General features: G+C 37.6%; 1 long non-coding RNA gene across 4 annotated transcripts; it reads right to left on the bottom strand.

Moving 5' to 3' along the window:
• Positions 1–77,015: 77,015 nt before the first annotated feature.
• Positions 77,016–120,376, bottom strand: LOC102899966. 4 transcript variants are annotated; one of them, XR_006596827.1, is made up of 7 exons: positions 119,360–120,376; positions 118,909–119,003; positions 98,540–98,612; positions 92,409–92,692; positions 91,445–91,535; positions 80,450–80,565; positions 77,016–77,929 (listed from the first exon to the last, which is right to left on the bottom strand). It is a non-coding gene; the product is annotated as an uncharacterized LOC102899966 (long non-coding RNA). The 4 variants fall into 4 exon arrangements; XR_006596828.1 differs by lacking the exon at positions 91,445–91,535 and having other exon boundaries at positions 119,373–119,889; XR_006596826.1 differs by lacking the exon at positions 91,445–91,535 and having other exon boundaries at positions 119,360–119,889.
• Between the last annotated feature and the right edge of the window lie 1,520 nt (positions 120,377–121,896).

Here is a 121,896-nt window from a genome sequence, read left to right on the forward strand (position 1 = left end):
CCTGTCTCCTAGGGATACAGAGCTGGAGAAATGGAGGGCAGGGTAAGGAGTAAACAGCAATAAGGTTACAAGTGTTTGTTTATTTCTTTTTTTATTATTATTAGCTACAGTGCAGTGTATGTGCCATAGCTGACGTTAAGGAAGGACTTGATTTGTGAGAATTTGCCATTTGTTTCTCACTGTTTCCCATTGCTGGTTGCCTAGTCATAGTCTAACTTTACTAAAGCCCAAGGGAAGTTAAGAAAGCATATTTCATTTCTCACTCCATTAACAGTAGGGGAAAGCTATGGGAAAGTAGATATAATAACACTTGTTGCCAAAAGTCCAAAAGACCGTAAAACATGATCAGACCCAGGTGGGAGCTCCACACACATGTGTGATCACACCATAGACCAAGCATCCTTTTGAACTAGAGATGCAATTGAATTAGATTTGCCTAGTTTACAACAAATTTCTCTGAAACTATTTGCCTAGTTTTATGGCAGTCAAGTCCAGGATGAGTGGCTTTTGTGTTGTCTTCTCTCACATGGTATTTTACGCATTTCTTAAGACAATGGAAGAAGCAGCGTCTCAGAGAAGCGGGCACAGAGAAGGGTTTACCGAATTCTGCAGTAACACTTGCTTACTATTGTAACCACATTCTTCAAGAATGTTGTCTCCAAATAGAAAGATAATGATGGAAAAATGGTCTTTGTTATCTATAGAGATGTCCACTGATTTGAACCACAGCCTTAAAGAGGTATTTACCAATGCTTTCTTTTGTCTCTTTTCTTTTTTTAATAAATGAACCATTTTTAGAGCGAGAAATATAAAGCATATTGTTCTAGTGCCTGCTTTAGAGACAACTCCAGCTAAAACGTGATTATACTCAATGGTGAGGTAACATCCTTTGTCTTTTATTACTCAACAGCCTATAAATTCTATGAGGACTTGTGATTTTCTCCAACTTCCTACATACTCCAATATTTCAATGTTTAGAGTTGATGTTAACAGCTGCATGGCCATACAAGAATACCATACCCAACTACCACCTGTTTGAAATAAAAAACACTACCCCTGAGATTTTAAGTATAGACACAAGACAGTGCCTGTAGGTTCTTGCTCTTAAAGTAAGGGACTGGAGTTTTAAGGGTGTGGTATTAGAGTCAGTATCTTGGTTTTCTCTCCATGAAATGCTAATAGGAGAGGAACTTCAAGAGTTTAAGACACAAGTTCCCTACCTATAGTCATCTGTCTGTCTGTCTTCTCCTTTCCTCTTTCTTTATCCTTTCCTGTTTGAAAATTTTCTACCCAGATTAAAAATCAGTGTTGTTTTATTTCCCTTAAGATTGTTTACTTGACATTATTTGATGTGACTTTTCCTTGGAAAATAATAATTGTTATCTTTCTATTTTTACTCTAGAACCTATTGTTAAACTGTGTAGGTTACTTGTTTAACCTTCATTTTCCTGTTCATTTCCTTTAAAAATAATTTATCCTTAGGATTTGAGACCTATTTATTTCTAACTTTAACTTTCTTTTTTCTAATATCCATTCATCTTTGATTTTATCAACTTTTACAACCTGATGTTGCTTCTAAAATTCATATTTAAAAAACTCTGGTTTTTTTGTAAGTAATCTGTTGTCTTTACAGAAACTTTAGAACTTTTCCCTTCATCCTTCATGCTCTAAAATCTCTCTACCATGCCTCCAGGAGTGCATGTATGTGCTCCGAATACAGTGCACTCAGGATTTGGGGATTTTTAACCATATCTCTATTTCTGGAAATTCCCTATCTTTTCTTTGCTCTAAATATCACTTCCACTCTCATTGTTTTCTCCATCTGGCATCATTTTGGTAGATGTTGGGACTCCTAATGCTATCAGCCATGTCTCCACTTTTATATCTTTGCTTATCCCTTTTTGTCCTGTGTCATTTTATGTCCCTTCTCACATTTCCAGCCCATTAATTTCTTCTTCAACTGTTTTTGTAGTTTTCTTCTGGAAACAGAGTCAGAGTTTAATGTTAATAATTACACTATATTCACATTCTCTAATTTTTGCCATTACTATCTATTCTTGTTTCATAAATTCTTTATCTTATTCCTTGTTTGTGATATCTTTGCTTCCAAGTCTTAGGACATACGTGATATCTACTTTAATTCCCTGTACTGGTGTTTCTATTAAGTCTGGTTCCTTTTGTTGAGTTTGTGACCTCTTTTTCATGACCAGGTAGAGTGTCCAACGGTCTTTTAGATCTTGCTATCTCTGTGCCAGGATGACCTTCGCAGAAACAAGGGCAAGGGCCTTTCTTTCTACTTGAGTTGTCACTCACACATCCCTGGCCTAAAAGCAGATATGTGACATATGCTGTCTGGCTGAAGAAAGGGCGATGAGGGGCAGAGACCCAGAGCGTGACCCAGTTGACTGCTCTACCGCAGAATCTCTGAGTAAATGTCCTGGCAGATGTCTGTTAGGACTCATCTGCTGCTGGCTTCTACTCTTGGCAGCATGAAGAGCACTCTCCCCAAACAAAGTTATTCCATTAGTCCACATGGACTAGTGGCTGGATCCTTCATTATATTCATACGAACCAAAGTATATGATTTAAAAATGATAGCTCTGGAGCTATGAGTGGTGGATGCCAAAATGTAGCACTACTGTGTGTGTGTGTGTGTGTGTGTGTGTGTGTGTGTGTGTGTGTATGAGCGCGTGCACACATATGTACACACATGTACTTTATGCATTTGTTTATATAGAGAAAAAATTCAGGGGCACCTGGGTGGCTCTGTCAGTTAAGCGGCCGACTTTGGCCCAGGTCATGATCTCGCAGTCCATGAGTTCGAGCCCTGCATCAGGCTCTGTGCTGACAGCCTGGAGCCTGGAGCCTGTTTCAGATTCTGTGTCTCCTTCTCTCTGACCCTCCCGCATTCATGCTCTGTCTCTCTCTCAAAAATAAATAAATGTTAAAAAAATTTTTAAAAAATTCAGGTTTTTAAAAATCTTGAAAAGTAGAAGTGCATTTTGCTTTTTTATTGTATTTATTCATATTACTTGAATTTTTTTACACACAGGTATCCTATTTAAATTTAAAACAATTATTAGAACTGAAAGAATTAAGTTTTTGCAATGAATACATTTCTGAATACTCAAACCTACAAACCAGCAGGAGTCTGCACCTGAACTGTCCCACTCTAACCTCCACTGGAATATGTTTTAAATGAGTTACTTTTTGGTGTTATGCCACTGACTTCATTAAGAAAATGTTCAAAAAAAAGTCTCTGTAAAATTTGTTGTTTTATTTACCCTATGAATATTGTTAAGAAAACAAGTCACATTTTAACCCAGTATTTTAGTACCCAGAATATTGTGCAGGTCTCCTGAGCACTGGCCTTGTTTATATCTTAATGAGTTTGTGAATCTTGCAGCTAATTACACTTTCCTCTCCACAATGGCTTCTAGAAAGCTCTGAGAAAATCACCAACCCACTTTTAGCAAGCAGACAGAATCTTGCAGCAAGCATTTGTTAAATTCTTTACTTCCTGCTTTATCTTGTTTTTTCATATTTTCCTTTTACCTCAGTCTCTTCACTTGTTTGTTTTTATTTTGTATATTTTTATATATTGTCTAAAATATTTTTTAAAACAAAGTAGGGTTTAAATTACTAAAATCGTAAATATGCAAAGCAAACAGTCCCCAGACAAAGTGACATTTCCATTTATGACCTAAATATTACTAGTCTTACTCTGGCCCTAATACCTATCATTCTTCCATTTCCCCTCCATAGCCCTAGGGAAGTCATTTATTCTTAATATACTGTTGACTCTGTTAAGCATCCACGAGTGCTTTAAAAGGAAGATTGGTCTGGGAGGAGGCAAAATTGCATCATAATTTTCTGTAGATTCCCAAATGAAAAGTTTCCTCAAGAGGAATTCACTGGGGAAAGGCTGTATTTATCACATGTTTAATAACGAACAATGTGGAGGTTCAAGTTGTCACTTGCATTTCCCATTAGTTAGATCCCAAACGAGATCATCATCCAACTAAATTTACTGAATTCATTCTCTTTTTGTTGTTGCTATTAAGCTTTACTGACGTGCAGAAAAGGGTTAAAAGTCACATGAGTAAAAAGGAACTTGACTTTTGTTTTATTATAAATATTCTGAAAGACAAAAATCTAAAATATTTCTTTCAATAGCTTTCCTATTTCCATATTTCTGACAAATATGTCACGATAAAGCTGTTTTTATTACACTCTACTAGCTCAGCCTACAAAATGACAAGGAACAAGAGGCAGAAAAAAGAAAATAAAGCTAAAAAGAGTCATAATCCTAAACTATAAACTGTAAAGAGTATCTGCCAAATCCAGAAAGGATGCCACAAACTGATGGACACCGTTCCAGAATCCCTGCAGGGAATGGAGTTCTCAAAAAGTAAATGGCACAGTCCAGGAAGGCTCAGCAACTGCTGTTCACTTGCATCCATGAGTTCTCTAAGTGCCCAGTGCCACCCGCAAAGAATGGAAAAATAGAAAGGACCAAGGGAAAAACTATTTATACTTGCCACCTTTACTCCTGAGACATAGCTTCCTAACTCAGCAATTAGAGTGGGGATGAGGAAAAAGTATAATCATATTTGCAGTAGATACCAGAGTCTGTTAATAAGGGAACTACATAAACACACATTCACAATTTGGAAAATCACTGATATACGGCACTTCACTGCCTATTTGTCCAAATGAAGGACAATGTGCCCCAAGAGAAGACACAGCGAGTAAGTAAAGAACATTCAGAGATAATGCTCACAAACTGATGCTGGCAGCTGCCCTAGATCATGCTGTCTGTTTCTCTCCAAACATTTTATTTTATTTTATTTTATTTTATTTGAGTAAATAGCTTACACATTCAAAAGAGTAATAGCCAAAAAGAAACTAGAACAGAACTTAAACATAAATACAAACAAAACAAAAAAAAAGAGGAAAAAGCAAAAAAGGGAAAAAGAAAAATATGTAGCAATTAAGAATCTGATGAGGGGCGCCTGGGTGGATCAGTTGGTTGGGTGCCCCACTTCTGCTCAGGTCATGATCTCAGGCTCCCTGAGTTCAAGCCGCCCTTCTACCACTGTCAGGCTCTGTGCTGACAACTGAAGCCCGGAGCCTGCTTCGGATTCTGTGTCTCCCTCTCTCTCTCTGCCCCTCCCTCACTCACACTCTGTCTCTCTCTGTCTCTCAAAAATGAATTACAAAAATGTTAAATGTAAAATGTTAAAAAAAATTATAAAAAAATAAAAGAATCTGTACTACAGAGACTGAAAATAGAAACTACATTTTCCAGATGAATTTAAAGGCAGAGTTGCAGTGAGTTTAGATTCCACTAATTGATGTCTTTTTTTTCTTTTTTTCTTCATGTGTATGTGTGTGTGTGTGTGTGTGTGTGTGTGTGTGTGAAACTTGAATTCGAGAACTTAGAAAGTGAGAAGACAATCATGGAATTAAACATCACTTTTCCTGGTGTGGGTCATACAAGCTGCAGTGGGGTTCTGGAAATAGCAACTACAGTGATAGCTTCCCAATTTCGAGGGCACTTTCCTAATTTTGACAGGAATGTCAACTACACAGGCAACCAGTTCTGTTCTGTGGCTCTGTGATTCCAGATGATCATCCTGAACATGTTTCTTTAACACTTCCAATATTTTTGTAACCCATATAATATGTATATAGTAATTCTATTTATTAAACACGTTAGATTCTGCCCTCACAACTCAATATCAAAAAAAAAAAAAAAGGCAATCTAGGATTTTCTATCTGATCTAAATTTTTTTCAATAGATAAAGGTCCTGCTAAAACTAAATGGTGGGATCCAGGAAAATCCATGTATGCATTGGTAAAATAGTTATTTAAATAATCACCGGTGATCACCTGAAATGAAGTGCCTTTTGGAGTCAATGCTTTGACAGCCCAGGTAGCTGCTACAATAAAGTATTATGATAAAAATGAAGAATGTAAAGTTTGTGATTGTCAATAATGTCTTCTAAGTACTTACTGAGGCCAATAAAAAATGAAATAGCCAGTTCAAGATTTTTAATTCCCAGCTTAAGTTACAATGATTATAAGTCAATTCTCAACTTCATCAGGTCTTTCTGGAAAATTTAGGACATTAATTGGGAAAGACTGGTAGCCTAATGATTTGAATAGATACATTTGGGTAGACTCGGATAACTTTGAGTACCCCCAAATTCCTAAGTCCATAAAGGGCCACCATGGTGAGCAGAAGTTCCTCCTTCCCTGTCTGATGAGTAGAGACTTTTCAGACCAGAAATCCTCTAATGCCTTCACCTGACCAGGATAACTTTCAAGAGAATGACAAGTTTTCTCATGTTGTGCTTCATCCATCTTTCATTGCCTCAAAATCAATAAGTAAAATCAAATCCAAATGTGTCATGGTGAGGATGGTACAAAGTCTAATTTAGAAAATAAACAGCTTACAAACCAAAATAATTAACATATTTAGTTGTTGGGGTGCCTGGGTGGCTCAGTTGGTTAAGTGTCTGCCTTCAGCTCAGGTCATGATCTCACGGTTCATGGGTTTGAGCCCTGCATTGGACACTCTGCTGTCCACTCAGAGCTGCTTTGAATACTCCATCCCCTTCCCTCACTGCTCCTCCACCACTCGTGCTCTCTCTCTCTCTCTCATTCTCTCAAATAAATAAATAAATAAATAAATAAATAAAAACAAAATAAAATATTTTGTGTTATTTTTACTTGGTGGTTAGCCAAGGAGAGTATCATGGAAATGGATTGGATTCTAAGTCCATGGAGGAAGGAACAAAATTATAGACCACGATGAAAATATAGATGTGAAAATCCCAAGATTTAAGAAAATAGAAATATTGGAATAGATTAATCAAGTATAACAGTCTCCTAACTAAATCTCCTAAGAAGGCTCAGAGTATACTGTCTACCTCAAAGCACTAAGAAATACATTGTTTTAGTCAATATCCTGTCAAGGAAGACTGAAGCACCACCTTCCCTGTAAAGCTCTGAGGCTCCATAGTGGCTATCCTTCCAGACTGAAAAATGCTTTTTAACCAGTCTCCCTGATTTCAGTAAGCCACAATAGAGCATCACTTAACCAGGAGGAGCAAGATGGGCAAGAGGACCATAATGGACAGGAGGACCAGAGCAATTATCAAAATGATGTGACCTGCAAAGATCTTTGGTATGAGCTAATTTATGAAGGGCTAAGACATATGAACAGAACTGAGGTTCTACTTGATTTGTATAACACTAATAAAAACCTTCTACATCTGATAAACAGAGGCCCAATTTGAGTCAACATAAAGGAGTTAAGGCTACTCATCCAATTTCTAGGCCTGGGTCAACAAACATACTCACCTGAAGATGAGACTACAGAGATTTCAGGAGGACCTTACAATAATACCACAAGTATAAATTTTCCGAGAAGATTCCTAGAATCCTACTCAAAGGGACTAAGATCATTTGTCAGGATGTGATGGTTAATTTTATGTGTCAACTTGACTAAGCTAAGGGATGGCCAGATGCTGGTAAAAAATTATTTCTGGGTGTATTTCTGAGCATGTTTCCAGAAGAGTTTAACATTTGAATCAGTCAAATGAGTAAAGAACATCCACCCTCACCAATGTAGGCAGACATTTTCCAATCTGTTGAAGGCCCAAACAAAACCAAAAAAAGGCAGAGGAAGGATGAATTCTCCCACTTTTTTTTGAGTTGGAACATCTATCTTCTCCTGCCCTTAGACACTGAAGTTCTTGGTTCCCAGGAGCTTTCGAACTCTAGGACTTAGACCATTGTATCCCTAGTTCTCAGGCCTTCATCTTCATACTAGGAGTTGTACCATTAGCAATGCTGGTTTTTAGGCCTTTGGACTTGAAACTGAATTATACCACTGGCTTTCCTAGTTTTCTAGCTTGCAGACAGCAGATTGTAACATATCTCAGCCCCCATTAATTGTGTAAACCAATGTCCATAACAAATCTCCTTCTATCTATCTATCTATCTATCTATCTATCTATCTATCCTACTGGTTCTGTTACTCTGGAAAACCCTAACACACAAGGTAGCTATGTGTTGAGAAAAGGAACTATCCATACTTTCCAATAAAAATTGGATACTGATTCTGAGATGACATAAACCCAAGGAGGGCCCAGAATGACATTGTTTTCTAAGAATTAGAAAATATGTACCTAGGGAGAGTTATAACTGGAGGTTTGGCTCAATTCCATTTCAGCAGAGGCCTAGTGCATCTAAAAACATGCTTATGGTTATTTCCTTGGTTCTTGAGTGCTCAGTTGGAATAGACATACTCTTACAGACAAAGTCACATTAGTCTCCTGTAAAGTAAAGGATATTATGATAGAAACAGCAAAATGAAAGTCTCAGGGATAACTCCTCTCTACCAAAATAGTAGGTCTAAATCAATTTCTTCACTTTTAAGGGGATTTCATACATTAGTACCTCCAACAAGTACTTGAAAAATACTAGAATTATAAATCCTCCTCCATCCTCATTTAACTGGCCTATCAGCCCCTGTGAAAAACAAATTGGTTTAAAAAAAAATCAAAAGATTATTGTTAACCATGTGGTGACTCAATCATAGTGATCCATATGCAGACTCTTTAATGGAAAAAGGCAACATGGCCCCTGATACCCTGAATGCTCCAATTTTCTCTCTCTCTCTCTCTCTCTCTCTCTCTGTCTCTCTCTCTCAGACACACACACACACACACACACACACACACACACACACACACATTTACCTTCAGCCAGCAAGGATAGAAGGTTAGGTCATCATTACTCCTCTACAGCTCTTGGCTCTGTGCTAGAGTTTAGTCTGTTAATACTTGTGTCATCTCACCATTCCATAGGCCATCATGCTGATCCTCCACATGGTAAAATAATGTTGATAGAATCTAGTCAGCAAAAACTATCAGGTACCTTAGAGGGTATTCAGTAGCAATAGGAACTCTAGACACATAGAGAGATAACTTCCAGGAAAACCTAATGTCTTTCCAACTTTTTGACACTTCAGGGAGTTCAAGATATACCAGGATATCCCCTCCAAAATGAAAGACAAGGTACTATACTTCGCTTCCTCATCACAAAGATAGAGATAACAACTGTTGGTGAGCTTTTCGGATTTTATAAAAAAAAAAAAATTGATGTGTTTCTTCCTTCAACTCATTAAATAAATAATTTGTAAGGCTGCCAATATTAAGTGAGAGCCAGATCACAATAAGACAGTTCAAGCATCTTAGTAATCCAGCAACGTAAGTGGGAATCCAGAGGATCTATTACTGATCCAAAGGTCTTTGGCAAAACAGACTATTGCATGAAGCCAACAGCAAACCCTGACTGAAGATTCATAGATAGACCTCTAGGATTCTGCAGATATGCCATACCATTTTTAAAAGATAAATATTCTCTTTTTATAGAACACTTGTTCTCTTGCTACCAGTCTTCTTGGTAGAGACTGAGACTTAACCTTGCGATACCATTAACATGAAATGTGACTATTCATCATGAATTGAGTATTATCTAACCCAGGAAGCCATAAAGTTTGCATGTGTAAATGACATATATAAGACTGGACTCTAGCAGGATCCAAAGGCACAAGGAAGTTGAACATATGGCCCCCGCCTGTTCCTGTTGTGCTATCACTTCTCCTTTCAGTAGTAACATTTACAATACCTAGGGATTTCCCCAGGGCCAGTTGATGGAGAATGGGAAAATCTGAGTCGGTTTGCATGATACACACCACACATGCCAAAGTGGTCTACTGAAGCATTAAATATGTTTTATTCACACTCAAAGCAAAGAATATCATTGAAGATACACACAAAAAATCTCAATAGAAGTAAATGAAAAAATGGGAAACTCTATTGTTGTTCTCTAACCATAGGTGCTTTGTGCAGAGTCTTGTGCATTAAAATAACAATTACTGAAATCATTAAGTCATGTTAACTAAAAACTTAACTGCTAAATTTTTGTAAAGATAGTAAAAATGCTTCTAAATTTTTGTCACAATAAAACCTGTATAATTATCACTATCTTTGATATATATATATATGTGTGTGTATATATATATATATGTATATATATATACATATATATATATGTGTGTATATATATATACACACATATATATATATATCTGTAATCCGTCTGGGAATGTGGGTTCAGATGGTTACAAGATGCACTGAGGGGGCCTAGTTGAGGTGGAGCCTATCAGGAGAACAGAACCACATAAACATGTGGTACTTGGAAATGTCAGGTCCTGCATTGGGTTGGAGTGAGATATGGCACTGAAAATAAACAGATTAGTTGAAAGTTTGTATGTGAAAGGGCGGGCCTACGCCTGCCAACTCCATCTTGTTCTGTGTCCTTCACCTTGACCACACCTCCTCCCCTTGAGTAACCCCCCCCTCACCTGCCTAACAGGACTCGGACCCTTCCCCAGCCAATCAGCTGAGGCCATAGTCATTACCTCACCAACTGCCCCTAGGCCCCAATAAAACCTTTGTCCTTTTGAAACTCGCTCTCTCTCCCCAGTATCTCACCGCTGCGTCGGTGCAGGTAGGGGATTGAGCTCGAGCCAGCTCGAATATAGGCTCTTTTGCTTTTACATCGGACTCGGCTCCCTGGCGGTCTTTGGGGATCATGAATTCTGGGCATAACATATGTACAGAACAATCAGCTCCCAACTCTGCCCCTCTACTCCTCATATACACACATACATATCCCAGACACAGACATATCACACATATGTTTCTGCCCCCAGGCAAAGAATTAGACATAGGAATGTAAACTTTGAGAGCAAAATCACATTGGTAAAAATCAGTAACACTGGGTGCTAGAAGACATTTTCTGATACAGATTCAAAATTTATTTCCCATAAAAAAATTTATTTCCCATATTCCCTCTCTTATGGAGCTATGAGAATAAACTGCAGCAAAATGAAGATGTAAACCAAAAAATATGTTGGAATAAATCCAGAAAAGCAAGAAAGGAAGCATCAAGCGCTGAGAGGACACTTATGTGTGGAAGATTAAAGAGCAATAAGTCTGGAAAGGAGCAGGGAGGTGGAGCTCCCGGACTGGGGGATTTCCAAGATATCATGAAGAGTCTTAAAAGAAAGTGAGAATTCCCCCGCAGCTTCCAATATGTAAAGAGCCTGGAAGTTGTCACTGTCATCCTCACAAGAGAAAAGTTGTACAAACTGCAAATCAGTGACTTCTCAGATCAATCAGAGAACTGAGATTACAGGGCAAACCACCACCTCAGAAACTAGAGAGCTAGACAAATACAGAGACTCACAGCTGAGATGGGCTTACTTGAAGCAGAAGCCATGGAGCCACTAACTGGTAGAAACACGTAAATGACAACATCAGTGGACTGGTGGACTGGTGGACAGCAGGAGGCTGAATGTGGACTAGCTTGAGTGAGGGGCCCAGTCTTAGAAGATCCACTACATTTTCTTGGATTTTACCTCCAAGAACTCCAGCAGTTCTCACCTTGAAGATCAAAGAAAATCCCCTCCTGTTTTGGGCTAGGAGGGGAGCACAATACCATTCTGGTGAAATATGCCCAGAGCACTCTCCATAACAAAGATCCTCCCTCCAGAGGAGATTACCAGAGCCTCAGGGGATCTGTGGAAAGGGCAATTAGTCAACTCCAGGCCTCGCTAGCCAAAAAAGGCTAAGAAATGCTCCTAAAGGTCACATCCAAGGGACTCAAGTCCATTAATAAAAATGAGATTTAGTCAAATTAAGATTATAGAATACTGCCTTTCCCTAATACCTTGCCACCACATCCATAGGGCTTCAGTATAATAACCGTGAATTATAAAGGAGACAGCTGCAAAACACAGAGTCTATTTAAGAAGTTCTTACTAAAATCCAAAGAAAACACAGAAGAAAAAAATAAACCAGAGAAAACTGAAACTTCTGGCACTTACAGCTACAGCAAACATTTAAACACAGCCAGCTCCTACCCAGATTAATATAAAATCTCACACTTAAAGGCCTAAATGCCTTAGTTCCTAGTCCCTGATATATCATGTGCATTTTCAATAAAAATTATAAGGTATGCTAAAGGCAAGAAGAAAACACAGCTATAAGAGACAGAGCAAGCATCAGAACTAGGCTTAGATGGGACACAGGTTTTGGAAGTATCAGATGGGAAATCATTTAACATACTATGATTAATATGCTAAGGTCTCTGAAAGAAAAAATAGACAAATGTAAGAACAGAGAAATAATGTAAGTAGAGAAACAGAATGTCTAAAATGCTAGAAATCAAACACATTGTAAGAGAAATAAGGCATGCCTTTGCAATACATGGATGGGCTTGTCGGAAACTGGTGAGAGAACTGATGAGCTTAAAGATGCATCAATGAAACTTCACAAACAGAAATGCAAACAGAAAAATAAATGGAAAAATAAGTATATACAGAATAGTATGTCCAAGAACTGTGGGACAATTCTAAAAGTTGTAATATATACATAACGATAGTACTAGAAGGAGAAGAAAGTGAAAAAGAAACAGAAGAAATATTTGAAGTAATAATGGCTAAAAATATTCCCAAACGAATAACATACACTATGCACCACACACCCAGAAAGCTCAGAGAATATCAAGCAGGATGAACACTAAGGAAAAGAAATCTACTTCAAGGCATATATATTCAAAGTACAGAAAATCAAAGACAAAGAGAAAATCTTGAAGAAGCCAGAGAACAAAAACACTTTACCTCTATAGGTAAGCCTAAGCACTCTTTACACCTATAAATTCCCCCTCTTCAATAAATTCTCTTAAATGTTTCTGATTTTCGGTATACATAGATTGGATGGTAAGGATGAGGTCCACAGATCAGTATGGCCTCCTCTCTACAAGGCCTTCAAGTGTCCAACTGTCTCGAGAACGTGTAGGAGACTTCACGATTTGTTATCCTCATCTTTCAGGCTCAGTCAAAATACTAAGAAAACAGGAAAACCCCTATTGAATGTTCAGTTAACATATATATTAGATAAATATTTCATTTTTGTCTTATACTTGCTATTATTGTCTGACATGTATCCCCATTCAGGCAGGAATGTGCCCCAATGTGTCCCACGTCTCCAGAAGAGGATAATAGAGAAGAATCTACAGGATTAAAAAAAAAAAAGTTTTTAGCTTTTGGTGTTCAGTAGCAAAAGCACAAACACAAAGCCAAAATTTGGGGAGAAGAAATGACCAGGCAGGGCCACAGTGACAACCAAAGAAACAGAAAAGATGAAAAAGAGAGGTCTGGTACATAGAGATGACTGTGGTCCAGTCCAGATGCTCTTGACACTATTCAGTCTCCAAGTACTCAGAGATAATCAGGATAATGGAAGCTCCATAAAGAAATTAAGTTCAGGTACAAAAATTAGAGTTACAAAAAAAATTTTAAGTTACATATTTCCACAACCAGGTATTGACAGGATTTATATAACAAACGTCTAGGGGCACCTGGGTGGCTCAGTCAGTTAAGCATCTAACTTAGGCTCAGGTCATGATCACACAGTTCAGGTGTCATGTCAGGCTCTGCGCTGGCAGCTCTGTCTCTGCCCCTCCCTCATTCACGTGCATGCACTCACTCTCTCTCTCTCAAAAATAAACATTAAAAAAAATTAAAAATGTCTAAAAGAACACACAAGAAACTGTTAAGAGAGTTTATCTCTAGGAAATAGCATAGGAAGTCAGTAGGGAGGAATAAGAACTACTTTTCTCTCAGAAACTTCTATAATATTCATGTATTTTTGGAATTTTATTTTTTAGTGAAGTATATATTATCTTTATAAAAATATAGTTAATTAACAGGGAGCACCATCACACACACAAAATATATGTTAATAAAATTATTTAATGCAAATTTTATTCAGTTCTATGATGATGACACAGAAGAAAATGAGGGTTCAATAGGAAAGGAAACCAATGAAAAAGGTAAGAAAGACACAAGGAACCACAAAAACAGAGTCAGCAATAAGGAAAAGGAAACATCAATTTCTTGTACAAATAATATGAGGTCCAGGGCTTCAAATAATGTGTCTATGGCCAACGTTCTATTAGAAAACACTGGGGGTACCTGGGTGGCTCAGTCGGTGAAGCCTCCAACTTCAGCTCAGGTCATGATCCCACAGTTGGTGGGTTCCAGCACCGCGTCTTGCTCTGTGCTGACAGCTCAGAGCCTGGAGCCTGCTTCAGATTCTGTCTCCCTTTCTCTCTACCCCTATCCCACTCATGCTCTGTCTCTTTCTGTCTCTCAGAAATAAATAAACATAAAATAAAATAAAATAAAATAAAATAAAATAAAATAAAATAAAAATAAAATAAAATACTGAAAAACTGGTGTTTAACCAAAAAGAGACAAGCAGGTAAGTTAAGGAACAGGGATCCATATTCGCTAAGGAAAAATGACAAGCTCATATTTCAACACGAGATCAGAAGCCTGGTGAAAGACTGCAGCAGCCTGCAAATAAGTGAAAAATTCATCAAATGGCAAAACAATCAAGCTTAATATTTGCATCTAGAGCAAAGAATTAAAACTCAAGAGTCTATTAGAAGGAAGCAGATTTTATATTCTCTGATGTTCCCTTAAAATTATATATATTAAGTAAAAAACAAACCTAGATATCCCTACGAAGTAAAGAGTCGGAAATTTTGTGAATTGGGGTGCCTGCATGGCTCAGTCAAACATCTGACTGGGCTCAAGTCATGATCACTCAGTTCATGGGTTAGAGCCCTGCATAAGGCTCTGTACTGACAGGTCAAAGCCAGGAGCCTGCTTCAGATTCTGTGCCTCCCTCTCTCTCTGCCCCTCCCCTACTCATGCTCTGTCTGTCTCTCAAAATAAATAAACATTAAAAAATAATAAATTAATTTAAAAAAGAAGAAGAAGAAATGGGGCGCCTGGGTGGCTCAGTCGGTTAAGCATCCGACTTCAGCTCAGGTCATGACCTCACAGTTCGTGAGTTCAAGCCCCACATTGAGCTCTGTGCTGAGAGCTCAGAGCCTGGAGCCTACTGCGGATTCTGTGTCTCCTTCTCTCTCTCTCTCTCTCTTTCTCTCTCTCTCTCTCTCTCTCGGCCCTCCCCTGCTCACACTCTCTCTCTCAAAAAATAAACATTAAAAAAAAAAAAGAAGAAATCCTGTGAATTGTTAATCCCTCTGCTTTGCTTTGGACTTACTAGCAAAGGTTGCTGCATGTATGCAGAAGGAAAACTTAAACTAAATACATTACCTCAAAAGTGAAGGTGAGCCCACTGTGGAGGGGCAGCCTTCCCCTGGCAAAACCTTTTATAGTAAAGAGAGAGGCTTAGCTGTAACCAGCTCTAGATAACCAGAGTAGCATGGCTTTAAGATCCAGTAGAAAAGGTTTCTCAGGGAGGGTGTTCAAGAAAAGAAAGCATGGACGGAAGAGTGATAGGACCTGGGAAAACCGTGATGATTACCCTGATCTGCTTTATAACTTTACCTCATGCCAGACTTTCTACTGGCTTCACACCTTCTTTTATTCTTCCCTTTAGTATGATGCTTACCAGTGAGCAAAACCAAGTCTTCATTCTGCATGTCAGCCCTAGAAATGTGTATGTTAGCACAAGCTCCCATGTATTGGAGTCCTAATGGCTAAGAAGTGTTCAGAACAGCTTATGATAATCAAATGTCAGCATTGTTTGACATTGTATGGCCAAATAACGGTCCAAAAATATTCTGTCCCAGTTCTCTTCTAGACATCACAAGAAAATAAGCATTTATAATTATCTTTAAGAAGGAATTCATAAATGACAGCTTGTTATTTGCAGGTCAAAATCAAGACAGTATGTGCTATTTAACAATCAGAAGGTTGGAAAATTAAATGGATGGAAAGGAGAGACCAGATACAAATCAACATGGTAGTAGTTTCCTTTATGAGGTGTTTGCAAGGGGCATTTAATAACTAAATAGCAAAAGTCCTCATTAAAGCAAGAAAAGTTTCACACCTACTTGTCATGGAATAAATAATAATTCAGAGATTTGGTTAAGTGTTTTCCCTTGGAGTCAAAAGTACCATCAAGACTTCACTAAACTTATTGTGGCTGTAATTTCTCAACATATGCATATATCAAACCATTATGTTGCACACCTTAAATTGATACAATGTTATATGTCACTTATATCTCAATAAAACTGAAAAAAAAAAGAAAACTCAGTTTTCTACAAAAAATAAATGAATAAAAGAGCTCTTAAATAAGAATCATTAACACTAAGTAGCCATGGCTACAACTATATAAAATGTGCTCATATATTAACTTGTTTAATCATCAGACGAACCGTCTTCTGTCCTCACCCTCTTTCCTGAACTCCCTCTTCAAATTAGAGGTGAAGGGAGAGAGGACTGGAGAAGTCAACATCTGAGTCAGTGCAATAGAGCCAAACAGCTAAACTAGAGTTCAACACAGAGTAACCTGAAACCCATAAACATTCACCTTGGAACAATGCTTCCCTCTCTGAAATACTGGTTCTGTCATTAATAAGTTTATGGAATCAGATAAAATGATTAATTTCTTCCTATGTGAAATTCTCTGAGGACATGGATTCCAAGTTCTCTTTTTGATATAATATAACAATCCATCATTCCTCTGTTAAAAGCATATAATAAAGCCAGAAATAAAGCATGTGATTGTACTGAAAAATTGTTTTTGTTTTTTTTTTTTTTTTGACACAGGTGGTTATTTCCCTCGGAAAAGTAAATAATACTTGGAAAATCAATAAAACAAGTAATCATTTAATTAATACTTATTGAGGGTGGGCTATGTGCCAGAACTGTGCCTGTGATTGATATGGAGGATGCAATGATAAAAAAGAATATTACTGCCTTCAGAGCTCAGAGACAACTGGAGGAAATGGGCAAGTTGAGGAAGAATTTCAGCATCATGTGTTAGGGCAAGAAACTGCACATGAAAGAAAAAGTATGTAATAGAGACCAGGAAGTCAGGACAGGCCCCCTACAAACCACAATGTGGAAATATACCTTCAATGACTCGAGATTAACTAAACAAATAAACAAGGAAGAGACAGAGGTTTTATGGAGAGAGAGCTGCAATAAACAAATACGAACAAACTGATATCTTAAAAGCCAACTTGCATATTTAACTGTTCAACTTCCCAAATGTATCCTCAAAGTGCCATTTAAACCACAAGACCTGATGTAGCAGAAGTCATCCTAAACAAATCTAATTCTACATTCTCACAAAACGATCTTCATAGATGTTCAGTGGCATGACTAAAGCAACCCAGTTGTGTCTGACTCCAACATTAGAAGCCTATGCTTTTTGTCTCTAAGCATTGCCACCTCCCCACACATTGTTTTCCTTGAAGATCACTGAACACAAACATCATCCTGGTACAGAAACACGTCTAAGGGCACTGAACCACTGAAATAGTACTGAGTAATTCAATAGAAAAATACATAAATATAAACTCAGTTGAAGAACAAGATATGAACCTATTTTAAAGCCATTTGGAAAGGCCTCCCTGAATCTATGCTATACCCACATTCTAGAGGCATCTCAAAGAAAAACACTTTTCCATGCACAGCGGTAGTCAGAGAATTTTTTCCCCTCTGAGGTTTAAGAGGGAAAGCCAACAAGCCATCATACCCACAGAACTGGGTATGATGGCATAATTTTACTTGTGGCTTTGCAATAAATGGTAATTTATGGATTTATATATTTTAATAAGGTATTACCATCCTATAATTTTTAAAGCAAAAAGGTAAAACAAATTTGGGTTTTCATTACTGACTTTTACATCCCAAGGAGGGATGATCAATGATTCTTTCAAAAGTCCATCACATAATATTCACTTTTTAATTGCGTGTCTGGTATAGTGAGAAAAAGTAAATGCCCTTAAGCATGTGGATTTTATATTTAGCAGGTGTTTCCCCCCAACTTGGCTGACTTTGAAAAACGTGCAGACCTATGAGTAACGTTCTCAATGACAACCAAAATAAAAAACCAATACTCAAGAGATTAAAGCCCCAAGAGAACCCCCAAATCGCCTGAGAACTCTCCTTCTTCAAGAGGAATCGTGGGTGGGTCCTGGGCTGCATGAAGGACCCCGGTGTCTCAGGGCCTAACTTCCCCCCATCCCACCCCACAGCCAGAGCAGGAAGCCAGTTCTTTCACAAGGTGCATAGCTTAGGATTCCCCAGCGTTCTGTTCAGAAATTGATTGTGGTAACCAGAAATTTCTACAGGCAGTGGACAGAGAAGATATAGAATTCCTACCATTAAAAACAGAAATCACTAATAACTCACCCTTTGGCTTTTTTTCACATGACACTAAAAATACCAAACACTTTGTTTTTAACCAATGACTATATTCTATGTATAAATATGGTTCTGAAACTTTATGCATCTTTCAATGCAGTCCGAGATTCCTGTAAGCCCATAACTCACCAACCAAAAATGTTTAAGTGGTACCACTTAAAGTACCTCTTGAAAGAATGAGGCCACTTAGGGGCATCTGGACAGCAGAGTAAGTTACTGTCTCTTACTTTTGGCTCAGGTCACGATCTCATGGTTTGTGGGTTAGAGCATCTTGTCAGGCTCCATGCTGATGGTGCAGAGCCTGCTTGGGATGCTCTCTCTCTGCCCCTCCCCCTGAGCTCTCTCTCTCACTCTTTCACAATGAATAAATAAATGAAATTAAAAAAAAAAAAAAGAATGAGGCCACTTATATTTAAGTTATAGCTACCTGTCATCTCTGCAGCCAATCCAAGTCTTAGTTCCACAGTGACAAACGTTGGGTACAGCTGCTTTCCACTGGTTTCCCCAAACCTCTCCCCAAAATGTGTGTATGTAGCAGTCTTTTCCAAAGTTTGGTGTTATATAAAAGTGATTTATGTCAGAGGAAGTTAATAACTTAAAAACAGTTATTAGACAATTGTGCTTTCTAAAGACTGTGGCTATCCTGCCATGAAAACTGCTCACCTCTTAACTGTTAAGCACTTTTTTAAAAAGGCTCCAGAGTCTCATTGTGCTGCATGGCTCCCTGCTCCAACCTCTAATTACTAGGAACATCTTATGCCAAGCATTTTATCTAGCAACTTGTCTCATCTTGTATGTAAACCATGCCTTGGTGTCTCACCTATCCCAACCAAAGTAGACTACACAGATATTTTTCTTGAGGAGTTCTCTTTCTAAAAGGAACTCTATGCCAGCTGTTACAAAAAAAAAAACAAAAACAAAAACAAAAAAAACAAAAAACAAACAAACAAAACAAAACAAAACAGCTGAAAAAATAATTTTGCCCACTAAAGTAACAATAATTTTGCTAAATTTAGTTAATTTTTTGAAGTTATTATGAACAGTGACATTAGTAAGGCAGATAAAGAAAGACCCAAGATGGGATATGTCATTTCTATAAAACTCCTCATTTCACACTTGTTCAAAAAACTTTTACTGAGTGCTTGCTCTGTGCAGTGTTCTGTTGTGTATGAATAGCAATAAGCCAGACATATGTGGACTCTGGAGGTTATAATCCCAAAGGTGTGACACATCAGTTTTTTCAAAGTATGCGTACACAAGCTTGTGGGAGGTGATATGAAGAAAATAACTGAGTGCAGTGGTAAAAAGTAGTAAGGAGGACCTTCCTGGAGAGGATGGCCAGGAAAAAAGGTGACATCTGGGCCAATCCCCCTGGAATGGGAAGATGGTGGCCACCTAGAACTCAAGTTCAGAGTATCACTAGCAGGACTAGGCTCTGAGAAGAAAAAGGAACTGAAAGGAATTCAGTGTGGCAACCCAGCATACAGGCACACATCTTTTTCTTCCTGTGAGTCCACCCTTTATAACAAAGAGCAGCGCCCCTGGACTGAAGAAAAATGTGATCAACCACTCATACTCCTATGACTCTGGGCCATCTGCTAAGAAGAAGTAGCAAGAGCTCCTTCTAAGTGGAAGTTTTAAATGCTGTGTAGTGGAGACACTGTAGAAAACATCTGCCAAGCCTGCAAGACATGTCGAAGAACTGTAAGTAGTGACCCATCTGCAACTTATTTGCTGCCCCTTCAAAGAGTAGACAAGTGACAAACTTGACTGATGGCTAGTATTTGGTTTGCTTTGGTTTGGTTTTTAAATCTTGCTTATTAGAAACACAGTCACCAAAATTGCTATGCTTAAGAAGGGGGCCTGTGGCAGTTACTTGATAAATGTAGCAATTGACATGGAGATAAGAATCAAAACCACTACATAAAAACTTTCAGGGGGTGCCTGGGTGGCTCAGTTGGTTAAGTATTGGACTTCAGCTAAGGTCACGATCTCACAGTTTGTATGTTCAAGCCCCGCATTGGGCTCTGTGCTGACAGCTCAGAGCCTGGAGCCTGCTTTGGATTCTGTATCTCCCTCTCTCTCTGCCCCTCCCCCGTTCATGCTCTGTCTCTCAAAAAAAAAAAAATGAACATTAAAAAAAATTAAAGAATAAACATTGTTAAAATGTCAATACTGCCCAAAGCTATCTACACATTCAGTGCAATCCCAATCAAAACTGCACCAGCATTCTTCTTGAAGCTAGAACAAGCAATCCTAAAATTTCTATGGAACCACAAAAGACCCTGAATAGCCAAAGTAATATTGAAGAAGAAGACCAAAGCGGGAGGCATCACAATCCCAGACTTTAGCCTCTACTACAAAGCTGTAATCATCAAGACAGCATGGTATTGGCACAAAAACAGATACATAGACCAATGGAATAGAACAGAGACTCCAGAATTGGACCCACAAAAGTATGGCCAACTAATCTTTGACAAAGCAGGAAAGAATATCCAATGGAAAAAAGACAGTCTTTTTAACAAATGGTGCTGGGAGAACTGGGAAGCAACATGCAGAAAAATGGACTAGACCACTTTCTTACACCATTCACAAAAATAAACTCAAAATGGATAAAGGACCTGAATCTGAATGTGAGACAGGAAACCATCAAAACCTTAGAGGAGAAAGCAGGACAAAACCTCTCTGACCTCAGCCACAGCAATTTCTTACTTGACACATGCTCAAAGGCAAGGGAATTAAAAGCAAAAAGCAAAAATGAACTATTGGGACCTCATGAAGATAAAAAGTTTCTTCATTGCAAAGGAAACAATCAACAAAACTAAAAGGCAACCAACGGAATGGGAAAAGATATTTGCAAATGACATATTGGACAAAGGGCTAGTATCCAAAGTCTATAAAGAACTCACCAAACTCCACACCCAAAAAAACCCCAATAATCCAGTGAAGAAATGGGCAGAAAACATGAATAGACACTTCTCTAAAGAAGACATCCAGATGGCCAACAGGCACATGAAAAGATGTTCAACGTCGCTCCTCATCAGGGAAATACAAATCAAAACCACACTCAGATACCACCTCACGCCAGTCAGAGTGGCTAAAATGAACAAATCAGGAGAATATAGATGTTGGCGAGGATGTGGAGAAATGGGAACCCTCTTGCACTGTTGCTGGGAATGCAAACTAGTGCAGCCTCTCTGGAAAACAGTGTGGAGGTTCCTCAAAAAATTAAAAATAGATCTACCCTATGACCCAGCAGTAGCACAGCTAGGAATTTACCCAAGGGACACAGGAGTGCTGAAGCATTGGGGCACTTGTACCCCAATGTTTATAGCAGCACTTTCAACAATAGCCAAATTATGGAAAGAGCCTAAATGTCCATCAACTGATGAATGGATAAAGAAATTGTGGTTTATATACACAATGGAGTACTACTTGGCAATGAGAAAGGATGAAATATGGCCTTTTGTAGCAATGTGGATGGAACTGGAGAGTGTCATGCTAAGTGAAATAAGTCATACAGAGAAAGACAGATACCATATGGTTTCACTCTTATGTGGATCCTGAGAAACTTAACAGAAGTCCATGGGGGAGGGGAAGGGAAAACACAAAAAGGTTAGAGAGGGAGGGAGCCAAAACATAAGAGACTCTTAAAAACTAAGAACAAACTGAGGGTTGATGGGAGGTGGGAGGGAGGGGAGGGTGGGTGATGGGTATTGAGGAGGGCACCTGTTGAGAGGAGCACTGGGTATTGTATGGAAACCAATATGACAATAAATTTCATATTAAAAACTAAATAAAAATAAATTAAAAATTTAAAAATTTAAAAAAACGTTCAGGAAAACACATATGGACATGATAGCTAATGTTTTTACAAAACATATGATATTGTTTATTCATGAATTAGCATAGTTCTGTTGGATTTTAAAAAGTTCAAAGCTACTTCCCTTTCTATTCCAATGGGCAGATAACTTCTATAACAAACACCACTGCAGCCACTGTGATTATGAACTACCTCTTTGGCACCACAAGTGAAGGCAGAATTAGATATACAGAACAATTCTTTTTAGGATTGATTTAAGTTTTCTTTCTCAATTAGAGACACTTATTGGTAGTCTCACCAGTGTATCTACATAAAAATGAGCATGGAAAAGTAGACAAAACCAAAATGGCAATTATGACTATGCAAATCTTGACAGTGATTCGTCTTAAGAGTAGAGTCCCCCAAGGCTAAAAAAAAACTTCAGACTATAATATAAGGCCTGTTATGTAATCATGGTGACATGAGAAAGAAGAGCTCCAAACGCATTTGAGAAGTTGAGATCAGGAAATTGTTAACTTCTATTTCATTGAAGCCCTCAACAGCCAACCAAAATCTTATCTTTGAATTTGAGTCGGGGGAGCATATATCTATCTGGAAAGCAAATCAAATTCCATGGTTTTATCTGCTTGTCCTTATCTGTAAAAGAGGGTAGAGCTGACACATGAAAAACAGAGCCTTCCCATAAACAAGCATGTTCATTCACAAATGAGATTCTTCCAGCCGTTACCTCTACTGAGCTCATTGGTATTGTTATTATCATTTATAACAAAGATACCTATCGCTTATTTTGAAAGGGCTTGTGCATAGTGTCTATCTGCAATAAAAAAACCCATGACCTTACTCATGTAGTAATTAAGTCTACAGCCTATCAGCTCACATAAAACAGAGAGGCTGAGGCTGTTCTAGGTGATGGAAGAGAGGAACCTAGGACTCTGAAAGGAGCATCAGTAAAATTCTTTCACTCCAGGAATATGCACCCCAGTTGGGCAGCTCCTGGTGCAAATGGGAGGTAGGGAATTGGCAGGGAGTATCATTCATGGGAAGAGGAGCCAAACTAGAGCTGAAACCCTCAGCAGACGGGGCCATCCAGAGCTCAGTACAGGGTGGAGTGGCATCCAGCTCTGCCATAAAACCACAGTGTGTGTTGTAGCTGTTGGTCGCCATTGTGCTTCAGCAGAGACTGTCCTACAGCTCTGGGGAGAGGAAGACTCAGGCTGGGTTGGTGTGAGGGGAGAAAGCCACCGGCACAGGTCCTGGTATGAGTATACATCAGACTCAGGAAATGCAACACTGAATATAATGAACTAGTCTAGCTTTAGTTCTACTGCTTCCTTGTTATGTGATTTTGAACAGCATAATGCCACCTCTCAGTCTACATGCCCAAGTCTGCAAATGGGGCTTAACATTAATGCCCATCTTTGGATGTTGTTTGTTTTCTCTTTTTTCTTTTGTTTTAATTAAATGAGTTAGTGCCTACTGTTTCCAATTCTGTGTCTCCCTCTCTCTCTGCCCCTCCCCCGTTCATGCTCTGTCTCTCTCTGTCCCAAAAATAAATAAACGTTGAAAAAAAAATTAAAAAAAAAAATTGGGGCGCCTGGGTGGCACAGTCGGTTAAGCGTCTGACTTCAGCCAGGTCACGATCTCGCGGTCCGTGAGTTCGAGCCCCGCGTCAGGCTCTGGGCCGATGGCTCAGAGCCTGGAGCCTGTTTCCAATTCTGTGTCTCCCTCTCTCTCTGCCCCTCCCCCGTTCATGCTCTGTCTCTCTCTGTCCCAAAAATAAATAAACGTTGAAAAAAAAAATTTAAATGAGTTAGTGCCTATAAAGTCACTCTTCTGAACACTGCCCTCCAAAAAATATTGGTCACTATTTAGTAAGTCCTTGGCATGTACAGCTGAGCAGTTACATGTGCAATTTTCTCATTTAATCCTCACAAATACCTTACGAGGTTCAGCCACTTAGAAATCAAGAAACTGAGGCATAGAGAGGTAAATTAACTTACTCAGAGACATACAATAAGCCATCTATCTGACCCCAGCTCTCCTGTGACCTTAACCACTATAAATGTAACAACTCCACACAGCTAATTCCCAAATGTGTTCATTATTAGCATTTCAGTAGCCAGTATTCTCACTGATTTTTTTTTTTTATTCAATAAAACAATAAACTGAAGGGCACCTGGGTGGCTCCGTCAGTTAAGCATCTGACTCTTGGTTTCAGCTCAGGTAATGATATCACCGTTTGTGAGATTGAGCCCTGTGCCAGGTTCTGCACTGACAGCACAGAGCCTGCTTAGGATTCTCTCTCTCCTTCTCTCTCTCTCTCTTTCTTTCTCTCTGCCTCTGCCCGCCCCCCACCCCCCACTAGGTAAATAAAGAAGCTTTGTTTAAAAAAGCTTAAAAAACCAATAAACTGCATTATTTATAATTATAGACTTTTTAAAAATGAGGTCCAAAGCTACTTTTATTTCAAGTAGGGAAGATGTAGCACATGAAACATTTTATTTTCTGAAATGATTGCTTATCCAAAGATTATTCACCATCAACAAATACTTACCTTACTGTAATATCACAACAAACCTAAAATGCAGGAGTGGAGTCAGGGTTTTGGAGATGTTAAGTGATGTCATGTAAATAGTAATACTAGCAACCATTTAAAGACACTCTACATTTAAGTATTATTTCAGGTGCTTTAGGTTATATCTAATCCCCATGATAACAAAAGGAAGTGTCACCCTCACTTTCAGAAATGCAGAAAGTCAGAAAATACAGTAACTTGCACAGCGCTCAAACCCTTAAGTGATGAAGCGAGGTTCAAGTTCAGGTCTTTCACTCTTCAAGCTGTGTTTTTTTCTGGTTCAACAAGCACTGTCATAAATACATAGATACTTCCTTACTCTTTCTTAATTGTGCTCTCCCTTTCTCTGACTCTATCACCATCCAAATTCAATCCCTTATCATGCTTCACTGAAGCATCACAAATGCCTCTGGATTGCTTCCTTCAAATGCACCCTGCACACTCCCACCAGAGTTATATAAGTAACGGCAGTGCATATTTGACTGGGATTGCTATTCTTAACAGACTTCAACAAGTCCCTTCAAGTACATACCAAAGCCTAAGACTCCATTTGGCCTATGAAGCCCTCAGAAGCTGGCCTCACATCTCATATTTTACTTTCAAGTAATACAAAACTACCCAGAATTCTCCCAGCATACCCTGCTCTTCATTTGGCATTGCTATTATACTCTCCGTGGCTGAACAATCTTCTGATTTTTCAGTCCCCAACTTCCCCCTAACCCCCAAACCTGCCACACATGTTTACCTCTTAAGAGTCATCCCAGACATCTCCAGAAATAGCTGCCTACCCTTTATGCCTCAAGCTGAAAAAGGAGGATCTCTGTCAAATTCATAGGGCCCCGCACATACTTCTCACACATTATTTTGGAATGTTTTTCGTATGTCTGCATCTCTCTTAAGACTGTATTTTATTTAGATTGGTTTCTCTGGTGCTTGGTAATACCAGCAATTCAGTAAAGGATTCATTGAAATAAACTGAACTGACTTCCCCGGGTATAACATTTAAGACAGAAGAAGCAGGACTTGAACTTCAGGTCTTCTGAGGCTGGGTCCAGTGTTCTGCTACATACGAAAGTAAACACATCTATGTGATAACGAATTATACTGCACAGACATAATCTTGAAATCTGCTGGGGCAGGAGAGCTAGATCAAGTGCTCACCATATGCCTGAAAATACTGTCATCTTGGAAGCAAATGACAGAGAAATATTTTTAGGCAACTTCTAAACTATTAGTATCAATATGTTATAAATCTGTACCAATTTCAAGCATGGATCAGTGTATTTATGAAGTTTATAATATGGTAGGAAAAGTTTGCATCTAAATGAAATATATTTACATCAACGATGACCTTTAGTAATTGCATAATTACTGCATTGCCTGATACTATTTATAGACAGTAAGTTATTAAATACAGATCCAGAAGTAATGGAGGAAATCATAATTTTTCTGGTAGGCTCTCAATCTAGAAATAATTAAAGACTTACTTAAAAGACAAAGCATGAAAAACCCTCCCTAGACAAAACAGTTAAACATACATTAAATGAATATTACATTTTACCTTAGAATTAGAAAAATGAAAAAATATTTCGTTTATCTACTACCTGCAAGGTATGAACACATGTATTAAATATTGAAAGACATAATTTTAAATCAGCTTCTTCAGTCGGATACTGTTTCCTTGCTGGATTTCAAATTAAAATAGTTTGCCTATTGGGGGAAATGCCTCAGTTTCCTACACTAGATTCCCTCCTTAGTCTCTCTTTGAAATGTGAGTGCCTCCTAGATACTGCCCTTGGCTCTTTTCTTCTCCCTTTTGCACTCCCTAGGGATTTCATACAGGAACTCCATTTTAACTACCATTGAGAATGAGATTGTTCCACTCCTACCACTCAATGGCAAAAATACAAACAAACTGAATTTAAAAATGGGCAAAGGATTTAAACAGACATTTCTCAAAAGAAAACATGCAAACGGCCAACAGGTATACAAAAAGGTGCCCAACATCATTAATCATTAGGAAAATGCAAATCAAAACCATAATCACCTCATATGTATCAGGATGGCTATTATCAACAATCGGAAAAATAACAAGTACTGGAGAGCTCGTGTAGAAATAGGCACCTTTGTACAGTGTTGATACGAACGTAAAATGGTGCAGCTGCTATGGAAAATAGTATGAAGGTTTCTCAAAAAATTAAAAATAGAACTACCATATGATCCAGCAATCCCACTTCTCCCTTCTGGGTATATATCCAAAGAACTAAAATCAGGAGACGTAGCTGATATATAAATACCTAAAGCAATAGTTATACTCCTATGTTCATGGTAGCATTATTCACAATAGGCAAGCTTTAGAGACAACTTAAATATCCACTGACAAATGAATGGTTAAAAAAATGTGGTATATGGAGACAACGGAATATTATTCAGCCTTAAGAAAGAAAAGAAATCCTGCTATATGCAACAACATGGATGAACCTGAAGAATATTATGCTAAGTGAAATAAGCCTGTCACCGAAGGAGGAATACTACAAGTCCATTTATATGAATTATCTAAAACAGTCAAACTTAGGGGCACCTGGGTGGCTCATACGGTTAAGTGTCGACTTTGGCTCAGGTAATGATCTAGAGGTTGGGGATTTCAAGTCCCGTGTCAGGCTCTTTGCTGAAAGCTCAGAGCCTAGAGCCTGCTTTGGACTCTGTGTCTCCCTCTCTCTCTGCACCGCCCCCCGCCCCCCATCTTGCGCTCTCTCTGTCTCAAAAAATAAAAATAAAAATAAATAATAAAAAAATTTAAAAGTCAAACTTAAATAGAAACAGAAAATTGAATGGTAGTTTCCAGGGGCTGAATGAAGAGGGAAATAGGGAGTTGTTATTCAACAAGTATAAACTTTTGGTTATTCAAAATGAGTAAGTTCTAGAGACCTGCTGTACAACATAGTGCCTACAGTTAACTATATTGTATTATACACTTAAAAATTTGTTAAGCGGGTAGATCTCATGTTAAATGTTCTTACCACAATTTTAAAAAAAGAAAGAATCAGACTACTCCCTATGAGTTCAATCCATTTATCACTCCTGGTTCTCCATACTCTTACAAATGCCTTCCAGGTCAGAAAGAGGGATAAGGCATAGTGGGAAGATCCTGAGCTCACCTCATCCCATGGACACACTGAAGCAACAGCTACATCTATACAGCTAACTCTGAAAACAACCATAAGACTGGCTGAATAGCTTTTCCACAACCAGTCATAGAAGCCCACATCAAAAAGGGTAGGTGGGGTGGAGGCATCATCTAGAACCAACCCCTACCCCCAAATGTGACTAATCATGTATGGGAGGGATATCCCAAGTATGGAAGAATAAGACCCTGCCCTGGGGACCCACACTGGGAAGAGTCCTCATAACATCTGGCTTTGAAAATCAGTGGGGCTTAACTCTAGGAGCTTTAAAAATCAGTGGGGTTTAACTCTGGGGAAGCAGGAGGGTGATAGGAAACCAAGTCCTCACCATTAAAAAAGCCAGCATGCTAAATAACTTGCCTAAGACACGGCACAAAACAGCAGTTTGAAAATCACCTGGGGTATACATGAAGGAAATTTACTGACTAACCTTAGAATGTGTGCCAGTGGGGCAGGGATCTGCAGAAGATTTCTCTGGGAACAAAAGTGCTACTGGGCACCATTTTTCTTGTCCTCCCCCAGCCTAGATAGCTTAATGTTTGTGGGAGCCAGTTCTAACATTCTCCATTTACCTTGCCAGCACTGTGTGTCAAACCCCAGTGTCCCCCTGCAGACCCACCCCACCCAACCAACCCACGTTGGCAGGCATCCCTCCAAACCAGCTCCTGCCCCACCACACCCACCAGGCAGCCCCAGAAGACCTGTACCATTCCAAAGTGACTCCTGCCCTGGAGAGCAGGGGAGATAACACCCCACACCAGCATGTCCACAGTTCCTACCATCAGGCCTCTTAGCTGGGTGTTCAGGGAGTAAGCCCTGCCTTAGGGTGTGCCTGCAGGTGTATGACAGACCTAACTGCAGACAGCTAGGATGAGTGTCAGCCTTGCCCACCAATGAGCCTACAGTGGTCACAGATGAGCCTCTCAATAGCTTGAGGAGCAAACCCTGCCCAATGTACCTCGGCAGACAAAGTGGGTTATTGTAGCTCTTTGGTCTAAGGGTAATCACAGCTCAGCCACAACAGGAGGGTGCACACAGCCCACATAGAAGACGCCCCCAGAGCACTTGGGTTCTGGTGACAAGGGAGGATTTAGCTATAAAGCACCATGGGATCTCTTCTGTACAAGGCCACTACTTTCAAGACTGAGAGATGTAGCTTACCTACCTAATACAGAGAAACAAACACAGAGAATTAGACAAAATCAGGACATAGAGGAATATGTCACAAATGAAAGAATAACACTAATCATAGAAAAAGAACTAAATGAAATGAAGATATGCAATCTACCTGATAAAGAGTTAAAAGTATGGTCATAAAGATACTTACTGGACTTAAGAAAAAGAAATGGATGAGTTCAGTGAGAACTTCAACAAAGACATAGAAAATATAGGGGCGCCTGGGTGGCTCAGTCGGTTAAGCATCTGACTTCGGCTCAGGTCATGATCTCGTGGTCCGTGAGTTCGAGCCCTGCGTCGGGCTCTGTGCTGACCGCTCAGAGCCTGGAGCCTGTTTCAGATTCTGTGTCTCCCTCTCTCTCTGCTCCTCCCCTGTTCATGCTCTGTCTGTCTCTGTCTCAAAAATAAATAAACGGTAAAAAAAATTTTTTAAAAAAGAAAATATAAAAAAGAACCAATAATAGCTAAAGAATACAATAAAAGAATAAAAAATATACTAGAGGGAAGCAACAGCAAATTAGAAGACGCAACAAATGGCTCACTAATCTGGAAGACAGGTTACTAGAAAGCACCCAAGCTAAACATCAAAAAGAAAAAAGAACAATAAAAATGAAAATAAGTTAAGGGAATTCTGTGACATTATCAAACACAATAACATTTGCATTATAAGAATCCAAGAAAGAGAAGACAGAGAAGGGGACAGAAAATTTACTTGAGAGGCTCTTGGGTGGCTAAGTTAGTTAAGCAACCGACTCTTGATTTCAGTTCAGGTCATGATCTCTTGATTCATGAGATCGGCTTCCACTTTGGGCTTTGTGCTGACAACATGGAGCCTGCTTAGGATTTTCTCTCTCCCTCTCCCTCTGCCTATCCCTCATGTGCTCTCTCTCTCTCTCTCCTTCTGTCTCTTAAAATAAATAATTTTTTTAAAAGAAAATTTACTTGAGAAAGTAATAGCAGAAAACTTCCCCAACCTGAGGAAGAAAACAGACATCCAGGTCCAGGATGCACAGAGAGCCCCTAACAACATGAACCTAAGGATGCCCACCCCAAGACACAATAATTAAAATGGAAAAGACAAATGAGAAAGAGAGGATCTTATTTTTTTTTAATTTTTTTTTCAACGTTTATTTATTTTTGGGACAGAGAGAGACAGAGCATGAACAGGGGAGGGGCAGAGAGAGAGGGAGACACAGAATCGGAAACAGGCTCCAGGCTCTGAGCCGTCAGTCCAGAGCCTGACGCGGGGCTCGAACTCCCAGACCGTGAGATCTTGACCTGGCTGAAGTCGGACGCTTAACCGACTGCGCCACCCAGGCGCCCGAAAGAAAGGATCTTAAAAGCAGCAAGAAAAAGGGCTCCTGGGTGGCTCAGTCAGTTAAGCGTCCAACTTCAGCCCAGGTCGTGATCTCACAGTTCATGAGTTCAAGCCCCGTGTCAGGCTCTGTGCTGATGGCTTAGAGTCTGGAGCATGCTTCGGATTCTTTGTCTCCCTCTTTCTCTTCCCCTTCCTACCTTGCGCTCTGTCTCTCTCTCTCAAAAATAAACATTAAAATAAATTTTTTTTAAAGCAACAAGAAAAAACAAGAAAGAAAGCAGCAAAAAATCCCATAAGGCTATCAGCTGATTTTTCAGCAGAAACTTTCTAGGTCAGAAGAAAATGGCATGATATATTCAGAGTGCTGAAAGGAAAAATACAACCAAGAATGTTCAGCAAGGTTATCATTCAGAATTGAAAGAGAGATAAAGAGTTCCCCAGACAAACAAAAGTTAAAGGAGTTCATCACCACCAAACAAGCCTGACAAGAAATGCTAAAGGGACTTACTTAAGTGGAAATAAAAGTTCATAACCAGAAGAAAATTATGAAAGGAAAAAATTCACAGATAAAAGCAAACATAGAGTTAAGGTAGTAGATTGATTCTTCAAAGTCAGTATGGAGATCAAAACACCAAAGTAGTAAGTATCTACAAAAATCAGTCAAGACACACATGAAACAAAACGCTGTAAAATGTAATATCACATACATAATTGTATGGAGAGGAGAGCAAAAATTTAGTGCTTTTTAGAATGTACTCAAATATAAATAATCATCAACTTAATATAGACATCTTCCTTACCAATTTGGATTCCTTTTCATTTGTTTTTCTTGTTTGATTGCTGCTTCTAGGACTTCTAGTACTATATTAAATAAAACTGGTGAGAGTGGACATTGGATCTCTCTGCTGAAAGGAACTGTGAAGTACAGTGGGGTGGTCTCTAATGGAGGCTGCTTTTTTTCATTTGGGAAACTCCTCCCACAGGGAGGGGGAGTTTTTGTACAAGGTTTGTACCAGAACCATCAGGGCAGCCTTTGGGGCCAGAGGGAAGGGTGCTTTACCATTAATGCAAAGGCATTACAATGAGTCTAGGGGCTACCCAGGGGCAGAGGTAGAAGAGGAGAACTCATGCTCTGCACCTGTGGCTTTGATCTGTTCACCCCAAGGTCTTGGAAGCCACAAGGTCAGGAGTTGTGCTCCCGGGCTTTTAATGTGTAGCTTATTTATCACCATCCTTGCCTCTAGTTAATGTCTCTATCTTTCTCCTCCCCAAGGACTTGGGACTCTGCCTCGAGAGGCATTCTTCCATTGCATGTGTCTAGCTTCTCTACCTAACATAAATACAGAGAACTGATGGTCGCCAGAGGGGAGAAGGGTGGGGGTGGGTTGGGAAAAATGAGTGAAGGGGAGTGGGAGATACAGGCTTCCAGTTATGGAATAAATAGGTCATGGGAATAAAAGATAAGGAATAAGGAATATAGTCAATGATACTATAATAGCATTGTATAGTGACAGATGGTAGCTACACTTGTGGTGAACACAGCATAATGTATAAACTTGTCAAATCACCATAATGTACACCTGAAACTAATGTAACATTGTATATCAACTACACTCAAATTAAAAAATAATAGTAATGTTTTAATAATGTGTGGTGACAGATGGTTACTACACTTACCATGGTGAGCATGGTAGAATTGTCAAATCACTATGTTGTGCACCTGAGATGAATGTAACATTGTATGTCAACTCTACTGCAACGTTTTTTTAAATGCCTTCCAGCCACATGCAAATGGATATATTACAAGTTCCTTAGCCTCAGCACACCTAATCAACCTCATGATATTTTGCACAAAACTTAGTCCTTATGCACATTCCTTATACTGGTAAGTGGCCCCACCCAGTTGCCGTCCTATTCTCTCTCCTCTACATCCAATTTTTTTTTAATGTTTATTTATTTTTTGATAAAGAGAGAGAGAGAGAGAGAGAGAGAGAGAGAGAGAGAGAGAGAGAGAGAACCTGAGCAGGGTAGGGACAGAGAGAGAGAGAGAAAGAATCCCAAGCAGGCTTTGTGCTGTCAGTGCAGAGCCCAATGTGGGGCTCGATAAACCATAAGATCATAACCTGAGTGGAAATGAAGAGTCAGATGCTCAACCAACTGAGCCACACAGGTGCCCCATCTCTTACACCCAATTTTTACCATGACTCTGTTGAGTGTACATCTCTTAATATGGCTCCTCCTCTTCCATCTGATTGTAACTGCCTTAATTCAAGTACTCTTTATCTCTCACTGCACTTGCAATAACCAATTTTCCAGCCTCCACTCTCTTCTAAAATCACTGCTTTATTCTGCTGCCACAGGCATATTTCCACACTGACAATCTGATCACATTACTCTTCTGATTGAAATATTTCTATGCACATCCACTCACAGGAAAGAAAATCCAAAGATGTCTCTTATAATATGATTCTGACTTACCTCTCCTGTCTCACCAACTATCCTCAACATCTTTAATTGCCTTTTTCCTTCAACCTTACAGGGCTCATCCTCTATATATTTGCTTATATTATTTCCTCTGCAAAATTATTCTTCTCTTTTCTCCCTTCTTCACCTTCTATTTTTCTCTACTCATTATTTCTGGAAAAAATATTCCCATCCTTCAACATCAGCTGAAGTTTAATTCTTTCTTGTAATCTTTCTGTGATTTTCCTAAGTCCTTCCTGTTCAAACTGTGATCACAGAGGGGCACCTGGGTGGCTCAGTCGGCTGAGCATCCGACTTCAGCCCAAGTCATAATCTTGAGGTTTGTGAGTTCGGGCCCCACGTCGGGCTCTGTGCTGACAGCTCAGAGCCTGGTGCCTGCTTGGGATTCTGTGTCTCCTTCTCTCTCTGCCCCACCCCCACTTGTGCTCTATCTCTGTCTGCCTATCAAAAATAAATAAATGTAAAAAAAAATTTTTTTTTAAACTGTGATCACAGAAACATCAGACTCTTCTGGAAGCTGGTTAGAAATGCAGAATCTCAGTTCTACCTCAACCTACTGGGTCCCACTCCAGGTGATTTTTATGGATATTACATAATTTAAGAATTATGGATTCTTTTTGGATATTACATAGTTTAAGAAGCAGTATGCTAGCTCAGACCTACTTCCAACAGCACAGCAGTATTAGCAGCACCTGGGAGCTTACTGGAAATGCAAGTAATAACCATAAAAGACTTGTATCCTAAATATATAAAGGATTCTAAAAGCTCAATGATAAACAACCAATATTTTCTTTTGCAAAAGATTTGAGCAGACATTTCACCAATGAAAATATACAAATGGCAAATAAGCATGTGAACAGATGTTCAACCTAACTAGTCACCCTGAGCTATCACTATATAAACTCTTAGAATAGAAAGAATAACAACAACAAATCCTGACAATACTTAGTGCTGCTGGCAAAAACGTGGAGCAACTGAAACTCCTATATATTGCCAGTGGGAATGCAAAATGGTGCAGACATTTTGGAAAGAAGTTTGTCAGCTTCTTATAAGGTTAAAAATGCACTTAACATATGGCCCAGCAACGCCACTGCTCAGCATTTACCCAAGTGAAGTAAAAATAATATTCAGGCAAAAAAACTATAGATAAATGATTATAGAAGCTTTATTCATGATCTCTAAAAACTCAAACCAACTTAAATGTCCTGTAACTGGTGAGTGAATAAGCCAACTATAGTCCATCCATACAATGGAATACTATTCAGCAATAAAAAGAAATGAACTGTGGACATACACAAGACCATAGATAAATCTCAAATTTATTCTGCTAAGTGAACGAGACTAGACTCAAAAGGCTACATACTACATTACTGCATTAAATGGCATTCTGGGAAGGACAAAACTATCTGATATAGAACATATCAGTAGTTTCTAGGGCCTGGTGGTACGGGTAGAGACTGACTACAAAGGAGCATGGGGGAATTTGACAGGATGATGGAACTATTCTACATCTTACTTTTGCTGGTGGAGTGGTTACATGACTCTTTACTTTCGTCAAAACTCACAGAACTATACACAAACAGGATGAATTTTAATATATGTAAATTATGCTTTAATAAAAAATAATATAGTATAGTATTAATATATATATTTCACATATATATTATGATACCCACTTTTTAAAAATACATGAATTGTTGTTAAACTATGAAAATTGATGTATTTATTTTTTTATTTGACAATGCAATTCCATTCCATAGATTTTTACCCTAGTACTATTTTATACTTAGAAGCATTTTATTGATCATTTTAAAATTTGGTTTTTTTTCTTAAGACCAAAAGACAGGTTTCTTCTATTATTAGTTCATAATTAATCAAAAGAACATATATATATATATATGTTCAAAAGAACATATATATATTATACATATATATGTATATAAAGATATACATATATATGTATAATATATATATTATATATATGTTACAAATTTTAGTAAAGAGTCATTAAATTTGAACATCTTATTGGAAGTTAAGACCAAAAGACAAGTTTCTTCTATTATTAGTTCATAATTAATCAAAAGAACATATATATATATGTTCAAAAGAACATATATATATTATACATATATATGTGTATATATATATATATATGTTACAAATTTTAGTAAAGAGTCATTAAATTTAAACATCTTATTGGAAGTATACATCTGAATAAGCAGATGGGGCTATTTTTTCCCAATTAGTTCAACTATTTATAAATAAATGAACAGGATTATGAATGGATCCATGCCTATTTTCTCTTTTTGTAAACACTAAGTAAATAAGTTCACACAAATTAAGTAGATAGAAATGGAAGGGGTTTTGTTAGAATGTTGGCACCATTTCTTTTAACTCTTCCAGTTTCATGACAAATTAAAAAATCACATAATGATCTATTACTAAGTAATTTTTTTTTTTTTTAGTAATCAGCTGAAAACTCAGGTTCCCATTCAACTTTATGTAAAGCAAAAAATTAGGAACTATTTGACATGCAAAAGTATTTTTCCTCATTACACTAAAATATAAATCTTCCATGCCTTCTCAAACTCTCTTGCCCACCTTCTCCTTTTATGGTCTTTGTCAGGATTTCATGAACTTACACAAAACCAACCCTCCACTTTCATCTTTAGTTGAAACACCATACTTCAAGACACGGGGTAGGGGTGGGGGTGGGGCACCTGGGTGGCTCAGTCCATTAGGCATCTGACTGCAGCTCAGGTCATGATCTCATGGTTTGTGAGTTCAAGCCCTGCATTGGGCTCTGTGCTGACAGTGAGGAGCCTGGATCCTGCTTTGGATTCTCTATCTCCTTCTCTCTCTACCCCTCCCCCGCTTGTGCGCGCGCTCTCTCTCTCTCTCTCTCTCTCTCTCTCTCTCTCTCTCTCTCTAAAATAAATAAATGCAAAAAAAAAATTTTTAAAAAGACACAGGGCCTGGTTTCCTGAGCAGCCACCAAGATGCAACCAAGAAGTATAGGGGAGCTAGATCTTTATGGAGGTAAACCTTGATGGAGGGGAAGAGCAGATAAGAGGGAGACAAGGAGAAAATGTCCCCCTCCTTTCTCGCTTTCTCATGGACTGCTCAGAGTTGAAGTTCCTCTTTTTGTCCTTCTAGGAAAGTCCAAAATGCAGAGTGAATTGTGACTGCTAATGTCTCTTTGCAGTTCATTGTGGTAGCCAGTACAACAACACATATTTACTTGCCTCCCTTCTTTTCCCTTACCTTCATGGCCTGAGGCTTGTACCCCGCAAATAAAGTGTCCTATCAAGAACTGTGAAAGGCTTGAGACTTTATCCCTGCTTCTGAGCTAACAAGTGAGCCTGCCACAGTCTCATAGATGCTGGGAGAAGACACAAGTGAGATGAAGGATTTTGTTAATCATGGCACAGCAGGCAGTGTGTGCTTTGTGTTTATGTTGGCTCTCCTTGCACACTGAGTAACGTGACGGTATAGTGCATACAGCAGATTTGTGTTACTGCCGAGAAACTCCAAACTTTGGAAACTCCCAATATTTTAAAGGGGCTTCTAGGAAACCTGTCCAACTTTTTCCCACAGGGGCATATTATCTTCATTATCTTGGTCAGAGAAAAAATCCTCACTTTGCTCCCAGGGTTGACACTATCCCTATGTTTTGAGGCTGTTTGCTACACAAACATCCTTCAGAAAAGAATCTTGGACAAAATCTATCACAGATGTGCAGAAACACCATGGAGACTTGCCCCCCAACAGTCTTTAATCTTTGCCTTCAGATCCACTTTCTAAAAGACTGAAGCTAAGATAAACATTTATCAGAGTCATGCATTTTCTCAATTTTTGGATATTTCCCAGATCTTCTTCTGGATCCTCATTTCACTCTTTTTCACTCTATTCAATGTTCTGGCTTTACTTGTGCTTAGCCAATGAGAGGCACTATCATCAGATCTGAGGGTGGTGAGTGAGGTCAGAGTAGTTTTTTTCCCCTGCACCCTCCCTGCTAGGTCACGGTGTTGGCTTCTTTCAAGTGGCAGCTGTTCTGAGAGCTAGTGTCAAATTTTATATCTTCTTTTTTTTTTAATTTTTTATTTATTTTTGAGAGATAGAGAGACAGAGTGCAAGCTGGGAGGGGCAGAGAAAGAGGAAGACACAGAATCGGAAGCAGTTTCCAGGCTCTGAGCTGTCAGCACAGAGCCCAGTGGAGGGCTCAAACTCATGTACCACCAGATCACCACCTGAGCTGAAGTTAGGCTCTCAACCCACTGAGCCACCCAGGTGCCCCTAATTTTACATTTTCTTAATAACACACATAAAATGTTTAACTCTTTTATCAAATAAGATGAGAATTGATGGTAATGAGAATAAATCTTACGTGATGTAACTTTAAAAAGTAAATTTTGGGGCGCCTGGGTGGCGCAGTTGGTTAAGCGTCCGACTTCAGCCAGGTCACAATCTCGTGGTCCGTGAGTTCGAGCCCCGCGTCGGGCTCTGGGCTGATGGCTCAGAGCCTGGAGCCTGTTTCTGATTCTGTGTCTCCCTCTCTCTCTGCCCCTCCCCTGTTCATGCTCTGTCTCTCTCTGTCCCAAAAATAAATAAAAACGTTGAAAAAAAAATAAAAAGCAAATTTTAATTACTTTACTGAACAACGTACAGTACATTAAATCTGAAAGAAATCACATTGAAGTTTTATTCAGAGTTTTTTCTAATATATTTTGAAAATGTTGATATTTTCAGAATACATCAAATTATGTATTTTTTAAAAGTTTTCCTCCTCATGGGGTGCCTGGGTAGCTCAGTTGAGTGTCTGACTCTTAATTTTGGTTCAGGTCATGAGCTCACAGTTCATGAGTTTAAGTCCCACACTGGGCTCTGTGTTGTCAGCTTGGAGCCTATTTGGGATTCTCTCTCCCTCTCTCTCTCTGCTTCTCCCCTACCCATGCGTGCACAGGCACATTTGCTTTCTCTCTGTCTCTCTCTCTCTCTCAAAATAAATAAATGAACTTAGCAAAAAGTTTTCCTACTCTATATTCTTTGGCCATTCTTGGGTGCTTTCAAAACTAGAGAATAATACTGAGAAGAGTAGAAAAGGATTTGCATTATTCAAATGCATAGAAAAGACCACCTTTAAGCATTTAAAACTTGTTAGTGATGGCCTATCTACTTTTTCCTCAATGGACTCTTCCTCAGAAGCCATCAGTTTTTTAAAAAATGGTCAGGAGATGAAAGAAACAAAGTTGTTTAAATAGAAATTGATATTATTCCCTTACCGTCTATATACCATATATCTGAATTCACCCCATTCTTAACTACCAAAAGTACTAGCTTCCACCCCAGGCTTTATCTTTAACAGAAATATATATAAATTCAGGAAAGACTCAAAGCCTTGTAGGTTCATGGTGCTGTGATTAATCATTGCAGGAGGCTTCCCCTTTGAAAGGCACCCAGACAGGTTCAATCTTCAGGCAATGCTCCTTTGTATATCCTTTAATAAAGTGGAACTGGAGCTTTTGTAAATATAGGCTTGTTTCCTAGCAGATCCATTTTGGGGAGAAACTACATATGGAAGTTAAGTATCGGGAAATTTATTGTCTTCAAACCATTCATGCTTAGGTATCTTGGAAAGTCATATACCTCCAAGTTGATGATCACTGCACTATGCCATATCATATTTCCAAATATTGGAAAGTATGTTAAAAGCTTATGGAAATAATGAGTTATTGATTCACAAAAACCCAAAACTAACCAGTAGAAGGATAAAATCTATTTTACTGTCCTATTGAAAAGTATAGATATGTGGACATAATGTATAAAAAAGGGGGTGGAGGGGAGTAGTCTTAGGTAAATCCATATAATCCTAACATACTTCTCAGGATCAAAGTTCTTTTGGCCTTCCATCAACTCCCATACTTCTCTATCCAGGTATCCATGCACCAGAGAGCTTCATTTGCTACAGCAACATACATTCCTAAATGGAGTGTGAATCAGTGAGCTCATTTTCCTGACTTTTTGTGAGGTATATTCTCAACCCCTCAGACTGAATCTACAAATAGGATTGTGGTCAGAGTTGCAGACCCTTCTTTCTGTCTCCTTTTTTCTAGGCAGTGAGAAAATGCATTAGAGACAAACAAGGAAAACTCCTTTCTTGCCACCCTGAAATACTGAGCTCCAACTATATTCAAAGCAGTGAGAAAATCTTGCAGAAGTACTGGTTCTTGAAAACACGGTTGGTTTTTAATCTTGTTGCTTTTATTGCATTAGGGAACTGTTTAGTGTAAATTGGCATGTTTCAGAGGTTCCAAGTTTGATTTTATACTGTTTGATGAACAGATTCTACATTCAATTCTAAATCTGCACTTAAAATGCATTGTTAATTGTGCACCATTAAAAAACTTATTCAATCCCTAATTAGGATACATTGCCACCAGGTGGCAGGGGAATGCTTTCATTTCATGAACTTCTTTGGCAAAAACTAGTACTGCTATTTATTTTAACTACTTGCTTTTTATCATAATCTAGACTTCATTGGAGAGTAATAGTAACAATGTGGTATTGATCATTTTCAGTACTAACTGATATAAATTGCTCTCCCTTTCTGTAATCCCCATGGCATTTTGATTACATATCCACCAGAACTCCAAACATCTTGATCTCTAGTTCAGTCATTGCCGATGTATGGTCTGCCGGGGTCCTCATGATCCTTTCGGAGACTTCATAAAGTAAAGAATATTTTCTTAATAATGCTAAGACATTATTTGCCTTGTTCACTCTAATTTTTTCACAAGTGTACAAATAGTCAAGTTTTCCAGAGGCTACATGACATGGATAAAACTGTCATCCTGTTAAGAAATGTATTATTGTTATATGTTTGCATTTTAAATTTTCTCAGTGTTAATTTCCAATGTGTAAATATTGGTAGATATGAGCTATACAAACTAAAGTTCTTTGAGATCTTCAATAATTTTTAAGAGTCTCAAGGAGTCCTGATATCAAAATAACTTGAGAAGTACTACTCTAATTAGTTAATCAGTTCTACTTAAATGTTGATGTATTTTTCTATTTCTCCTGAGGACAGGGTTCTTCTCATATTTACCTCTAGATCCAGTCCCGTAGAGAACCTAGCACTAACCATGGATACTAGACACTCAGTACAGATGTGCTGATAACTAGAAGGTGTTACTAGAATGAAACAAGTATTAATGGAAACACATTGTTTTAAGTTTAGCCGTTAAAATTAAATAATCAAATATTTGATTCAAATAGAAGTCTTCATATAAAAGCTTAAACCAATTACAATTTGGTTCATTTCCTCACTAGTCTTTCACTGTATTATGAATACATTTGTCTTATCTCCAAGGTTCAAATTTTTAAAGATTTTTCACATGTTAGAATTTACCTTCCTGTACATAACCTTAAAATGTCAAGTTTTGGTCACAAAATATCTCTAAATTTCCTCCTAACATCCAGTTATAATAAAGTTCACAGATATCATATATGTTCTTTCTCAGACATCAGTTCTCAGCACTTTTTTTTTCTAAAATTCTAGTTTGTCACTTTTTTTGAAATTAAAATTTAACAATAGAATTTTGATGGTAAATATGGCCTTGATGCCCTGTAAATTACCTTTGATACAAACTCTTTTTTTTTAAGTTAGCATATTTTACCAACACATTCTGAATACCTTTTTTTTTTACTACAAAAAGTTATAAATGTTTTTACACAAAAACTTTAAACAGAACTATTACAAACACCTTATCTCAGTTCTAATGAAAATATATCAGAAACCATCAAAACTGAACAGGAAGTCATGCTTAATTATGCACTGAGAACATGAGAAGTGTTTAACATATCTGAAACACAAAGGTATTGTTATAACACAATATCATGTGAAATTGGAAACTGATCACTTAAAATGGCAATTAGATGAGATATGAAGAAAGAGCATGCTGAGAACAGCCTTTCAAACACAGGCAAATATGGCTAGCGTAAACAATACTTAGCCCTTTTTTATCCTTCCCCTTCACAGTATGGAATCCATATATCCAAAATGCACTTTTTTACACTTTTCAAAAATACTCATGTTCCCAATGGCAACTTAAAGGACGTTTAAATTCCTTTCCTAATGTTTGTTTATATTTGAGAGAGAGAGAGAGAGAGAGACAGAGTGTGAGGGGGGTAGGGGCAGACAGAGAGGAAGACAGAATCTGATGTAAACTCCAGGCTCCGAGCTGTCAGCACAGAACCTGATGTGGGGCTCTAACTCACAAACTGCAAGATCATGACCTGAGCCAAAGTTGGATGCTTAACTGACTGAGCCATCGAGGCACCCCTACTTAAAGCGACTTCTAAAGAAATCTGAACCTTTGTCTATTTCCATGTGTAATAACAACAAAAGAGCAAAGTATATTATCTGAAAATGGCCAAAGATTTTGTCGTCTTTAATTTAAATCTGTGAGATGTTCTTAGAAGTCATTGGGCATAATCTTTGTTTCCTGAGAAGAAGCAAACTTCTGCAGGAGGAAGCTGATGACAGGATACCTAGCTGGACTCCTCATAAACCCATTCAATGCCTACTTCTTTTCTCTCTGATATGAAAACATAAAGGGGAGATCTGACATATTTATTCAGGCTATTCATGGAAAGCAAAATTCTACTACTGACAATTAAGGGAGACTTAAGACTATGTTTATTAATCAAATTTTCTTTCATTGCTCTACTCCCATTTTTATTTTTAACAATAATCCTATAATTGTAGTGCCCCTCTAGGATACCCAAACTCACCTAAGGGCAGAACTGAGAGGTGGAGAATAATCAAAGAGAGCCAGGCTAAAGCCAGGTCGTCTTTAAGTATTCCATTCTCTTCAAACCAATCTACCATTGTAGATTAATTGAATATTCCCATTTCCGAAAATCTCCCTTCCCTAGCTGCCCCCGAGCATCAGAAAGCCACTCCTAGATATGATTTAAGGGATGGACCTATCATAAGAGTGCAAAGCCCAGCAGGGTCTCCCTGAGTGGCAAGAGGGACGGAATTGATTTGTCTGGAAGCACCAATAAGCCCGAACAGCAGATGTGCTGCCCTGTAATTATAAATCTCCCCTCATTTCTTCTCAGGACATGTTATCAGCAAGTTACCAGAAGGATTAACTTTACGTATTCCAAAGAGACAAGATGAGAAGACAATCCAAAAGGACAAGACAACAAGCAAGGCATGAATTAAGGTAGATAATCAATAAAGGCTATTGATTGACTTGATAACATACATTTGTCTTGCAGTATGGATGTTTTTTAAGGAAAATAAAATCAATCTAATGAAACAACACAATATATGAACTCAACATAAATGATGATGATGATTATAATCACAAAAAGAATGATGACAAAGAACAATTAATACAGTTCAGGTACTTTCATCAAAGAGGTAAGGTACATTACATTACCTATGTCCACACACAGAATTTTCTTTTTCCTCTATTCATCATATCTAAGTTCCTGAGTGTTTTCATTCATTTGTTCAAAGAAATAAATAATGAATGCCTATTATATGCAAGATGCCAGGCTAGTTATGAAATATGGAATAAAAATAGATCAAATAAGATCTTTATGAAAGTACAGTGATAGTTCTACCATGTTATAAATATGTATGATATTATTATTATTAATACAAAAAATTTATATGCTTTAAAACAATATATTTTTTGTCCTCTTCTGGGGCCTAGACTGGTCTAGTTTGTAGCCAAAGGCAGATAATGACAGGCAGAAAGTCTCTGGAGTAAAACTGCCATTAGGAGAGCCCTATCCTGAGTAGACTGAAGACAACAGCAACAAGAGGGACAGTCCTAGATGTTGGCAAGAATGAAATATATGACTAGGCCAGGCATCTATGCCCCATTATGGTCTAAAGATCAAGATGTAACAGAAGAGGCCAGAGTACTGGGAATAGGTTGGTACGGATTACTACAGATCTGGGATTTGATCTTACCCTACTCATAAGCTAGTAAGTTTTCCTGAAACTATTTCATAAGTATTGGAAGAAGATATGAGACTTGTGGGTCAGAAATACAAGACTATTTCTTATGGCACAGCAAGAAGGAAACATTACTTCATTCCTCAATGATGTTCCCTGAAAATAATGGCCCATGGAAAATGTAGTCACGGCTTTGCATTCTTGGTATACCCAGCAAGATGTGAACGAGTGAGAGAGCCATAAGGCATATCTCCTAACAAGTACTAGAGCACATCAGGCAAATGTGTCAGATCTGACAGTACAAAGTGAAAGGATGCTAGAATTCCATTTATCTGCAACACTGGCTAATAGATTTACTGACAATTTAAAGCAGACATCTTTCAACCCAACCTGGATATTACAATTGGAATATTTAAAAAATCACATCCCAATGGGCACCTGGGTGGCTCAGTTTGTTAAGCATCTGACTCTTGATTTGCACTCCAGTCCTGAGTTTGTTTCATGAGTTTGAGTCCTGTGTGGGGCTTTGTGCTGACAGCACAAAGCCTGACTGGGGATTCTCTGTCCCTCATTCTCTTTCTCTCTGACCCTCCCCTGCTCACACATGCACAGACACACATGCTCATGTACAGGTGTGCCCTTCCTCTCTTTCTCTCTCTCAAAAATAAATACATAAACATTAAAAAACATCCACATCCCAGAGATTCTGATTCAACTGGTATATCATGTAGCTTGCCATGCATGGGTGTTTTTTTTTTAATTTTTTTAAGTGTATTTATTTATTTAGAGAGAGAGAGAGAAGGGGAGGGACAGAGAGAGAAGGAGAGAGAGAATCTTAAGCAGGCTCTGCACTTTCAGCACAGAGCCCGATGTGGGGCTTGAACTCACAAACAATGAGAGCATGACCTGAGCCAAAATCAAAAGTTGGACACTTAACCAACTGAGCCTCAGGCGCCCCACCATGAGCATTTTTTAAAAAGTGATTCTAATGTATGAAGTTGCGACTCCTGATTTAAATAGTCTATGTGGGATTAGATTGTGTGTCTCCATCTTCCCCAATGATAAGGATCACGTACAAAAATGGTTCTCAAACTTTAGCAAGCATAAGAATTACGTGAAAGGCTCTAAAACACAGATTGCTAGGCTCCAATCCCATAGTTTCTGATTTAGTAGGTATAGGGTGGGGCCTGAGAATTTGTAATTCCAATAAGTTCCCTGGTGATGCTGATGCTGTTGGTCTGGAGCCATTCTTTGAAAACCACTGATTTAAAGCAATGCTTTTCAAACTTGTATGAATACCTGAGATCATTATTAAATTCAAATTCTGATTTGAATTGAGATAGAGGTGGGTTCCCAGAGTCTGCATTTCAACTAAGTTCCCAGATAATAGCAATGCTGCTGGTACCTGGTCCACATTTTGAATACCAAGGATCTGGGGTTCCAGTTAAAAATATAAAATCCAAGGCCCCATTTGAGACCCACTGAATTAGAATCTCCAGGAAGAGACCTGGTTTAAGTTACCAAACATCCCAGATGATTCTTTTTAAGACAAGGAGTAGTTATAACTTGAAAAGTTGAAAGTAAAAATAATGTAATCAAACCTGAACTTCTCATTAACTTACATCTAATTCCAGATAAATTTAATGATTCATGTTCAACTAACAGTAACTTTTAAGCCCCAGCTGAAAGCTTGTGAAAGGTAGCAGAATATGCTGCCCCCAAGATATGTTGAAAACAATTGAGAAGCAGATACAAGAAAAGCTCCTTTCCCTTCCCCTATTTGTTTAAAAGCAGGACATAAATTCTCTACTAGCAAGGACAGAAAGCTAATTACTGAAGATAACTCTAGACCCTTTTCAGTCCAGAAATGGCACCAGAGGAATCTATACAACAAATCTAAAACTATCCCTTACACACACCATTAGTTTCTCCATGTATTTTCCTTCCCACAATTTGCCACAGTCCTTTTCCTTTGTCTTGTCACTTCTCTAAAAATGTATCCTCCTATTGTTAAGATGCTATAAAAGCCCAAGTTCTAACCACGCTTTGAGTTACTCATTGTTAAGTGCTCCCCTGTGTATGCACAATGCACACGTCAATACACTTCTGTGTTGTTTTTCTTCTGTTAATCTGTCTTTTATTAGTCTAATTCGTATGGCTGCAGTCAGAGAACCCAAGATGGGTAAAAAAAAAAGATTTTTCCCCTCCCCTACATTTGGAATGAGGGAAGTTAAATTCCTTGTGTGTGGTCATTCTGAATGGGGGCCAACACAGAAGTCAGAATTTGAGCAGCTAAGATCTAGCCATAGAGAAAGCTGAATAATAACCTAGAAAGAAAAAAAATAACCTAGATTTCAACAACCAGAGCCAAATATAAAGGCTATTCAGAAAGACGTTCATTATAGAAACAGGAGGAGATGCTGAAAGGAATCTAGCTGACAAGCCAAACGATCCAAGGGTGGGAGAAGAAGCTGGAGAACAGATCAGGGAGAGAGACACAAGCCGTGGTGGTACAGTTAGCATGGGTTTTGGAAACATGAGGCCACACACTGGCAGGCCAGAATAGCTTCCACTGAAGCTGTTTTGTGTTAGTGTTGGTTTATTTTATTTTATTTTGTTTTAATTTTATTTTTAAATGTTTATTTACTTTTGAGAGAGAGTTAGAAAGCAAACAGGGGAAGGGCAGAGAGAAAGGGAGAGAGAGAGAATCCCAAGCAGGCTCTGCACTATCAGCACGGAGCCCAACACGGGGCTTGAACTCATGAACTGCAGATTGCGACCTGAGCTGAAATCAACAGTCAGACGCTTAACTGACTGAGCCATCCAGGCGCCCAGTGTTAGTGTTGTTTTAAGCCTCAGAACCCCATCTGTCCCTATAAAATAATTAAGGATCTGCCAATAAATACTTAAATGTTAAATAAATTTATAAAGCAAATATTTTTCTTTAAATATAAATTAACACTTCTAAGTCATATGTTTAATATATATTTCCACCAAGTTGTGTTTCTTAAAACACACATCACTGAGTCCTAATATTTTAAAAGAATAACATATTTAAGAGGAAAAAAGGACAGTGGAGAAAAAGTTATCTAAATTATATTTTTATTATTATCCTGTTTTTACTATGGTCCTCTAATGTTCCCTTTTATATCATTTCTACCACATACTTTGCTCATCACTGTTAGTAAGTAATGAATATATATATATATATATATATATATATATATATATATATTCAAGCTTTTAATCTAACATGAAGCTGAAACAAGTTTAAGGTGTTTTGAAGTCAGTACCTAAGGAGTCAAAACATATGTCAAAACATCTCTGATGAACTTCAGTATTAAATATATATTAAACATGCTCTACTCTCTCAAAAGGATTCATTTTTATCCTTGACATCACAAATCTTTATTAAAGCAATAGCAAAAGATGAGGCTCAGAAGAGGACTAAATCACAAAGGGGAATTATCAGTTGAAATATGTTCTTTGGAGCCTGTATTTTTAGCAAATGGCTGAAATCTGCAAGTATGGAAGAAAATTTTTGCCTTTGCAGGATCTACACGAATAATTCAGATACAGTGTTTTCTATTATGTTTGAGAGAGCTTAATAATCAACTGCTTCCTGTCTTTATTTTCCAGGTTCCTCTCTTCTCTGGATCTTTCCTCAAGGATCGTATTCACTTCCCAAACTCACTCATCATTTCCACACAGATGTCCCTAAATCTACATCCCTGCCCAGGCTTCTTTCTGGAGCTTCAGACTCGCATTCTCAGCTGTTTGTTGGCTGTTATTCCCCAGCTTTCCTATCTGAACCATAAATTCAGCTTATCCTAAACCAATGTAATAACTTTCTTCCCCAAAAGAGATTCTTCTTTGGTTTTCAGGTAATAGGAATTCGATTTTTTCTTACTTTCATGTTCATAACTACTGCGTCATTTTCAACTCTTCTTTCTTCTTCCCTTAAATTCTAGCGGTCATCAAGTAAAACATTTCTGTGTTCTCTCTCTCTCCTCTGATCCTCATTTCCTCCATTTTGTTTATGCCCTTATTACTTTTAACTGAAGTTCCGTAACAGAAGAGGCAGAGGATCTTCTCTTTTCCTGTCCATCCTCAGCACAGCTGACAGATTATTCTTCCTTATCTGCAGCTCTCAACTCCGTGGCTCTAAAATCTTTAAAGTCTCATCTTTGCCCATCATATTAGCATTTTCACCCTGGTATTCAAGATCCTACTAATATAGGCTACTATATTATATAGGATCCTACTAATAACAGGCCTGGCACACATTCCCAATCTTACTTCCTACTACTTTCCCTAATGTTCCACATGTTCCAAACGTGGTTGCCTCTCTAAATAGGATCTGTGCCTTCTTCCTTCTAAGGCTTTCTTTCCTTCCTGCCACTTAAAAACAGCTCAGCATAGTGGAAAGACAAGCTTTGAGCTTTGGACTCACTGCATTCAAATTCCTACTCATCAAATGTGTAATTGTGGGCAAATTATTTAAGTTTTCAAATCCTGTTTCATAATCTTTAAAATGTACATAATTCTTACCTCGAAGCTATAGCTTGAGCTTTAAATGAGATAATCCAGCAAAGGAACTCAGTACACATTACTGTTCTTTTTTCCTTCATGTAGACAAATCTCAAACATTGTGTTCTCACTCCATTAAGCTTTCTTCATCTTCTAACCCAGATGTGACCTCTGCCTTATTTTTCAGTAATTTGTATGAATCTTAGGGCATTAACTTTACTCTGTATTAAAATCATTTACCAAAAAAAAATTATTTACCAAATTATGGAATATTTGATGCCAATGATCTTGTTTTCCCATCTCAGGATTTCTGTGGCACTCCACACAGTGTCTTGAATCTAGCTTAGTAAATATTTGTGCAATGGAACTGATTTGACTATTTCCAGTAAAAAACAGGATGTAGGAAAAAAGCCCTTAGCTAATCCTAGGTCTATAGGGATAATCTACCAGTAAGATAAGTAAGAGATAAGGCTGCAGAATGAAGAGACTACATATTTAACTACAGACATCAAGACTATATACCTTCTGGCAGAACTCATTTCCAGTTATGAAAACATCAAACTAAACCTCAGTGCTACATCTCCTGGAGACATAACTTCCCTGTCCCAAAATTTGAAGGATCCAATGCCACTATATGAAAGTAGACACCAAGAATTACAAACCCAGTGAGGGTCAATGGAGGTGGTTTCACCAGATGATGCCAAAAAATGACCTATGACACAAATACTGTTAACAAAATCAGCATAGATAGGAGTGGGTCTGACTACCAGGTTGGATACAGTTTCAAGCTATTTGTTACCACTCTATAAAATATCTCTCCTCATTTTTCTCATATTTTACTATGAATACAGATTTCACATGGATGCACATGCTGTGTGGTGAAAGGCCATTTACTGCCTTTATCTCAGGTTCTAAATTCTTGCAAACATGGCTTTAGTAAAGCCATTTTTATCTAATCAACTAGAATTTCTTCACATATGCTTTCAATATCTCAAAAAGGCATGGAAGTTCCTTCTTCTTTGGTATCAATTCAAGGAAAAATATTCCAATTCATTTGCCCTTCAATCTGGAGCATTCAACTTCAGCTGAGGTCATGATCTCATGGTTCTAGAGTTGGACCCCCGTGTCGGGCCCTGTGGTGACAGCTCAGAGCCTGGAGCCTGCTTCAGATTCTGTGTCCTCCTCTCTCTCTCTGCCCCTCCCCTGCTCATGCTCTGTCTCTCTCTTTCTCAAAAAATAAACATTTAAAAAATTTAAAAATCCTTCACAATATGCACATCATAAATGAGTTAATCCTGACTAGAGCATTATTAGTTTTTGGGTTTGCTCTAAACAGTTTTATTGAAAATAATTTTATTTTTTTTAATGTTTATTTATTTTTGAGACAGAGTGTAAGTGGGGAGTGGGGTGCAGAGAGAGGAGGACACAGGATCCAAAGCAGGCTCCACACTGAAAGCACAAAGCCCCTGTGAGGCTTGAACTCACGAACCGCGAAATCATGACCTGAGCCGAAGTCAGACGCTAAACCTACTGATCCACCCAGGCACCCTGAAAGTCATTTTAAGTAAGGGTAATAGAAAGTCTAAAGAATCATTAATGAAAGTATCAGTTTTGTCCAGATAGCAAGTATTTGCACCTGTGATGTCAGGATTAAAAGTTACCGCAGTGCCTGGGATGGTGTTTCACACGCAATGTTGTGGATCCAGTCTCCATAACTGAGAGATAATCCGTATTAAGACTGTCCTGAAGTTCAGTAAAATATGTAGCATATTCAGTTTTCCCCTAGATCAATGCTTCAAAAGAGAATAGAAGAATTCTCTGGCCTAAAGGAAAAGGGAAATTAGTTTTGCAGCCCACACAGGAGACAAAAGAATGATCTTCTGTTCTGTGGCTGCTATTTTTTGCTATGCGTTTAAAGTATGTGATATTGTGAAATCATGATTGGAATGCTTTCTATTAAAAAAAATTCTCCTAAGGAAAACCATGGAAAACTCCCAAGAAGTCAGAAAAGCTGAAAACCTCAAACAAGAACGTATTGAGTAGCAGCTGTTCTCAGGATTTGTCACTCTCCCTGTTTAACAAGTGCAAATGCACAAATATGATGATTTTCTTTACCTGCCTAACCTCCAGGGGCTCCCATTTACCCCAGGTGAAATTCCAAGTCCTGCATATGACTTTCAGATCCTCTCAAGGCTGGCCCCTGCCTCATCTTCCACCTTCCTCCTTGCCTGCCTGCTGTGTATCCCCCTGCTCCCACCCCATCCCTCTCTGCTCCTGCCACACTGAGCTCCTTTTCCTGGCCTTTGTGTTTTGTGCACACTCTTCCTTCTTTCCCTCTTTTCCACCTTTTTCACCTGGATATATTACCCTTAACTCCCATGTCTCAGTTTGAATGTCATCTTCTTGCAAAAGACTTTCTTGACCCCCAGCCCAGCTTGGGAGCACCTCATTGATGTTCTCATAGTGTCCATACTTCCCTCATCACACACTATTTTAATGGTGGGTTTGTTTTTCTGTGTCTGTTTTACTTGTCTGCATTTTCCATAACATCGTATATAATTCAGTAGGGTCAGGGACCACGTCTGTACTGTGTAATAGCATTCTTCAAACTAGGGCAGATGTATTCCTGGGTGTACGCAAACAATTTCCAAAGAAGTACATGAGTAAAAGTAGTCTTTAGGGACTCAGATACCAGAACTTCCAATTCCACGTCTCCTTTCCCAAAACAGATCTGCCTGAAAACCTGCCTAAGATTAGGCATAAATGCCAGTCCTCATTTCTCACTCTCTTTTCAAAATTACCCTTTTCTCACTTCATGAAAGAAAAGCCTACCTCTCATTGATGCCAAATCTTAATATGGAGAGTTTCATAGGATATAAAAACCATCAAGAAGACAAACTCTTCAAAGCAAAAATTGAATATTAGTGTTAGTGCAGCCTCCTTTAATTGAATCACCATCAACCCACAGCATGAGTTTAGCGTCTTCCCTATCTTTTAGATATTTCTCTTAATGTAAAATGTGGGCAGGAACTTGTGCTATTTGGCCAAAATATCTGAATTCAAATTTATTCTGGACACAGTCACAGTGATGGTAATTTTTATTCTCCCCATCAACTGTTTTCTTTTTTCCCCCACATTTACTGAGATGTAATTGACAAACAAAAATTTTACATATTTGGGGCATACGACGTGATGATTTCACATATGTACACATTGTGAAAGAATTACCACAATCAAGTTAACACATCCATCAGCTCAGTTACCTTCTGTGTGTGTGGTGGGGCGGGGGGGGGGGGGGGGTTGAGAATGCAAAATCCTCTCTCTTAGCAAATTTCAAGTAAACAATACAGTGTTATTAACTATAATCACCAGGCTGTAAATTTCATTCCCAGAACTTATTCATCTTATAACTGAAAATGATACCCGTTGACCAATATCTCCTCAAAGCCCTGGAAACCATTGTTCTATTCTCAAGCTCTCTAAGTTGAACTTTCTTAGATTATACATATAGATGAAATCATATGGTATTTGTCTTTTTGTATCTGGCTTATTTCACTTAGCATAATGTCCTCCAAGTGCATTCATATTGTTGCTAATGGCAGGATTTCCTTCATTTTATGGATGAATAATATTCCACTGTGTATATATACTTTTCTTTATCCATTATCCACTCATCAGTGGACACTTAGGTTGTTTCCACATCTTGGCTATTGTGAATAATGCTGCAATGAACGATGAGGGTGCAGCTATCTCTTAGACTACTGAGTTCATTTCCTTTGCATACATACCCAGAAGTGGAACTGCTGAATTAAATGGTAGTTCTATCTTTAATTTTTTGAGGAACTGCTACTCTATTTTCCATAATGGCTCTACCTATTTGCCAACTTTTTTCTAAGAATTCATACTTTCAAAAGAAAGCCCTGTGGAAGTGAAGCAAAAGGAGATTTGGAGACAAATATTGAAGAAGGAAAGCTCATGTCCAAGTTATAAACTCATCCATATGTGACCCTACACAAGGATTCATCTCTGGTTCTCAAACTATTCATTTGCCTAGTTGAGAATTAGAATTCCTACATGAGATGCTTGTCAAGAGCATGAATATTAACACATTTATTTGAGCTTACTTTTTTTTTTAAATGACTAAAAGACTAAATCTGATGTAAATGATTGACTTGACATTTTCTTTTTCTTCTTTTTTTAAAGTTTATTTATTTGGAGAGTGGGAGAGTGCACATGAATGGGGTAGAGGCAGAAAAAGAGGGGAGAGAGAGAATCCTAAGCAGTCTCCGTGCTGTCAGCACAGAGCCTGATATGGGTCTCAAACCCACAAACTGTGAGATCATGACCTGAACTGAAACGAAGAGTTGGACGCTTAACTGACTGAGCCACCCAGGAGCCCTGACTTGACATTTTCAATGAATTGAATAAACTAATTGGAACTCCCAACAATTAAGTAGTGGGAGTAGGGTGGGGTGGGATACACACACACACACACATATGCTGTTGTCACTACATACAAACATTTTACATTAGCACACTCTATTATTAAAGCTGTATTGAAATTGACAACACTTCCATTTTTCCAATGCTTTCTATGTTAAAAACCCAAATAGGGTATGTCTAAGAGAAAGAGTAATATCCCTGATTAATTGCCATTTGTTAATTCTTCAAAAGATCCTTTCGGTGTATTTCCCAAATATTGAGAAAATAAATGACTCTAAGATCAAGTAACAAATTCGTTTGCAAATTCAAATCACTTTTCAACAAAATTGGAAGAGGACTTGATTGTTAGCAATTGAAAATAGCATTTGACAACAGGAACATGTACAATGGATATTTTTAAGTGTGTAGCTGTTATCACTATTCTTTCCATTTTCACCTACTTTTATGGGAACAAAGCTTTTTTAGCACTTACATCTATATCGGTCATTTTCAAAATGCAGTCCAAAAACACCTACGAGTCCTTGAGATTCTTTCAGGTGTCCGTCAAATCCTCCCTTTTCCAGCTACACATTTTCATGCAGCTAGATTTTCTTCACAGGTTTCAATCAGAACAACATACTGCAAAAGATGCATAAGTAGATATGAGAACCCAGTTGCCTTTCTGTTTTTTAATTATTTTATTTTTTTAATGTTTATTTATTTATTCTGAGAGAGACAGGGCGTGCACATGCATGTAAGCACAAGCAGGGGAGGGGCAGAGGGAGAGAGACAGAGAGAGAGAGAGAGAGAGAGAGAGAGAGAGAGAGAGACAATCCCAAGCAGGCTCCACACTGTCAGCATAGAGCCCAACACAGGACTTGATCTCACACAACTGTGAGATCATGACCTGAGCCAAAATCAAGAGCTGGATGCCTAACTGAATAAGCCACCCAGGCACCACCCCTCTTCCCCAGTTGCCTTTGTAAAGTAAGGCATCAGATTTGCAAATATGAAAAATAATGCCAATATTTTCACTATTTTTTAAAAATATGTCTTTAAAAATGTTACTTATGGTTATATGTAATGGGTTTCTGACTTTTATTTTTTAATTAGTAAATAAATATTTTTAATTTCTCAATTTTAATTTCTAATGCAGAAAATATTGATAAAACCCACATAAACAAAAGCTCTTTGAGGGTCTCAATAATTTTTTTTCAGCAAAGCAACATGCTTCTTTATTTCCCTGTCTTTCCATCTTAGTCTTCCTGCAGGATGGTGATGGGCTGGGAGGCTTCCCTCTGACTCAGGCCCTGGACACTCAGGAATTCCTGGGGTGGGAAAGTTAGGTAGTAGAGGACTGCCACCCCAGCTTTATTCCTACTCTGCCTTCTGGGAAATCAGAAGCCCATCCTGCCCCCCAATCCTAACTAACACTACTGCTTTTTTTTAAATTCCAGGTGGCCTTAAAAAGAGAGTGTGGGGAGAGGGTATGAGAGGGAAATCAGAGGGCTGCCCTGTTTGGGGAAGGAGCCCTTGAGAAAATGATTCAAAATGGATCAGAAAATGGATCAAAGCTCAGTATTGGGTGTGAGGGGTCCACCCTGGTTCCTGGGGCAGGCAGGTGACTAGGGAAGTGATTCAAGAGAGTGAAGGTCACCAGCAGGTCCTCCTGCTGCCTCTGCCACCCCTGCCCATGAGGCTTCAATGATTTTTAAGAGCATAGAGGCACCTGGGTGGCTCAGTGGGTTAAGTGTCTGACTTCGGCTCAGGTCATGATCTCGAGGTTCTTGAATTCAAGCCCCGCATCAGACTCTGAGCTGACAGCTGAGAGCCTGAAGCCTGCTTCAAGTTCTGTTTCTCCCTCTCTCTGTCCCTCCCTTGCTCATGCTCTGTCTCTCTCTCTCTTTCAAGAATGAATAAACATTTTTAAAAATTTTTAAATAATAATTTTTAAGAGTGTAAAAGCATCCTAAGTTCAACAAGTTTGAAAAAATGCTGATCTATATAAGAATAAACTGATGCTTAAACCAGCCTCAATAGAGCAATATATGATATTTATCATTAATAATTTAATAATTGAAAAAATACACAAATCTATGTTAAGATATCTATTCTCAATAAAGCTTTTCTGTGTTTAATAATTTATCAAAATTTGTAATGTAATTATTTTGCATTAATCAGTTGTGTAAAAACAATAATTATAACGCAACATAATACAGAACAGAAACATTAATATTTGAAGCATCTTTTTAAAACATTTTTTTGGAGTAAAGTATAATAGGCTGATCAATAAAAGATTTTTAAGCAAAAAATATATTACATTAGGATAAAATTATGTGGAGTAAATGGAACAGAATTATGTGTTTCAGGAAAAAAGAAACAATGTAAAAATTCTGACAGTTAAACAAGAGCTCCTCAAATCTGAAAACATTGCAGTACATCATTGTATTTCCAGAACCTAAAACATTATGTGTTTATTTCATGAATGAGAGATATCCTTTAACCCCTGACTCAAAATGAGAAACAAAACAGTGTAGGAAGCAGAACCACACTAGTCACCATATGCTTCAGTCTAGCCAAACAGAACAAAATGTGTTAGAACCAACAATGTAACTGAACCAAAGAGGACTTCATACCATAGAGAATTCCAGGTGACATTGGAAAACTAGGTCTAAAATAAACTCAAGTCCAAATGAAGAATCTTAGAGATAAATCACATAAAACGTTTATAATTGTGCCTAGTGTATGGCAAGTCTTCATAAATATTAGCCACCCTTATTTATGATTTTATCACGTCATTATCATTACCAATGGCCTTAGCCTATTTAGACTTCACGTAAGAATTCTCAGCTACTGGGGTACTTCCAAAGGATGTTTTTGGTCTTCAGTATTTTTTTTTTTAATTTTTATTTATTTATTTTGAGAGTGGGGAGGGAGAGTGAGGATACCAAGCGGGTTCCCCACTGTCAGCGCAGAGCACAATGTGGGACTCGAACTCACAACCCACAAGATCATGACCTGAGCTGAAATCAAGAGTCCACACTTAACTGACTGAACCACCCATGCCCATGGTCTTCAGTCTTAAGTGAACTTCCCCCATGCCACTTAATTGCCCCTACTTGACTCTTTCGACACTCACTCCTGTTTCTATTTTGAAAATTCTGGTCATTATGTAATTCTTACATAATTATATTTCCTTTTTCATAAGCTAACTATTCTATTGCCCCATGATTCCATCCTCAGATCATCACTCTTCTAATTTTCTATATTTTCTCTGAGTAATGTTTTCAACATCATTTCCTAATCTTCCTTTCCAGCTTTAACCTGCCCTCAAACTGTCCACATGTCCATTAAGAGATGATTTGGGTGCTCCTAATGGATGAAATACATTGATCATTTTGCCCCCACCTCCAAATTTTCTTACTTTATCTTAGCTCTTTTAACTAGTAGCACAGGCATTTCACCAAATGGCATTGGCAGTTTTGGCATATCCATTGTTTCTCCTCTTTCCTCGGCATTATTTCCTCTTACCATTAAGTTCTTTTCATTTTACTCCTAAAATATTTATTAATTCAGTACCCTCCCTTCCAAACCCTTCTGCATCTATTGCTCTTGTTGAGGCTCCAGGATCTCTCACAACTGTACTATCGTAATGGCTCGTTAACTGGCCTCCCCAACCATAATCTGCCCTCCTCAAATCTACATACAGTCCCTGACCATGTCTGTCTGCCTTAAATATCATTCAGTGGCTTCTCATCTAGGAAAGGATCAAATAATAGCCCTTTAACACCACACACTAAGACCCTCATTGTTTCACCTCTTTCTCTTCTAACACAATGCGCCCTATTACGCTCCAAAAAGACAAAATTACATGCAGTTTTGTAAACTCAACAATCTTTCCTTTGCTTGATCCTTTGCCTGAAATTTTCTGTCCACACTTTTTATCTTAGATAATTTTTATTCATTTAAATGTCAAGAAATCTTCACTGACCTCATCAGTCCAAAGGCTAAAAGTCTTGACATACAGTTCTAAATTATCTGTGTAATATATACATTTATATATACATATCTGTAGATCTTCCACTAGACTATGATCCCATTAGGACATGAATGTTGTCTTATACATCTGTTTGTCTCCAGCACTTTATCACAGTGCTTCAACTATAGTCACTGAATAATCAATGTTGAACCAAAGTTTTGGATAACTGCTCACAATTCAGGGCCATACTTGGTTAAACAAACAAAATGAAATGATAGCTCCTGGGGAAAGTTAAAATCTGTTTTAAATGAAGCTTCATTAAGAACCTAAAAGGGAAACATGAGAAGTAAATAAGTAAAGTACAAAGGCCTTATAAAGTAAGTTTGATAATCCTAAAATAATTCAAATCTAGTTATAGATTGTCTAGACATATTAATCTTTTCTATTACAACTCTATCAAGTTTCAATGCTAGTTTCAGATTCCCTACACAGAAAAACTAAATTATCTGGAGGTTGAGGATATGCCATGCTCTTTCCCATCTCCATAACTTTACCTAGGCTGCCATTCATTGCATAAAATAACCTCTCTCTTTCCTTCACCAGGATAACTCATACATCATCAGTCTCAGCTGATTTGTATGTCTAAGGAAAGACATAGAATAGTGAAGTGCAAAAAGCATTTCACAAAGCAAATGTATAGTTTGATTCTGTCTTTACGTACATTTTTCTCTGTACCTTCAATCCAAATGTATACAGTTTTACACAAAAATATTCAAGGAAGGGTACAGTATCGACCTTTAGGGATAGAAGCATTGATTCAGGAAATCTTTACTTCACCTTCATAACATCTGGAAAGAGTTCATATTTCACTTCTCGGGAAGTCTGATGGGCTTGTCCATATTGGATTAGGTGCTCTTCCTTCCTACTCCACAGCATCCTGGACAAACTCTAGTGCATAGCAGCATCCCAAGGAGTTATTTGAGTATCTGTCCCACTATATACAAGCTTTTTGAAAGTGAAATTTATTTTTATACTCCGGACTGAATGTACCTGATGTATTTTGCAGTTCTATTCCAGAAATTCAACAAATATGAACAATTGAATTGAATTTCCCATAACTGTCAGTCCAGATATACAACACCCTCCCTCCAACCAGGAATAGGGGTAGTCAGTTTTGAGAGATAAAAGCTCAAAGCTTTAGGATTTAGTTTTTAAATATACATCCTGAGATAAAATATTGTCTAGATTCAGTCATATTTGCAAACAGCTTCCCAAATTTCAGGAGACTGGCTCTGATATCCTCATCAAAAATACAACAATCCATTGAAAATAGGTACTCAAACAATTTCTTGTACATGAATGTTCATAGCAGTACTATTCACAATATCCAAAAGATGAACATGACCCAAATGTGGATACATGGATATACAAATTGTGGTATGTACATACAATGGAATATTATTCAGCCATGAAAAGAAAATGAAGTACTGATACATGCTATAACATAGATGACCTTCAAAAACATTTAAGTGAAAGAATCCAGGCATGGAAGGCCACACATTGCATGGCTCCATTTATACAAAAATAGCTAGACTAGGTAAATCCATAAAAAACAGAAAGCAGATTGGTGGGCACCAGCATATGGGGCAGGGGAGAATGAAAAGCAACTGCTTAATATATCCAGGATTTATTCTTGGCATGATAAAAATGTTTTGAAACTATACAGAGGTGGTGGTTGCACACCACCATGAAGGTACTAGTTGCCACTTAACTTGTTCACTTTAACAAGGTCAATTTTATGTCATGTGAATTTCACCTCAATTTTTAAAAAAAGCATTTATGATTTACAAATAATACAGAAATAGTTACATAGGAATTAATTTTATAAATATTTCCCATCATAAACCAAGCTTTAAAAGAGGAAAAAAATTAACATGTGATAAAAATCTTATTCATTTATGGAAAGGTAAATTTCCATGACCATATTCTATTTCTTTCCAGTTTTCAAGGTTCGACAGACATGACAAAACTGAAGAACAGAACTATTGGGAGACAAAGTCTGAATCAATTAATTTTTGGTATGCCCTAACTATAAAACAGATTACATGAATTTGCAAGTTTCATTGTTCCACAGCTCTTAAATTTGTTTTTAAAAGCTAAACTTAGCTGAGCTCTTTCTCATAACAATCAGAATAATTCTTTTGTCATTATTAAATAATCTATCTCAATATGTGCCATAAATCTGAAACTGAAAAAATAGATGACTCAAGAATATGAAATTTAGATTCCTTGAGAATGATGTAATCAAGTTTATTTGGATTCAGCTATTAATGTTATCCCTGATGGTACTGCCTTTGCTGTCACTTCCATGAGAAAATAGAAATGATTTTCCATGTGGAGAATTTTAAGGATATTAGCATCAAATAACATGTATTTTGTTAATAATGCTAAATGGCATCTCAATGCCATGGAATAATAAATGTGACTCCTTATACGCTTAACTTATGGTGACAATTACTTAGGCTTAATAGAAAGTTGCTCAGGAATGCACCATACACAGTAAGGTGATATTAAAGTGTCCAATATCATTTCTACAATAACTATTAATATCCCAAAAGAAACCGTCTACCTGATGGTTTCAGTTAAGCCAGCTCAACAAATGCTGACCTTCTGTTATATGCTGAACATTGAAATAGGAGATAAAAAGATAATAAAAACAGAATTTCCATCTTTAGGAAATTGACAATTCAATGAGAGCCTCAGAATCCAAACAAGTTGTAACTAGATAGCTTTATGTATAATAAAATAGGGGCACACTACAAAAGTGGTACAAGGAAGGCAATAATGAATTCAGTTTGGAGAAACTGGAAGGAATAATATGTGAACTGGCCTTCATAGGATGAATAGGAGCTCAATGGATGGGGAAAGTGTTTCAAATGGTCTAGACCTAGAAAACAACCTTGTCATCTTTAAAGAACTACAAACAATGTAATACTGAAAGAAAAGGAAGAAGAGGAGGGTATAGACAGGAAAAGAAGATAAAGGCAGGAAGGGGAAGAAGCATGAAAAAAGGAGAAAGAAAAAAAGAAAAGGAAGAAGTTAAGAAGTGAGAAGTTGAAAGAAATGTGGGTGGAGAAGTAGGCTGGGACCAGATTAGGAAGGATTTTATTGAGCTGGAACCTCCTCTTTTAAGCATCAAGTAGTCACTGAGGGAACTCATCTGGAGAATGACATGGTCAGATTTGATATTTGGAAAGGTCACTTTGGTAACAACATGGGGAAAAAATTTGCAGGGGCAAGTCTGAAATCAGGAAGATCAAATAGCAACCTATTTTAGTAGTTCAGGCTGCAAGTGAACAGTGCTTAAACTAACAAGGCCACTGGTGATGCTGCAGAGAAGACAGACTTGATATATGACATGATTGACCACCTTGGTTTTGAAAGTGAGAGAACAGAGGAAGCACTGGATAACTTAGAATGTGCTGGACTTTGGATAGCAGTGGTGGCTTATCAGTAAGGCAGACAGGGAAAAGAAAAGTGGAACAGTTTCGGAGTAGAGAAAGGGGAGCCACATTGTTCAGCTCTGGGCATGTTGACTGAAGGACTTAGAAGACTCCCAGCTAAAGATACCTATTTAGGGTTATCTGTTTTTAAATTATACTCAGAGACAGATGACATTATTGAGGGAGAGAATATAATGAGAAGAGAATCAACCCTGGAGAAAACCAAAGTTAATCATATTTCAAGTAAGGGGTGCTCTAAAGAAGATGCCACAGAAACAGGAAGAAATCCACTTTATGTTGTCATGGAAGTCAAGGGAGAAAGTAATTTAAAGGAGGAAATAATCAACACTGTTAAATGCCACAGAAAAACTGAGTGAAACAGTGCCTGAAAAATGTTACTTGGATTTGGCGATTGAGGTGAAAAGTAATACAGTGGTAATTTCAGTGGAATTGGGAAGCTGGAATTCAGATTACCAATGGAGTGCAATAAAACAAGGTATTTTATTTTATACTGTTATGTTTTTATTATTTTATGTATTATATTGTATTGATTTTTTATGTTTTATTTTATAAAGGTATTATTCCAGGAAGATGATGGAGAAAGACAGAAATAAAAAAGGCATTAGCCAGGGAAAGAAAAGCTTCAAAGAGTATTATAGGCTTCTTTTAATGTCAATTCACAGTCTTTCTTTAAGAAAATAGAATTACTAGAAGTTTGGCTTCCAAAATTTTCCTGGTAGCAGGAAAATTCACTACTAAAAATTTTGAAATAATTTGAGACAGCGGAAATTTTAAAATCGTAGGAAATCCTTACCAGCAGAGAAATAACCTTCTGAGAACACGGCACCATAGTAAATTCAGACAGTGGTATGAAAAGCAAAGGAATGTCTTTCAGAGATGCTGCATATCAAGAAGCTATTGACACTGTGGAGGCAGTAATGCATGGTGGTTAAGAATGGTTCTGGAATCCACCTATCAGTTCAAGGTCTGGCTCTACCGCTTTCTCTGTGACCACACCCTAGTTACTTACATTGTCATCAGTCTGTCTTCTCACCTGTGAAATGGAGACAATAACCCAATCTGCATGATGAAGTTCTGTCAGAAGTAAATGAGATAACATTTCTCTGGCATTAAGTGATAAGAATGACAATGTTGATTTGGTATATTTTGTTACTGAAGATGATGATGTTGATTACACACAGTTCATAAAGATCATATATAAAGCTATGAAACTGGATGAGACCAGTTTGAAGGCAGTGAGTGTATACAGAAAAGAGGTTTAAAGACTCTTTCCAAGGCTATATGATGTGAAGAAAGAACCAGCGCAGGAGACTAAATTGGAGCAGCCAGTGAGGTAGAAGGAAAACTAGGAGAGCAGAGTCATAGAGGATATGGAAAGAAAGTGTTTCAGGGAATGATCAATTGATACTAATGAGTCAAATGATACTAATAAATCAAGTAAAATGAGGACTGAGAATTGATCACTAGATGTAGCAGGAAAAAAAATGAAAATCTTTGATGACCTTAACAAGAGAGGATTGTCAAGGTGGACACTGTTTGTGTCCCTACGTTAATGTGTGTGTGAGACCTTGATCACTTACGTGCAAGTCACTGAAGAGGGCAGATGTTTGTCCGTTTCTGGGTATGATCCAAATAAGGAACATGATATGTGGTTGACGTTTGCTGGGGGTTTCTGAGAAAGAAGTTTACATACTTTTCTCAGAGAGCTAATGGAAAGACATACTTTCTGTCACTGGATGTGACCATGAAGATCTTTATCCCTGGGATTTGTTGGCAGAGATCTTACAATCTTGAGAAGAAACTGTTTTGCCATAGAAGTAATAGAAACTAAGTAGAAACTAGTCACTAATGACATAATTGCTCATCCAGTTATCCAAAGTTGGATACACCTCTACTTATTTTCCCCAAAGTCTCTTTGGCTCAAGACAGTTATACTAGCAAATACTATTTTTTATGTAAGCCTTATTATATTTTTCTGTTATTTGCAAAAGAAATATTCTTAAGTCCAATAATTCTTAAGTTCAATTTATCAAGGCTGAAACTGCATGACCTGGTTGAAGGGAAGAACAGTGGATACTGGAAGAATTTTGGACAGTCAATAAAAATAATTCTTATCACAATCTATATATGACCAAATCCTGACCTTCTTCATTTCTACTTCCCCATTTTAAGAACATTCTAGTGATTTATAAAATTAATGTTTAAAAACTAGAATTCTGTTTTAAGAGAATTCTGGGAGAATAAAAGTCAAATGTGAATGTCTTATTTCCTATCCATTTCTAGGTTAAACGTATGTGTCTATCTTGAGCCAAGCAGCAGTTGTTGGTGGTGAGCCATTGAGTGTAAGTAAGATTTTCAGTTGTGAAATGATCCTGGCAGAGGAGAAAATGTGGGGCTTCTTCCAACATGGGCAAGCCTGAGTTTGAAACCAACCTCAGAGACTCTCAAGATGAAGTTTGCACTTGATGAACACCAGGGATAGCTTCGAAGTTCTGTGAACCCAAGCATCTGAGGATGACGTGGTCCGATGTGGGGGTTCTCAGTCTGACCCCTATGGAGCCCGAAGACTGTATCTTGTAGGCTGAGACTTCCCTCTTTCTGAAGGTAGGATGGTGTGAGTAGAAAAAGGAGCAGTAAGATTCTCTCTGCTGTCTAGATGGTCTGGCTGTGCACTTTCTACACAATTCCCCAGGGGGTTAGGCAGGTAATGCTTTGGTTCCCATCATTCATGGAACCTCCAATACTCTACCCAGGTCTACATAAAGAAAAATAACAACCTGTGAGAATAACAAAATAACAACCTGAAAGAGAAAGATAAAAGAATATAGGGACCCAGTCAAATAGAGCTGCTGAGGAGATTTATGACAAGTTGGACAAAAACAGTTAAAAAGCACTTTAGTAGACTAAACACACACACACACACACACACACACACACACAATCTAAATATATATTGAAGTCTAAATAGATATTGGTAGGCTGTCTGGGAATGTGTTTTTAAAAGTACTAAAGAAGAATTCTTGAAATGAAAGTTGAATCAGTTTAGAAGAAAGGTATTTAATTATCTCACCAAAACCTAGAAGTTGGGGATAGTGGCAGGGTAGGATTAGGGTGGAGAAACTGGGTAATAAAAACATTCCAAACATCTCATCTGGTGGGATGAAAGAGAAAAGGAGCAAGTGAAAGTATGCTAAAGTTAGGGTGATGATAATTAGGAGGGAAGCCTCCTTGGGGAAAAAAACCTGGTATTTCCTTTCATAATTACATGTACATCAAATCATCACATTGTACATTTTAAATATATCACAATTTTATTTGTCAGTTATGCTTCAATAAAACTGAAAAAAAATGGAAAAAAGCAGGGAGGAACAAGAGGGAGAGAAAACAAAAGTCTAGTGAAGATTTCAGTTTCTTCATCCTTCTGTGCCTCTTGGACTTCCATCTTCTGTGAGTCAATATAGTTCCTCTAACTTTGGGTTAAAAAAATGTATCTTGTTTTTATTTTTTTTTTTTAAATTTTTTTTTCAACGTTTTTTATTTATTTTTGGGACAGAGAGAGACAGAGCATGAACGGGGGAGGGGCAGAGAGAGAGGGAGACACAGAATCGGAAACAGGCTCCAGGCTCTGAGCCATCAGCCCAGAGCCTGACGCGGGGCTCGAACACACGGACCGCGAGATCGTGACCTGGCTGAAGTCGGACGCTTAACCGACTGCGCCACCCAGGCGCCCCATGTATCTTGTTTTTAAACAGTAGAAGAGAAATGTATATCTGGCTTTGAGCAGCAGAAGAGGGGTCCATAAGGTCAAGTGAAAGGGAATGGAATGAATACTAACTTGAATAAACCAGAGAAACGAGAATAATTTAAACATAATATTAAAAATAAGAGCAAAATAAAGGAAAATAATCAAATAAGTCAATATGTTCATTGTCAATGGATTGGACACGTCCATTAAAAGAGTCAGTCATTTTGGATTAAAAAAGAAGAAAAAAAATTAGAGAAAATTATTTAAAATAAAATAATTAGAAAACTGGAAATAAAGGAATAGGTAAGAAAATACCAGGCAAATTCAAGCAAAACAAAAAAGAGGAATAGCAATGTTAATATCAGACAACACAGAACTTAAGGTATTGTCTTAAACTGGATAAGCAGGGTAAAGCACTGAGCTAGATAAGAAGGGAAGTCATATTATCATAAAAGTTACAAAAGAATGCATTGTATGAATGTACCAGTCGACATAGGTGCTAAACCACATAAAGCAAAAACTGTTATAATGGAAGGGGAACCTGACTAAAAATACATTTATATCATGAAATTTAAATACATCTCTTGTCAAATCAGAGACCTAGTAGGAAAAAAAATGGAGAAATTGAAAAGTATAACCAACAATTAAAAATACGTAGCTTATATATCTTAAATAGAGAATCTAATAACCCTCCACACACTACCTCAGCATAATCTTATAACTAGAAGAAATGAGCATGTAGGAATGGCCTAGCACCTCTCTCTGGCAGCCTAAGGCAGAAGGAGAACGGGAACAGAAAGAAAAAGAGGCAAGAAGGGGAAAAGAAGGAAGAGGAGGACAAGGAGGCGGGGACAAAAAAAGAGAAAAGAGAGTAGAGAACAAGAAGGAGATGGAGATAGAGGATCTGAGGAGAGGGAGAAGAAAAGGGGGAGGAAAAGGGGGAGACCATGCGTTGAAATTCTGTCCCTGCCTCTCTAAGGCCTCTGTGTAATGAACACTGAAATGAATGAATGTGTTTTTAGTGTTTTAGAATAGTATTTAGCATTGAGACCATTTTTTTCTGCCTATTTGCCTCATGAAAAACAAAGAGCACACTAAAGTGATATACACAATGATACTTTATTTAGATTTTTTGGTTCTGCACAGTCATTAAATTCTTTTCCTGGAAGAGCTATTATTAACAGTGCTAATTGTAGTTCAGTGCAACAGCTCTCAATGGCTTGTCATGTTTAGAAGGGTGTTTTTCAGTAAGCTTCTGAAAGCCCTAATTAATGGAAAAGACCAGACTCTCACTGCTTCTTCTATACATGCTTGAAGTACAAAAGATGTTTGATGAAACCATACTACCAAATGATCAAAATGAACTTTTTCCAATCAAACAAATGTGGTTTACACAACCACAAATCTATGTAAGACAATAAATGGGCTAACATATTTATTATCTCTAAGAACATTATTCAATGCTTTCATCAGAATACCTAAATCCCCTTTTTCTCTCTCATCAAAAAGAGATAAGTAGCCTTGAATATTATACTGTTTATATTCTATTTAATTTTTCAAAAATTCTATTATGAAATTTCTCAAATATTTGTGAAGTTGAAAAAATTTCACAGGGAAGACTTACATCCTCACTACCTCGATTCTAAGATAATCTCTTACTACCTTGTTTCATTCCATATCTATCCATCCCTCCATTCATTAATCCATCTTGCTTTTTTTCATGCACTTCAAAGTAAATTGAAACATCAGCCTACTTTTCCCTAAGTACTACAGCAAACACTAGTGATTAGTTTTCTGACATGGACAAGATAACGTTCACCTCCACTGCAGTAAACAGTAAGATGCAGGGCACATATATTTGGTGTAGGAGCTAAGATCCTGGATATACGACTTTCTGCCCATGTCTAAAAAATAAACAAGGGAATAGCTAAACAACATCTTGAAGTTCTGTGGAAAAAAACGAAAGCTACAGAGATTAATAATCCTGCATTTCTAAGAGAAAAGGCAATAAATTCATTTTTCCTTAGACTTCTTCTAAACCTGTCACAGACACCTATAAACATAAGCCAAATCCCCTGATTTGTCAATGAGGAAAAATAATGTTTAAGAATCCTGTTACTTAAGCAATAGAGAAGATTATAAAGAAGAAACAAAAAGCACCTGAAACCTATAATTGTGACCATCCTTGCCCAAACATCGCCATTGATTTATTCATTCATTCAGCAAATAACTTTGAGTGCTTACTGTGTGTCATGTGACACAAAGACTATGTCCTAAGATGCCGATATTCTAGTCATATGTCGGATGCTAACAGATGCTATAAAGAAAAATAAAGAAGGGTATTAGTGTCAGAGAGTAAAGATGCTATTTTGGGTAGGGTCATCAGGAAAATCCTTTTTAAGGAAGCAACATTTAAGCAGAAGCATGGAGGTGAAGGCAGGAAGATGGAGACCTCTGGGCAAAGGGGGACCACAAGTACTAAAGCTGTGAGGTGAGATGGCATTCAGGACGTCTGAGAAGCAGTGAGGACCAGTGTGGCTGGAATGTCCTGAGGGAAAGAGAATGACATGAGGTTAGAGAAGTTACAGGGGCCAGATCCTACGCTGAGTGAGATGGAAAACCTCAGGAGAGTACTGGTAACAGGAGGATCCTGATCTCATTTAGCATTCCAAAGAAGCACTCTGGCTGCTGTGCAGACAATGCGCCTTAAGAAGGCAAGCATGCCATGTAGTATTCCATTGTGTATATAAACCACAATTTCTTTATCCATTCATCAGTTGATGGAATACTACGTGGCAATGAGAAAGAATGACATATGGCCTTTTGTAGCAACGTGGATGGAACTGGAGAGTGTTATGCTAAGTGAAATAAGTCATACAGAGAAAGACAGATACCATGTTTTCACGCTTATGTGGATCCTGAGAAACTTACCAGAAGACCATGGGGGAGGGGAAGGAAAAAAAAAGAGGTTAGAGTGGGAAAGAGCCAAAGCATAAGAGACTGTTAAAAACTGAGAACAAATGGAGGGTTGATGGGGGGTGGGTGATTGGTATTGAGGAGGGCATCTGTTGGGATGAGCACTGGGTGTTGTATGGAAACCAATTTGACAATAAATTTCTTAAAAAAAAAGAAGAAGAAGAAGGCAAGCATGGAAGACGAAATCAGAAAACAGATTCTGGCAAGAATTCAGGTGAGAGATGATGGTGCCTGGACTTGGGTGGGAGCAGTGGAAGTAGTATATACACATACATGTACAGCCATAGACTTCAATAATTTTACCAGAATGGGACCATGTATATGCTGAATTGTGTTGTTCAAATTTTTCTCACACACTCCTTTTTATTTTCCCATTACTTGGGCCTCCAACCCACACCCCAATACTCCTCCCTTCCAGTAACTAGTGTAAGAAGCCAGCCATTTATGCAATCTTTCACATTACTCTCCATTTTCATAAATCACACATGTAGGATTTTTATAATGTCTTGCTTTACAAAAATTGAATCATAGTCTCACAACTTTGTTGTGTGAATTGCTAATATTTTTGCTCACCTTTCTATTTAGTTATTCATCTTTTCTTACTTTGTAGGAAAACATTATACATGTACATTATAGGTATTGACTGTGTTCCATTTCTCAATTTATCATATATATTCTGACTTTATTCATGGTTTTATGGTATTTTGCCATTCTAAAAATATTTCTCATAATCAATAATGTCTATCTTACAGCTTTTGGGTTTCCTGGTTTTCTTTAAATCATCTGCCCTTAGCCATACATATATTCCAAATTTTCTTCAAAAATTTACTTTTTGATGATTACACTGTGAAATACAAGTCCAATCAATATTGGATTTAATTCCTTGTACAAACTCCATTTTTGAATACCAGAACTTGTGTTTTGTTTGTTTTTTGTTGTTTTAAAATTATCATGCTGTTCCAGAAAGTGTGGTTCCCTCTTTTATTACAGTTGTTTGTATGCGTGGCTCTTCAGCAAAATGCAAGCCCCTTGAGGACAGATTCGTGTCATTTATCATTATGTCCCTGTGTTGCTCCTGAGCTTTTTTGCCCTCAGTTCCATTTCTCATGCCCACCCCTTCCCATCCCCAGAGACACTGGGGAAAGAAGGTTGATGCCTGCTGCCTGCATTTCCCCTGCTCCCTCATCTACTGTCTCCAGTTGGGTTCAATTAATAGGAGACACTAGGTTTGAAGGGTGGGAGGAAGGGAGAAGCCAGTGCATTTCTCCTCCTTCTCTGAGTCAGCCAGCATCTGACTTTCCTCTATAATCCCAGTTCCATAACCCTGGCCCCCAAGCTCCTATATGATCATCTCCTCCTTTGGAACCCTAGAGGGCAGTGGTTTTCTGGGTTGCTAATCTCTGGTTAGCCTCACTGTCCCTTCTCTGGCTTTTCAGCTTTCCCATCATCTAAGTAAACCAATTCCCTGCTTTAAATTTCCTATATTTTCTTGGTTCAGCTTTGATACACTCTTCAACAGTATTTACCCTTGTGCCTCAATCAGAGGAAAAGCTCAAATAAATATTTTTTTAAGCAATGATTATCATCATGGCCTTCCAAACATTAGCACAATTCGTGGGAACTGTTTATTCTTACTCATTCAACACCACGTGCAATATCATCAACCAAACATTGCTGAGTACCACTTAATCACCACCTCCAAAAATACAGCATCCAGTTTCCCTATCACTTCAGTGGTGGTACTATTCTCTGTAGGGGCCATAGGCAGGCCATCCTAAGATGGGCCATTTTGGCATGAACATTATTTTGAATTAAAAAGCAAAACTCAGCAAATTCAGGAAAAGTTATTTATCCCCCCCCCCCAAACTGCCTAAAAATAATTTAATTAGAGGATCTGCTCCAGGAAGAGAGCTATCACTAGAGCTAACGACATCAGTATAGATATGATAGACAAGGAGGAACTTAGCAGGGCCTGTTTGATCAAAATCCTCTATATCTCATCATTTCTTTTTAATATTTTAAAAGTTTATTTATTTTGAGAGAGAGAGAACAGGGGAGGGGCAGAGAGAGAGAGAGAGAGAGAGAGAGAGAGAGAGAGAATCCCAAGCTGGTTCCCTGCTGTCAGCACAGAGCCGACCGAACAGGGGGTTCAGACTCATGAACCGTGAGATCACGAACTGAGCCAAAATCAAGAGTTGCCCCTGTCCCATTGTTTCTGAGTGGCTCAGCAAACATTAGTTTACCAAACATTTACTCTTTTATGTCTTCCTGTGAATTACATTCCTTCCCTTTGAAGTCCCAGACCTCTACTCCTTTTCCTTAGTTCAGAATGACATATATACCTCATTTTGTCTGACTATCTTTGGAATTTCCATGTCTGTGTGGATTCCCCATATATAGGAAATTGAATGGGATTTTCTCCTATTAATCTGCCTCATGTCAATTTGCTTCTTACTCCACCTAGAAGGACCTAGTAGGGCACAGGAAATTCTTGCTCCCCAATACCTCATTAATAGATTCTGTAGATTCTGGATTTAGTTCAAAATTTCTCTGTCCTTTATTCCCATTCAGCAACATCTTTTCACCTATGAGTCTACTAACCATATTGGTTACAAAGATCTTTTCTCTTCAGGCTCCATGCTTTCTACCTTGCAAACTGAACTGTCAACATTTATTAAGTGACTGAGCAAGTATCTATTGAGAGTCCAATATCTGCCAAGCGCTATGCAAAGCAGAAGCTACAGGGTCACCAAGAGATAGTCTTTCTGGGATCTCAGCAATTTGGCAATTATAATTCAATGTGATAAAGGATATTTTGGTGGGTAGAATTTGAGATGGCTCCCTAAATCCCCTACCCCTGGTGTACACACCCGGTATAATCCCATCACCTTAAGCATGGGCAGAATTAGTGAATATGAAGGGACAGTCACTCCCTTGATTAGGCTACATGATAAGTTAAAGGTGATATGTAGTCACTCCTGTGATTATGTAATGTTACATAAGCTCCTATCTAAGCATATTTCCTGCTGGTCTTGAAAAACCAAACTGCCATGTTATAGAGAAGCCCACATGACGAAGACCTGACTTGAGAGTGGGTCTCAGCCTATAGCTATTAAAAAAAAAAAAAAAAACATAAACAAAATAACCCAGAGACCTTAGTTCTACAGCTGCAAGGAAATAAATTCTGCCAACAAACTAAGGGATCTTGGAAGCCTAATTTTCCCTAGTCCAGCCTCCAGATGAAGACACAGCTGGCAAACATCTTGATCTTAGCCTTAGATCCAGGGAAGAACATCCAGAATACCTGACCCACAGGCCATTACATTTGTGGTAATTTGTTACACAGCAATAAAGAAAACATCTGACAGGGTTAAGCAGAGGATATCACTGATACACAGAGGAAAAGACTTAACCCAGCCCGTGGTGAGGGATGACTTTTTTAAGAAAGACATAAAGCTGAGATCTGAAGACTGCATAGGTTACTCAAGCAAGGAGAAGGGGAGTGGGGAGAGGAGGGATAAAGAAATATTCCATATGATAAATAATCCAAGAAGTGTGTGTGTGGTGGGGGAAGGGAGAAAGGGAAGGTAGGAAGGAGAAAGAGAAACACAGACTGACCCTAAACTCCTCCTGTTTAGGGGCACCCGGGTGGTTCAGTCAGTTAAGCGTCCGACTTCAGCTCAGGTCATGGTCTTAGCTCAGGTCATGGTCTCACGGTTTGTGGGTTCGAGCCCCGTGTCAGGCTCTGTGCTGATAACTCAGAGCCTGGAGCCTGCTTCAGATTCTGTGTATCCCTCTCTCTCTGCCCCTCCCATGCTCATGCTCTGTCTCTCAATAATAAATAAAAGTTAAAAAAAAAAATTAAAAAAAAAAAAACAAAACTCCTCCTGGTTAGATCTCTAGTTTTCTAATTACTTGACCCTGAGCCATATACTTAAACCATATCCTTTAGAACTCTTCACCTTATGTTTCTACTCCGCCCAACCGCTGCCATTTCATCCAATATTTTAGCCAACAAATTTCATTTGTGCTAGGAAAGATCTGTGTTTTTTTTTTTATTTTGCAACTCCTATCCCAGAAATTTTGCCATAAATATCCTAGGCACAGAGAACAGCTTCTTTGACTCAACAATAGGTCTTCCCCATTTGTTTCACATAACAAGTGTTTCATCATCTCCAGGACACTATCCTACAGTACTTCCTTAGTCTCTACCCAGGATCCCACACCTCACCCCCAACAGTGCATTTATGTAATGATTGTGTGCACCTCTGTTCATGGGATCTCTGGCTACATAGTCTCTTCCTTGGCTTTTTGAAGGTTAGGACCATGTCCAGTTTATGTTCTGTGTTTTAGTTTGTTATTATATCATAATCACCTCCTGACTGGCTGCTTTATTTTCTTGGAAGCAAGGTTTGACATTTGAGCAACTCAAAGAAGAAAAAAACCTCTCTCAGCCCTAGTCCCCAAACCATCATTCAGTTCTTCTTTTCTCATAGAATATTTTTATGGCTTGGAGATATGGACAATGGGCTAGGAATTTTTTTTTTTTTTTTTAAGTAGGCTTCACCCCCAGCATGGAGTCCAATGTGGGGCTTGAACTCACAACCTTGAGATCAAGCCCCGAGCTGACATCAAGAATTGGATGCTTAACTGAGCCACCCAGGAGCCTCAAAAATTCATTTTTGTCTTTGTTACCAATCAAGTATATATATAGCTAAGCTTTTCTGAGTGCACATTACATGCCCAACACTGTGTAAAATACTTGGATTACCTTATCCCATGCTCATAGCAAACTTATAGACATATGTAGTAATATATTCCTCATTATACAGATAGGGAGACTAAAGCCTAGTAAGTAGCAAAGCAGGGATACTAGCCTTAGCACTGTGTGTCTAAAGCCTTGGTTTTCAACCACTATCCCATGATGTTTCCACAGGTCTCAACCTGGTCATTATTCCATCCAGGAAGTCTTCCCTGACCACAGAGGCAACCAAATAATGTTGAGGCTAGGAAGCTGTCACCTCCTCAGAGAATTTTACATTCTGGCACAAAGCTAGGAACAGAACTGAGACTGCTTGGATTTTATCACAGTTCTGCCATTTATCGACTTTGTGGTCTTAATCCCTCAGCCTTAATCACTTCATCTGTAAAATGAGGATAGTAATAACTATCTTATAAGGTAACCATGAGAATTAAATAAAATGAGGCACATAAAGTGTTTATTCCTGGGATTAGCAGCTTGTAAGCACTGAAGAAAAATATAATTACTGTGTTCTCATCCTCAAGGGAACCAAAGCAGGTATAAATACTTAAGGTAATGCACTTCCTACTAGTTGAAAAAGCAATATTCCTCAAGAGTCAAGTGTTCCTTTCTATGCATTAAAATGATAAATGTCACACATGTTGAAAATTGAAATGTTACTTTAGAACATTATCTTAACATTATTTAAATTATTTATAATAACCAGAGGAAAGAGGGGCTATGAGTATCTTTTTCTTTGTGGATTTTCTTTTGTAATTTTTTTTTGTTTATTTTATTATTTTTGAAAGAGAGACAGAGCATTAGCAGGGGAGGAACAGAGAGAGAGGGAGACACAGAATCTGAAGCAGGATCCAGGCTCTGAGCTGTCAGCATAGAGCCCAATGTGGGGCTCAAACACACGAACCAACCTTGAGATCATGACCTGAGCCGAAGTCAGACGCTTACCCAACTGAGCCACCCAGGAGACCCTCTTTGTGGATTTTTAATGGTGAACACTAAATAACATTGTTGTAACTATGAAATATTTCAGCTGATTTGCAAATTCCCAATAACTTTGCATTAAGGTAAAGAGGATGCTGTTTAAGAGAGAGGCTCAAAGCAGCTGTAAACCCAATACATCAGAGTGAGCAGTACATTCAGGACAGGAGGTCGGAGTGGCTCTTTCATTATTCTCAATGTAGTTAATGAAAGGCAAACTTCAAAATGTTCAGAATTCCAGGACTTTTCAGATAAACACTGAAAATAGGGAGTATGATTCATGTCCGAGGTTGATTTACTGAAAAATACAGATGTGGAGAGAAAATTTCAGCATTTCAATCTTTTCTAAATATGGTGTCTTTGAAACACAGCAGTGAAGGTCTGAACTGCAGGCCAAGAGACGTGGGCCCCAGTGCTGGCTCCCCGCTAACTAGCTGTGTGGCCTTGGCAAGCCGCACCATCTCACTAGGCCTAGCATCCTTATCTTTAAAAAAGAAAGGATGAGGAGCCCCACAGCAGGACCCCACACACTCCCCCTAGCTTTAATATTCCATGGAATAAACGACGTGGTATCTTTACTTATTTTCGGTGTCTTTTGTTTTTAAAGTGGATGATCACCTTTGAAAGCATACATTTTAAATAAAGCATGGGTTTAAGGCATCTTAGAAAGGCATCTTGAGCCACTGGCTGGAAGAAAATAGACTGCAATTAGCAGCTGGAGCCAACACAAAATTAAATCACACGGCAAGAGTATTCAAATATTTTCCTAGGCCTAGAAACAGACCATTCAGGATTATCATTTTAAAAATCATAACTATTCCAAAAGGTGCATGGTTAGCAACCATGTGAAAAAATAAGGCACAATATGTTATAAATAAAATGGATTTTACATGTAAACTTCAATTATAGAAAGCAAAGCAAATATGAATTATTTTCAAACACTCAAGTTAGATTTTAATTCATAACAGCCCAAATTTCCAATGAACTCATATTTAAAAATATTATACAATTTTTAAAGTAGACTTTAATATAATTATACTTCTCTTGCTTCAGGGCACTGTGCAAGCCCAGAGAAATAGACTGACCCATTATACCTCAGTTTCACACATGAAATGGGAATACGAACAGCAATGCTGTACATAGTCCCCCAAACCTTCATAGAAGAGCAATATGTTTCACTAAGCTAGACTGGAAGCTGGGATTGGAAGTATTTGTTAATGGTGTCATGGAAAGTCATCTCAAAACTGATGAACTGGCATTTCCCTTGGCAACTCATGTGAATTTTACTGACATCCTGCAAAATCTTGGACTCCTGGTTTATGAACCAAGTTTTTGTTTCTGTTGCTGTTGATAGTGTTATGTGTCTTGTTTTATTTTTGTTTTGGTCTTCCCTCTCCCAGGAACTATTATTATGAGCAGATATGTTCATTTGTAGGCATACTTGAAACTGCATCCTTCTTATCGCTTTCTTTCTGTCAGAAAACGGTCTAATCCCTAAATCAAACTGTATTACAAATACCCAATCTTGGGGCGCCTGGGTGGCGCAGTCGGTTAAGCGTCCGACTTCAGCCAGGTCACGCTCTCGCGGTCCGTGAGTTCGAGCCCCGCGTCGGGCTCTGGGCTGATGGCTCAGAGCCTGGAGCCTGTTTCTGATTCTGTGTCTCCCTCTCTCTCTGCCCCTCCCCCGTTCATGCTCTGTCTCTCTCTGTCCCAAAAATAAATAAACGTTGAAAAAAAAAATTTAAAAAAAAACAAAAAACAAAAAAACAAATACCCAATCTTATTCCTGTCCTGGTGAAATCAAACACCTTGGAAATAGGTTTCAAATCCATCAAATCCATTGTATGTCCTCTCTGCATTCCTCAGGAGACATAAATTGCCAAATCTCTACCAGCAGAGTTACCAAACAAAGAACAGAAGGAAGGTACCTCAACAAGGGAGAGAGTAAGCAAATAGAAAAAGATCGTCTACATATGGAGCGCATGCACACACACACACACGCATGTACACATGGATACTTATACATGTTTTGACCAAATGCCACATTTAGGAAATATTAGAAAATTTTAAAGAAGCTATATCTATGTTAAGCATGGGATTACTATAATTCTGCAGTTACCATTAGTAAATGATAATTGTGCATCTTCTAGGTGGTCTTGACAAAACTGATGATCTCTGAATGGAAGGAACTGCCTTCCAACATGGGTGATCTGCTACTTCTGAGCTTTTTCTTTGGTTGCTCTGGGAAGTTTAATAGTCATTTAATCAACCTTCAAGTACTCACTGAACAAGCTCTAACTAAACATTGTGATTTGAGTGCTGAGATTAGTGAGATACTACTCCAGGGAAATTGATGTTTTGAGTGTTTCTAGGGCAACAGTTAATCTCTCCCAGCAGCAAGTCAGTTAGAAAATAAGGGGATGGGAATATTGAAACCTTTTTAAATTAAAGGAAACACCATCTTTGAAGATTAAGGTCAATGGAGAGATGCAATCAAAGACACACTAATGATACAAAGGAGCATGCTGTTTAAGTAATGACATAGTTACTCAAAAGAGCAGAAATTGAGAAAATTTCATTTGATTAAATAGTTTTTTGTTTGGGTAATTTGGGTTTGGTTTGGTTTTGTATGTTACTTTCTGTGGTTTTTCAATACAGTTTAACTGTTGATCTGCCTAGAGGTTTGGCTTCAGGAGAATTTGAAGTAATTGTGTAGTCCTGATTGTAACAGTGATGAATCTAGATGCAGGACTGTACAATATTTAAGCAAAGGCAGAGAAGAACAAAGACAACTATTCATTTGCCTTTCTGTTTCTGTTTGCCTTTTTTCTGTTTCTCATGACCCCACCATTCTTCTTAGAGTTACCTTTCCTCTCTATTATTTATAGATATTATTTATAGATATTATTTATTGATAACCCTGGGAAACATTCTTCTTTAACAAAATGAATATTGTCAGTTATAGTTATGGTTTTCTCTTTTGAGGTCTGTAAAGGCTCAGATCAAGAGCCAACAATTTCTTAGAAATGAGTGTCCTTTTTATACTTTTTCTTCTCACTCATGGTGAGCAGGGGGATGGGTAATAGAAGACCCATCTTGATGTTATCTACCTTTTTAAAAAAATTTTTTTAAGTTTTTGTTTGTTTGTTTGTTTGAGAGAGAGAGAGAGAGAGAGACAGACAGACAGAGCGCAAGCAGGGGAGGGGCAGAGAGAGAAGGGGACACAGAATCTGAAGCAGGCTCCAGGCTCTCAGCTGTCAGCACAGAGCCTCACACAGGGCTCAAACTGATGAGCTGTGACATCATGACCTGGGCCGAAGTTGGATGCCCAACTGGCTGAGCCACCCAAGCATCCCTTGACATTATATACCTTAAAGGGAGTAGGATGGAAATCTGTCCATCTTTAGGAATCCTGTTGGAGATATGGATAGAAAGGATCTAACTGTTACCAACTGACATAATATTTCAGTAACTGATGATACTTCAGAGAGAAGCAGAAACTCAAAATTTATAGAATACAGAGGGATGCTACAGAAGGAAATCTGGGAAGAAAATTAAAGGGAACAAAATCACATACATAATCACAGAACCCGTCACCCACTAGATTAGTAATCTCCCTGGATGGGTAGTTTGTTTATTTGTTTACTGTTTGTTTTGGTGGGAAGGTTTCAGACTGTGGAGAGATTATAATTTTAAGTACCCAAGGTATTCAACTCAAGGAAAAAAGATAAACTTATTTAACACTTAACACTTGTCCCTGTGCCTTCAAAGACAAGAAAGTCCTCAGGAAGTTTGTATCCAGGAGAAAATATAGATTCAAAGTTTTCAGAATAGGAGAAGTACTCACTAGTTTAGTGTACCAGCTTACCTTACCTTCTTTTTTTTCAACAAATTTATATTGTAGGTACATCATGATCTCCCTCCAACATCCATCAAGAGATACAAGCTTTGTTTTTCTTTTTTTTTTTTTTCTTCACCAAAGTAGCTATAGATTGGGAGGTGCTTTATTTTTTTTTAGTAGGGTAATTTGAAAAACAGTTCCCTGAAGAATCAGAGTTTAATCTCAACATACATAGAAACTAAACATAAGTGAATGGAAATTTCCAAACAGTACATTGTGTGACTGGCTGACCTCTGTAAGATGTGTATCTGTTTGTTTTTCTTTTTAAAACAAATGCGCTATTTTAACACCTACTCACTAATGGGAGTTATCAGTGTTTCCAACTGACAAACAGCCAATGCAGAAGGATTAGGAAGAACATGGATTAATAATTTCCTTGTAGGTGGAAAGAAAACACCGTGTGTTTAAAGGCAGCCATTCTGCAGGCTTAAGTCCTTGGGGAAGGGAAAGTTCCTAGTGCTTTACAAAATAAATTTTAAAAAAATCAATGCACTCCACTTGTTTTACCTATCTGAGTACCTCTTGAAGCCCAGAAAAAGAAGGGTCATTTTCTAAGCTTTCTCTGATCCAATCACTCTTTTTAGAACTACCTTTCCTCATCATTGTTCAGAAGCATCACTATTATGCCTCTTCTGTGTCTGAACAAAAAATAGATGAGAGAGGAGTAGGCAAGTTAAAAAAATATAAGCCCTTTTAAAAAAAGATGACTCAGTAAAGATTATTTGATTATGTTTTTTGGTAAATCTATTTCTTGGTTTTACCTAAAAAGGAAAAATCACACCCAAGGACAACCTTAGAATACATTAATTGTAAAAGCACTCCTTATCAGCTACAAATTTAAAAAAAATCTCAAGAGCAATGAATTTAGTCAACACAGACCTTCTCAGACCCAGGCTTAAACTGCTGAAAGGAATGAATAAAGTTAAGAAGGTTTTACTTATAGCTTTTAATTCTGGCAGATTAAACAAATAACTAAATCTCTTTTCTCTAAATTATAAATATTTCCAGGTAGGGCGGGATTATTCAGAGAATATTTTTCAAAAAATTCCCCAAACTCTGGCACAGGATTAGCAACATCCCTATAATGTTCTTTTCATTTAAAGAGCAATCTTGAAGGGGGAAAAAAAAAACAAAACACTGGTTTTATTTATATGTTGTAAACAGTCTAGCTGACAAAGAGCTTTCATAAGGATATTTGTTTTGGTGAATTAAATTGGCACTGATGCACAGAAACTGATTTGAGGGAAAAAGGATACCAAAGAGGAAACAACAAAAGAATACAAATTAAAAAGTAATACAAGAAAAGGTTTAGTAACTGTCAGCAAATTATTTATTCACAGCTATTTATTGATATTACATTTCCAACAACATGCTATTAGTACTAAAATCTTGATATTTTAGAGGCAGTCATTTATCTCAAAGTCTTAAGGAACTATTCATTAAATTCCATATACTTTTTCAATATATTTGATGTACAATCCTGGATATGGCAAAGATAGTAGAATTTTCCCATTCTTATTCTTATTATGTTTTCCTTTCTTCTATGGGTATTTGGAGGATCATAAGGCAGAGTATCTGAGGTTCCCTGTCCACATTAGGTAACTAATTTGACAAAGTCTTAAGTTCTGAAGATCGTTTTATGGTTTGTACAAATTCAGTCTTAGCCAGTGTGCTGGATCTGACTGATTCTGTATCGTAAGAGGTACTTATTAAACTTTCAGGAGGTTTTTAAGCTAGTTGACATCCCAGTGGTAGTTTGAAACTGGCCATGTAGGAGTGTTTACATCATGTTAATTGTCAAATGCTATGAATCAAGACTTCCCTAACCTCATCTTCAGAGCTGATTAATAAACATTTACCAGTAAGTATACCACTGGTCGAGCTATTTTTTGACTTTTTCATAAAATGCCAAGGAAAATAAAACCTATTATATAATACAGCTTTGACCAAAAAGGCTTCTAAAATATGTTATGTTTATTTTTTTATAAATAATTTCAAAATCTCAGGAATTGGTACTACTAAATTTAGAGAATATAGGCCAATGAAATCACATTATATTGGGCTTATCTGTATTTAAAGTTAGAAATGATGTCCTTCAAAGACATACATTCACTTTTACAGTAAGTTAATGAGTTTCTCCATTCACTCTAGTCTCTGGATTTAGCTCTACTGATAACAGCAATCTGACATGCTGGAAACACATTTATCTTACGAGTAACTTTACATCTGAAAAAAAAACACATATATTTACATAATTAGTCATTTGGCATTACTCTGTTGAAGACAGAAAAAAAAAATCGATAGAAATTAGAGTTAACATAAAATGTAAAACCCCTGAGGAGGAAACAGCTTTTCAGGCCCAATATTATTTGGTGACAGTGGTGGCCAGGGAGGACTTCCAGGACAAAGTAAGGACCAGATTGAGACCTAAAGAGACACCATACTTTATGTAGTAATTAATACTTAAACTCTTGACAATTCCTAATAGGCAATCAAAAGATACTAATGTTGTTTATACATCAACTTATTAAAATTTTCTCCTACTAAATTGTCATAGGAAAAATAAGGCTGTTTCATTCATTTTGGCCTCCGTTTCACATTTGGGCAAAGCAAAATGCTGGTAAAGACATGTCTTAATTTGTCTGGTGAGAAACTGGCCCTGGGTCTCTGCATAATAAATATTTAGTGCCTTTGTGGCAGCGTTCAGTTTAAGCCAGATTATAAGAGTGTCGTCTGTGTTTAAACATGGAAAGGGTTCACAGTAAGGAGAGAGATCTTAAACTTTTCTTTTTTTCCTGGATTTGGCTCTTGCTTAGTATCCCTCAGGAAATGGGCTGTTAAGGGATATGCTGTCACATCACAATTCTGAAAGAAGATACCTTAAAACCACCAAAGTAAACCTTCCTCTGTGGATAATTTAGCAGGCTGATTATAGCACATTTCATCACTGACCAACAGAACAGAAATAACAACTAAAGCTGAAGGCTCATTCCAGAAACATTTCTGAGCAAACAGTTTTCTTGCGCTTTGGCTTCATGGTTTCATATTTAATCACTTCAGCATTTTTCTGGTTAAACAACTCTGATATGAAATGGGAATCCCAGAAAGTACTGTTATATTCCAAACAGCTGGAAAATTGGTAATTCTTTTTTCTCTCCCACTTGTTATAGATTCAAAAAATCATGCCAAATCCCCAGTATTTATTCTGTTCATTAAATTGTCTTGTTCCATGGTTTTTCAGAAACTTTAACTGGCAGCCCTAATATCTCTTTGTAAATGTTGTCTCATTTTAAATAACTGCTTTAAATAAATAATCTAAACTCAGAACCAGTGGCATCTGGGTGGCTCACTCGGTTAAGCATCTGACTCTTGATTTTGGCTCAGGTCACGATCTCACAGGCTCACAAGCTAGAGGCCCGCATCAGGCTGTGAGTGGACAGTGTGGGGCCTGTTTGGTATTCTCTCTCTCCCTCTGCCCCTCTCCTGCTCTCACTCTCTCAAAATCATGAAACATTAAAAAATAAACTCAGAACCAAATTTATGGCAGCAGATTCAGGCTCCAGCCCTGCAGCACACCTGATCTACACTCCACATGTAAGAACAAAATTTTCTAGGTCAGGCAGGGCAAGCCCTCCAGATTAGTGAATTGTTACCTCTTCTCTGATTTGCATCATCACCGTTATTTACAATTTCTCTCTAATTATTTAAAAATAAATCAAGTATCTTTGTAAAATTGTAGACTTATCACACTTAATTTTCTTTGTTAAAATCCTACTTCAGTGACTTAAAGTCTGAAAAGTTAAATGGCAAAAGGCTTTTTCTTAGAATGCACAAGATACCAGAAACATTGCTGCTTTCTGTGCACCAGTGATAGTCATGAATTTGATTAATGTGTAATCATTTAAGAATCCATTAAGATGGGATATGAGCCAGTTGATGTGGATCTGGTTGTGTCCGCTTTTGTTTTTTCTTATTTGAGAGAGAGAAAGCACGAGAGCACAAGTGGGGGAGAGGAGCAGAGGAAGGGAGGGGGAGAGAGAGAGAGAGAGAGAGAGAGACAGAGAGAGAGAATTCTAAGCAGCCTCCACACTCAGTGGGGCTTGGTCCCATGACCCTGGGATCCTGACCTGAGCCCAAATCAAGAGTCAGAGGCTCAACTGACGGAGCCACCCAGGCACCCCTGTCCACCATTTTTTATTGTCTGTGAGGGCACTGAGCAAAATGTCAGGTACCACTGCTGAATTCTCTCTGCAGTGAACAGTAGGAGGGACTGAAATGCCCAGGATTTCCTGGCCAGGTGCCATTGATTCTAAAACAACTTGAGACTGTGTATTATAAAGTTAGAACCTCAGATTGTATAAATATGAGGTGGTCCAGTCCAGACTGAATCCTAATCAAGTGAATCTCTGAGTGGGCCAAGCAGAACCAGCCCTTTCTGTCCCTTTCCCAGGGATCTGAGAAATGATGGTTTTGGAAAGCACTCCAGCTGCAGTTCCAGCTCTATTTCTAGGCTCTGGGTCTATTCCTTTACCTACAGACCCATTTTTAAACTGCTAGGAAACTGTGGGTAAACTATATAGCAATATGAACTGCATATTTATATGATCCTTTTCTGGATGTGTTTGGATTCTTCACTATGAAAAAGGCATCACAGATCCCACTTAGCATCTGATTCCAAGTCAGTTCCCTGTTAGGTTCTAGGAGCTTTGTTAAGCAGAGGAAGAAGCTCCTTACACTTGGTCTTACCTTTACGTGCAGGTACACTAGTTCCAGATATCCCCAAAGAACTAATCTACGGTAAGTCCAGTAGAATATTGTAAGACACACAGCCTTTCTTCATGTTGGCAGCAACACTTTGGATCCTGTAAAGTAAGTTGTGGGTTTTTCTTCCTATTGTATTACATATTTTATCAGTAATCTGAAAATCACAATGTTAACGTATTTATGCTGCTTAGTCAATGCTAGTAAATTTGCACTGTCAGCATTTTGCATCACTACACTGAATATTCTTCCTGGATGTGCGTTTGAATTGAACAAAGAAGGAAAATTCTTCCTGTTTTTCTATTTTCCTTCTCCATCCCCCTGTCCTTTGGGCTATTTTACAAAACACTCTCATTTATAAAAGAATAGTGTCTCATAAATGATGAAGTACAAGAATTTTAAACACCTTAATTGCTAGATGTGTTTCAAATCTGACAACACTGAATTCTAACTTAGTGTTCAACATTCTAAATTAACATTCAAAGAAAAAATTTTTTAACCTGGTAATGATGCAAAATATCAAGTTGAAAATCAATCACAAAAAGATATAACATTTTCAGACAATTTAGGGTTTATTGTGTGTTGTGTTCAGGTTCCTGAAAGAACACCAGGGAAAGAATGTATGCCATTTTCAGGTAACTTCATTTTTCATTGTGCAATACATAATCAATTCAAAAGATTTTTTAAAAAGAAAGAATTTTTAGCATTCTTTTCATTTCTTGCTAGATTCTCACTTAATGAGACATAGCGTGTATTTAAACATGTCAGCTTATGTCTCACTTTCCCAAAATTTATGATATTATACTTTTAACCGGCAGCCTAAAAGTGGAGAAAAAGATTCACAAACATCGTTTATATTTGCTTTTGCCTGACTAATGGTAGTTGTATCACAGGGCCCTAGCCAACGCTTGGGGAAAGCTGCCAAATACACGCAGACAAGCCAAAAGTCACTAAAGATAAGCAAGTCACAATGCATGGTCTGTGGTGGCACCAGATACCTGCATAAAATAATCTCTCAAAATAAAAGATACTCACTGAACAGAAAGGCAGTTTATTTTAACAAACTTTCCTGTAGTAATTTATATCTTTTTTAGGAAATTCCAAAAATATCCTGCCAGGTATTCATGATTGTTTGGGCAGCTTCCCATACGAGGGTCATAAGTCACAAGGAGATGCAGTCTTGGTTCCCTCTGTCCCACACAAAGGCAAGCTGGACCATTGAATAATTCCTTGCTTTCCAATTAATGCTAAATGTTGTTACATTAATTAAGCTATTGGTAAGAAATATTAGATTTTTTTTTTACAATAATCAGGCTTTAGTTGAATAAGCTGAGCTATAGAAGTGTAGCTATACCTCCAACAACAATTTGGACAAATTTAATCTAAAGGAGTTACAACTTAATAAAAACAGATGAGATTGCATCAGAGCATTTGGCAAAATATTTTCTGACAGTTTTATGTAGTTTGTTTTAAAATATGTTAAGTCAGCTTTTGGAATTTTAAAGATATTTTAGTATCTTCAATAACATAACCATTTAAATCGCATCAGCACATATTTACTAGACTCTTTCTAAGGTTAGGGTTATGGCTTGAAATGATTGCTTTAACTACTTCAGTTGAGAAAGCTTTAATTTCAGCACTTGAGTCAACGGATCAGGAATGGCCATGCAACAGAGGTGCTGACTTAGGTTCAACACGTGACTGACGCCGATTGACAAGTATCTCTGACTCCATCCCCCCTCCCACTTCATTGTCTCTGCTTAGTTCCAACCTTTATTATTTATTTTTTTAATTATTTTTTTAATGTTTTTATTTATTTTTGAGAGAGAGAGAGACAGACTGAGCATGAGCAGGGGAGGGGCAGAGAAAGAGGGAGACACAGATCTGAAGCAGGTTCCAGGCTCTGAGTTGTCAGCACAGAGCCTGACGCAGGGCTCGAACTCATGAATTGTGAGATCATGACCTGAGCGGAAGTCAGAAGCTTAACCGACTGAGCCACCCAGGGGCCCCAACCTTTATTATTTCTAACATGGCCCATGACAATAGCCTTCTCTCTAGCCTCTGGGCCTACAATCCAACCTCAATCCACAGAAAGGTGGCCATTTGACACCTGTCCTTAAAGCTTTGTAACTTGTTCAATTGCCTATAGTCCTTAAAAGTTTACTCTGAGAAGTCAACCAATTTTCTATCAAGCAAAACAAATGATAAACCAATTTCTTCACAATTTATCTCCAACCTATTTCTTCAGCCTTATGTCTAACCAATCCCATATGCACTCCCAAATACCCTAAACTGTAATTTTTATCACAATGGCTAAAATAAAGACTGTGTAATCAGACTGCAGGGTTCTAATCGCAGCAGTACCACCTTCTGGATGTGTTAGCTGGAGACAAAATACTTAATTTCTTGAAATTTCAGTTTTCCCATCTGCAGAATGGGGATCAAAAGGTTGTTGTTAATGTTAAATGACACATATTGATACTCAATAAAGAGTAACTAGTATCAATCACACAAATAAACAATTCATTCTTACATCCATGCCTTTACCTAAAGCTATATGGCTGATAGGTTCCTCCCCCCTGGAATCCTTTTCTCTGTGAACTCCTATTTGTCCCTCAAAGCCTGGTTCAAATGGCAATTGCCTTTGAAAGCCTTCTTTTAACATTTCACTTGGAAAAAAAATAGCCTTCCCCACTGCAGGACTTACAGCATTTTGTGCATATTGCACTAGTACAGCCTGCATCTTCATAAGCCTTCTCCCTATACTGTAAGATCTGCATGGAAAACAATAATATCTTTGCATCCCTATATTGTTATGGATGAACTGTGTCCTCCAAAAAAAGGTACAGTAAATTCTTAATACCCAGTACCTCAAAATGTGACCTTATTTAAAAATAGGGTTGTTGCAGATGTCATTAGTTATGACAGCATCAAACTGGAGTAGAATGGGGCCCCAATCCAATATGAACGATGTCCTTATAAGAAGGCAGCAGTATGAACACACAGAGTCACTGGGAAGACACCATATGAAGATGGAGGTGGATTTTGGAGTGATACATCTACAAGCCAAGAAATGCCAAGAATTGGTGGCCTTTATCAGAATCTACGAAAAAGATGGGCTGCCTGGGTGGCTCAGTTGGTTAAGCGCCTGAGTCTTGATTTCAGCTCAGGTCATGATCTCACGAATCATGAGTTCAAGCCCCACATGGGGTTCTATACTGACAGTACAGAGCCTGCTTGGAATTCTCTCTCTCCCTCGCTCTCAAAATAAATAAACTTAAAAAAAAAAAAAAGAACTATGAAGAGGCAAAGAAGGATTCCTCCCACAGCCTTCAGAAGGAGTATGACCCTGCCAATACATTGATTTCAGACTTCTAGCCTCCAGAACTAGAAGATAATACATTTCTATTGTTTTAAGCCACTGGGTTTGTGGTACTTTGTTACAACAGCTCTGGGAAACCAACACATATCCCCAAATTCAGGGAAAAAAAACTAATATATTTGTGTTGAAGAAGCAAATGACTTCAAGGATTTCACTTAATCAATTTGGACTTACACAGAAAAATAGGAATATATACAGATGGCCATATTAGAACATCAAAAGTTCTCACTTTAAAAATCTATAACTATGCAATTTCATATTTTAGTGTCATATTTCAACTTTTTTCCCCATCTAAAAATTTAAGATGATACAGTTCTAGGATTTCGAACATTCCCATATTCCTCCTTGCCCTGTCATCTACATTGTTTATAAAATGGAAACTATTATTAATCATCAGAGCAATTATATGAAAGTTTTTCAACAGACGATTCATTAAAAAAATGACACAATTATTTATCTCTATATGTTATCTATAATCTAAAGATATTGTGTCTGAGACTTTAGAAAATTTTTTCCAAAGCATTTTTACTTACAACATGGTTGCTCTTAGTGATCTATTAATTTATCAGAATGTAGTTATGCTGATATGTGTCTTACCTAGAAACGTTCATTTACATGGAAATAACAGTGTAATGGCAGATAAAAGTAGTCTTACATTTCAGGCTAGAGTCAAGGTCTACTCTCTACTTTAGTAACTGTAGCTAAGAAAGAAGGGAAAAAAATCTAGAAGAATTTGGAAAGAGAAATGTAATTCTAGTCACTGTGGTTAGAAGGGACATTTATTGTACAACTGAAAATTCCAAAGTATACAAGGAAGGCAGAATGCCATACTATTTGGTGCCTAAAATAACACATTATAAAGTAAAGCAATTTCATTTTTGGATCATGGAAACTTCAAGACTATGAAAAATGTGCTTTCTGAGATCTCTATGAGCCTTAACTTCAAGAACATGCAGTAAAGGTGCGAAATCTATCATGAAAAAGAAAGCCCTACACTCCCTGAGCCCAACATCCAGTTTCTGACACCTACATTTAATGTTGCCTCTAAACAGATGTCACAGCTTTTATTGTTTATGACTTCAAGCACCAGGACTCACAATGAAGGAAACACAGTCTTTTCTCCAGCTTGTGGAACTCCTATGAGTGTACACATTTAATCCAGTCATCTAATAATCCAACAGTCATTCATTAATCATGAGTTATGTCTGATCCTAGGCCCATCACTGATTTGCTGTGGCAGCTTTGGGTAAGTTATTTTTCTCTGAAGCTCAGTATTCTCATTTGTAAGCAAAGATAATGACAGTATCTGCTTCCTAGGATTGTTGTGATGATTATATAAGAGAATATGCTTAACATAGAGCCTAGCATATAGTAATTACCCAATAAAAGTTAACTGCTGTATCATTATCACTGGGATGTGTTATGGAACTAGTAAGCAAGTTGAGGGTAGGACTGTGCCTATTTCTTAATGGACACCCAATACTAATACCTGAAAGCAGAGAATGTCAAAGTAAGTCTGTGTGCCAAATCCAGTCCAATGCCTGCTTCTGCAAATAAATGCCTATTTGAACACAGTCTCTCCTGTTCTTTTATATGTTGCCTATGTCTACTTTGCCCAGAAGATGTAAGCAGTTGTAAAAAAGACTGGATAGGCTGCAGATTCTGACTATTTATTATTTGGCTCTTTAAAAAATAAGTTTGCTAATCCTGTGCTAGAAACTTGCTACTTACTGTGTGCTCCTCAGCTCATTAATGCAGACATGTAGGCTCCCTTGACCTACTGAATCAGAAACTACACATTTTCACAAAATCCCCAAATGATTCACATGTATATTAAGAGTTGATGAGCACTGGTCTAGGCCAGGGGCTTGCAAGCTTTCTGTAAAAGGCCAGACAGTAAATATTTAAACCTTTGTTGCAGGGCTATTATACCTGTTCAACTCTGCCTTCTAACTCAAAAGTAGCCACAGAAAATATGTAAATAAACAGGCATGGTTCTATGCCTTAAAACTCTGTATGGAACCTGAAATTTCAATTTCATACAATTTTCATGTATCACAAAATATCCTTTTAATTTTTTTCAACCATTTAAAAATGTTGAAACCTTGGGGCACCTGGATGGCTCAGTCAGTTAAGTGTCCGACTCTTGATTTCGGCTCAGGTCATGATCTCATGGTTCACGAGTTTGAGCCCTTCATCTGTGGAGCCTGGTGGGGATTCTTTTGCTTTTGCTCTCTCTCTGCCCCTACCCTGCTTGAACTCTCTCCCTCTCAAAACAAACAAACAAACTTAAAAAACAAATTAAATATTCATGTTATAACCTTCCTTAGCTTGTGGACCATACAAAAACAGGCAGCAGGTGGGATCTGGCCTGCAGATCAGAGTCAGCAGTCTTGGTCTAGGCTAATGCCATATCACTGCTTAGCCAACACTCTGTCCCTCCTCTCATGCTCCCCCAAGACTCTAAACACTTACTTATATTTTCTAACATATGTGACTTTATGTTACTTATCTCCCTTACCCTAGAAAGAAGGGTATGTTACTTATCTAACTTATCCTAAAATACATTTCTGTTCCTCCTATATAATTTCTAACTTGTAGTATAAAGTTCCTGTCAAATGATGTGATGGTGTACTATATCCTTTTCACTGGCGGAATAGAATATAGCACCAAGAAGCTCAGCTAGGAAGCTATAGGTAGATAGACAGACAGACAGACAGGTGGGCAGATAGATACCTTCCTCCAAAGAATAGGAAACTGATCACAACGAAAAACTCTTTTGCTCCTAAATTCTAACCAACCATACTGAGCATTTCTAAATATGCAGTCAGGATTCATATCTGTTTGATACACAATATCCTCCTTCTTTGCCCTTCAAGTGGGCTGAAGTCTTTGGAAAGTGACATAGGAAGTCCTCACATCTTGTCCTTCCTTCTTTCAGAGGCTAGTGAGTCACAAGCAACTGGAAGGAACAGCCACAGAGGGTCCCTTCTGGGAGGAACAGCTTTGCCCCAGCCTCCCTGCTGGGCCCTGGGCCAAGCTGCTGTGGTAATGGGTGATAGGAAGAAAGATGGCTAGAGAGGGGAATCCCCCTTTTCATTTAAGCCAGTGCCCTTTGTTCCTGCTTATACTAAGATGATAAACAAATCAGTTTCACAAAAGAAGCTTAGTTCATAAAAACCTTTAATTTGTGTTCAAAGTTTATTGAAGCTAAGCTCAATAAATGGGTAGATAAGAGGACTTTGTTGACTAAACTCAACATTAATGATTTAGGTTTAACAATTTGAGAAACAAAAAAGTACTCAAGATTCATCAGAAACACAAACTATATGAACTATCTGAACCATTTAGAGGAGATATTCATATACACAATTTCATTTATTACATATAGATATATATGTATGTGCGTGTATATATATATATATATATATATACATATATATATGCACATATATAGTATATTACATTTTTAATCTGAATGAATGTGTTAGAATAGATTTTGACTTCTGGTCTAGGCTACTGCCACATCCTTTTTGACTTACTGACTCTATTTTACCTTTCTACCATCATCCAATTTTCTATCTCCTTTCTAGGGTAATTTATTCTGTGGGACAGACTGAGATAAAAACCTTTTTACATAATCTAACACATCGTTTAATTGTAAATCATTCACCAATGAAGTATTTCCTCTAGTGTATTAATTAGAGTATCTCAGCTATAGCAAACAGAAAATCCTGGCTTAACTAGCCGAAGCCTTATGAAATTTATCATTTTATAGGAGAAATTTTGAAGTGAGGCAGCTTCAGCGTTGCTTAGTTCAATGCCTCAACGATATCATCAAGGATCCTTTCCATTTTTCTATATTGCATTATTCAATATGTAAGCTTGTCCTTAGGCTAACTACCTTATATCTTAATCAGACAAGGTAATATCCAGTAAAAATACTGTCTTTTTGTGTCTCTTTTTAATGTTGACCAAGTTTTTCTCTAAGCCCCCAGAAGATTCCACTTCATCGCTCATTGACCAGAAAGGTATCAAACTTATTACTAAAATATAAATAGCCAAGAAGAATGAGATTACCATAATTGGATCAGAAAAGTATATGGCCATGTGGAAGAGATTAAGTCACCTGAACAAAGATCAGCATTAGAAAGAAGAAAAGTGGGGAGGGGTGTGGGACTTATCACTGAGTAGTCAAACAGTCAACACTACAACCAATAAGAGGTATCCCACTCATCAGCTGTTGAAGAAAGCTAACTAATTTGCATGAAATAGATAGTAACTGGGAGATTCTGACTGTGACTATAAACATGAATACTGGATTAAAGTAATATAGATCTGAAGCAGCCTAAATGTAATTAGAAAATTAAAGGCACATACCACAATCTAAGAATAGCTATAGAATTTGGCAAAACCTAGCCCTAACACCTTTCAGTAAACCAATGTCCATCAAGTAACTCAAGTGGTTGTAATCTGTAACCTTCACTCAAGCCCCAGCCAACTTTCCCCATGATATGATCAGTTCTAATTAATATAATTATGGGCCAATTAGAATCTGCATTCTTTTTTGTTCAGCTCAATCAAAATACTTGCCACTTTAAGAACATTCCTTTGACTCTTATATTCGTCTCATATTTTTTTGTTTTGTTAGATTTTGATCACAAGTTTACAGTCATTCTAATTTTCACTATTTGTATTTGTCAACAGCAACCAACACTTGCCTTCACAAGCAGGTACTAGGGAGTGGTAGGGACTGTAGAAGCATATGCTCTACTTAAAAGATTAGCTGCTTCTCAGTTTGGCTGACTAATGCTAGTGAAAATGTGAACCCAATAAGGTAAGATTTTCCAATTTTCCAAAATAAATCGGGAATCTAGATGTTTATGTAGTCATGTCCCAATTTGCTAATGTGGGCAATTAGTTACTGGATACTGATTACACAAAGGTATTCATTTTATGAAATTCCTTGAGCTGCACATGTTGATTTGTGTATCATTCTGTATTCAAGAATAACATGTACTTGAATACAAAGTTTACTTTAAAATAAGCAAACAAAACAGGGGCGCCTGGGTGGCGCAGTCGGTTAAGCGTCCGACTTCAGCCAGGTCACGATCTCGTGGTCCGTGAGTTGGAGCCCCGCATCAGGCTCTGGGCTGATGGCTCAGAGCCTGGAGCCTGTTTCCGATTCTGTGTCTCCCTCTCTCTCTGCCCCTCCCCCGTTCATGCTCTGTCTCTCTCTGTCCCAAAAATAAATAAAAAACGTTGAAAAAAAATTTTAAAAAAAAATAAAATAAGCAAACAAAACAAAACAAAAAGAAATTCAAGTTATAAAAAAAAAAACCCTCTAAAATGATCTACAGGTTATCAGTTTGTGACTGCCAGGGGTTTGGGGGGCGTGTCTCTTACAGCTTCATTTCAGGGTGCTGCAAGTGGGTACAAACAAGGCTTGGTCATTCAGTGGTTGATGGATGATAGAGGACTGAAATTAAAAGAGAAGTTGTGTATTCTGTTCTTTCTGTCCCTCCCTGTCCACCCTTAGTGTCTACCCAGCAGCAGAAGTATAGAAACTTGGTTTTGTAAGCCAAGAGGAAGAGCAGAACACTATTTCTGAAACCCAGATGGTGAGGAGTAGCCATGGCACACAATTACTATTTACTTTTTTTTTTTTTTAATTTTTTTTTTCAACGTTTTATTTTATTTTTGGGACAGAGAGAGACAGAGCATGAATGGGGGAGGGGCAGAGAGAGAGGGAGACACAGAATCAGAAACAGGCTCCAGGCTCTGAGCCATCAGCCCAGAGCCCGACGCGGGGCTCGAACTCACGGACCGCGAGATCGTGACCTGGCTGAAGTCGGACGCTTAACCGACTGCGCCACCCAGGCGCCCCAACTATTTACTTTTTTTTTTTAACTACAGTAAAACCTCGGGTTATAAGTAACTTTTGCTGTGAGTGTTCTGCAAGACGAGCAAACATTTCTAATAAATTTTAACTTGATAAAGGAGTGCTGTCTTGCAATATGAGTAATATATAATGCCAAGTGTCACATGATCACAACTGAGCCAATGATTTTTCTTCTCTCTCTCTCTCTCTCTCTCTCTCTCTCACTCTTGGCTCTGTCGCTCTCCTTCTCTCACTGCGGGATTGTGGGTGATCGTCAATGCAATGTCACATTTCCATGAAACCCTCAAAATGAGGCAAAAAGCAAATGTCTTTGTATAGGTTCCTTGTTAAAAGTTGCACAGAAAGAAAAAGATTCCGTTGAGCCAATAGACAGCAGTGATTCCATTAGTGGTAGTGAAAGTCGTCCTACACGATAACCCCCCTCTCGTCTCCCTCACAGCATCCGCAAAGGTTTTCAAAGGTAATATAGGTTAATTTGTTTATTTTTCTTTATATTTTGTATTTTATTTATTATTTTGTATTATATTACAGTATTGTAATCATTTTTATATGAATATTTTTGGGTTGTGGAACAAGTCATCTGAGTTTCCAGTATTTCTTATGGGGAAATTTGCTTGGATATACAAGTGCTTTGGATTACAAGCATGAATTATGCTCGCAAACCCAAGATTTTACTGTATTTCTTCAAACTAGGAAACAAAAACCTATTCTAAATCTAACCTATTCTAACATTTTAAGTTTTCCAAATATAAGATAGAAAGCATATCAAACAAATTTCCTTTTATAATTTAAAAGTGCAAGTTAGAAACTGACTGATACTTGTTAATATATATCAGGACTTAATGTGTTTCAGAGATAGTTCTTTATCTTACCTTCCTGTCATGTTTTGCTCTTTTTTCTAAGAATGTATTATGCAGCAAGTAATTTAGGATGGGATTATCTCTAGTGGGCTTCATAACTAATTTTGTTGGAGGACTATTTCTTTTAAGTGTTTTGCTGCTAAAAACATGACAGAGCTACTCTGTTTTCCCCATGAGTGTTCTGAAGACACATTTAAACATTTCTACCTATGAGAATCTGCTTAACTCCCCTGCAGAATATTGAAGGGGGGAAAAAGTTACTATTTGACCAGGAAAGACTAAGTCATTTAAATATGATCAGATATCTAGAAATAAAATAGCACATTCCATGAAGAAACTGAGAAATCACAACATAGATATATTATACATGAGCAACTCAGAGACATAGTATAAAAGAAGAACATAAGTGATGTTTTTAAATTAAGCTTACTAGAACATGAAAATAACACCAACACCACATTAATTCAATTGGTTTTTCTTACATAGGACAGAGTAAAAAAAACAAGTAAAGATAAAAACTGGTGGTAATAAATTTCTCCATTCCTTATGCTTAAGGGTAAATTCTAGCTTGAAAATGTCTGAAGGTTCAATGAATAATATTTCCCTTAAATCCAAAGTTCTTCCTTAATAGATTTTTAGACAACTATCTGCTCCTCGATAGAACTCAGTCTTAGTTTATGAATAAGATGAAAAGAGTTTATAGGGATAATGTCTTTTACACATGGCCCTATGTGTGTTCGTATATACACGTGTGTGTATGTGTGTGTATACTTGCATAAACTGTTTAAAATGGAAATGTCTCCAGAATAAAATGTATCCAGGATAAAATTACTAACTGGATTCTTAAAAGATGTAACTACTGCCTCAGAGTCTTGGGAAAACTGTTGCTCAGAAGCTGCCAGGATTCCAAGATATCAACCAGGAAGTCTACAAGAAAATGTGGGGAAATTTTAATTAAAAGTCCACTATCTAATCTAAGGTGATTTGAATACTTCTATAGATGTTTATGAAATTTTATCACGTATCATTATGGTTCATAAAACACACCATTTATACAAACAATAACCATATAAGTCAAACTCTCTAAACTGTCAAGTTACCCTTAGCTAAAGCAATCAATTATTTACTTTGATTTAGTACATTGCCCTAGATTTTTCCTGTATAGGAAAGACTAAGTATTGGTAAAGCAGCTAAAGACACAGCCAAGCTTCTGACTTTTATCCTTTCTTTCTAAAAGGTATTTAATAGTCATCACCTTTTGCAAACAGATAAAATGTTGGTTTATGTACATTTATATCAAGTATCAAGAGCCTGGAATCCAAAAGATCATTTTGGTCTTTTTAAAAATGAGGGAAAAGCAGGGCAAAGGCATTCCCCATATGTGTGCTTTACTCAGTTACTTTTGCTACTTTGGCTTTTTGTATATGTGCTGCCAAAGTGAGCGCAGGGTGTCTTGCAGCCACTTTGGCTTTTTGGAATGGAAGGTGAGATCTCAATAAAGATCAGACCCTTATCTCACCCAGCTAACTTCTTTTTCTTTTAATTCCAGTATAATTCCAGTCTAATACCTAGCACATTTCTTAAAGGCCCTTCCAGTCCTGTGTAGTCCATGATCCCATGAAGACTTGCACAGACCCTGACCACAGCAAATTCAAATTGTTCAATAATAATATACCCTTCAGATAAATGTGACTTTTAGTCTATGTGACTTTTAATCAAAAACAAAATGCAGGGTACAAAATTTTCCAAAATCTCATTCTAAGACTTGTTGTCTATACTATTAACCAATGTTTCACGTACCTTTATTTAAATCTTCTTAAACTAGAGAAAAGTTGAAATCTTCCCACCACCAATGTCAACCACCATCATAGAGTACAGCTGCGCAGCCTCATGTGTTCACAAAGTACCTTCCAGATCCCAATAATCTTGAGCATTCCTTGTTCATGTGCCTCAAACTCTTCTGTCCACAGAGATCATTGAAGAAGGAAAATTACTGATCAACATTATTTGGTTGGTTTTAAGAAGACATTTTGTGGTATCATAGAGAACATTTCACCAACATCGTAAACCATTCATGTGGAATTCTGGAATATAGAATACAAAATTGTATTATTTTTATGATTCCAAATATCAACATGTGACAGAAAAAATAATCACAAATATCTACACTGGTAACCATACGTCAAGACATATTCTCTTATTTTGTGTTTATTTCTGAAACTATTTCTCTTCTATCTAGTTCTAGGACTTTAAGCCCAGTGGAAGGGAGAAAAGGATAAACATGAAGTTATATCTATCACTAAAGCAAAAGGAAGAACATAGCCCTATTTATTTGTTGATAAGATTTCTAGAAGCTAAAAATGGAAAGCAAGACAGGAAATAATAGTTTATTTATAAATAGCTTATTTATTTATGGGCCAAGCAAGAGTTAATATAAATAAGCCCTATTTCAGTCATATTCATTGTTTAAAATATCCCCCTCATCTTACCTAGTTTACAACTACTCCTAAATTTCACTCTTTGCCTTAGTGCTATTTCTCCTTCTCTGTTCTCCGTGTCAACATGGTGGTAGGTAATAAAGAGCTAAACCAAAATCATAGGCTTCTCATGACCCAGGTCTTTTTCTCACCGACTTTGCCAGGCACGACTTCTGCTCTTTCTATGACCCTCCTCGTTGCTGAGAGTGAGCTTGTCCCTTCAATCACTCCCCACTCCTCCACCTAACTCAGTATATTTCAATGCCTGAAACTCCTCTGATTGCTGCTCTTTTGAATAAACGCTGGGACCAGGTTTTTTTGTTGATGTTGCTGTTCCTGTCTCTACGATTTTTCTTTGTGTTTACCCACACCAATCTGACCTTCCCACCTTCCTCATTCCCCCATTTCCACTTCATGAGTGACTTCAAATGACAAAAGGGAAAATTCTGAAACAGATCAAATTCCTGAATGAATGAGGGAGCGTTAGGGACAGTCTTACAGCTGCAGCCTACCCCCTGCAGTTGTGATTGTATTTGAGGGCACCAAAATGAAGTCTTAAGTAGAATGCACAGTTGTTTGATGAAGTTTAGCAGTAATAACCAACTGGTGTTCTGCCAGAAATTCAGTTTTCCCTTCTAGTTTCCTAAACACCGTTAACATTTTTTTTTAACGTGATGGATTTGCTAAGGTAAAATGTTTTATCTCATTACAGCCCGAACTTTTTTAAAATGCCTTCTGCAAAAAACAAATCTCTAGCATCGTACCCTTACCCACCTTCCCCCAAACATTCCATCACCATTTTTTATTAAAACTCTCTCACTGTGACACTCCAAAGACATGTCTGATTCCACCCACCCAGGGGGTGGCGAGGTAGGATGCCAGACCTACCTTGGCCACCGGAGGCACTGGGCAGGTGAGGGCGGCAGGGACAGTGGTTTGTGTGAGCTCAGAAGCCCAGGGGCAGGTGGTGTTTGGAGGGAGCCAGGGGAGACTAACAACAGTGGCCTGAGTCAGGAGCCGGCAGCCCTAAAAGCAGACAGTGCCGGGTATTTTCAGCAGGCTCCGGCTCAGCGTGTTCCCCTGCAACAGCCCCTTAATTTCTGATACCAGCTAGAAACACTTGCCTCTCTGTCACTGAGATCTTGTTGCTTGGCACTCGCGCATGGGCATCTGCATCCCACCAGTCGCCCCTGGAGGCTGCCGGGAGCCTTTGGATTTGCGCATGCGCAGTCTGTTCCTCAGAACGGGCTTGAGCCAGTGTGGAGGAGTCAAGGCCCGTGGGACCAGGCCGGTGCTAGGCCCCGTCCCCACAAGCCCTCACCTGTGCTCCCCTTTGATGGGCGGTAGAGAGAAAGCTTGGGCCAGACGCCTTCATGCCAGAAACTAGAACCCTCTATATGTGTGCACACACCTCTTTGGTGGAGGCCAGTGCCCTAGATGCGAAATTTACTGTACTGTTGCAAACCCAATCCCGGCTCCCAGTGGGCGACAGCACCGGGAAGAACTCTTCTAGGATCCACTTGTCTCCCTGCCAGGCTTCCCCCTCTTAAGCCTTGTCCGTCTATCCGCGAGCCCCCTGAGATGCAGCTAAGGACAAGGGCCCGGGAGAAACGAAATCTCTCCTTAGGAGAACAGGAGGAAGAAGCTAGAGATCTATATACCCACCCCCCCCCCACCCCCGCCCCGCCCCGCCCCGCCCCGCCATGCTCTAGGAAAGTTGGCGGGGGGGGGGGGGGGGGGGGGGGGGGGGGGGGGGGTGTCAGCAAACAGTCCACACCATCCAGCCTCGAAGGCCATTAGAAAGAGGAAGATGATGGTTAACTCCTGCCCAGCTTGGGCTTGCTGCCGAGGTGCAGAAGTGTATGAAGGAGTCTGAGGCCCCAGCATATGAAAAGCTTTCTCATCCAAGAAACGAAACTATTTTTGGAGCCAGAAAGGAAAAACTTTTGGATACTTTCCTCTTCCCTCAGGTCCTTAGGAGCAGTAATTTTTAAATTATCACCGGCTCCTTCAAATAGCATTATGCTAATTCACATACATGAATTTTCCATTTCCCTGTCTCATTCTTTGTGCTAAATTTTTCATACAATTTACGTCTGCATGTTAAAAAAAAAAAAAAAAAAAAAAAAAACACCACCAAGATACATTACTATTGTTCCTTCAGACAAAGTGGATCCTATGGTAAGTGTATGTTTAACTTTTTAAGAAACTGCCAGACTGTTACACAAAGTGATTGGACGTTTTACATTCCTACCAGAAATACATGAGGGTTCTAGTTTTCTTGACATCCTAGTCAACAATTGGGTTTGTCAGCCTTTTCAATATAAGCCATTTTAATGGATGTATAGTGATATTTTATGGTGATTTTAGTTTGCATTTTCCTAACGATTGATGATGTTGAGTATCTTTCCATGAACTTGTTAGCCACAAAGTGTCTTCTTTTTCTTTTGCTCATTTCTTAATTGAAATGTTGCTCTTTTCTTATCATTGTGTTATACACCTTCTCTGTATATTTTGTAGTTATGTGTGTGGGTACACAGATGTATGTTGTGGAAATATTTTCTCCCATTTTGTGGCTTGCTTTTCATTTTTAATAGTGTTTTTTGACAGGTAAAAGTTTGGATTTTGGTGAAGTAAAGTTAACAAAATTTTCATTTATGGTTTATGATTATGTCTTATCGAAGAAACCTCTGCCTAATTCAAGGTTATAAAGATTTTCTCCTATATTTCCTCTTAAAAGATTTATAGTTTTAGCTCCTATGTTTAGGTATAAGGGCTATTTTGAATTATTTTTTGTGTATGATGTAACAAAAAGGCTGAGATCCCCTTTTTGTATGTACATATATCCAGTTATTCTAGCACAGTTTACTGAAAATACAATCCTTTCCACTGAATTTTTGACACCTTCGTTGAAAATGAATGATTATATAATTGTTGGTCTATTTATGGATTGTCATTTCTGTTCCATTAATCTATGTATGTCTAGTCTCTGCTGTTACTATACTCCCTTGGTAGTATAACTTTTTTTTTTTTTAGAGAGTGAGAGGGCACAAGAGGGGGAGGGCTCAGAGGGAGAGAGAGAGAGAGAGAGAGAGAGAGAGAGAGAGAATCTTAGGTAGGCTCCATGCTCAGCCCTGAGCCCAATGTAGGGCTCAATCCCACCACCTTGGAATCATGACCTAAGCCTAAATTAAAAGTCAGAAACCCGACTGACTGAGCTATCCAGGTGCCCCGGTACTATAACTTTATTATCTTGAAATCATATTGCATAAATCCTCCCAAATTTATTTTTTTTAATCACTTGCTCTTTGAATTTCTCTATAAATTATAAAATAAATGTGTCAATTTCTCCTTATTCTTGTTTATGAAAGATTTGCTGAATATAGAATTTTGAGTTGACATCTTTTTCTGTTAGCATTTTAAAGAAATAAGTCCATTGTCTTTGGTTTGCATAAATTTCTGACAAAATGTCTGCTGTTATTTTTATCTTTGTTTCTCTGCATGCAATGTGTGTTTGTTTTCTTGATGCTTTTAAGATTCCCTCTTTAACACCTTTCCAGCAATTTGATTAAAATAAGTCTTGGAGAGGCTTGATTTATATTTGTTTTACTTGGGCTTCATTTTGTCATTTGGTTCTGAGAGTTTATAACTTTTCAAATCAAATTTTAAAAAGTTTGGCCATTATTTCATCAAGCATTTTTTATCTTCCTTCCTTTCTCTGGAATCCCAATTGCATTTGTTATTATCTCCTGGATCACTAAAGACTAATTTTTTTCAGCCTTTTTTAATCTGTGCTTCATTCTGGATACTATCTATCACTATCCAATGTGTATATTGTTGTCTGTTAATTAATTTGACTACCTTTTTAATTTGGGGTCTGTTTTATTGACTGACTTTTCTCTAAGTTATGGGTCACATTTTTCTGCTTCTTCCCATAAACAGTGATTTTAGTTGAATGCTGAACATCATGTATTTATGTTCTTGAGTGTTGCATTTTGTTATAGTTTGGGGGTGAATTTAGATGACCTTTAATGCTCATTGAGCCCCACTTTTAAGGTGAGGCTTTTCTGGGCTCTCCACTAAATGCATCATATATTCATGAAGGGCTCTTCACTTTGGCTGATGGGAGCTTGAATGATTCTCAGACCTTTATGAGCTCCAGGAATTGTTCAGCTTACAGCTCCCTGGTAATTGTCTTTCCCCTGAAATTGCTCATGTCCAGTAATCTTTGTAGATTGATATTCAGCCAAAGATTTGATGGGGCTACTTTGAAGATACTTGGAGCACTTCTGCATAGCTCCCTCTTCGTAGGCAGTCTGCCTCACAAATTCTAGTTGCCTTGCCTTCCCCAAGTAATGATTTCGGTCCCCTCAATTCATTGACATAACCAAGTTTTGTTTGGTTTCCCCTTCCTGTACTTCACTGGAAAGTACTTCTAGGCACAAAGTCTAGATGAAGGTAGAGATCACCTCATGTGTTTCTCTTTCCTCCAAGATTATTGTCCCAGGATTATTATGAGGATGAATGAATTAAGATCAATAGATGGGGCGCCTGGGTGGCGCAGTCGGTTAAGCGTCCGACTTCAGCCAGGTCACGATCTCGCGGTCGGTGAGTTCGAGCCCCGTGTAAGGCTCTGGGCTGATGGCTCAGAGCCTGGAGCCTGTTTCCGATTCTGTGTCTCCCTCTCTCTCTGCCCCTCCCCCATTCATGCTCTGCCTCTCTCTGTCCCAAAAATAAATAAACGTTGAAAAAAAAATTAAAAAAAAAGAAAAGATCAGTAGAGACTGGGACCCAAACGTGGCATATGCAAGCTCTCAATAAATGTTATCTTTTTTTTAAAAGTCTACCCTACCTTATCTAAAATCCTAGAGTCCAGGTGAATTTTGAAATTTGGAGACTATTTTATAATGACAATATGGAACATTACACTAGTGGGGTCTGAGAAACTCCCCATGACCAAACATTAAGGTTTCTATAGCAAACTGCATGAATATTTATTTTAAGTGAGATAAATAAAGACGAAAAATAATCTCATGTCAGTTCAGGTCAGATTTTGTTGCTCAAGAAATTATTTCAATATTTTAATTTTCATAATTTTTTTATTTTAAAATTTCAAATGAGGCATAATGGGCTGTATTATTCTATATTGGTGAGAAAATTAAATGAGGTGATATATGCAAGGTAAGCTAAGCACAATGCCTGGCACATAATAGGTTCTCCATATATGTGCATTTGCCCTTGATACTGAAATTAATAATATTAATTTTATTATATTAAATCCACAAAATATTTGCAGCTAAAGCAACATCTTTATAGGTTTTATAGAAGTTTTTATAGAAGTCTTCCAGAGATTCCCACAGATAACTTCCTGTGAAGTTCCCAGATTTTTTTACTGTTTCATATTTTATGCCTGGGCATGTAACTCATCTGTCCCCCTTTATGTCCTGCACCTACCTTGGTGAAGCATCCCTTGTTTGATCCCCCAGCTTGGTTAGTGTCTCATCAGTCACAGTGAAGGAAAGCCAGTCTCACAGAAAAAAGAAAGAAAGGATAAAATAATGACTGCTTTTTATTGAACATTTGGTCTAGGATCTGTGCAGATACTTTATATGATTATCTCATTTAATTCTCACAACTATTTTGTGGAATAGATATTGCATTACTGTTTTATAGATTGAGGAACTGAGACACACAGAGGTTGGATGATTGCCTAAGGACTTTAGAAAGAAGTCCCTGAAATTGTTTATGTGCTTCGCCTCCCCTCCACCATAAGGGACACACCATTCCAAAGTTTAAGTGTGTAGATGTCATAAAACTACTAGATACCATGGGCAAACTAATGAGTGTTATCAGATTCCACATTAGGGTGGAATGTATTAAAAAATTCTCCCTATCAACCTAGATGGGAATTAAAAGACATCCCAACAACACCATTTCTGTTCTCAGACCCACAGGGCTTCAATATTCCTTTTGCAGCTCACCTTCAACATTTTCCCCACAACCACTATCTTGTTCACTCCCTAAATCTGATTTGTGTACTCCCTTCAGTCTGTCACCCTTACCAGATTAAAATCTTTGAAAGTGGAGGCTGTGTCTAATTTTCCTTTCTATCCATCTCCAAAATAAATATTTAACACATAGTTACAGCTGGTGTGCTTTTGATGGAACAGAAACTAAAGCAATACCTCAAGGGAAATCACAGACTGGCATTTCAATGTCGTTTGGGTTCTTACTTCACACATATGTCAGATTCAAAGTCAGCTGCAGCTCTTACCTTGCGTTGAGTTTCCAGAAACTGATGAATCTTGGGATTTTTGTCAAATAAGTACAAAAGAACATTTTAAACATTATAATAAGCATTTCTTCAGTCTTCGTTAATTAATTGCTGCTGTCTTCCATCCTCTGAATTTATAAAATGCACTCTGCTTTTTTTCTGTCCATATTGTGTGGGATGTAGGTAAGTAGAAGTAGGTGGTAGATGGAAACCCTCAAAAAGGAAGCTTGGGACACCTGGGTGACTCAGTTGATTGAGCATCTGATTTCAGCTCAGGTTATGATCTCCTGGCTCATGGGTTCAAGCCCCATGTTGGGCTCTGTGCTGACAGCTCAGAGCCTGGAGCTGCTTTGGATTCTGTGTCTCCCTCTCTCTCTGCCCCTCCCCTGCTCACACTCTGTCTCTGACTTTCTCAAAAATAAACAAACATTAAAAAAATAACAAAAAAGTAAGTTCAAGCCAATTCAGTACTTTTTAATCCACAGACAATCCCCATTATTTCCTTATTTTCCAGTATAGATTTTCTGTAAAACATACTTACATAAAGATGGTAGAATAAGAGCTGCTTTAATGACTTCGTCCAAACCAGTCATAGAGCATATGCTATATTGCCATTTAATTTGAGTCTTTCTGCTGTCCAGAAAATCATCTTTGTCTCTTTTTCTTTAGTAAGAACTTTATTTGCATAACAGTTTGGGTCTTTATGGGATACTGGCACTACTCTTTTAGTTTTGTTGTATGAAAATGAACTGTAAAATAAACTTATGTGTCCATGTTCACTCATACACCTGCTGGGGTCTGCATATTCACATGGAGGAGTGGAGGGGCAGCAGGAAGTGGCGGTGAGGAAAGTTAAGGGACTTGTCTTATTTGTTTTTACATAAATTATAAATCACAGATCAATGAAAATAGAAATGTTTTCAAGAGAGATGATTTTCACATGATTGAGAAAATGGCAATGGTCTAGATGGAGAAAAACATTATTAAATTTGTGGTGGTAGCTGGGGCGAGGGGAAGGGCCCTGCAAGATGGTCCCCTGAGCCTGTCTTTGGTGTTGCCACTATTTATATGCCACCTTATGTATTAAACTACATGATCCATCCGCTGAAAAATGTAAATAAATTTTGAATTAATAAGCATTGGGAAATAGAAGGCATTTCTTCTTTTTCTTTTTTCTATTTTTTTTTTCAAGGACCTATCCGTTGACTCCACTATATTTTCTGAATAATACAATACAGGGGTTTGAGGGTAGAAAGTATGTGCCTAACCCTAACATTGGCCCATAAAACTCCTCAGATTGCACCTTGCAACTGTTGTCAAATGAGCTCATTGAATCAGCAGTATTAATTTAATCATATTTTGGTTTTTATGATGAAATAGTTCCAAGGAATATGTTTGAGTAAATTCTTAGTGTTCCATCTGAAAATCCATTCTATAATAATCATAGGTAGTTGCTCACATTTTTTTCCTACTGTGTAAAGTCTCCCAATAGACCACAGAGTTGTGGGGAAAAGTGTTTCTTTTCACCTTACAAATAGTAAATCCAAATTAACTGAATAAGCCAAGGAATAAAAAAACAAAAACAAAAACAAAAAAACCCACATGCAATAAAGAGGTTAGTTTCCATTTCATCTTATGTGCAGTAAACACTAAGTTCTAATTCAGATATGTTTTCTTTAAACATTTTTTAAGGAAAGAGATAAATTTCATCTATAAATATTAAATAGCTGATTTGAAGCACTTCTGATTTGTATCATCAATTTTCAAATGGAAATTTTATCACAAAGCTAATAAAAACAAAAAGGAGCCAGCATTAAAAAAAAAAAAGGATGAGTGAGACATTCTACAGTTTCTCAGTTGAAAGGAACAGCACTTCCTTTTCTCATGATACCAAAAGCTCTCCGATAGTGGACCATACCGGCTTAGAATGTGTCTCCCTCCAGCAGAACAGCTGTATTACTTTTCCCAGCAGCTGATTGGGTCAGTCTGCCTCAGGGCACTCAGCCCCCCACCAAGTTGTTACATTCCCAAGACTGAAGACTCTCTCTCTCTCTCTCTTTTTTTCCCAGCACTTAATGCATCATCCCTCCCTTTAGAATCTTCAGGCTCCTTCCTCTGAGAAGTAATACAAAAACACTGCTTAATTGTGGCTCTTTCAAACTGGAGCATGATCAGTTTTCTTTAATTCCTGTGAAGACATTTAACGGCTGATGTAACTATGACCTCCATTTGCTCAGTTAATAGAATGGACATTTGGAATTTTTGCACTGAAAAAAATAATTACTACACAGTTATTATATTTTAGCTGTATTTCAAGAAGACAAGAATTCCATTGGATTGAAAATTAATGGGAACATTAGGGAATAAAGGACTCATTAACCAGGAATTAGGTCACTGATCTAGTTCATTTTCAATACTATAGATTCTACAAAAGAAAGACAATCTCCTCTAGCTCGCCCAGATATAAATGAACAAAAGTAAGATGTGGGATGATTTCTGTAGCTTACAACTCTGGAGGGTGGTGGTTGTAGCCTGTGGAGCCAGAGTGGAGAAATGAAGCTGAAAGTGCTTTGATGTCTAAATTCCATTGATAACTTTTAAGCAAAACTAACAGTAGAGTGAGCTGTGGAGATAGGAGTGGAAGAGAGAGGATGTTTCAAGAAAAATATTCACACAGTTGTTTAACATGGAGCTGATCAAACAAAATAAAATTATGAGCCATTTTCTTCTAAGGAAGCAAATAGGATGTTTACATTCTCAATTTTTCCTTTCATCTGAGTCCAAGTATAAAGAATCTAAGAGTCTAAGGCTGGCTGAATCTTTTAGTAATTCTCCTTCAGAAAAGCCTTCGGTGAAGAATTAAGAAAACCAGTATCAGAGAAAGGAAACTTTTTTAGTGGGAATGGGGAAAGCTGAGCATAAAGAGATGAAGTTATGAAACAATGAATTCTAAAAGTGAAATACCCCCCAAAATTTGATTCCCCACCTGCCCTCCCCCCCGGGTTCCTGACCAAGCATAAGCATCAAAATTACTTGAGCTTTTTCATTACACAGTTGCCAAGATGCCACCCTAGGCTTTCTAAAACAGAAACCCTGAAAATGGGACATGGCATGGATCCTCTTTAAAAGTTCCACCAGTGATTCTGAAGCACATTTCATCTTAAGAACTACTATTCTGGTGCAATCCACATTTCCTCCAGGCTTCGCCACTCTGTGCTTACAAAGCCACAGTAACAGCAATGGCTGAAAACTCATGGTCCTCCATGTGTAATTGCATGGTTTCATCCATCTATTTCTGTAGTCCCCACATGCAGAGCATGGGGTTTGAAAGAACTCCCAGATTTCTCTGCTTGTCCTCCCTTGTTAAGGTCTTGGTTAGCAGAACCATGTGAGAGTGGTACTCAACACTGGCTCTCTTCTCAGAGCGTGGACCCCTTTTCTGCTTCTCCCAAAGTGCAAACCCTCAAACCCAAGCAGCCTTTGTCATCTCAGAGCCAGGCTGTGTTATGTATGCCTAGACATGGTGAATTGATGTTCCTTCACAGCGCAAAAGCACAGGCTCATAAAAGACTAAGACCTAATCTCAGGACTAGAAAATGCTTCTCCTCCCCCCCTCCCCCCCCCCCCGCCCACCTCATCACCACATTACTAAAGCCTATTTACAACAATTGCTTTTACTGGATATATCATGTACAACTATCAAGAGAAACTGGCAAGGCATACCAAAAGATAAAAAACACAATTTGAAGAGACAGAGCAAGCATCAGAACCAGACAGGGTAGGAATATTGGAATTATCAGACAGGGAATTTAAAACAACTATTAATATGCTAAGGGACCTGATGGATAAAGCAGAAATCATACAAGAACAGATGGGCGATGTAAGCATAGAAATGGAAATCCTAAGAAAGAACCAAAACTGCTTGAGATAAAAAGCACTATAACAGAAATGAAGAATGCCTTTGATGGGTTTATTAATAGACTGCACAGAGCTAAGGAAAGGATCTCTGAGTTTGAGGATATGACAACTGAATCTTCAAAAACCAAAAATTGAAGAGAACAAAGACTGAAAAAAACAGAATATCTAAGGACTGTGGGACAATCACAAAAGGTGCATGGTGGAAATATAATGGAAATACCAAAAGGAGAAGAAAGAAAGAGAGAAACAGATATATTTGAAACAATAAAGACTGAGAATTTCCCCCAAATTAATGCCAGATGCCAGATCATAGGTCCAGGAAGCTTAGGGAATGCCAGGCAGGATAAATGCAAGAAAAAAAATCTATACCTTACCAAAATCATTTTGAAGTTACAGAAAACTAAAGATAAAGAAAAAAATTCTGAAAAAAAAATGGGGAAAAATACCTTACTAGCAGGAGAACAAAGATAAGAATGACATCTGACTTCTCAGAAGCCATGCAAAATAGAAAGATAGTGGAGCAAAATGTTTACAGTATTGAGAGAAAAATGATGCTCTTCCCTAACATGTTGCTGCTTCATCACCCTGGTTTCTAAGCCACATGATAGGTGCCTCTGTGCCAGTGAAAACAGATCCCTAACATTCTTCCTGCAGCCCCTGCCTGCATCTGGGTTCAGGATAATTCCATGGGACTCATTAATAAAAGAGACAGCCTCCTGCTCACTCATGTGCCTTTCCATATCTGTCTCCAGACATCTTCCTCTTTGGAGACATTTTCCTACTATGTAAACTACTTCACCGAAATAGCCTCTTTGAGCTTTTAGCTGAATATTTTCATCAAACACACATCAAAATTCCAAATCCCAGTTTAGGTTGAGATGAGATCCCTATTACATTAGTAATTCTTCTACAACAATATTCCTCTCTCTCAAGTTATGTAATATCTAGCTACATCCAAGGAGACCACAAGGTCTTTCATCAAGTGCATTGATAAATGCCAGCCTCGAGTTGCCCAGAAAATGCTGTTAACATCTATATTTTCAAAGTCAAAGCCCAAATGCCATTTGGATTGACACATGGATAAGGGGAAGGGAAAGGGTGAGAGGACATTTGATAGAAAACATATCCTCAAACCTCCAACCCTAAAAACTGCTTGAAGAAGTTGCCTGTATCATGTCAGCACTGCATGATCTCTTTGCTCCCCGCACCCTTGCTCCGCTTTCTGCCTCACCCCCACTTTCTAAATCTTATTGTCAGGGCTTTGCATCTTTGCAAGAGGCCCCACCATTCAGCCAGTTCTGCAAGCCAATAACTGGTTGTTAAACTTGGCTCTTTCTTCTTTTTCCTCTCACCTCCTACAGCAAATTTATCACTAAATCCCATTGGTTCTATACTCTGAATTTCCCTTGATTCTATTCTCTCCTTCTCTGCATCCCGACAGTCTGTAGTCTGGGCTGACATCATGACTTACTGAGACTAATGCAATAAGTCACAACTGATTTCTTCACATCTACTTTTGTACCCTGAACATTGTTTTCTGTGGTACAGAGTATTTTTTTTAGATGTCTGTTTCAGCTTCTCTTAGAAATCTTAAAATCTTCTTAAATCCTCTGAATGTCAGGGCCTTCAACTATAAACTGAAAATAATGATTTCTCCACTGATGATTATTATCAGAATTTGAAAGAGTATAAAATATATGTATAGAGAATATGTATGTAAAAAGCTTATATAATATTTTACTTGGCATGTGACAAAAGATCATTCTTTTTTTTTTTCTACGTTAACTGAGGACATTGGACTAAATGGAGAAACAAAATTCCATTCTAGCTCTAAACTGTTATGATTGTACGTTACCAAAAGAAGTTAGATGAACCTAAATTTTAAACTGGATGCCGTATTCTTTAGATACTCTGTTAGTAATAAAATACTAATAAAATACTGAACCAGATGGACATGGATATGACTCATATTAGGCTATGTCAAAGGTGATAAAAACCACTGTTGTGTATATACTGCACGTTGCCAAACCCAGCTCTGTCACCTTTTTTTCTGTTGGGTGATAGGCTGCTGACAGATTGCTTAGGCTAGGGAGTCAAAAGAAGAGAGTCAGTGCTTCAAGTAAGTCAAGACATTAAACAAACTGAAATAAGAAATTTAATCTAAGCACCATTCATCTCATCTTTGCCTCAAATGGGGGTGGGGATACCAAGAGAGATTCCAAAGGTGGAAGTGATCATGTTTCTTAAGTTAACCTGGAAGAAGGGAGAAAGGAACAGAGAGAGGCATAACAATGGTCTTTAGAGAAAGATAATACTTTTGAATTGATTTGAACTGAATTGAATTTAAGGAGCCTCCTGGGTTCTCTTCCACAAGAATCTGAGGGTCAAAACACTGGGGAATGAGAAGTTTGTAGTATTTCCTCTGGCTCCTAGAACTATTTCAAGTCTTCTGGACCTGTATGTATATGAAAGCTGAAGAATAGGCTGGTTCCTAAGTGTGGAGTTAGGACCAGGAAAGGGAGAAGGATCAAGAATAAAGAATATGGAAGGAAAATGGTCCCTCAGCACCTTGAGATTCAAAATGAAGATGTGAAATCTGTATCTATAAGTATGTATACAGTATCCCAAAGGCAAAAGTCTATGTTCTAGTCTTTCTTTAACCCTCGTTTCTAGATTCTAAACTCCTGCCCCATCATCCCATTCTTGAAAAGAACTTCTTGGATCAATGACCCATCACATACTGACTCATCCCTGGAGTTCCTGCAGGCATGGGAATTGTGCCGTTTCCTTTTTAATCTGTAGTAGATAAATATATCTTTCTCAATGAATGGAGCATTAGTTTATTTGCTTAAGATAAATGAATGAATGAATGAATGAATGAGTGAGTTTGAGAACTGCCCACGAAGCTAGTTCTTACAGCGTGAATCGCAGAGTCTTCATCTACAAATTGTGGGTACAATGCCTACCTTATTGGTTGTTATAAGAAACTGAGAGTTATAAATGAAAAACCTTATGTTCTGCTTGGCACGGATTCCAGAGTTATCTTTTCGTATAATAAAGCTCAATGACATCCCGAGTTTGGAAATTAAAATTTCAGGCATATCCCCAGAACAATCATCATAAGGATTTTTTCAAATAGTCCATAGCTCATGGTCCGAATATACGTGTTTTAAAATGTCATATAATTGATGAGATCCATTAAACTTCCAAAGATATATCTGGCTTTCTATTATGAATTCTAATACTTGAAAACCTTGGGGGAAAGTCTTCTGTAATAGGGTATGTTAAATACAAGCTCTGTTTTTGCTTATTTATACTAAACAGCCTCTAACCCCCAGTCCACTATGCTGTACAAGATTTATTTACAAAGTCTTTAGCAAGAGCTGGAGTTCCATGGGTTCTGAGTATACATGAACTTTCCTCCAGCAAATTATTTTGGGTTCGTTTTTGTGATGTGACTTTGATTTCAGCATATTTGTCCACTTATGTTTAGAAAATACATAGTTATGAACATTTTTTTTCCAGTGGGAAGTATTTTCATTTTAGAGTATACTATTTAAAACAAAGACTAAATGTAATGAATACATTCCTGCATGGGTTATAAATTAAATTTCTGGACAGGGACATGATCCTTATATCCTAAGAAGGCAGAAAGTTATATAATTTTCAAAATGTTTAGTGAGATCAGTTCACCCATATTTTGAAGAGCATTCACTTTTCTCCCCATGGAATAATATGAATCACACATTGACCGGCATTTACCTAACTTTCTTATCTTTTAAAATGTAGAAAAATTCAGGTTCCTCTGCTAAGTAAATTCCATGTTATTCTTCAAGATAATTGTCATGTGACTGCATTAGTTGGCTAACCTTGTGTTCTCACCAAGAAACAGTATTATTTGAAAAGAAATTGTTTTCATATGAAGTATGGGGAAAGTGATTCTAAAAGTACAAATATCCTCACCCAAATTTTCGTTATTTAATCAGGTATTTTCAACACACTGGTAAAACTGAAAATGGTAGGCATATTTGAGAGTGACATTTATTCTTATAATTCATTTTGATACAATTTTTTGTAGAGCATTCATAAAATAATTTCCTAAATGAGATAGTAACATACAAATTTCCATATACTGGAGAAGCTACTTCCTATGGAAATCTGACTCAACTATAGATTTAGTAATAAGCCAAAACACTGGTTTATGTTGAGACTATTAGGTATGCATAATGATAATACACCCACATGCACCTTTGGAACACTTAATACTATTTTAAATGCGTTTACATACATTATCATTCATCATTTAATCACAAATAGTTACAAATGTCAAATTCTTTGGATAGGTCAAATACAGAAAAAAACTAAGTTCATACTTCAAGTAACTTTTATTGGCATTTTCTGATAAGGAAATGGAGCATTTTAGCAGAAGAAATTAACATAGGTTTGGAACAAATATGTCAGAAAAGTGGTTTCTCATTTATGTATAAAAATGTATATACCACAACTACTATCAATCTAAATAAGTTATAATGTAACTGTATTGTTACTTGAATGGGCTCAACTGGGGCACTGGCCAGACACCACAAAGCCTAGGAACTATAGCCGGACATGTTAAAACTAGGTTAGGAATTCAACAAGAAGGAGCCAACATCCAGAAAGAAAATGGAGAGTGCAAACCATTCTTAAGAAGCGCAAGGAGTCATAGCTGAGAAAACCAAGTATGCCTAACAGAACCACAGCCTGGAGCAAGGCTGACCATGAAAGTCTGATCCAAGGGGCAACAAACAAATGCAACTGGAAGGGGATGGGAACACGTGCCAAGTCCTGGGATTACCGGCTGTGGAGCTGGAACGTGGGTTGCGTGACCAATGGGTCAGCTGGAATGAGGCACAAGAGGTGGCCCTTACTTAAAGGTGCTTGCTGGGAAAGACAGATAAAACGCATCAAGTCTTCTTAGTATTAACTACACACCCAGTTATGCTAATAGTTATTAAAATGCAATTCTATGGGGCACCTGAGTGGCTCAATTGGTTAAGCATCCTACTCAGGTCATGATCTTGCGGTTCTTGAATTCAAGCCCAGCGTCCAGCTCTGTGCTGACAGCTCAGAGCCTGGAGCCTGCTTCGAATTCTGTCTCCCTCTCTCTCTGCCCCTCCTCCACTCATGCTCTGTCTCTGTCTCTCTCTCTCTCTCTCTGATAAAAATAAATAAACATTAAAAAAAAATTTTAATGCAATTCTACATGGCAAATTGTTTTCTTACCCAGAAAGCTTTAGTAGGAGTGGTCATGCAATTGCTGATTTGTATGTATTGATATGAAATAGTATTCAAACTAAATATTTAGGAATCATATTCTGTCATTAACATTTATAAGTAATTAGTATGATTATTAAATATCTTTAATAAAATCAATGTAATTACAAAATTACCATTTTGAAGAAGATGAAGCTTAAATCCTTCATCCTAATAAATAAGAATAAAAGTATTTTATCACTTTAATTAACATAATAGGTAATGAAACATATTTGTTGATTGAGCAGGAACTATTTCTGATTTGTTGCATTTAAGGGTGTGGTTTAGTCTTATCATGGCACTATTGGGAGGCAAACAAAATTACTGCAATTCATAATTTTTTTGTTGTCCTTTTTACCTACATATGATCATATAATTCCAGCCAAGCCATCCATTTACATGATTCTGGATTCTGAATTCAGGGTCTTTGGTCTAAAAACTGTACTTACGTGTCCCTCCTTTTGATTTCCACAAAGGATGTTTCAGCCTCATGCCAGTTTTCAATCTGTAATACATGCATTTTTCTGAAAAATGTTCTGAGACACTTTTGTGTCATGAAATTAAGGGAAATAATTCTCTATTAGAGGATGTTGGTTGATGCAGGAAAAATAACATGGTAAAATAGCAGTTCACAGGAAAGTTTTCAAAATGCATATCTCTATTGATTTAGTGTGAATCTGTCTGAATCACAAAATCAAACTCTAGAACTAGCGTTAAGAAACTAAAGAGCACACAAAAAGAACAGAAATATGCTAAGGCCTCAAGGGAAATTTCAGGAACAAAGGATAACAATTTCTAAGGACCCAAAAGAATTAAAAATTGTACTTGCCTGAAATTTGTCACTAACATGTGCCTTGAATTAACTATTTGAAAAAGCATAGATTTAACAATGAAGTTAAAATTCCCACAACTATTATCAGTATAAAAGATTCATTTTCTTCTCTTCTCCTGACCCCTACTCCACAGTAGGGGGCTGACCTTCACCATATTGACACAGGAAGAGAAACCAGACATCACTCCAGTGGTTGACCTGGCTAGGGCAGGAAACAGTTTTTCTGGGAACCACACAGCATTTATAAGTCTCTTGATAACTGCACCTACAGTGTCTAGGTTTGTTCTTTCAACTCCTATTTTTCTACACACTGCCAACCAATACAAACACAGGGGCTCTTTGCCTGGTTTCAATGCAACCAGCAATGTGGCTGCTACAGACACAAGCGATTGAGAGATACAGTTGATGTTGATTCACTTAAAGTCTGATTATCAAGACCTGGTTTGTGACAGGGTATAGGGGGTTAGATTTATCTTCTGTGCCCAGAACAATATAGTTTTGCGCTCTGAGATGCTACACGGTAAATGTAATGGACATTTATGTGTATGTGCCTGGGTGTTTTCCAATATCCTGAGAAACTGCTGAAAACACACACACACACACACACACACACACACACACACACACACTCATACACACTCACACACAGCAGCAAGGCAAAAAGACCAAGTGAGTTGTAGGGAAGCCTAGTTTAATCTTCAAACTAGACAGATGGTATCACCATCAATTAAAAAAAAATTCTTTGGAGTAAGACTGACTGAAACATCACTTAGGCCAGAAGTTTTCATCACGGAGAGAATCAGGAAAAATCTCTTAGAGATTCTGGCTGCTTAGCCCCAAGTGTCAACGGGGACAGTGATGTTGAACACACCTGCCACCACACACACACACACACACACACACACACACACGCACGCACGTATTTTTTACAACCCTTAACTCCTTCTGTATTGAGGTCAGTACTTTGTATTCCGTATTTTTCTTCGTTCTGCTCTTTCCTCAGACCAGAGAGTGAAGATTTGAGCACATGTATACAGAAACACATAGGCAATCTCCTAAATATTCGTTTGGCTAACCGTCCAACAAATTCCAGTACTCTAAGGATTAACTAGTCACTTTATTTCTTTTGGAAGGCTCTGCTATAACTGAAGCCCGACATTTTGTTTATCTTCCAGTGTTTATCTTCCAAGGAACATACTCAAATGCACTCATCATGACAAAGTACCTGCTGTAGAGATACATTTTTAAATTGTGGAACTTGAAGGCTTTTTTGGAGGAGCAGGGACTATTATCTAATTTTTAAATTTTTTTCATTCTTTGTAGGAATGGACAAAATATAAGATTCTTAGAGATTTTAAACAACTTTAGGCAGTGTTTCTAGCCCCACTTTAGTATAAAGTTAAGTAGATCTACCAGTATGTTAAGTGGATATTTGAAACCTATAAATATTAACAAACCTCATTTAAGTTAATTGTCCTGACCTGCTCCTCCTGCAACAACATTTTTGGAGAACTGCTAAAAAACAGTAAAAGAAAGATTTGCATTTCAGAGCCCTTTATTTCCCCAGCCAGGCACTAGTGTGGTTTCTCATGAATAATGCAAAGATACAGTGGCAGGAAGCCAAAAAAAAGAATAAAGAAAAGCAAAGATGGAGATAACAAATGACTCTACAAACTGTATCATTAATCCTTGAATGACTGAGAATTGATTATTAGTGAGTTCATTTTTTGTTTGTTTCTATTGACTAGAGAAGGATGGCTTTATAGAGTATCATAAAGCATGATTGAATAGAGGCTCTCTGAAAATGCTCAAGTCCCTATTTTTTCCCTTAATGTATGTCAACCTTAGAATTATTTAAAGTAATATATTATCACTGAGAAAAGAAATTAAGTAAGATTTTAGTTCCTTCTCTGAATACATTTTCTTGAAAGTAAATTGGAATTAAGGGAGCTCAGGAATTCTATTCCTTGTCTCAATGGCTAGATTTTTGGCATTTATATGTAAACAAATAACTCTAATATGATGTAAGTGCTATATTCAAAATATGTGCTATGGGAGAACAGATCATAAATTATATCAATAGCAATTAAGATATGTATTCTTAGCCTTTTTTGGACCCACATTGTATTCAATTAACATTCAACATTCAACAAATATTTATTGAGTATGTATTATATGCCAGATAGTTACATTTTAACAATGTCAACTATTGTCTCAATTTAAAAAAAAAAAAAACAAAGATTATTAAGTAAATGGAGATAACCAAAGATTTGCCTTGGGAGGAACGTGAGAGGGAGAAGGAATTCAGAGACCTGGCTAAGACCAGAGGTGTGTTGCTAAATGTTTAACAATTGGCTCTTCAGGTTTAAAAAACAAACAAACAAAAAAAGGAGGTGCAATTTGTAGCGTTCACTAATTAATGTGATATAAATATGACTGTCATGTTTGATTTCAAGCTACATCACCAAATGCGGAGTTGGGAAGAGATGCACACAATCCATTCTCCTGATTCACCTTGAACCCACTGCAGCCATAATTTAGTACCCACCAAACAATGGCTTTCCAGGTTCATTCTGAGAACCTATTTATGATTACAAAACAGGCAGAACTGGGAGATTGAATAGCTTTGCAGAATGACACAAAAATGCACATGGATATATTTACCTATGGTCTTATATTTATCTCTTATATGCTCCTATATTTATCTCTTGTCTTCTCTTTTAGAGTGTCTACTCTCATATGTTGTCTCTCTTTAGCCCTCTGCTACATTGAGCACCTGATCTCTGCTATTACAAAGAGAAATAACAACTTTTACTATGGAAAGCTGGCAATAACTTTGAGCCTCTTCAGCAATATTGTTTACCATTTTATCACACAGTATTAAAAGGTCATGTTGAGGAATGCCTGGGTGGCTCAGTCGGTTAAGCGTCTAACTGCAGCTCATGTCACGATCTCATGGTTCCTCAGTTTGAGCCCCAGGTGGGGCTCGGTGCTGACAGTTCAGAGCCTGGAGCCTGTTTTGGATTCTGTGTCTCCCTCTCTTTCTGCCCTTTTCCTGCTCATGCTCTGTCTCTCTCAAAAATAAACAAACATTAAAAAAAAATTATAAAAAGTTGTGTGGAGATTTAATAAAATTAGTAAATATTTCTACTTCATCAAAGATTGAGATTTAATAAAATTTGTAAACATTTCTACTTCTTCAAGGAAATTTTTAAATGAAACTTGCAGTTTTTCATTGAAACTATGTTGAGATGAAAAATTCGGTGACTCTAAGCCTTCACTGGAGCTAGATTTTCAGTTTACTCATTATTGCTTTGTACCATCAGTGCAAATGTCAAAACAATTTAAAGGGCAAATAAATAATACCTTAGTGTTATTATTAAAATAATTTTTAACCTTGTAGGCCCTGTGAAAGGATCTCTGGGTGCCCTAGGGGTCCACAGACAACACTTTGAGAACTACCCTGCTAGTCTAAAGTTGCAAATGTCTCTTGGTTTTGGTTATTGCAATAGGCTCCCCACATCCATTCTGGCCACTTTGTAATCCATTCACCAACAATAAGGAAATTCTAATCATGTCACTCCCTCCTTAAAACCCTTTTATGACTTCCCATTACTCTTATGATGAAATTAAAACCCTTATCACGGTTGACAAAGCCCTCTATGATTTGGTCCTTGCCTACTTCTATAGCTTCATCGTTCTTTGTTTTCTTCAACCTATTTGCAACAGACACGCTAGCTTTTCTGTTCCTCAAACACAGTAGATTCATCCTTGCCCCCACGGTCTTTGCACATGGTCTTTTTTGTGCTTGCAATGCTTTCTCTACCTTCCATTTACCTGATTAACTTGACCCATCCTGCAGATGTCAACTTAAATCTTACTGGAAGAGGCTTTCCCTGCCTGACTCCCAATAGATTAGATCCTCCTGTTGTAAGTTCTCACACTCTTGTAATTATATGATTGGTGTTGTGCTTATTTTTGAGATCTGCCTCCTTCATGAAACTGTTACTGTTCTCATGGAAGAGACTGTGTCCGTTGTGCTTCCCATTGTATCCCTAATCTTCAGGGTAAGTGCTTTGAATGCTGTCTGATTTTATTGAAGGGGAATCACTTAGCATTAAAAAAACAAAGAATTGGATGATTATCTATATGTAAATGTCAATCTGTCTGCTCCTATGACCATGTGCAACACTGACCCTATGGGCCTCAATTGAAAGAGCAACGAAGTACCTTGATCTAGCACCAAATTACCTTATAAAACTTTCATTACTAAAAAAAAAAAAAAAAGAGCAAACTGGAGGTGAAGAGAACAGATCTCTTATTTCCTACAGGAATCAAATTGGAGCCAGACCAACATGACAGTACTCAAAATTGAAACTCAACTCCAATAATGAAGGTTTTGTTTCAGAGATAAATTTGTCATATCTAAATTCCTCTTTCCTTTAATTTGATGTCTCCAAGGAAGTTCCTAAATTCTTCATATAAATATACTGTAGACAATCAGCAGTCATTTTATTATCTCATCCATTCCTCCACTTCAGTAAAAATATTGAATGTGTTCTAGCTTGGAGTCAAGTCTGTAACTTTTTGACTTTCTGGAAATGTTATTATACTCCCAAGCTTAATATCACAGTAAATCTTACCTCCAGAAAATACTGTGGTTCTCTTCCGAGTAAAGAAAAATGTGCTAGAAATTGTAACTCCAGGAGGCTCAAAGCTCTTTAGAATATGCCCAGTATGGCACGTGCAGTCTTATGTCGAATGGACAACCAGCAGGTGATTACACACAGTAGCCTAAGAAGGTACCATTAGATGTTACAATTTTTAGTATTTATTTTCTTCTCAGTTCAAAAAAAAGCCACCAAAATGATTTAAGACTTCCTGAAATACTCCTATAAATATTCTGTTAATTCTACTCTAGATGAAATTGATGTATCTTACATAAATTGATGACTTACTATGAACAATCATAATAAGTCATGAAACTCAGGATTGCTTGGTGATAAAAAAAATTTGGTTAAACAGCTAAATATTTTATTTATAATGCCTCAACTACTTTTGGAATCATGTGAGACATTGTTTCCTTTTCTATTTCCTGCAGTATTCCTCCCAAAGCTAGAGTTTGTTTTAAAAAGACAAAGATTAAATACCGCGGTGAATTATTTCTCCGCTTATGTGCAAACACCTTCTTCTTTTTGCTTGTCTTTGTGAATTTTTGAAATCTAATATTTATTACATTGTGTTTAAAAAAGAGACAAGTTAGCATGCAGTTTGAAAAGGAAAAGATGGTAACTGTAACAGATCTAATTACAGTGAGATACCGTAATTGGGTCAGCAAGAGGCTACGAATGAATGTATTTGTAATGGAAATAGGAACTTTTCTGGAACACTTTTTTCTTTCTTTTTTTTTTTTTTTTTGATGTTCATTTATTTATTTTAAGAGAGAAAGCGTGAGCAGGGGAGGGGCAGAGAGAGGGAGAGAGAGAATCCCAAGCAGGCTCCATGATGTCAGCATAAACCCAACAGGGCTCAATCTCACCTGATCATTACCTGAGCCAAAATCAAGAGTTGGACATTTAACTGACTGAGCCACCCAGGCACCCCTAGGAACTTTTCTGGAACATTTAAATAGCTGATATTATGCCATTGCCTTGGAAACCCCACTTGAATTTTTTTTTTTTTTTTTTTTTTTTTTTGGTTAGGTCTGAGAAAGAAATCCCAGATGGAAAAGTTCAAAGTAGGAGATTAGTATCTAGACAAGCCATAGTGGCTGTGTTTGGAAACCTAGACATCAAGAGCCCACTGAAGGGGGCTGACTGCTGAAAGGAAGGAAGGACTGGGAACCCCAACTTTGTATGTGTGGAAGCATCACAGAAAAATTCTACTCTCTGCAGCAGTTTGGATGACACTGTTATTGAGTAGCTTGGAATTTACCTATATCCTTTTAAATTAGCTGTTTCTAATTTCTTTTTTTTTTATTTGTACTACTTGATGTTAGGCTAATCACCCAACTGACGAGTCATATAGTACTCTACTATATAGACTACTATATATAATAGAGTTCTATTATATCTCATTAAGGAAATTTTTATTCAACAAAAGTTATAAGACTAAATAATTCATCTATGGTATGTTATGGACAACCTTCTTGGTCTCATAAAAGCTGATTGTTCAATTTGTGCATTTTCTTGCCTCTTGCTTTTTCCTTTCCTACTTGCTTCCTTTAGGCATGCTTTTCCCATGTTGAGTACCTTCTCCAGGGCTTGAGCAAGAGGAAGTTAAGACTTCAAACTTAGGTCAGCCATGTTATTAAAGGTATACTTGGAGAAGTGTATGGAAAATAAGAAATTTGCCAGCAAAAGTGACATTTATAAATTATCTATGAACATAATTGATTCATTTAAAAAAATGCTCAATTTCTTTAGAACAACATTGTCTGGTAGAATGTCTTGTGATGATTGAAATGTTCTGTACCTGTGCTGTTCAATTCAGTTGCCACTAGTGCAAATGAGTAACTGAATTTTTAATTGTATTTCATTGTAATCATTTTAAATTTAAATGGCCATATGGAGCTAATAGCTATTGTAATGGTCAATGCAGCTCTTGAACATGTCTTTCTAGTTATCTAGGCTAAGCACTCCAATATCATTTCATTAACTCCAAAACTACTAATTTATAAACCATGATTACTTGACATGGATTGAATTAGTCTATCATTGACTTCTTGAACTATGAAGAAATGGCTGATAATCAGATTAAAAATGTAAAAATAAAACAAAGCAAAACATTATAGACCAAAAGTTGCATAGGAGCAAAAACTTATTATAAGAACTAATTCAGCGCCATTAAAACTATTTATAAATTAATACAGATAATAAATTTGTTAGATGATGAATCCCTTTTATTACTTATTGATATGAACTAGGTCTAAATGGACCTTTTTACTTGGAAACACTCGGGAGATGGTTAATTCTACGTGTCAATATTTGGGGGTTTTGTTTGTTTGTTTGTTTGTCTGTTTTTGTGTCAACTTGACTAGACTAAGAGATGCCCACATGGCTGGTAGAACTATTTCTGGGTGAGTCCCTGAGAGTGTTTCTGAAAAAGGTTACCATTTGAATTAGATTAAGTAAAGAGACCCACCCTTGCCAATGCAGGTGGACATTTTCCAATCATTAGAGGGCCTGAATTGAACAAAAAGATGAAGGATGGGCAAATTCTCTCTTCTTAAGCTGCAATATCTGTCTTCTCCTGCCCTCAGATATCAGAGCTCCAGGTTTTGGGACCTTACAACTTTGGGACTTACACCATCAGCTCCCCTACTTCTCAGGCCTTCGGAACCGGACTGAATTATATCACCAGTTTTCTTGTCTCTTCATGTTGCAGACTGCAGATCATGGGACTTCTCGGCCTCCATAAACATGTGAACCAATTCCTATAATAAATCTTCTCTTATATGTATATATCCATATATATCCTACTTGTTCTGCTTTCTGGAGAAACCTGCCTAACACAACTCTTTAATATTTATGTATTTTAGCATTTATTCAAACTATGCCAGACACTGGACTAATGGTGTTTTTTTTTTTTTAACTTGCCCTGAAGAGGTCCATTTTTGCTCTAAAGATGAAATGTGTATCTTTCACTCAGCAGAATTTAATATGAACATAAATATTAATATATTTGCCAACTTGAAGATATGCAAGGACATTAAACAATTTAATACCCCCAAATCTTACTTTTATTTTTAAAGATGTCACCAGCACTTTATTTAATGTATTTCATACTTTCCACATAAATAATATTGAATTTTCCTTAGATGAGCACAAAACAATGAGGTTTTTAATATTTTATTTAATTGTACTTTATAGTGATTATTATTTATATGATTGAAAGTTTCTTTAGGAACAAACTGAGGGTTGATGGGGGGTGGGAGGGAGGAGAGGGTGGGTGATGGGTATTGAGGAGGGCACCTTTTGGGATGAGCACTGGGTGTTGTATGGAAACCAATTTGTCAATAAATTTCATATATATATAAAAAAATTAAAAAAATAAAAACAATAATGTATGCAAAAAAAAGAAAGTTTCTTTAGTATAGTATATTAGCATATGGTATAGTATATATATATGTGTATTGTATTAAATATTTAAGGTTTTTGCTACATTTTAGGTAATAATAAGTTAAAAATTTTCCCAGTATTTAAACTGTGATTTAGTTTATGTATAGTAGATAGCACTAATGTATTAATATATGTATAAATACAATAACTACTGTATTTCTCATAATAAGTACTATAAGTTTAACTATACTTATATAACCATAAGAATAACTTTAAGCATATGCACTAATATAAAGATAAGTACTAATAGTTTCTTTTTTAAATTTTTTGCATTAGGTATTATTTTAATGCCTGATATGTAATGTCATTAATAAAAATAATGAATTGATTTGCACATAATAAAAGGGACTTAATATGTTAGTCCAATATTAATATGTTAGCCCAATATTCCAAGAATATTGAGCATGGTCTATAGAGCCAAGCTGCAAAGACTGTTCAATTCCCAGCTCTCCACACACTAGAAATAACTTTGAACAAGTCATTAAACTCATCTGTGCTTCAATTTCCTCACTAGGAAAGCAGAAAATAATATTTGTCTCTTCATAAGGTCATTGTGAGAGTTACATAAAAATATTCATGAAAATTACTTTATGTAGTTCCTAACACATAGTAAGTGCTCAATAAAACATTATTATTATTATTACTATAATATTGCAAGGTAAACTAAATATATTTAGGATCTTATGTCATCTACTTAAAGGAGATATTTGAGCGAGGAGCTTGACAATGTTCACATATTATTATAGTATCCATTTTCACAGAAAACTAAACCAGAGTTTACATACTGGAAGATTTTTATTACAAGTATCTGAATTTGTACATAAAACGTTCAAATATTTTTATTTCCTTAAAGAATATTAATTTGTCTTTTTCCTCCCAGTATAAGATTAGAAAATCTATACCCTTTTGTAATTTGTGTTCTTTGTTTTGAAGACTATATTTTGGACATAGAGCTATTGCAGAAGATGTCCTTCATGTTGAAAACAAATTTATTTTTCTTTGAAAGACACGTGTATTTCATTTTAAAATATGGCCTTTACTCTCTATGCCTATAAATCCTAAGAATGGATATATTAAAAATGGGAAAAAAACTTCTAAGAAAACATTTCTGTAATGAATACTGCCCTACAAAAGATGTAATATTTGAGAAAGGCTCTGATCCAAAAGTATGATCAGAAATTTTCAAGTAGAGCATTGAATCAGATCTCTAAATGCCACCATGCACTGAGTAAACAGATTTAGCTGGCAGTGCAAATCAAATTGGGGAAACTGAATATCTCAGTAATGCTGCCAATTTCTCAAGCCTCAAAGATTTACATCTTTGAATTTATGCTGAAGTTAGTAGTATAGTACATGAAATACTCCATGAGTTTGATTTAAACCTTACCTTTAAAGGTATGCACTTGTGATCCCACTTGCCCAGTTGATTCCTCAACTGCTTTTAGGAGATTTGAAGGGAATAATTGGCTTCAAACTGGAGAGCTAAATAGATAAATGTGGGCAGTAAACAAGTGTGCTTTGGAACCCCAATTTCTCTCTTTGTATTAGCTTCAAGACCGTTAGCTACTATAACAAATAAGCTTACAGATGTATGATAGCTCACATACAGTAGACATCTATTCCCTACTCGTGTTAAGTCCAAAATGAGAGTTCTTTTTTGACAGATGGTCTCCTTTGAGCAGAGATTCAGAGACCCAGGCTCCTTCTAGTTTTGGCTCCATTATTTTCAACATGTTTCTAATATGACCATGCTGGTCTACGACCAATGACAAGGGGAAGGAATAAATAGCATGAGGTGGAAAGGTTTTTTACGCCAGGCCTGGGAAAGAGACACACACCACTTCTACTCACGGTCCGCTGGCTGGAACTCAGTCATGTGAAAAGGAAGCTGGGAAACATAGCCCAAGATACGCCAGGGATGACAGGCAGCAGTGCCACACCCTTCCTGATAATCTACAGCCTGCAGGCTATATAGTTTCCTCTCCACAGTCGCTAGTGCTTTCCCTGTTGCCTCCATCACCTCTTCATTTGCTGGAGGGAAGTAGTCTCATAAAATATAAAAAAGTAGTCTCATTAATTCACAGTTATGTGTCAGCCCCGGGTGTGCATTTTAAAAACAGATGCCTGGAGAATGATTATTCACTCTGTAGAAGACCAACGGGAGGAGTTTTGTTGTTTTTCATGTTTTGTTGTTTGTTGTTTTGTGGGTGGTTTGGTAAAACAGGATCAAAAAATAAGCAAGAGCTCTTTAGTCCACAAATAAGGCAAATTCTAAAAAGGAGTCAACTTCCTGGAAAATGGAGAGGAGGACACAAATTAAAGAATAGATGTTATAAATAGCATCTATTCAATTCTGGATTTTTCCCCTCATCTCTTTAGTTATTCATAATGTAAACTAGTGGCAGGTTGGTGTCTCTACTGGTATTAGGTAAAAGATGTATGTGTCTTTACTCCTATACTGAGTTAGCACGCATAAAAGATCTAATAGAAATTGCAGATGCAACATGTTCCAAAATGTTAAAATGTTGACTTTCCTCCACAAACTTGTTCCACCCACATACTTTCCCTTCTCTGCTAATGCAACTCTATCCTAACACTTGCACAGAATTAAAAGTTTAGAGTCATTTTTGACTTTTCTCCTCTCACAACTCTTATCCAAGCTTCCAGGAAATACTGTTGGTTGGATATTCAAAATGCTCAGAATATGAACACTTCTTCTCGTCTTCACTGCTCAGTATTGAAAGCCTCCACCCTCTGGACCCTGAATTACTGAAAAAGGCCCCTCACTGGGGCACCTGAGTAGCTCAGTCAGTTAAGGGTCTGACTCTTGATTTCACTTCAGGTTATGATCTCATGGTTTGTGGGTTGAAGCCCTGCATCACTGAGAGCATGGAGCCTGCTTGGGATTCCATCTCTCCCTCTCTCTCTGTCCCTCCTCCACTTGCTAGAGGTTTTTTTTGTTGTTGTTGTTATTGTTGTTTTTAACTTGCCCTGGAAAAGCCCATTTTTGCCCTAAGGATGAAATGTGTATCTCTCTCTGTCTCTCTCTCTCTCAAAATAAATAAACTTTAAAAAAAAGAAAAAGAAAAAGAGCCTAACTAATTTCATTGCTTCTATTTTTACCTAACAGCACCACCACAACCACCCCCATACCCCTCTACTTATACACACACAGAATCTACTCTCACCCCATGGGGTAGGGGGAAGAGCTAAAGGTAGAAGCAGTGAAATTAGAATACTATTGCAATAATCCAGGTTAGAGATAATAATGCTGCTCCTACTCTCCCTTTCACTCAGTCTGCTTCAACCACAATGACCTCATTGCTGTTTTTGAACAAGGTAGATATTCTCTTACATTTCTCTTCTAAACAAGACTTATCCCGAGCATCCTCTTAAATATTGCAATGTGTTACCAATCTTCCCACCCGGAATTTCTAAGTCTCCTTAAACCAATTTGCCTTTTTCTTTGTCTTTAAATTGATGTATAATCAACATATAACATTATATGAGTTTCAGGTGTGCAATGTAATGATTTGATATTTGCATATATTGTGATATGAAACAAAATATATAAAATATATAAATATAAATAATATAATAAAATATAAAAATTTAACATATATATAAAATATCATATATATTTAAAATTTTAAAATATGATATAGCAAATAAAATACATAAATATAAATAAGATATAAAATAAAAATATAAAAAATAAAACTACAGTAAGTCTAGTTAACATACATCACCTAAGGACTTTCAAGATCTACTTTCTTGGGGCACCTCAGTGGCTCAGTCGGTTGAGCATCCATGGTTGTAAGTTCAAGCCCCGTGTTGAGCTCTGTGCTGAGCATGAAGCTTCCTTAAAATTCTCTCTCCCTTTCCTCCCCCATCCCCTGCTTGCACATGTGCTCTCTCCCTCTTTCACTCTCTCTCTCTCTCTCTCTCTCTGCTATTGAGTTGTGGAGGGCTTTTTAAAATACTTTTAACGTATTAACCCCTTATCAGATACATGATTTGCAAATATTTTCTCCTACTCAGTACATTGCCTTTTCACTTTGTTAGTGGTTTCCTTTGCTGTGTAGAAGCTTTCATAGTGACGTGGTCCCACATCACTATGAATAGTGCCACTATGTGGGACTATTTTTGCTTTTGTTTCCTTTGCTTTTGGTGTCAAATCTAAGAAATCATTGCTAATAATGTCAAAGAGCTTACCTGATTTTTCTTTTTAATGTAATATGTAATGCTTTCTAACATACTTTAAAAGTTGCATGAGTTTTACATTCATTGTTTGCCTCTCTTCCAGAATGTAAGCTCCACAAAAGCAGAGATTTCTCTTGTCATGTTTTCCCATTGCTGTCTTTCCAGTGCCTAG

The sequence above is a fragment of the Felis catus genome, chromosome B1 (assembly GCF_018350175.1).
Source record: "Felis catus isolate Fca126 chromosome B1, F.catus_Fca126_mat1.0, whole genome shotgun sequence".
Classification (NCBI taxonomy): Eukaryota; Metazoa; Chordata; class Mammalia; order Carnivora; family Felidae; genus Felis; species Felis catus.